This window comes from Paramormyrops kingsleyae, chromosome 9 (assembly GCF_048594095.1).
Source record: "Paramormyrops kingsleyae isolate MSU_618 chromosome 9, PKINGS_0.4, whole genome shotgun sequence".
NCBI lineage: Eukaryota > Metazoa > Chordata > Actinopteri > Osteoglossiformes > Mormyridae > Paramormyrops > Paramormyrops kingsleyae.
Genome location: NC_132805.1, coordinates 10994841 through 11139019, shown reverse-complemented (window position 1 = coordinate 11139019; position 144179 = coordinate 10994841). Strand labels below are relative to the sequence as shown.

General features: G+C 46.3%; 3 protein-coding genes and 2 long non-coding RNA genes across 17 annotated transcripts; 2 read left to right on the top strand and 3 right to left on the bottom strand.

Annotated features, from left to right (window-relative positions):
* Nucleotides 1-48242: 48242 nt before the first annotated feature.
* Nucleotides 48243-60219, top strand: dpy19l1l (dpy-19-like 1, like (H. sapiens)). 2 transcript variants are annotated; one of them, XM_023807640.2, is made up of 22 exons: nt 48243-49153; nt 50111-50135; nt 50303-50390; nt 50492-50629; nt 51112-51232; nt 51551-51644; nt 52852-52909; nt 53204-53295; nt 53447-53546; nt 53882-53959; nt 54577-54663; nt 54787-54846; nt 54938-55018; nt 55129-55230; nt 55384-55455; nt 55646-55719; nt 55951-55975; nt 56786-56905; nt 57212-57386; nt 57488-57587; nt 57663-57788; nt 57866-60219. In XM_023807640.2, the coding sequence occupies exons 1-22, from the start codon at nt 48898-48900 to the stop codon at nt 58035-58037; spliced, it is 2244 nt and encodes a 747-aa protein (XP_023663408.1). In that variant the 5' UTR covers nt 48243-48897; the 3' UTR covers nt 58038-60219. The 2 variants fall into 2 exon arrangements, with proteins under 2 accessions (XP_023663408.1, XP_023663410.1); XM_023807642.2 differs by lacking the exons at nt 48243-49153; nt 50111-50135 and adding an exon at nt 50149-50194.
* A 2416-nt stretch (nt 60220-62635) lies between these two features.
* LOC111841687 (sodium bicarbonate cotransporter 3-like) lies at nt 62636-102915 on the bottom strand. Of its 9 annotated transcripts, none has more exons than XM_072716322.1 (27): nt 90651-90935; nt 81062-81143; nt 79870-80016; nt 79565-79703; nt 78681-78841; nt 78424-78612; nt 77085-77375; nt 74702-74811; nt 74162-74224; nt 73482-73639; nt 73128-73215; nt 72806-72952; nt 72130-72233; nt 71218-71392; nt 70910-71043; nt 70006-70251; nt 69803-69908; nt 68407-68568; nt 68151-68264; nt 67869-68030; nt 67490-67741; nt 67242-67310; nt 66300-66473; nt 66036-66188; nt 65823-65923; nt 64417-64524; nt 62636-63496 (listed from the first exon to the last, which is right to left on the bottom strand). In XM_072716322.1, exons 1-27 carry the CDS (start codon nt 90726-90728, stop codon nt 63418-63420), a joined length of 3792 nt encoding a protein of 1263 aa, XP_072572423.1. In that variant the 5' UTR covers nt 90729-90935; the 3' UTR covers nt 62636-63417. The 9 variants fall into 9 exon arrangements, 8 of the variants coding, with proteins under 8 accessions (XP_072572423.1, XP_072572418.1, XP_072572420.1 ...); XR_011992959.1 differs by lacking the exon at nt 74162-74224 and adding an exon at nt 65499-65550 and having other exon boundaries at nt 63465-63496; XM_072716317.1 differs by lacking the exons at nt 74162-74224; nt 90651-90935 and adding an exon at nt 102706-102915.
* Nucleotides 102916-108336: 5421 nt separating this feature from the next.
* LOC111841683 (uncharacterized) lies at nt 108337-109635 on the bottom strand. Its single transcript, XR_002837726.2, has 4 exons — nt 109532-109635; nt 109336-109407; nt 108737-108970; nt 108337-108622 (listed from the first exon to the last, which is right to left on the bottom strand). It is a non-coding gene; the product is annotated as an uncharacterized lncRNA (long non-coding RNA).
* A 15304-nt stretch (nt 109636-124939) lies between these two features.
* Nucleotides 124940-131022, bottom strand: LOC111841681 (eomesodermin-like). Of its 4 annotated transcripts, none has more exons than XM_023807612.2 (7): nt 130745-131022; nt 127894-128595; nt 127342-127496; nt 127004-127122; nt 126532-126690; nt 126367-126428; nt 124940-126272 (listed from the first exon to the last, which is right to left on the bottom strand). In XM_023807612.2, exons 2-7 carry the CDS (start codon nt 128592-128594, stop codon nt 125516-125518), a joined length of 1953 nt encoding a protein of 650 aa, XP_023663380.1. In that variant the 5' UTR covers nt 128595; nt 130745-131022; the 3' UTR covers nt 124940-125515. The 4 variants fall into 4 exon arrangements, with proteins under 4 accessions (XP_023663380.1, XP_023663381.1, XP_023663378.1 ...); XM_023807613.2 differs by lacking the exon at nt 130745-131022 and adding an exon at nt 129933-130718; XM_023807610.2 differs by lacking the exon at nt 130745-131022 and adding an exon at nt 129338-129891.
* A 69-nt stretch (nt 131023-131091) lies between these two features.
* On the top strand, nt 131092-137168 carry LOC140592610 (uncharacterized). Its single transcript, XR_011992960.1, has 3 exons — nt 131092-131618; nt 136523-136650; nt 137093-137168. It is a non-coding gene; the product is annotated as an uncharacterized lncRNA (long non-coding RNA).
* The last annotated feature ends 7011 nt before the right edge of the window (nt 137169-144179 follow it).

Here is a 144179-nt window from a genome sequence, read left to right as displayed (position 1 = left end):
TCGCCGGTGAGGCAATCAAGGGGGACGGGCAACAATCAGATTCCCTGCTGTCGGCCTTAATTGGATTTGACAGCGCCTGGTGAAGTCAGAGTTTTTTGACGCCTGCTCTGACAGAGTTCTGATTAGGAGACATGGCTTGTGTCAGGGGCGAGGCGTGAACCCGGGCCGCTGAGAAACCAGGCTGACCTCTTTCACAACTTTTGTTTTATTATTCCAATACTGATTGAAAAGAATTAAAATTGATAACTGTATCAAAACACCTCGGAACAGTTTTCCGCATTGTTTAATTACATAAGGTAACACGTTCCATGAAAGCCATATCTATAAGAATCTATGAATACATTCATAACACATTATAATGCATTCATAAGGCATTATAAATGTGGCTATAAATATTTATAAAAAGGCATAACACATAGCTATGTTTATTATGTATTGTGAATGCTTTAAGAAGCTCGTATCTATACCACACTATAGATACCTTCATAATGCAGCATTGGAGCTCATGAAGTATTATAATCAACACTATAATGCCTTATGACTGTCAATAGAAAATGCTGTAATGCTTTATTAATTCTTATACTGAACATTATAATGCATTATGAAGGTATCTATAGTGCATTATAGATGACAACTTCATTGGAGCTTATGAAGTATTATAATCAACACTATAATGCCTTATGCCTGTCAGTAGAAGATGCTGTAATGCTTTATTAATTCTTATATTGAACATTATAATGCATTATGAAGGTATCTATAGTGCATTATAGATGACAACTTCATTGGAGCTTATGAAGTATTATAATTAACACTATAATGCCTTATGCCTGTCAGTAGAAGATGCTGTAGTGCTTTATTAATTCTTATACTGATCATTATAATGCATTATGAAGCTGCTGTAATTATTTCTGGTTTAAATCAGTGACTAACTCCCACCCCCTGAAATTGAGACTACATATACAAATTAAACATGCAAACTCTAGGTAGGTCTGACCAGAATATCGACTGGCCCTAGAGTACCAGTAAAGCACAATCATCGATCGTTTTGATTTTGAAATATCCAAACATGCACGTATATCTTTAAATCCCATTGTATACAGGCTGTGTGTCTGACTATGGTCTAAAATGGTGGAGATCTTTTCAGTCATTGCCCAGAGTGCCACAGTCTCACAGCCACTCCCATGAGCAGAGAAAGGAACTCTGAACCTGGGATTGTGGGTAATGGCTGCCAAACCAAAGGCTGCAGATTCAGGCCCCGGGATGAATATCGGATGATTAGCAGCAGGTGTTTGGGTGCTAAGGCTCTCTGCACCCTGCTGACAGATAGTGTCTCATGGTCGCAGTGTCCTGGTTTTGGGGCCTGGGGGGCAGGTCATGCTGAGAAAGTAAAGGGCAGCAGAATGCTTTGATAACCACTCAGAAGTCGAGGTTCCCCGGCCCCCGTGCTCCCCTGCTTCACAGCGCCACGGAGGAAGGGGGGGGGGGATCTGTCTGGCCACTTTGATGGGCGGCTGCCATGTTTGTCTGTGACCCTATCGCTGCTCTCGGCACAGAGACACTGAACAGAACACCCCCATCTCAGGCCCTCGTGGGCTGATAGCAAGGCTAACGACAGAGCCGCACAAACAGCAGGGAGCCTGCCTCAGTACCTCAGTATGGACTGGGAAGGCTGGGAGGACTGGGGTACTGTTAGGGTGTTTGGGTGACAGGGAGGGAGGGAAAAAGAGGGGAAGGGGAAGAAAGGGATTGAAGGAAAGATGACAAAAGAGGGAAGCAGAGGAGGAGAGGGAGGGATAGAATAAGAGGCAGCTGGATAAACAGGAAGAGGAGAGAGAAGAGGGACAGAAGGAAAGGGGGAGAGAGAGAAAGTCAAGAGATGAGAGGAGAGGAAGAACGACAGTTACAGAGAGAGAGAAAAAGAAAAATATAATGAAATACATGATGGACTATCATCACACCCATTGAGCACTGTGGGTGTGAATTTGAACTTGAGATGGAGAGAAGGATAGAGAGAGAAAACGAGGAAAGGAAGGAGGGAGAGTAGCAGGGAGTCTGGCTGGGGGACTGTGCTGATAAGGACATGAGGATGCCAGAGAAGGGGTGAAGGGAGAAATGTCTGCCCCCAGTGTGCACAGAGAGACCGTGTATGTGTACAAGTGTGTGTGTGTCTGCATGCTGTGTGTGTCTGAATGCTCTGGGGCCATCGGTGAGACTGCTGTGTATCCGTGTGTGTGTGTGTGAAAACTAGGAGTGTTTGTATGTTGTTTGTGTGTGTGTGGTGTGTTTGTGTATGTGTGTCTCGCATGTCAGCCCCCCCCCCCCCAAAAAAAAACATTAAAAACCCATCATCACACAGGTCTTAGACAGGGATGTGGATTTAAAATCACAATCTGATTTTACACAAGGTCAAGTCACATCTCCAGGTGCTGTGATACAGGCGTTGCAGAAATGATGAAAACTTGATACATGCTTCATCACCAAGGGATATTTTCATATATATTTACAATAAACTAGGTTAATCTTTTGTAAAAGGTATGTGTCACAGTAAACTTTAATATTTGCAAATGCAAACAAACAGTTTGTCAGAGAATTGAAACTGCAGGCATCAGCCCCCGGCAGCCATGTGAGACTTTGAGCCAATCACGATTCTCACTGAGCTGGCCAATCAGCATCCTGGACTATGGCCCCAGACATCTCACGTTATCTCTTGCTCAGGGCTACTCTGCTGGGTCTCTCGGCGGACGGGGGGCCCACGGGTGCATTTTCATTTTCCAAATTTGTCTTCATTTGTAGATAAGTGGCGGTTGAGACTAGTGACTGCGCTGAGTAGGGGTGCTGGGTCTCATGCTGCTGATTAGTGAAGCTTTTTTCTTAGGGTGTTTAGCCAGACTGTCAGCCTACAGAGTGGGAGTCGTGACGACAGTAAGTCTCTGCCTAGAAACTCCCCAACACACACACACACACACACACACACACACACACACACACACACACACACACACACACATGTAGGGTAAACATATCCTTATATCCTCATTCATTTCAATGGGAAAAATGCTAACGCTAACTATGACAACCTTAACCCCTACCCTGCCCTAACCATAACCATAAGTAACCTAACAAAATACAAGAGTTTTTGCATTTTTAGTTTTTTCATAGCAGTCACCGATTTTTATAAAATAGTTTTCCCTTATGGGGACCAGGAAACCGGTCCACATAAGGGAAAAAAAACGGATATTTATCACGTTATGGGGACATTATGTCCCGATAAGGATAGGTAAACCCGCTCACACGGGGACACACACACACACACACACACGGACACACACACACGCGCACGCACATGCACACACACGCACACACTCACACACATGGACACACACACAGGCGCATGCACACACACACACGTGCGCGCACACACACACGCACGCACGCACACACACACGGACACGCACACAGTGGCAAATTACAGATGCCACTTAAAGCCTATTGAATGTTTTCTCTCACCTCCCTTAAATACACCCAGACCCTGATGCCCAACCTCATACCAATTTACAGGGATGGGAACATGTTACTCCACAAGTCAAGTCTCAAGTCAAAACATTGCAAGTCTGAGTCAAGTCTCAAGTCATGTGCCCTCAAGTCCAAGTTGAGTCCAAGAGTTTCATTTTTAGTGTCAAGTCACAAGTCATCAGATTTGATTGAAATCTAAGTTGAGTTGTGAGTCATGTAACTCCCTACCTATGTCAATTTTTTTTTACTTTATTGATTAGAACGTGCTGCAGCAAAAACCCGTGACAGTATGTTGTTCTTCATAGGTAGAGATAGGTTGAAAAGTCTCCACTCTACTACAAATTGTGCTCACACAGTTTTTATGTCTGTGTATAAACAGGGAGTGATGCATCTTTCCAGCAAAGTAACTCAGGAGACCTTGCATTCAGTCAACTGAAAATGCAGATGCCAGAGAATAAATATACACTGATATTATAAAATTACCATTATAGTATCCAGAGGGGGGACTATAACCTCAAGTCTTCTAGAGTCATAGGGTCCAAGTCGGGTCCAAGTCTCCAGTCATCTGCCCTCAAGTTCAAGTCAAGTCCTAGTCTTTCCATCAGTTTTGCCGCGTCGAGTTACAAGTCATCAAATTTGTGACATAGCTATATTTAATGCCTTGTTTAAAGTAAAATATTGCCAAAGTATTGAATGTTGCATTGATGGTGCCATTTATAAATTAACTTAGCTTTCTTCTAGTCATGTGAAGTCAATTCAATTATTTATATAGCACATTTAAAAACAACAGGAGTTGACCCAAAGTGCTTTCCAGTTGAGAAAGAATAAATGAATAAATATTACATACAAAGTAATATATATAAATAAAATTACATAAATACTGTAACATAGTAAAATATAAAATATATAAATAACATGCATAAAAATGTGCATACGAGAAATAAGATAATAAAAATTAAAGAAAGTAGAACAGTAAGCAACAGAAAAAAGAGGGCGATTAAAATAAATTAAAAGAGTTATTAAAATGGAATTGAAAGTAACTTAATGATGGACTTGATAAAACACTAGGAACCTCAAACTGAGCTGAAAGCAAGAGAAAAAAGGTGGGTAATATAGATTTAAACTCATCAATAGAAGAGCAGAACATAATGTTGGATGTGAGACTAATCCAAAATCTAATCACATAATCAGAGATTTTCATTGGTCCTTTTGACATACACTGACGTAAACATAACCATTGACACACAGTTCGCAGTAGCATCTGAGCATCTGAATCTCTCCATCTCTGAGTTTTTTACAGGGGCACAAAAAGCTCCAAACAGAAACATTCGTACTTTTGACATACACAGGTGCAAACAACTACCAATAACAGACCAGCACCATAGAAGGCAATCAAGGCAGTACCATAGAGGGCAATCAAGGCAGTACCATAGAGGGCAATCAAGGCAGTACCATAGAAGGCAATCAAGGCAGTACCATAGAGAGCAATCAAGGCAGTACCATAGAGGGCTATCAAGGCAGTACCATAGAGGGCAATCAAGGCAGTCTTCAACATGCAGCGTTCGCAGCAGCCTCCTTTGGAGGCCGCAGAATTTCATTGTTTGACAAGTGTCCAGAAAACTCAAAACTGAAAAATTTTACTGAACTGGAATGGACTCCCAGGCTGACTGTTTTCGTCTTGCTCCCATCATACACACATTTGGATGATGTCGTCTCAAATGAGTTTAGATATTTGGTTTTGTTTCCAGCAACATATCCGAGTTCGATATAATAGACTTGACAGACAGCCTTGGTCTTATCAGCTACTCTTTCTCCAGTGTTGATTTATTAAGAAACCAAAATGTTTCCAAACTACTGATTATGAGTGACTATGACCAGCTTTAGCTATAACCAATTCAAAGCCACAATTAGCATAATGTTTTCCGTGTTGAACATCTAGGCCTACTTGAATTTTGGCTTCACCCATTTGAAGAAATGTATGAATTCATTTCATTGTGAATTCCGAACCACAAATGACAATAGCGAACGGCACACACCGAATACATGTACGTTACAGCCCTACCCCGAATTAGGGGTCACCCTGAGTCACCCCACACTACCCCAATCCCCATTCCACCCCTCCTCCCACTGACAAGTGCAACAGCATCGAGTTAGAATAACATTCAGAAAAACATCCTATGATTTTGATTTCAGGGGACTAAACAAATTTCTCATTTAAATTAAGGACCCACGGGTGAGGTCTGACAGACACACATGAATGTTGGTTCATGGTCCCAGTGGACACATTTCATTTAATTCTATATCTTCAGACAGATTTTTAATGTCTTTGTTCTGTTTTATCTGAAAAGAATTTTCAGGAATAATGTTTACTAAAAAAGCTGACATTTGTAAATGGTAGTTACATAAGGCAAATTTAAACCAAATAACTGGGTCATACTGTTATTAGCTAAATAAATAAGCCTTGAACAGCCCAAATATTCATCGGTGTTTTTAATATGGCCCTTTCAGTTTGACTCACCAAATTTAGACACAAGAAAGAGATGTAAACAAATGAAAGAAGCCTGAGATATAAAGCAGCTCATGAAAGCAAACTTTCAGCGTGATGGGACACACAAGCTGACCTAATCCGATGGCTGGTGGGGGGTGATGTGTGTGTCTGTGTGCTTGCGCAGGTCAGGATGCTCTCTGTGGTCCAGTCTCCACAGCAGCCACTTGATGACGTGTTTGGGAACCTGGAAAGGAGGAGCAATGACAATGCCTGGCTGCCCTTATCCTGACAATGCCTGGCTGCCCTGTACCACATTAACAAGCTCCTGTCAGCTGGGTGTGTTAAGCGGCTGTTTGCTTAACTCGATTCAGCATGTGTGCTGCTGCTGCACCCGGTACCAATGCCACCGTGGCCCGGTTTGGCTATAATTTCGTGGGTAGAACTGCCCCGGTCAATGCTGGGAATGGAACCACGGGATGCCGGGACTGGACCGGGAATGACAAGTTTGCTGGGGACTGAGCTTTCCGTCTCAGGACTTTATTGGGTCCAGGGTGGTCAATGGATGAACACAGCTTTGAAGTGAACCTCAGAAATACAGGAGCCATTTCGCTGGGCGGAATGGAAGGTAAACAAGCCTGGATGTGAAAGGCAGAAGGAGGAGGGGGGGGGGCTGCCACCACGAGTGTGATGGAGCTTAACTGGGGGGCGACAAACTCAGAATACATAGATTTACATGTTCAATCAGGAACCAGCAGCAGGTCGGATAAGCAATGCAGAGAAGCCAGGTCACACGACTGCATCTCTCAAGGTCATAGGCCACAGCCCTCTTCCCATTTGACCATCTACAGTACTGCATACACAAGAACTGAACACTGTACTTGTATTTGAACACTGTATTTTTCTTTATTTGATTTGTGCTTCGTCATATACATTTCATTCATGTCATTTTCCGAAAACAGCTTACAAATTTACCCACTGACACCAGTGGGTAAATCAATGAAGAAACTCAGGTGAAGCTGCTCACCAAAAGGTACAACAGTAAAGCCCTAAGCAGCTTCTAAAACCCTTTGCTGAGTTTCCTAACCACTAAGCAGCTTGCAGGCCTGTTAAATATAAATCCCCCTTCAACACCGTCAGTCACCTCTAGGGGGCTGTCAGCGCTGGCATGTCATTCAGTGTCCTGGCTGCGCTCCTCTGTCTGGCAAACAGGAAGCCTGCCTTTGTGTCCTTCGACACAGATTCTCATTTCATGAAGAATATTGAATCTTGCTATATAATTTCTGCCTTAAAATAATAGTACTGTTAACAGCACTAACACCATAGTGAGAGTGTAGCCAAAGCTATAAATACCTCCATTTTAAAATGCGCTAGTGATGTTAGCAATGACTGTGTGTGTAAGGAGATGAGTAGAATAATAAAATAATTTATACAGACTCGTTTACTTACCGAATATCCCTCAAAATGAGTGCAGTTTGACGGCTCACCCCCTTTGAGTCAGTGTTTTGTGACATCCAGCCAAGTGACTCGCTAATTATGTCATTACAAGACCACTGCTGGTGGCTTTACAAAGTCACTGGACTCCTCTCGGGACTCGAGAGATGATACACTGATTAGATCTCAGCCAGCTTGTTTATGAGGGTCCCGTGCTACCTTGGCTAGCTCAGGGCTGATCCCAGGACAGTCTCCAAGCAGGCTAAACTTATCTGGGATAAACTTATCACAATGCAATAAACAACTAGGGCCTAAGCCCAACTTAGATAAGGCATTAAAAATAATCGGACTCATGTCCATCTCGGGGGGTGCAAACTCCTCTCTCTCTCCCTTTCCCTCTCTTTTTCCCTCCCACACTCACTCAGTTGACCTGCCCCCCTCCTCCCTCCCCGACCCCCCAGGATTCCTCTCTACACCGGGACACGTAACACTGAACCAAAATGAAGTGCTGACGTGAGAATTGTCCTCTGTTCTGTCTTCCTTTAAGACGTTTCCCTTGAATTGTTTGTCATATTTGTTTAGAGTTTTATCTTTTCATGCAGGCAGCTGAGCTTGCCCTTTTAGACGAACAGGCTATGATACATTGTCCAGTTTTACTCCTCTTAACTTAAATTCATCTAAACTGTATGGCTAAATAAATAGTCAGATATTAAATGAAAAAATTCATCATTCATTGTATTCCAGAGAACAGAACCCAAGACACGGACCACCCTGTATGGGACACCAGTCAGTTGTATGACACACATATACAGTCACCATGGGCAATTTAAACACCAGTTTACTGAACTTCATGGTGTGAACCTACTGTTTTCTTCATACAATGTTTACGACATGACTGTATGAATAATTATGCACTCTGACTGCTCCATAAAGTGTTGATGTGTTAAACATTAATGAAATCTCAGTGAATACGACGATTAACCTGCCCGTCATTTGTCTCTGACAGCAACGCGCCCAGCATGACGCCAGACACACGCTGCATACTTCATGTCAACGGAGACGCCGAGTGACTGAGGCATCGGGAATGCCGTTTCCTTTCGGAATGCCGTGGTTAATAACCGTGGGCAAGCCGGGGCTTCCCCCATCAGCCAAATGTCGTCTCCCTCTCCCTTTGAAGGAGGGCGATCGAGGGAGACGGATGCCTCCCGGTCGTAAAGCGCGACTCCCCTGCCGTATCTCGCTGAGCGAACGAATGGCCACGCCGTCCTCATGCTCATTATCGAAGGCCAGCCTCGCGGGGGGGCTCTCTGGGGGGACGCAGGGATTAAGCATGGTTCCTGGTTTCACATTCCCATGGTTGGAGGGGTTTAAGCCTGAACTTCGGCCTTTCTGAAGTTTTAAGCTCTCACAGACACATTTAAGATGCTGTAAGGCAGTCCTCCCAGATAAACCAGTGGGAATCAGCATAAAATAGAGTCCATTAAATGGACTTGGATATATGCAGGAAAATGCATGCAGATGCTAACTTTCAGGCTTTTTTAATTTTCCATATGAGTGTCTAGACTTTTCTAGAATGTAAGGCCGTGATCCTCCCAGTCGACCTCGAGTGCATTCGTATAGTTTGGAACAGTTAAAGTCAGGGAGAGGCAGCCAAGTTTAGCACCACTGCAGTGAGCTGTACAGAAATCATTTGTACAGCATGCTGCTATACTCCTCAAACAGCCGTCCGGACCCACTAGAAAAAATAATTGGTGTGTCATCTTCCTCTTCTACTTGATTTTACTCTTCACAAAGATACTCTAAGGAGAAAGGTTAATTGCAAGGTCAATTTGGAGGTCTACAGAAAAGCCAAAGGTGACATTGTAAACTTTAAATGAAGATTAAATTTGCCTTTGGTGAGCTTTGTGGGAAAAGTATCAAGAGATAGCAGAAAGACAACTCATTTCCAGGGTGCGCTGCAGGACTCATCTCCCTGGCGTGCAGGCGAGCAGATGGGCAACTCTGAGAAATGGCCAAGCCCAAAAAAATGGCCCCCGCCCCCGTATCTCCTCTCTAGATCTGCAGTAAGTAAAGCATTGTTAAAACATTGATAAAAAAAAAATCAAGAATTGCGGCATAAAAGCTCATGGTGGAATTCCAGTGGACTGTCAATCACCAATAGGTTTAACCCACTTGTCTTCTGTCATGTCATTGGTTCCCATTCGGCAGTGATTGCCAGAGTGCTGTAATCCCTCCCCCTATTGCTCTCAAAGCCTCATTCCTTCCATCATTTTTCCAACTAAGTGCTTTTCAAATGATTCAGACCCCAAGCTTCTGTAGGATAGCTGAATTACGTTGCCGATGCTTTTATCTAAAGCGACTTACACTTCGTACTTGGTTCATACGGCTGGATAATATACTAAAGAGAACCAGCCTAAGTTCTTTGCTGAAGATAAAGTGTCCTTGGGTGTGTTGCACTGCAGAGAGCCAGGAATCCATACAAGCCACATGTTTCCGTGAGGAATCTCATCCAAGTGGCCTGAAAACTCAGGTTCATTGAAGACTCTGTCAGTGAGAGGTTCCAGTCTGGGATGGTTTTGGGGTTCGAAAGATGATGTTTGGATGTGCTTTCCTTGGCAGTGCCAATAAAAAAAGGTTCCTGTGCCAATCATGTGTTCAAGGTATAGACCATCAGGTGAAGGTCATGACATAGATCAGCTCATGAGAAAGAAATAAACCATGTTCTGACCCTAGCATAGACCAGATTATGATCTAGTAGGGGTGTAATGATATACTCAGCCCACGAGATGAGACACGATATTGGGTTCACGAGAACGAGACGATATTTTAACAATATTTTAAGGAAAACTTCAAAGAGGAAATATATTGCTGGAAAGCAGCCTTTTATTTCATTAATTTGAGAGACAAAAAATGCTGAATAATGCAGATGTATGGTGAAATGTGTTAAATAATGACCATCATCCTATGCAGTAAGAACAGAACAAATATAGTAATAGATCATGTTACAAGCTAGGTGTAGAGATATTACAAAATGAACTAAAAGAAGTGGATGTCCTGGAGATGAAGCTGCTTTGCAAGGCTTCAGATGTGGAAAAGACTGTAGGCGATGGAGAGAGTGAAGGAGATTACTGCAATAATGAAGAACATGCAGTATTAGAGTAAAGCAGTAGTGGAGGAGAGTGAGGACAATGTTTAAATGTCTATTTCATAATGTCTATGTCTTTTTATACTTAAAACATTTATGCTTAAAACTTTTTATACTTAAAACCTATGAATAAACCATTACATGTTTACAATTGAATGTGAGTGTTTAGTATTCATTAAATGATATCAGGAATTTTCAAAATGTCTAATAAAGGTTACCTGCACATTCTATCTCAGTAAGACACTGCCAGATCCTCATTCTGAGTTACATGAAATTATGAGGTTTTTACAGCAAAGTAGCTGTTCTTATGAAAAGGGCTTTATTAGCCATCTGGGACTTTTGTGCAGTACAATTCAGGTGGGTCAAGATATTAAAATTCTGATGGTAATTAATGCAAAGGACGCAGGTTGTCAGAGGATCATGTTCAGAAACATCAAGTGAAAATGCATGCATGCAACCTCAAGGCTCAGGTGTAGCTTACGTCATATCCTAGGTATAGCCCAGGTATGGATCACTTTGTGGAACAAATCTCAGGGCCCAGTGATAGACCTTAACAGAGCAGGTGTGATGGGGAGGTTGAGGATTTCGGGTCCTGTTACATAGAAAATGCAGCTGCCATTGATTTCTGAAGCTGTCATTGATCTACCCCCCAACAGCATGTGATAGAGACCTGGGCCCATTGTTCACTAAATACTGTAAGTACACCAATTAACCCCCCAGCCCCAGTCACTCCCCAGCCACCATCACTTACCATGACACATGTCAGGCTAATGAGTTTCTACCTCCATTCTAATTACTGCATCAAAACGTACAAGAGAGACATATATTGCTTAATACAACAAAGCACCTCCCCCCAATGCCCCTCCCAATTTGGAGAAGGTAAAAAGGGACACTTAGTGTGAGCGGAGTGCAATGGATCAGGTTCCTCTCTCAGGTTCTATTTTGAATGGGTAGTGAGGATGAAAACTAAGGAATGAAGGAAGTCAAGTGCAGAGAGGATGTTGGTCAAGGAAAAGTACCTGGAGACCAAAAGCGAGAAGGTTTGAGTCCACAGCACCTGTGTGTGTAAGACAGACATCCAACCTGAGAACAGACATGGGAAATCTGATGCACTACATTTCACAGAATAGGCTACATTCCCTCTGCTTTACCATCCACATTTCACCCAAGTGTCTCTTTCTGCACCCTCACAAAACATTGTTGTAATGGAACAATGTGGTTTTGGGAATTACGAAGTTGTCCATGTTAAAGTATCTGGGCCGTACTGGGCCTCCTTGAGAAGCACTGTAGCTGTGTGCCTGAATCCCACGTCCAGCTATGTGTCTGTGGATTTTCAATGTTATCTGCATATTTGTGTAGGTTTTCTCCACGGATTAGGAGACTCTAAATGTCTCAGTGTGTGAATTTGTACCCTGTGATGGACTGCCATATAATGTCCAGGGCATCTCCTGCCTGCTTCACCAGGATCCTAGACTGCATATGTGGTTAATGGAAAAAAAAGTACCATTTAAATCAATATTTTATTATCCAGCACATCAACGCATTCACTCAGTGGTTCTGATGACAGCGATTGATCACCAAACATGCACTCATTTGTTTATTGTTGTCATTTTGCTTGAAAAAGCCTGGACATCGGTATACTACATTGTTTGCTTCTTAACTTTTTGGTTGTTTTTTTACATACCTAATACTTAGCAACTACATTGTTTAACCAGGTGACTGTAAGGTTCATGTGTTGTGATGTTTACTTGTTTTATTTTGCCTGTTTTCTACATCTGACAGAGTTTAGCCATCATTGGTATTGGGAGGCAGGGTGGAGAGGGATTGGTGCTAGTTAAGGGGTTGGGTGTGTGTGTGGGGGGGGATCCTCTTCGATTAGCTTCCCCCTCTTGCCTGTGAAGACTCCAGCTTCGCAAATTGGGTTAACCCCCCTTGCGGGGCCAGGGCTGAGGTCCCGGTGGCCGCCGCTAATGACAGGCAGCTGAAGGCTAACTCCCGGGGCTCCAATCACATTTGCAGAGCCCTAACCAGATTATAGTGAGCAATGGAGGGCTTTTACATCTGCCTCGGCCTCGTTTGTGCCTCCTCGCTGGGAGAAGCACGTGGCGCTCCGCCTGATGGACCCGGTGAGGCTGTCAGTGTGACTTGAAGGGGGCAAGAGGACACAGCCCAACAATGCACCACAGCACCCCCATACCCCCACCATGCCCTAGAATACCCATGATGCATCACAACATCCCCCACACCCTCATTATACCCTCAAATACCCCACAATGCACCACGGCACCCTCCCATTCTTGCAATGCTCTACAATATCCCACAATGCACTACAACACTGCACACACTCAGAATGTCTTAGAATATCCTATGATGCCCTAAAATGCCCCCAAAAGCCCCACCATGCACTGTAAAGTCTAACAGTATCACGTGATCCCAACATAGCAGCAGGCAGCATGGCGGTGAAGGAAACAGACTTAACCTGAATGTTGTCATAATCAATATGCCAGGAACTTAACCCAAATTGCTTCTGCAAGATTGTCCAATTGTTAGTAGCTCTTGGTAAAAACACTAATGCCGTGGTAGTAATGCAGCAGAATAACAATCCCGCACAATGCCAGGAAGACTGCAAAAGGGTGACAGTGTTTAGTTTGCAGGCTGCTGCTCTGTCTGCCTGACTGGGGGGGGTGAGTTTGCAGGCAAAGAGTGAAATGTCACTAAGCTCATTCCCACGCCCCCCCCCCCACCACACTGCCTTTTTCTGCCGCTCAACACCAAACAAAGGGCTGCTCCACCGTGACGGTGCATCATCGAGAAGGAGATGTCACCGGGAGAAAGGACTGTGATGCGTTGGCAGGGCTGACGCGTGCCTGCACAGATACAGAGGATGTCACCAGGACAAAAGGACCACAATGCACTGCACTGGCTCACATGTATGCTCACTCACACACAAATATATGGAAGATGTCATCAGGACAATGGACCACAATGCATTGCACTGGCTAGGACACAGCAATCCCTGGCTAATTAATTTTAACCTAATAGTGCTTGTTAATTCCATGGCCAATGATCAGCCTGAGTGAAAACCGTTAGGTTACCCAAAATGCATTTCTTCTAAGCTGTGGCAACCATATTTCATTTTATAACTACCTGGAATAGCGCCTACAGCCTGTACGTCAAAAATTGAAGATGCCTTTATCAAATGTCACAGTGGATTTTTAAATTTCTCAACCTTGCTGTCTGTGTTGGTCTCCACTTTGGATTTTCCCCCTTAGATTATGTTCAGCTGATACTTTTACGGATTTATCCATTTAAATAGCTAGACATCTTACAGGTGCAATGGCTGGATGGGAAGCAGCATGAGCTTCCTCCTTCCTCTTTAAACAGGACATTTCCAGCCAGGCTGATGTGGGCAGAAACCACCAGTTTCACAGCTTTTGCCCCTGGTGTATGAGTGTTGAGGTCAGTCTCCATGATAGCTGGTGAGCTACCAACTGAAGATGCAGCTTAAGAAAAATGTATGTGTGCTCAATCCTGCAGTCGATAGGCCGCTGTGTGTCTGTCTGTTGGTCGGACTCTGCTTGTCTTTCAGTCAGTCTATCTGCCTGTCTGTCAGTCGGTCTCTCTCTCTGCCTGTCTGCTTGTCAGTCAATCTGTCTCTCTGCCTGTCTGTCTGGCTTTGTTGTCTCTCTGTCTGTCAGTCACCCCCCCCCCCCCCCCCCCCCCAGGAACCCTGGAGTGACAACAGGCCAGACGCCATACTTGTCACCTTCTGTGCCATTCAGGGTGAGATTCCTGGACCAATATAGCTGTTCCATCACAGAGCGTGGGAACCGGGCTCCATCGGAACATCTCTCTCCACCAACATGCCACCATCTGCTATCCTAGGCTGCCATTTACCTTACCTTGGTTAATGAACTTTCACCAGCCAAAGCATTATGTCTACATTAGTTCACATAAACTATAAGAATTGTTATTCTATTTTTATTTTCCTGAAAGAAATGCTTAACCATTCACTAGAACAGTGCATACAAAGAATCCAAAGCAATCACTAACTGTCCGTGTTAAGATAACGAGCCATTTCAAATCGTTGTAAAACAAGACAATAATGTTAAGTGAAGTGTGGCATTTGGTTTTGCAGTGTTCGGGGGTCTTTTTTTAACTCGCATAATCACGTGGGAAAGTCTTTGACTGCTGATACACTGATACGCGTAAGACTCCTGGCTGCAGATCTGCCGTCTCCACGGCAGTGAAAACATGCAGGACGCCAGCACCAGCCCTTGCTGATAAACCGCCTGAGCCGCTGTCACTTCAGACGGCCGCCCTCCAGCAGGCCCACGCCACACTAATCCCATCACTGCTTATCTGCTTTTTTCCCCCCCCTCCTGCATCACGGTCTCCAAGGAACATCCAAAGACTTTTGGGAAGAGGGGACCCCAACAGGAAATCAGGTCAGAAAGCCAGGGTGCGAGGAAATGGCAAGGGGAGGATGCAGAAAGCTGAAAAATGCCCCCAACCTCCTACTGGGGGAGAGGGAAACTATTCTGCTCCCTTTTTTGCTCTGCTCTCGGGTTGCAGTACTTGGGTCAGCTTTACGGTGCGTGTGGGGGCCCCCCATTCTCAGCACCAGACCCTCTCGCACGATCCCAGAGAAGATGCTTGGGGATTAGTCCCTATCTCCAGTCGGGGCTCTGCTTTTCCTCGGCACCCACCCCTGTGCCTGCCGGCAGCGAAGTGCCCCGCATTTCTGTGCAGTAATAAATACACGGAGGTTTAGTTTTGGCGTAAACACGTCTCAAATGCCAGAAGCGAAGCCCTTGGGCCACAAGGAAAAAAAATGTCAGAAACGTGGGCTGTGCTGACAGCAGCCGCCGTCTGCTGCTGGATAACTGCATGCTTTTTCGTGACGAAGGGCAATTTCTGGATTCCTGAAGAGCCCGAGATGCCGAGATCTGGATGTGTCCACTTTTCGGAATCATCCTGTCTTAAGGATGGCAATTCATAACGACGTCAGCTGAGGTGTGTGCTAGTGTGTGAAACTGTCTTCAGCTTTAGTGCCTTTTTGGGACCGTTTTGGTATTTAAGACTACATACTTTTCACTCACTTCCACCTGTTTGGCACTGCGGTTGCTATAGTAACTGGCTGAGCTTTGGAAGTGACATTTTAACATTTTGACGGAACGTGACTCTAAAAATTGTCTCTGATTCAAAAGAAAAAAAGTTTACTAGTTGTTCTCTATTCATTAGACGTTCCTGCCGGTCTGCTGCACTGGGCATCACATCAAGGGCTGAACTAAGAGCAAAGGGCATTCATTACCCAGGGTGCCCTGGGCTCAGGTTTGGGGTGGGGGCATAAATCAGCAAAAGGGGAGCATGGAGTGTATGGGGGGGGGTTTCATAAGCTCATGCAGTCGTAAATCTGAAGGGGGGGACAGGTAAGTGAGATCTGGCAGGGGCGCATAAGCCTGGATATGAAGGCTGGGACTTTCTCACCTTCACGACTGTAGCTTCCCACAGAGTGGGGGTGGGACGGAGCATTTTCATGCTGCCTGCACCCTGGTAGTTCATCTCCTACCTGTGACATTCTCCCTAGAGTAGCGCCCCATATACATGTAGCAATACTCGGTAAATACATCTTAATTCTTAACCATTCCTGAGTCTAAACTTTCCTTTGAGACAACGAGACTAGTGGGGGCCTGAACGCCAGCAATGACCCACCCTAACCTTAACCATAAGTAACCAAAGAAAATACAAGACTTTGGGCATTTCAGTGTTTTGATTGCAGTTGCGGATTTTTATAATGCAGAGATTCCCCTCGTTGTCCCCATATCGTCAATATAACAGGCTTTTATAAAAGGTTTTTATCACATCGTGAGGACAAATATTGGGATTCGGGTTATGGCCATATAAACGCTAAAAATATAAAATATAGATACTTAATCTGTGTGTGCGTGTCTGTGTGTGTGGGTTATGTATATATTATGTTGTGGGGACCAAATGTCCCCACAATGTGATAAAACCTGGCATTTTGACCTTGTGGGGACCATTTCTTCGGTACCCACAAGGGTAAAGAAAATATTACAAAAATCTGTGACTCTAATCAAAAAACTAAAAATGCCAAAACTCTTGTATTTTGTACATCAATGGGCATAATGCAGGGGACGCCCTGGAGAGGATGCCGGTGCATCACAGTGCACGAGGAAGGGGACACCCTGGAGAGGATGCCGGTGCATCACAGTGCACGAGGAAGGGGACACCCTGGACGGAATGTTGGTCTATCATAGGGCACGAGGAAGGGGACACCCTGGACGGAATGTTGGTCTATCACAGGGCATGAGGAAGGGGACACCCTGGACGGAATGTTGGTCTATCATAGGGCACGAGGAAGGGGACACCCTGGACGGAATGTTGGTCTATCACAGGGCACGAGGAAGGGGACAACCTGAATGGGATGCCAGTACATAACAGGGCACAAGGCAGGCTGAGACAATGGGACTCAAACCTACAACATTCTAGTACGAATATCAGGTCTGTAGTACCAACATGAATTAGGATTTAAGCCCATGATCTTCTGTTTTGAAGCACAGCACGATAACCAAAAAGACCATTGATCAGTGGCTTGTGGGACATTTCTCCAAACACTGTCGTCTGCCCCAAAATGATCCTAACGCCCCTTCGATCAGCCAAAAGCTACATGCGAGGTCCTTCTACAGGGACCTGTGGGGTATGATGTCAGTAGAGCACCTCAGCCCATTTGCAGTCTAGTCAAAAATAAAACTCAGACGTCCAGACTAGATTGCGCTGTGCCCTGTTGCTTAGTCCCAGCAGAGCTGGTGGGGAGCCGGCCCCCTGTAGCTGTGGCAGCGGGAGTGCAGGGTGACCCGGCCCAGCGAAGCGGACCTGTTAATGTGGGGTAAAGCCTCCATTAGTGATGACTGGCTGACTTTCAAAGGACAAGGAGCAAAATAGCTTTAATGTAGTGACCTAAGCCTGACCTCCAGCCCTAGCCTAAAACGACACTGTGTCAGTGAATTTCCTGTCAGTCACACAGCAGAAATTCAGAAATATGTGAGCAATACAGAGACACCAGTTCACCTAACTGTATGGTTTTGGGCTGTGGGATGAAGCCAGCACATACGTGGGAGAAATAAACAAACACCACACTCACAGGAAGCTGGGGGCAGGACTCAGACCCACAACCCTGTGGGTGCGAAGCCATTGTGTCACCCGCAGTAATAATTTCTGTATTAACAGTTAATAATATTACTGATCATCCAATCAGAAAGCACCTCAGTGTTCTGTTCTTTGTCCATGATCAACGGTCTTTTTTTTTGTGGGCTCATGTTGAAGGTTCATGCGAGAACAGACTTACCTGCCACAGGCCGCAGATGATCTGCTGGAGTCTGTAAGGCAGGCAACTTCAACAGAGGAGCAAGAGCTCACCTTCTGCAGCGCTGTGATGACATCATCAGGCAAGGCCTCTGAAACCTGTTAATCTCAGAGCCACTTCCTGTCCTTTCCGTTGTTCTTTTGCTGAAGTCCCCATTTTCAGCTGTTAACACTGACAGTCTACACCCCCTCCCCACTCCCCCCTCCCCACTCCCCACCCGCCATAAAAGCGGCTGGTTCTGAGATCTGGACTCGGCCAACAAAGGACTGCTCTGGAGCTTCTCAGCTCAGCTGTTTGTGGAGCCAGGCTGGAGATTAGACTGGCTGCAGTTTTTCTCCCCCTCCCCTTAGACTTTTACTTTTCCTCTCCTCCTCTTCTTCTCCCTTTCCATGTCTTGCTAGCCCTCCCTGACTGGCTCTTATCACACCGTCGCCGCCTGCAGTATTCTCATTATCTCTGGCTCTGGGAGAAGGTTTGTGGTGGCCCGGGGGTTCGAGGGGAGGCATCATGGTGCTGGGGGTGGGGGGCAAGAGCCGACATGGCGAACTACAAGACCCATGATGTAGACGTCATCAGCAATTCTAACCCGACATTGTTCTGAGCCAAAGAAAGACTGAAGCAGCTTTGCGGGAAACACCAAGAGAACATTACGTACCACCAGAGCACCCACTCCCTCGGTGGTCTGCGGCAGTGCGTGGTGCCCCTGGCTGTGGTGCCCCCTTCTGGCCGGCTGACTGCATCACTGACACAGCTAGTGTGGATGAAGCCAGGCGGATATGAAGAGGATCCCCTGGCGTCATGGTGATCCTGGCTGTGGTAGGCAGATACCCAACCCATAATTCCCAGGAAACGCTGGGACCTGTTGGCCAGAGGGTCAGGAAAGAGATAAGAAGAGGAAATACAATCATGAGAGGAAAGATGTCATCCCCAACTTTTCATGAAAGTGACTCTGCCATTGAATAAAACTGAATTTCCGCACATTTGAGCACCAACCATCTCTGCAGATGTGTCTCGCTCCTGAATGTAATTTTCCAAGAAAACAACAACCACAAGTTTAACACTGCACAGTTTAAATCACTCATTCAGCTGTTTGCTACAGTTTTGCTTGCTGTGGTCGTCCCGACCGATTCATTCATCCAAATGAAGTGATTACAGGATCTTGCATTTCTTCAGCTCGTAACACAAACTGATGCACAGTGGATGAAACGGCGTTCAAGACAGCAGCCAAAACAAATCCCCAGCCCAGATGCCGCCGCGTGATCTAGCGCTGATCTTCTGGGGTAGGTCTTAGTGCGAAATCAAACCAAAATTGATTTAGGGCTGATTTGTGCTGTGTGATGAAACACCAGTCGACGGCGTCGGGGTGGGGGGGAGGGTTCTGAGTCGAGACAGCTTCTCTCCTGGAACCAGAGAAAGTAATAATCTCCAGACACTGGATGGGCTGAAGGGCAGTGGAGCCACATGTTGATGTCATACGTCACCTCCCTGTGAGCAGTGACAGATGCACCTCCTTTGTTCCCACACACAATGTCATTCTGAGGGATAATAAGACAAACGCCTTGTTGAAATTGTATCTGACATCTTAATCTAGCCTAACTGGACCACTAATCTAATTTATCACAATCTGATTTTTCCCCTAAAACCTACAGTGTGAGGATGAGCTAACAAAACCCGTGTCTAGGCACTGTGTTATGTTTGAACACTGGTGACATTTATCAACAGGAAGTCTGCAAAAGTAAGGCATGGACCACAAAACAGATGCTACGTTCATTCACCCATCCGTCCCAGGGTTGCCAACTTTGGTCAGCTGGCTAGAGTGAGATTTTCAATTTGAAGCAAGTCTGCACATACATTAACGTGCATGTAGCAGTTTTATTACCTTGCAAATAGTCTGTAGGGTTTGCAAACTACCCGAAGACTGGACCCAGGCTCAGGACCATGCTACCTGGATCTGCCTCAGCTCCCCGTAGTGGAACCTTGTGTCTGCTTGTGTCCTCGTTTATGGACTGCGACCTGTAGGCCAGGGTCTGGGATCAGGGTATCACAGCCCCACCCTTTTAGCATAAATCCCAGCATGAGAAGTGTCACAGCGAGCTGGGGGGTCCTTGTGTCCTGAGTGGGGTGGGCATTGTTTGTGGAATCTAATATGCATGATTTGCCATCCCAGGCTATGTGCCCCCCCCCCGGATGTTCCATCACCGAAATTAGCGGCCTAATTACGAAGGGCGAAGGAGAGGGAGGGCTTTCTCTTAATGGAGGAAGAGCTGGACGTGCCGTGCTGTCAGCACCTGACTGGGGAAGCCAGGGAGCAGAGCGGCCGTGGATGGGGCCCCGCTGAAACAGCCCAGGCCTGTCCTCTCTGTCTAAAGTGCTTCTAAAGCCCCCCAAAATGTGCGCTTTTCATTAAGATGGATGTTAGTAAAGGACAGCTTGGCATAACCCACGCTTGCTTTTCTTAGCATTCGCATTACAGCCAGCCTACGCCATGCCACTGTAATGCGCTGAGTGATGTCATACCGCGTGGACACTTAAATACCTTAGATTATGAGCACAGTACTATCCCAGAGCAAATTCTGGTCCTTCTGCGTCGACGCCGGTGAAACCCGGGTCCTGGTGTTTTCAGCACTCCTTCGCCACTCCTACTCTTCATATTGAGTGTTGCGGCACACTTCCTGTTGTGGTTCCCCACACACGGAGGTCAACGCATTGATTAATTGACCACCTGGTACGACACTTGATTGATTCAGAGCTGCTTGTTAGGTCACTGCTCCATGGCAAACCTCCTCGCTTTGATGCTACTGCAACACCAGTGACATGCTATGCAGGTCAATAAAACATCATTAGAACATCTTACATAAACATTGGCGTGAAAGTTTCTTGAGAACCCGGGATTCCATCTTTCATCTCCAGGGGCATAGGAACCAGGCGGATCGGCAGGCCGGGTACCCCCACGTCCAGTGTTTAATTTGGATTCATTCATCCCCTCCAATAGGCACAGCTTTGTATTTAAATTATCATGTTGTGACCCCCCCCCCCCCATGTCAAACTCTTTCCTATGCAATTTCTCATCTCCTTCCTGTAGATGCAAACTCGACCTCTCACTTGTGCTTTTCACACTCAACAAAAAATCTAGGATTAAACTCTTTTACCCCTTCAGAGGCACGAGTCTAGTCAGCAGTTTGCCTTGAGTGAATCCTCTTCAAGGTCCCGTAATAAATAACACGTCTGGCCTGCTTCTCCTCTAGCTGGACGCATTCGGTTAGTTAGCTGTGAAACTGCTAATGAACTGTGCAGGCTCTGGAGGACAGTGGTAGGGAAAAGGAGAAGGTGATCTTCTTTTTCCAGCATGCGTCATTGAGGCTCGAGTTCAAATCCCTCCATTTATCACTCATTTCCGTTGCCGTGCTACTGTGGTCGTAGCGGCAAGAGATGAAATGCTGTGTTAGCCAAAGCTAATGTTACTTTGCTTTTATCGCTTGAGTTCAGCATGGCTAACCTGCGGCATGTTGGACAGACACTGCCTAAAAAGGAACAGAAAGGCATGCCAGATAGGTTTCTGAGTTTTTTTCTTTCTAATTTCACAGATTATTATTGTAAAAACACTTAACAGTGCTAATACTGCTGGCCCATAAAAGGCACTTTATTCTTGTAATCTATGGGAAAAATGGCGGTGAACTGAGTCAGCAACATTCACAATGACAATTTGCGATTTGTTTGATGTTGGTTGCAGTGGACGCTGGGTGGCCTGGACCTCCGGCATCGCTGGCCCCTGTCGCTCAGCCGTCACTTTCCATTTTTATGTTGCGCCGCGTTGTGTTAGCGGAGCAGCTAGGGCTTCCTGCCAGACAGATTTCCTCAGATCCTTCCTGAAGACAACAACCGCAGCACAGCCAGCGTGAATTATGGCTCCCGTCTCCCTCCAGTCTGAAGCAAAAATAGATCCTCTGGGACCATAATTAATTCCCCAGCTAATATGGCTGGCAACGAGTTGGCCGGGTTGATTCATAGCCTGTTTGGTCTCGTAACATTCGGCATCCAGGTATTGTGGCAGGCAGGCAGAATGGAGAACACGCCACCGCAGGATCGCCGGAGCTGTGAAGAACGGAACTTGCGGTTCCTGATCGGCCACAGAGCCGACTTGGCATTGTGAGAAGGAGGTTTTTACAGCCCCCTGACTTCCGGTTAGGATGTTTTTTTAAGTAATGGCCAAAAGAAAATTATGTCTTTAAGAAGGAAAAAATGAGTCATCACTCTCCAGGGCTTGGAACTTTTGCAGCAGATGTCTTTAGAAAAACTATCCAGTGAAAGCGCAAGACCAGTATTTTGCTTTAATTATTAGGAGGGTTCGCTACATGAAATTTGATCAATTTCTTTTTAATGAAGCAGACTTGATGCCCTCACACAACAGCGGAAGCAGCAGTCTCTACGAGCAACCAGAAATTTGCCGTCGTCCTCTGAAATGCGCCTATTTCGGATGTTTTTTTCCAGTTTCGCCTGTGCAGAATTATTACGTGTGCATGCAAATACTCAGGCACTAAGATATGCAACATCGCAGCACCTGTGCATGTGTAGCTCGTGTGCGTGATGGGAAGCAGGGCGACGCGTTCCTGACGGTGGGCCGCTGAAGAGCACCTAAAGGGATTAGGGGAGGCGCGGGGTCACGGTATGTAGATGGGAGCGGAGCACAGTGCACATTGCAGAATGATAAGTGTTAAGTCCCCCCATGGTTCGATACGGCTCCATTAGCCAGCTGCGCAATTAGACGGCCGACTGAGGTCCAGGAAGGTGAGGCTCTGCCGCAAGGCCCCCGCCCTGATCATTTGTCAGGTGCTCATATCTCGCAGGGTCTGGATTGATCGAAAGTCTCGCTCAAGGTCCGAACGCTTGTCACAAGCCGCCTATCGATTCCCTGCGAATCTTCGGCGAACAACCGCAGAGCTGTGTCATCACATTTTTGGTGTTCATAAATATCAAAGGTAAGCGACGTTTCTGTAAATGCGTCAGACTGCCAACCAGGCAGCGCACTGTCAGCACCTTGAGCTGCTGCTTTAACACTCCAAACATACTACCCTGAAATGACTGATACACCGTCATCCCTCCAGATGGACCTGCCCGTGAGATACCTGCAGGCGGTATAGGTGTATGTGTATGCCCTTTGGACAAAAAGGTGCCACCACATAAGCCGTTGATCCACAGGGAGTGGGACAGAATTCCTGTAAGAAAGGTTCCTTTCAGGATTCCCAAATGATAATTCCCTACGGAAAACCTGGGGCTGAGCGTCACTTTGTTTATTCCAGGTATATTAGCCTATTTAAACCATTACAATGACACAACCATACGAAGAGAGAATTACAATTATGTAACATTTACCTCATTTATCTGATACTTTTATCCAAAGCAACCTACAGTGCAGGGAAGGGTAGTAATTTATACCTGATCCCTGGCATTTGAACCCACAATCTTTGCATTGTTAGTGCAATGCTCTACTTGTTGTAACTATAATGCAAGCAATATAAACCAGTCATATTAACTGAATATCAATAAAAAAAATGCAACAAGATATTGAAGTCCAGTTAACTTTAGCAGGAAGGTTAACTTTAGCAGGATATGCTGCTACAGGTGTATCATGTGCCTTCTCGGTTCAGGGCTTCAAAACAGCCCTCTCATTGGTGGAGAGTCACATGTGTAAACTGCCCTTTCAATGGTGGAGAGTCACATGTTTAAACAGCCCTCTCATTGGTGGAGAGTCACATGTGTAAACAGTCCTCTCATTGGTGGAGAAGAAAAGAATGTTTTAGCACAGGCTGGGGAAATGGTGCCTATTCTGTGCAAGTTAAAACTGTTCTCTTACAGTCAGCCTTTTCACTAATCAAATCAGATAAAAGCCGGTTAAACTGACCTATCAGGCAATCAGGTTTTCAACTACCGCATGCCTCATCGAGAAGGAATCCCAGAGACATCTATCATTATAACCCAGTTACATCTCACGATTTCATAAGCTCCAACTCATTCATTCAAAACTCAGGTGTGCTTCAAACTTGACCCACGAGACACACCTGCTTTTTTCCGCTTCCGTCTCTCCTGCTTGCGAGGAGTCTCCCCCTAGGCTCCCAGCACCCCCCTCCCCGTCACCTCCCTCACGTGAGGCTCTTCCCGGAGCGCTGAAGGCTGGAAGAATGGCTTTGTTCCCAAAGTCTGAGAGCACAAAAGGAGCAACACAATTCTTTCATGGGGCTCTAATCAAATAACTCAATCCCTATAAAAGCAATTGTAAGGTTATTATCTTTTTAGGGGCCGTTTTACCGAGTGGCACTCGGGGGGGACACATGGGAAGGGATAATCTCATATTTGACTTTCTTAGTCATCAGTTTTACCTCCTGCTGTCTATCACCGATGTCATTGCATCTGCCTTGGACCCCCAAACCAATGGAGGGCTCAGTGACCTCCAGGATGGGGGACCAGGGATAAGGCTCATGTATTTGACAGTGTGTAGCTAGCATCTGTGGCTTAATAGGCCCTAGTTTTTCTAGTGAAGCAAGGCTGATTGCCTCTCTCCCTCTCATGCCTGTCTCCGAGCTTTGCGTTCCAGAGGGGCAGTCAGAGGACTATGGATGCTGGGATGTCAGACTAAACATACCCACATTTCCAAGCCCTGTTTGCCTGGTTTAATGGCTGGGCATGAACTGGGTAGAAACCAGGCCTTTAGATGAGCCTGCTCACCAGCAGCTATGCCAGGGACCGGAGTCCGGTTCCCACGCGCTCCGGAATGTACTGGAAAAATATGAGATGGACATACGTGGAGCGGCCCAGAAGCAGCCTGGATGATATTGATCCTTTAACGTAGGATTATACAGTCTGGCACTATAGGCTCACAACCTCTAATTCCCTCACAAAATAGATAGACTGACTTTGGCTCTATACATATCTGGATCAATGCAAATCAGTTTACATCAAACCGGTTCAATTTTAAACGAATTCCATTAGCCATAAGTAAAAGTTTCTCGGGTAATGTGATTACACCCCCCTCCCATCTGAGTTTCTGCCCTGCAAGCGGTGAGATATGTTTTTTTCCCTCTTTTCTTTTTTTCACGGCCGCCGTGATCTGGCGCTGACTGACCGAGCCCAGGCGGCCCACCGCTCTGACAGCGCTGCCGCCCGCCTCTTCTCGCTCTGACCCTCATCGCCGTTGTCGGGGGCGATGGAGACAGTGGCCCCCGTGTCCCGTCCTGCCTCCTTCCCCTTTTTATTTGGCGTGTGAAGTGACATGAAATTTAATTGTCGAGGCAGCAGGCAAATGCAGGACGGTTTCTAGGGAGGCGCTCGTAAACGGGCAGGACATCTGCGCGTTCGATGCAGCATGCGTGGCGCGACTGGCTTCCAGGTTAATACTTTCCCTGGGCTTCAAAGTGACAGACTCGTCTAGCAGAAACACCTTATATAGGCGGCACATAATGAACAAGTAGTTCGATTCCACTCTCTGCCCAAACTGCCAGATTAATTCCAGACTATGGTCCAATGCAGCATACAGAACATTAGCTGGTAAAGACCATATTTGCTTAAACATTTAGTTGCTTAAAAACACCTGTGAGCTTTATAGCATTTACTCATTGTCCTGGCCTGAAGATGAGCAGGAGTACTCGCTCTCCCCAGTGACACGGCCGTGTGTTGAATCGTCATGCTCCCAATTGCACTGGGTATTCCATTTTCGCCATGGCAAACCAGCAACTCAATAAAGTCCCCAATAGCTGGGGACTACATCCCAGCAGATTTGCTCCTCCATCCGCTTCTACGGGGTGTGCTGTCCACTGTCACGGCCACCTGTACCATCTGCGTTCTGATCAAACGGTGGCCCAGTGTCTCGGTCTCATGCCCCAGTGTTCCTGTCTGGCTGTACATTTCCAGATTCTCCATAATTCTCCGTACGGGTTTCCTGTCATGACAGTGACTAGATTTACCCATAGTGTGGCTGGGTGAATGGGACTTTGAGGGCTCTGAGACCGTGAACTGAAGAATCCTCATCAGCTGATTAGGTGTGGCTGCAAATACATGTACATGTATACATGTAGGTGTTTAGAAAATGAGAATGTATGTCACTGTGTTTATATACGAGAAGACAAGTGATATATGTGAGGTTTGTATGAGTCCCGGACCTGGGGTCACTGGCCAACCTCCAGTCTACACAAACAGCTGGTGAGTTTTCCTCCCACTGCCTTCAGGCCAAATAAGCAGACACCAGTTGACAAAATAAGCCAATTGCACACTGCTGTTATACACAAGATGCCTCCCCAGTCTGTCTGCAGCAGGAAGGGCGAGGAAAGCCCAGCATTCAGCCAAGACAGACCTGCTTATGTGCTTTTGTGTGGGAGCGCAAATCTGGGCTCATTTAGCTGTCCTGCGTAAACCTGAAAACGTTATTTGCTTATGAGAAAAATATAAAGTGCAGAAACCCGTCATTTGTTGCCAGTTCCATCTATTGTGGTCATTTTCATCTATTTTTGTTGTTGTGGGGTCAGCGATAATTAAATGTATTAAAATGGGGGCTAATGGGAATTCGTTATACGTATCATGGTTGTATGTGTGCTTGTGTGTGTGTGTTTTTATAGGGCCAGTTATCACCCATGCTCTCCCGACTGCTGATTGGTGGGAGCACTGACCCTGCTTGACCTTTAAATGACCTTAGTACACGAAAGTACCCAACTAGAATTTTATATGCAATTCAACAGTGGTTGTAGACAATATGATTAGTGCTTGTAATGCATGTAATAAATACTGTCATTGCTAACTTTTTCTGTGTGTATTAATTTATATATAATCCCCTGTAATATGTGTTTTTGTTCATTTGCTTCGGTAATTACCCTTGGTCCTGCTCCCAGCAAACCCTTCAATCACATTAAAAGGATTATCAAATAATCACGCTCATTAGCATGTACCAGGAAAAATACTTATTTTAAATGAGGTTAATCAGTCTAAACTTAATTATTCAATCAGAAGAAGCCTTGTAAAATATCTCCCACTCCTATATGAACACATGCCACACACATGGCTAAGAATTTAATTTGCAAAGACATTTTAATTTTAGTCCAAAAACATTCAGCTAGCTGAGAGGGTGTCTCGGGAATGTGAAGGAGAGTAAGTCTAGCTGCCCTGTCCAAGGTGCCCTCTGCTTCCTGAGATGCACTATTAACTTGCCTGAACTCTGTACTGAATAACCAGATGGGTGGATTTTCAGAATCAGCTGTAAAATCTAATCTTTACGAGTGCATGGTACCCTGATCTTTTTATTGTGAGCTCAATCCGCCCAGATGGCTTCGATGATCAGCTTGTACAAACACATGAAACCTTAAGGTAAAGAAAATCATTTTGGATAAGGAAATAAATCTTGCAAGGCCCTCTGGGTAATCGCGGTAGATTAATGAAGAGAAAGTGAAATCGTCTTAAGAGCCTTATGAATAAATAATGCAAAGGCTCATTTAATGCCTGTATGAATGTCTCTCAGCTCCCCCTTTGGCACCCCTCACAGAGCCCAGAATTAGCACACAGCCTACATGCTCACCTAGGGATACAGTGCTCCCCCTAGAGGGCATTTACTGCATCATCTGAAGTTCAATGGAAGGAACTTTGAATCGGCGGTTTGGCTGTATAGACGACTTTCTCTCCCTTGTCAACATACTTTTCCAAAGGATTCCTGTCTAATTGTGAGTGAAATTAATAATACAGTGCACATTACTATTTGCAACAATCAAACGCACAGCTTCTCCATTCAATATTTTCAACCACCACCTCTGGAATAAGAGGTACTGGTGAAATCGTTTGGTTGTTCACTCAGCTGGTCCTTGGGGGGGGTCCTGTGTTTCCCCTCGTTTTGTGAAGGACGTGTCAACTTCTCTCTGAGTTTTGGAGCGCACTTCTAAGGCCATGGGCAGTGTTAGCAGTGTCTGGGAGAGCCTCACTTCACAGACCAGACCTCCCTGCATGCATCACCATCGCCAGAGCAGTCAGCGTGCGAGTGCTGGTGTGCGTGTGTGTGTTGAGTGGGGGGGGGGAGCAGCTAGAGTGCCCGTGGGCCACCAGCTGGGCTGTTTGTTTGCTTTTGGTCTGTGCCCCTTGACATCCCAGACTGAACCACTGATAGACAGACCTCTCCCAAACCCGCGTGGCGATCCGGCCATGTGAATCACGACTCTGTGCCTCCGGGCCGCCGGCAGGAGGGGGAGGGTATCAATGTGTCAACACCGCAAGTCTTCCGCAGCCCTGCATGTGGGCCGCTTTTCACGGACACTTCCTCCGACGCGGCCCCTGGCGGGACTCGAACCAGCGGACTAACTAAGCGTGTGTTCCTCTCATGTTTTTCCACAAACGTCTCACATCTTGTCGAGTTCCGTCAGAACACCTGTGACGTTTAGCTGTCTGTGTTTTTTTTTTAAAGTTAAATAAATCAGTGAGACCCTTCAGCCTTGGAGAAACAAGCGGCCTTAATGTGTTCAGATCCTTGGTCGATTAAAACCTTCCTCTGTGTTAAGCGGCAAACGGCTCCTCATCGTGGAGCGGCATTTGACAAGCACATCACGCATGACCCTCCGCAGCGGGAGCCGGCTGGAGACGGTCTGGGGCCCGGCGAACTTGGCTGAGACTCTCCTCGGCACACTTGGCCGCGATGAGGCCGAGGTGAGCGAGCAGCTTCCTGGCATCCAGGTCTGGAGGAAATGAGCCGTTTCCAGCTGAAGCTGCCGCCGCAGAGGGCGGTTCTGCCCAAGACACACTGCGTTCCTCCCAGCCCGTGGCCCGTTCTTCCCCTTGGCCCGTTTCCCTGGGGTTGCTGGTGGAGCCCAAGGGGTCAGAACTTCACTGCATCTGTGTGATAGTTTCCCATAACAAGTTGGGTTTCGGTCTCCTTCTCTGCCAGCACTTCAAAGGCCTGAATCCAAGCTGTCTAGAAAGCGAGAGAGAGAATGAACGAGAGAGCAGAGAGGCATGCTGGGTAGCCTGAGATGAATCGGTGCCTGTCTCCTGTGAGAGGCTCTGCTCCCCTCTACCAGGGAATTATCGTCCATAAAGCGTGCCATTGATTTCACCAGCTGTTTAGGTAAATAAAAACTGCAAGAGCAGGTCTGCCAAGGGCCCGGTGATTGATGGGTCACTCCACCCCCTGTTGCCCAGTGCTCCCCAGGAAATCACCCCCCAGCTCCAGTCAACTCACATCCGTCCTCCTTAAGACTGACAGGCTCTTCCGGTGGGGGGGAACCTGGAAGCGGAGGTGGGTGATGGAGGTGTTTTCTGACAGCTGTGGGAGCATCTTCAGTGCTGATGGCTGAAGAGCATTCGTTTTAATTAAAGTGACTCTCACAGCTGACAGCGACGCCGGGGCTTCAGGTTAAGCACCAACTCAAGGACACGACAGCTTTGCCCCTCCGAAGTTTCAGCTTGCTGCCTTCCTGTCATCAAGAAGTTTAACTAAGACAATTAGCAATTAACAGTATTTGTGCATATGCCAAGTGGTTTACGTATCATAGAATTTTTCTTGGTTCCTTGGTTTCAATGTTTTCACTTCTTTATTTTAATGGAAATACAGTGTGAAGACAGATAGAAACAGGGGTGTGGCTAGAATTTTTGGGCCCCCTGAAAGCATATCATATTAGGCCCCCAACCCAGATCAATACAATTACTTAAATCATTTTTGTGAGGGCCTTTCGATTCATCCTAACTCCCCCCCCACCTCCTTTATGGCAACCCTGGGTACAAAAGACAGACATGCATTACACAGACTAGTGTTTCTCAAACCAGTCCTTGGGGACACCCAGACCATCCACATTTTTGCTCCCTCCCAACTCCCTGCGAATTGAAAGGGAGCAAAAACATGGACCGTCTCGGGGTTCCCGAGGACTGGTTTGAGAAACACTAACATAGACCATGGCACAAAAACACAACTCAATAAAAACATGCACTGAATATCTGACATATTATAGTCTGTTTCCTCACTGTGTTTTTCAGTTATGTAATACGTAATTTATTATTTTTCTAGGTGGAAACAGCCAACTGAAATGTTATTGGAACATGATGTAGGATTCTGAGGCTGGTGTTTTTTGCCATCATGATGCCTGGAATTTAAGGAAAAAATAGATTCAAAATGACCCCGCAGCTTATCCTCAGCAAACTCGAGATCGCGGGAATAAATGCTGCTAGCCTTGTAAGATTCCAAGTTCCTCTGGGTATCCTTGTCAAATGCATAGGGGTTTGTTCCAGAGTACACATAATTAAGACAATTAGATATAAATGGATGTGAAATTTCCTAGAAGGATGGGACGGCTTAGCCAGGTCGCCCTGATTACTGTTCCCATTCTACATGCTGTCTCCTTTTAGTGTCATCATAGGCAACCCGCCACACTTTGTGGGGACCAGCGCTGGAGTCGGACCAACTCACGGTGTTACCCTGTCCCATAGATGGCCAATTCCGCTTCCTGTTCTCCCACCAGCCAAACCTCTCATTATTAGCACCCTCCTCTCGGCAAGAACAGTCTCGTTTTCTCCTCATGGACATTAAGAGCTTCAGCAGGATAGAGTGCTAGAGCCGTGTAAACAGGTACATGTCTAAATACACCTAATTTCAGGTTAAAGAGGCAGTAAGCAGACAAGTGCTGAAGAGCAACGACGTGCTACATTGGGTCTGAACCTAATTGAAAACAATTATTCATAGTCAGCGTCGCTGATTAGGGAGGAGATAATGATATTGGCAGGTGAAGATTAATTAAAGAGCTGAAAGACTATTCATGTGGCCTCTTATTTCTTAGCTTTGCGGCCGATCAAAAACCGCACCAGAGTTTTTTTTTTAAAGAAATATCGAACCAGCGCCCTGCCGCGATCATTTCAGCTTTGGATGAATACCAAGAGTTCATTGTTTTAACTTTTTTTTTTCCATTATCTGGCATATTGTTTTTTTTTCTGGGGAGGGGGTGGCCACTCTAGAGAATTAAACTGTGGAAGGTTTATTGATTCTTATTTCAATAAATATTAGTAAAATCTTCCCCCATGGTTCATTTTACATGCCATAGTTATTTTTTGCCTACAAATTACTTTCAGTGACTTTCAGTCCAGTCAAACAGTACCTTACTTACAACATGGTTACACAATTACAGCAGTTCCAAATTATTTATTTATCTGCTGAACATTAACACGCCTCCAGAGCTACATGGAATTCCTGTTCCTCCATAACCCCTCCTCCACTGCCTTGACTGATTAATTTTTCCTTTGCAAAATGAATGCTTATTTTTTACTTAATATATATGCCAAAAACAGACTGCATCAAGTTAAATTCCAGGCACCGGTTCGATTAAAAATAACCCCCTCCTCTCTCCTGTCCCCCTCCCACTTGCACTACGATCATTCGTAAGACAAATACGCTCGGTAAGTAAGTAAGCAAGCCGATCCACACCGTTCCCGGAACGAGCTCTCTGCGGCCATCTCCGGCTTACTCCGTCATTCCTCACGGGCGAGAGCGGTCAGATCCGCTGTGGGGTGGGCCGGGGGGGGGGGCACGCCGAGGCCAGCTCGGGACTCTCCTTCGGTGTGAGACGGCCCCCGGCTAAATGAAGATGTTTACTGACAGGCTAATGAACAAATGGGCCCTCTTGATTTAACCTTGATGAATGGTTTACCCAGGTGTTTTCAATAATGACAATAAGCACTGGAAGCCACAGGCCCACTGATACTGGTATAATGTATTATTAGGCCATTAGAGAGCCGCTAGAGGAGAGCACTTACGCTCCGGCCTATCAATAATGCCGTGTCCTCGTCTACATTTAGGCCGGGGGAAATTAGTCATACTGATATTCTATTTAATAAAAAATCACAAGAAGTCGCATAAAGAATCTCATTACATTTTAACAGGGTTACAGTAGCTCGGGTGGAGCGTAGGTTTAATTTTCATAAGAGCATCCATTTTTCAATTATGTCAAGCAGGGAAAATGTAAATGGCAAATGGAATGATAACAATATCTCTACAAGCACATTGGCAGATAGGAGCCTGGGAGGAAAGCGGACAGCAGTGCTGGTGTGTGTGTGTGTGTGTGTGTGTGTCTGGGTGGGTGTGTGTGTGTCTGGGTGGGTGTGTGTGTGTCTGGGTGGGTGTGTGTGTGTGTGCACATAGGCTGTGTAACTGTATGTCACGATTCAGCCATATTGTGTCTCAACAAAGATAATAACTGCTGAGTAACAGATGTGGTGACAATGACACGTTCCAAAACCTCCCGCTACTTACAGTGTACATCTGGCTTCCAGCTTTGTCAAAATGGGGTGTAGGAAAAATGCTAATGCTAACTATGATAACCTTAATCCCAACCCAGCCCTAAACATAACCATAAGTAACCAAACAAAACTGTTAATTGCTTTAATGAAGGCGAGAGGCGTTTGTGGTCCCCACCAGGACTGCAGCGCAAACGTGTGCATCTAAGCAAAGCACCTGCCCCATCTTTTTCATCACGGACCAGATCTGCAGCCGTATCTTGGTTCCTGCGCTGCCCTCAGCTCCTGTTCAGATGTTCACCCCTGCCACCCGCATGCGGAGCTCCTCTGTGACACTCCTGTGAGCACCGGACCCCCCAGCGGAGGACAAACTCCAGCAGCGGGTTGGATAACTTTACTCAGGTTGTGAACTTTTCTAACTTAGCTTTAGCCAGGATTCCACAAATTATTGTAGCTGATTATTTTAATATAAGAAAACTGATATGTACACATAAACGAAGAAGCCGGAATTTATTCAGTGTCTATCCGGGTCATGGTGCTCAGTAATGGCTTTTCCTTCAGTTTATGGTCCATTTAATAGTGTTACATACGGATGCTGTTGCATGCTGTCATTCACAATGCTCACTGTACTGGGATCAGTTAGTGCAGCATTCTGAATAGCTTCTGCTGTATCTAAACTGATAAACAGAAGAGAAAATGTGATTCACCAGAGGCTGACGGGATCCCACATGGCAACGGCGCTCTCTGACATAAGTGACAGGTGTCATTCTCAAGACTCCTCCCCCTGACCCGCCCACTGGCCCAAGAGGAAAGCCTCTCGCCCCAATGCAGAGATCTCCTCTGCATTGCTGGCACTCAGCACCCAGGTCTGCCCCCCCCCCCCCCCCAGCAATAATAAACCGCTAATTGAGACCTGGTCTGAGCCAAGCCGCTGAAAGATGGCCACAGGGCCCCGTGTTTCTAAGGTGCTGAAAGAAGCCATTACAGCAGTGGTTCTACCTGTGAGGCTCCCGGATCAAGCCTGCGCCTCGCTGTTTGCAGAAGGAGAGAATAACAAGCAGGAGCACTAAGGAGGCAGAGCGTGTGGGATTCAGGCTGTGAAAGACAGGCGGGCCTTAGACCCACACACACACACACACACACACACACACGGGCATCCTCTCCCACCCAGTAACGCAGATAAAGTCGCACCAAACCACAGATGTACACAAAATGCAGACACATGAATCCACACACATGGCATGTGAAAATATACACAGACATACAGAGAAAAATACACAAACACATTTGCTCGCAGCAAAGATCAAAGGTGGGGTTGTGGAATTGTCTGAAATACACAGCCAGCTCTGCAGATTAAAAGTACAGTGTTAAATACGTTCACGGAATATTTAACTAGGACCAAAAAACCTGTAAATAGCGGTGGAGCGTAGACTCCCCCCGCCCCCCCCAGATCCAGCAGACCGTGAAGAGAAAGGCCGGCATCCTGCCTTCAACCTCGCATGGACCCCGGTAATCCCCTAATGCCCTCAGAAGCAGACAGATTAAAGCGTCCGAGTGTTGACAGGTGACAGAGGAACTTCTGCAGAGAGTGTGTGTCTCTAAAGCAGCCGAACACCATGGGCTTTCATTCTGCTCTTGCCATGCTAATTAAAATAATTGGCTTTCCAGGTTGCTTGAAGAGTGGCTGTGGTCGTTCTGTCAGTAAACCGCTTATCTAGAAAGTTTCTCATAATTAGGAGGTTAAACAGCCAGAGGAATCTCTCTGTGCACCCCAGCTCTTTAGGGGTGTCTCACGGCTCCTTCCTGGGGTCCAGCAGGGACAGGGACGAAGGCTGTGGACAGTTTCTTTTAGGCCAAGGAATAGGTTGTAAAAGTGGGTCCTATTGACTCTCAGTTGGAGCCTAACCAAACCCAACCCCTTCTAAAACCCACGTTGGCCTTCTTCTTAGTTGCCTAATTATCAGGCTGTGATGGACATATAAAGAGACTCGTCCAAAGCTCCCCTCCATTAGAGAGATAGGACCAGCTGGGTTGCCACAGAAGGGCCTCGTTCTTTGTGCATTGGCCGACAATAGGTCACCATAATCAGCTAATCGTGTTACGGGGCTGCAGGCCTCATCTGGGAGAACATGGAGGGCAACAGCTTCTCTTTATATGTCTGGCAGATTTGAGGATTTCAGAAGGTCTGGCGGTTGTCAGCAGGCTTTGTTTGATCAACAGGTGTCACACGTCCACGGCCTCTTGACTCCATCTAACAAACACATATGATACATTGATACATCTGTACACACACACACACACAGGCCTGTACTCATATCTTTGTGGGGACCACTCATTCATTTCTTTAGGAAAAATGCTAATGCTAACTGTGACAGCCTTAACCCCTACCCAGCCCTAACCATAACCATAAGAAACCAAACAAAATACAAGACTAGGGGGCATTTTTGATTGTAGTCACAGATTTGTAGTAAACTGAGTTTCTCTTATGGGGACCAGGAAACCATAAGGTAAAAAACATAGGTATTCATCACGTGGGGATATTTGGTCCCCACAAGGTAAGGTATATCTGGACCACACACACACATACACACAAATACAGGTAATGCTTTGCTAACAGAATGACCGAGATTCAGTGACAGGGACCGACTGATGCTGAAGATGCTCGAAACTTGTAACTGTTTCATTTTCAGCTCTGCTTCAGTGGTATTTGAAATGTGTTTTTTTGTTGCTGTTAGTGACTTACGCAGCTCGGAAGATTCGCTCAAGGTCACTGCATTAATCGTCTGGCATCTCGCTCAAGCAGCGCTGCTTTGACATCATGCTTCTGTAAAACGACGGCCGCCAATTTTTGAACGGCATCTAAGCCCACAGTCCGCAGGAGACAAGGTCTCGCTCTGCATTGTGAACGCAGAAGCTGGCCTCACCACTGCCTTCCTGAGCCTTCTTGGGTGATTTTGTCTTTCCTTAGCGCTAAAAGAAAAGCCCAGTTATTTTTTTTTCTCACCAAGCTGTTTTCTTCTTCCCCACCTTTTTATGTGGCTGTAAGTAATTTGCCATTTTACGAGCCATAATGGTTTGTTTTTTTCCAGGCCAAAGATGACACACTGTTACTGTTGCTGTTTCACGGTCTTGCGGAGACAGGGATGGAGGAGCCGACAGCACGGGCGTCGCCCCCACGCCGCCTCCCCACGCCGCCTCCCAGCGCCGCCTCCCAGCGCCGCCTCCCCAGTCCATTCTCCTGGGAAAGCGGCCGGCTGTACTGGCATTTATTTATTTACTCCTTGTCAGGGCCATATGCTGGCTGTGTACTCAGCTACTCCAAAGCAAACACTTTTACTGACCTTAATTTTCAAATGTCTTGACCAAGTCCTGTGCAGGAAAGCAGGGAGGACCAACACACTCCAGAAGTAGTAGTGTGTGTGTATATATGTGTATAATATGTCTTTGCGTGTATATCATGCACATAAATTACATGGGGGATGGGGGGTTGTAACCCCCCCAATAATCAAAACCGGACAATACAGCCTTCCCAGTAATCATGTCCCCTTTAAATGGGTGGAGAACTCAACCCCCCCACGCCCTATATACATACATATAAGAACGTATGACCACTTTTGTTAAGTGTTGCCGAATTAGGCCCAGGGTTGCCTGCTGAGCTGGGCGTCCTGTGCCGTGACCCTGTCATGTGACTGCATGCCCTGCACTTTGCTCTAATCATGTGGAAGAGATGATCACAGGGCACAGGGCAGGAAATCCAAGCTCAGGCCCAGAGGAAGCAATCTTTCTGCACCGAGCCAGGCCAATCGTGTCCCTTCGACGTCCCAAAGCCACCTCAGTCTCTCTGAGACTCCAGCCATGACCCTCGTACCGGGCGGAACTACTCTCTGTCATGATGAAGAAATAAAAACCACAAAAACAAAACAAAAAAAACTAAAGTTGTTTCATCAAGGCTGCACTCTTGTTTGCATTGGTTTAATGGCTTAACATATTTTCAAGATTTCTCCAGTTGTAACTGCTCTTAAATGGTTAGCAAATAAGGACTGGTTTTGCCAAAAGATGTGTCTGTTTTAAGGAAACTTAATGTGTGCCTGATGACTGATAGTTATCTAGTAACATTTCTGGACATTTGAGGCTGAAAACATAGACAGAAGTCTCTGTGCAAAAAAAGGCAGGAACAGTGAGGAATTGTGCTGTTGTTGTCGTGGTGATAAACCCCCCCCAGGTAAGCAGCTTAGCCCCCAGTGGCCCAGAAAGATGCCTCATTAAGATAATGGGCTTTTTAAAGGGACAAGGGACTTTTGATACATATAAGTCCTGAGACTATACGGGTGTAGAGAAAGAGTTGACAAAGTGGGTAATTTATTTCAACATCCCACAGTGCTTTGCTACGCCCTCGTTAACCTAATTTGGTGATTACTTGGGATGTTCTTCTCTGTGCCCGTGGGGGGGTTGGGGGTGCAAATGAATGGCCCTGCCGAGAGGTTTATGTGTACTTCGAGCTGCACTCTACGCCGGCGGTCTATCAGCACATCAGCAATCGGAGAGCAAGCGGCAGGTGTGAAGCCGGGGGGGTCAGGTTATTACCCGGATTAGAGCTACCCAGACGGCCTTGAGCTTGATCTTGAGCAGGTGGATGTGCCCCACTCCACAGCTGGCCTGTTGGCATAGCGACGTGCTTACGTGCATGTCCATGTGGGTAGAACTGTGCTTTGAAAGAGAAGAAACATTTGCTCATTCGTGGAAAATTCACGGGAAGGTCAAAAAAAGAAAACAATCTGTGCTGTGGGGGCTTCGTAAAATCCCACGCAGCTCGGCGGCGCCTGCGGCAGCTGTGCCCGCCCTCGGTTTCGGACTCGCGGGCAGGATGGATGCCCCCGCCGCCCCGTGGGTCACAGAACTCTGGAGGTCTCACTGCTTCACACATGGTCCCTGTCTCCGGGATCTGCCACAGAACACAAAGCCAGTGCACATCCAGAGCCTGGCAGCAGCAGGAAATAAACCACACTGTTTCACTCGCAGGGTGGATCAGGGGGCAGAAACTATTGCCTCAAAACTCTTGCGTGGGGGTCAGCAGGCTGAGGTTCTGCACCTGTCCGCGAGCCCTTGACCAAGGCCCTTAACCCCCAGCTTCAGGGGTGCTGCATGTTAGCTGACCCTGCACTGTGACCCCCCAGGCTATGGACAGCAAGACCGGGCGAGCAAAGAGAAGCGTTCCAATGTCCTGTACTTCTGCACATGGAAAATAAAGCATGTCTCTCTGTTTGTGTCTGGGAAAGGGGTTAGAATCCTGGTGTCTCATGAACTGCCTGCAATGTGTTCATGTACGATGCCCTGTGATGGACCAGCCTGCTGTCCAGGGTGCAGCTCTGTTCTGTCTGGGATGATGATCAGTGCTAATCATATAGAAATCTGTCACTTTTGATGCGACAGGACTTAGCCATATATACAAAATTATGGGTAAAAATCAGGGGTGGCCAATCTTATCCGCAAAGGGCCGGTGTGTGTGCAGGTTTTTGGAATAACCGGTAGGTCAGCTGTTCAAACTCAGGTGTGAGGACTCTTCAGCCAATCAGTCCTCTAATTAGTAATCTAATTAGGGAGTTCCAGCGAAAACCCGCATACACACTGGCCCTTTGCGGATAAGATTGGCCACCCCTGGTATAAATAATCAGCTGCATGAATATCATACCTGTCAAGTTTTGGATTTGAAAATAAGGGAAATTTTTCGGCACCCACCACGAGCCATCCCACCACCCAAACCAAGCTCCAGTATCCATTACATTTTAAGACAGGTGTACAAGAAATCTAAAATAACCACTTGTCATTTACATTTTATTTTCATTACAAATTTTCTTTTAATTTCTCATGTTCACTCATGTGGCTCTCTGGCAATCACTAATGACTTATTAAACAGATTTGTTGCAGACTTTGTATCCTTGTTGAAGTCGTCACAGAAGGTGAAAATAACGTTGTTTTTGGCACACAGCATTGCTATTTTAACCTCCGTATTTATGACCTGGTTAATGTTGTAAATGACCTGCAGACTACTGCAGGCGGCAGTTCTCGCGAGGCTACTCACAGTTCAGTTTGGAGAGGCAGAGGAATTTTAAAAAAATTATATTATAATACGGGAGATTTACGGGAAAATACTAATACGGGAGGACGGCGGGAAAGAGGGGTAAAATACGTTAGTTTCCCGGCCAAAACGGGAGACTTGACAGCTATGATGAATATATGTGTAAATCATCTATAAAAAATATTCGTAAAATATTCTATCGTATACTTTTCTTTTTAAATATTCCCTCATTAGTATAATGTTGTATGATATATGATATATATAATATATGCCCATTTTTGTGCAGTGTCCCTTCGCAGTGTTTCTGCATTGGTGAGGGACCCCATCGTCATGGCGACAGACCAGCGTAAACCCCAGGCTTCCGCTTACAGCTCTGAGGCTGATGGGAGCTGTGAACCTCGGTCCCCGGTATGGAGCGTGTTTACAGAGCGCCTGTCATCTGTCCGTCTGTTAGCGCCTCGCACTGCGGTGTGTGTTACCAGGGCCCTTTGTGTGTGTCCGTGTCTACATGTGTGCGTGGACTGTGCTTCACAGGATACCACCCCTGACCACCCCCCGAAAATAAGGAATAAGGTGCCTATTATGGCTGTCACCGAAACAGGGTACTGCTGTGAAGTAGGGGTTAGCGAGAATTAAGCAACGGTCAATTTGACCGAGTGAGCTAAAAATTAGCGTATTGGAAGGGTAGTTGTAGGTGTGCTCTATGATGAAAAATCTAAATGTTGCTTGAGTCGAGTGCTCTTTGGTATCAAGGGAAAAGATTGCAGATTTGATTGATAGAGTGAGTAAGTATAGCCTACACACCTTCCTCAGTATTACGCACAGCTACGCGTGAGCATTTTTAACAGTGCAATTAGGACGTCATTATAATAAAGGCATTTTAACTTAAGGGGTGCCTTGGTTTGCAGTTTTCTTTTTTGTTTCATAAAAAAAACTATACTTCCATCTGAGGTGCCTTTAATGTCCTTCAGTGCCATATGCTAAAACATCAGAAGTAAAGAAAAAAATCCGTGAAACGCAAAACATTTCCTGAAAACGTAAAAGTGAGAATACCGAATCGCCGACACCCCCCAAGGACTCTCGTATATACAAGGACATCCCGAAATAAAAATAAATAAATAAAACACACCGTGAACGTAAAAGCAATAAAACCGGATCCGCCGGCACACAAACAAGCAGGTTGACTCCGCACGGTGACGTTCCCTGGGCTGCAGGGCCACTGCCTGCCAAGCGCGCTCTTCTGGGAGGTAAATGCCCTACCGTCCCAGGAGGAGATGCCTAATTGAATGAGTTTCCAGGGAATGCCAAATGGAGCGTAATGTTGAGATAACGGATTCCGTAAGAATAACCGATCATTGACAATACGCGGTCCTGGCCAGTAATAAACATGTCACGGGAATCGGGAGTCGGCTGAAGTGAAATGAATATCCTCCCACGCTGACACAGTCCTGCAAACCCATAGCACGGTTTGTTTTATGGCTTGCTGAGTAAATCACCGTGAATTTAATCTCCATCAAGCCGTCGGTCGAGCAAAATTAATACCGCGGGGAAAAGCAGATTATAAGAAATAAAGGATTGATTTGTTAATGTGAGCGCAATACATGGTTGTAGATGGACAGAGACTATTTTCATTCTTTCAACCCGATGCCGGTGAGGAAAAGCCCATCGATGACTTTGGTGCGATCTTCGCCGACTGGAAGAGGTGAAGGCGGGGTTGTGCTGCGGAAGGGGCGAGAGTGGAAGCAGCACCTGGTACACGGAATGGATGCTCAGGTGAGTAATCGGTGCTATAGAAGGTAATGATGGGTAAATGCGTTAGTCAGACCCACTATAAGCAGGAAATTTACAGACAATATCACTGTATAATTTAAAGATCCTATGCTGTCCCATGTAAAGTGGTCACAGCATTCCTCCTGCACCTGACCTCACCCACCTCCTATCTGTAACGTTGGAGGCTTTTACAGCTAGATGCCACAGCCAAAAAAAACAAGTATACAGCTCTCTGAGTGCTTATAAATACCGAATTAACGTTCTCACCTAAAACCTCAATGTCTAATTGCATTAAGCCATATGACCTCTTCCAGTGGAGCATTCTGAACTACATTGTTTTATTAATAGTCTTCATAATTAATAAGAATAACAATTATTATGCTGATGTAATTATTTAAATAAATAAATATTTAAATAAAGTGAAATTATGTTAAGTGCCTTTGATTTTTCTTTTGTTTTAATGTTGCAGCACTTTATTACCTGACTGACGGAAATGCATTTGTGATTGTCGTAGCTGAAGTTTAATTACCGTTAATTTGTTACCTAATCCATCAGTCAGAGTGACATAATTAGGAGGCCTTCCAGACCCATTCTCTTCTGACGGATTGCCTTCCCAATGATGTGGTGGGGCCTACAGACCCCCCCTTCCTCCTACAGACCCCCCCTTCCCCCTCACCCCCACCCCCACCCCCATTGCTGACCCTGCTCAACTATGCACCTCCTTCCAAATACTCATAGTTACATTGGCACCCGCTTCCTGCCACGGCGGGACTCCAGATGTGGCGCCCCCACTACTCCCCCCCAGTTCCACTCATCTGGGAGCCGTTTGGGGGGGGCGGGTTGGGAAACTTCACTGATCCGACTGAGCTTTGCATAAACATTAGTCAACAATTCACACTTCAGATCCCCCCCACCACCCTGGGCCGTCGGCCCTGACAGCCAGCTTTCGTCTCTCCTCTGCCTGTTTGCGGTCATTTTTTTTGTTTGGTTTCATTTATGTTTGTTTCACTTTTGTTAGTGTTTTCACACATGTTCCATTTTCCTCACATTTTCTGCACTTCACTCATTCTGCCCATTAGGTTACACGTGCCCCCCATCCAAGTGATTGAGGATCATTTGAAAAAGAACATCTCCGAAACAAATCGCCACCCCACAATTGAAAGTCGAAATCCATCTGACCATTCTCCGTAAAACACTGTTACGAACTGGAAAACCGTGGAAAGCCTTTGGGCAGATTGATTTTCCCAAGCTGACCGATGCTTCTACATCCAGAAGAACCCTTTCTGTTTTTCAGATAGCAGCCATATCTGTCCATGACATGGCTACAAATGCTTTGTCTGGGCACTTGATCAAAGGTGCGTTTATCAGAGCACAGGAAACAGAGGCTAAGATATATATGCACGCACGCGCACACATCTGACACGTGGGGACATCCTAATGATTCCAACATCACTGCAGCTAATGACTCCTAATCCTACTTAGTGACCCAAGCTCAAAGATATTCAGCAGACGAAAAAGCAGAGTTGGTTTTTCTTTTTGTTTATGTACCTGCAAAACTGGGTTTTCAAGAGTCATTATCTATGTCTGGACATTTTCTCAGAATTTTGTCCCAGTGCCCATTCACACACACACCTTCCAGGTCCTTCTCCCCACCGCTGGCTGGATTACAGCGCAGCAGCCCTCAGCACCGTCCCCAGGATCTGGGATGTCATCGTCCGGCACCAGGGCCCACGGTTTCCCCTGCAAAACAGGCCACAATCTGCCGTTTATTTGGTGAGAAAACAAATTCCCTCAGTGTGGTCACAAGCTGAGCTAACAGCAGAGATATTTCTGATGGCACCTCACCCATGCGCAGAGTGGGCACCGGGCCCCCGGACTCCGTATTTAGGTTCGGTCTGGGATGCCGAGAATGCCACCAACAACTTGGCTTGGGCACAGCAGGTGACGGAGTGGCAAGCTGGCCGTGGTCATGGCAATGCTTTTCAGGTCCAGAAACAACATCTCTCTGAATGCCAGTAGAATCTTTGTATGAAGCTCATAAGCACACTGATCTCTTCAAGGTACCAAATGAAATCACAGTCCATATCACTAAAAGAAGTTCTGGGGAATAACAGTGGTTTTACTGGAAATGTCTTCACCAGCATGCTAGTTCTGAACTGGAAACCAGTCAAGGCCATCTTTATAAGCACAGCTCCTTGTGTTAGCATGCTAACCTGGCAACACAAGCCCTGAGTGGCTCAGAATGCCTTGAGGGACGACTTCCGCTGGGTAATCAAGGCCTTAATTGTGGATCAGTGACTTTAATGTATGCTGGAGGTTAGCGGTGACACAAAGACGATAAACAAGAAGATAATTGGGAAATCATATTCGAATTTCTCACTCTTAATGAAAGTCTGCTACTCTAATGAAAGTTACATTTGTAGTTGATGGTGACTAAAGTCCTAAAGTAATACTGTAATGTTTTGGAAATGGTTGTTTTCAGTGTAGCTTGGTGTTCACATTCTGCAGCTTCTAAAAATCACTTGAGTAATTGACATCAGATTAATTGACTTTTTTAATGTTTGTGAAAAATATTGGGAAATGTGTGATATATTTCTATGCGTAAAAAGAATAATGCAATTGCAATGCAGATTGGTTCAGTTTGGTTACTGGACTAATTTTGGTGGAAAATCATCACAAACAGTGAGTCAAAGCTATATTATGGAATATGCACCAACAATCATCTGAATCTTGCCCATCTTCACCACGTTACTGGGACTCCATTTGCCTTTATCAAAGATTGTTGTCTGGATTCACATTTTCTCTGTTAAAGATCTTGTGTAGGATAAAACCACCAATCAAACCAAAGGATCATGGCCAATCAGTCAAATGTCCCAGAGTCTCTCAACCAATCAGATTTAGTGTCTACAGTGTAATGACCAGGGTCTGTAGTTTTGGTGCCTAGGAGTTCTCTAGATCAATTAGGCAGCGACTGTTTTCCAGCTATTTCTCCAGATACTGAGATAATCCACTGAAATAAAATGTCTCACTTATGTTTATAGTGGGAAGGTCATGTTTGCAAGGTTTGTTATCCTTAAAACCTTTATTAAGCTACTTTCAGTTTACGTACTAGCTTTTGTTCAATGAAAGGTCCATCTTCAATACTAATCTGATCTCTCTTAGCTTGATTACACTCTCAGCTGTATTGTGGAGCTCTGCGCTGCACTGATTAAATGAAGCAACCAATTGGATTGAATGAGCAGAGTTAAGTCTGATGTATTTAAATGTCGCTAGTTACTAATCTGGACCCAGACTGTTCTTCAACTATTTCCAGAGTGAGTGGAACAGTGCTTGCAAACCAGAGATTACTAATAAGCTGTAACATACAGATCAATAGATAGTCTACTGCTCCAAGTGGTGACAGAGTGCACTGCATGTGAGAAAGACATAAGGAAAGGCTGAAGATGAAATATCACCAGTACATTAACTATAGCACTTTCAATTTTGTAACTTTATTTCAATTTTATGTGACTCAACTTTGAGTAGGAACCCCATACATGAAACGCACTGTGACAGTCCATATAAAAGGCACTAAAGGAGCTAGATTTGGCCCCCGGCTGGATCTCTTGACTGGGTCTTGAGTGATTTTTGCTGTGATGTTATTTTTCTCACAGCTTATTTCTGCCCCACGGTTAACATCGCTTTCTATAATGTAGGTCCCCCCCCCCCCCAAGTCATGGAGTTTACAGGTTCACAGATGGCTCCTGTCCGCCAGCTTTCCAGTACTACCCGCTGCGTTCTTGGCGCAATTCACCTCAGCCAGGCCGTAGCCACTCCCGCGCCTGGCACGGCGGCATCTGCCCGAGTAAAAACAAACAGAGAGTGCTCTTCAAGCTCACCAAGGATGTCAGAAGAGGGGAAAAAGGCAGTCCGTTCGGGGAGTTTGTTTGTGGAGATGGTGGGAAGCTGTCATGATGTCACTGTCGCCTAGCCAACCTAAACAGATGAGATCAGGGCACCTTCCTGGTGTCCCATGACCAAGCGATTCCTGTCGCCCAGCAGCGCTGAGTGCCACACAAGGGGAATCCCAATGAACCAGATGCTATTTCAGTGTGGGAGAACCAAGTATGTATGTTGTTATGAATCATTTTAGGCCACCCGAAATCAAACATGATTGCAATTTCACGGTTAGAAAAAACAACACAGGATTATAGTAAATTTACATGCCAGGTAATCTGACAAAATTATTGTTATAATCAGTTAATAATCTGCCAATATACATTATTTCGCATTACAACTTTCAATTCAGTTAGTGGTAAAATAGTTATATTGGTCCATCAGACTTGATTCTTGACACATAAAAAAATAAAAATCATCGCAAGTACTGCACAACATTTTGATGAAAAGATGGTGAGATAGGCCTACAACTAATTTACATATCACACAGAGAGGAGCGTCTTATCAATATATACATCTTTGATGTAAAACATTGCAGTATTTGCAGGAAACAGCGGCACCAAGTGACAGAGATACGTTAAGGTCTCGTATTTGTAACCAAAAAGGTGCGGATTAGAATGACCACCATTGAGCGCCCTGTGATGAACGTAACCTGAACTGCACGTTAAGATATACGACATAGGCGAAGTTAATTTCGTCCGTTACAAGGTACATAGAACAAATGATTAACTAAATACTTTACATAACTGATGGCAATTACAATTGGGTTTACGACTGCAACGACTGAAAGCAGCGGCGGTTCTAATCCAGGGGGGCAGACTGGGGCCGCCTGGTCTGTTAAGGGGCCAGATGAATTTGACCTTAATGCTCTCCAAGTTTTACTTACACTAGAGCAAAAGAAGCAAAACACAATTTTTAAAGCCGAAGGTATTTACGCAGCGGTTTGCAGTCACATTTTACAAATATGTAACTCTGTTTCCTTATTTAGACTGTGTTGCTTCCACAAGCTTGATTATTTTTCTCCGCCGTTAATTTCGCTTTTCACCAACTGAAGCGACTCACCCACGTGTCCGTCAAGAAAATGTGCGCACGCTTGTTTCGAGTGTCGCCATGGCACAACATTTTAGTCCACATATATAAATAATAATAATAGATTTATTTCATACCCAAGTAGCACACGTATTTATGGGAGCCATGGGGGATGGGGGGAGGACATGCATGTGTCACGGGGGAACTGGCTCTCCCTTGGAACCGCCCCTGACTAGACTAGTGACGTGGAAAAAACGTAGCCTAAGTAAAGGCTATATTGTTTTTTTAAATTGTTAAATAGTGTCATGGTAAACATCAGTTTTGGTAGGCTAAATTGTGAGTTTTTCATATTGTCATTTTAAGACTCGATTTGCACAAAAATACTGTATAACGAATCATTATATTTAAGGGACAGATATCATTACTAGTAGGCCTATAGTTTTCAACCCAATGTCCTGAAGAAGATTTTTCCATTTAAAAGTCGGTATCCTAGATATCCCTGATTTCCACCTTCCTGAAACTTTATTGTTATTCGGTTTATGAAACACCCCGTGTATAACATGGTAGTTTCGTTTGTACACTGAGTACCGATACTGTATTGAGTGTGTAATACTTCAGTGCTTTTAATTAAACGCTCTGTCGACCAAGTATACCAGCAGGAATCAACAAAGCAGCCTAACTGCAGCAGTAAATGATAATGCCATATACGCCTTATAGCATTATCGATAGATGTTAGCGGAAAGTTCCTGTTAACAATTGTGCAGTCAATGATAACTTTATTATTTGGTCAGTTTTATTAAAGGGGCTGGGAAATTAATTTCCCTCAGCTATCTTAATTTGGAGTTTGTGTTTAAATGATAATCTGCCGGCTTTCGTCCAAAGAATCATTTTTTAATTAACATTTTATGCACTTCTGTTATGAAATTAGGTATATGTCATGCAAACTGTATATTTGTACTCTTTTTAGAGTAGTTATAGTACTTGATGAAAAACGAATCCTGATTCTACCCGAACGGTGTGTTGTAATGAACGCTGCTTCCGCAAGTTGGGGAGAAGGGAATAGCGAAAACACCCGTTAATTATAGACAGTGACCCGATTTCACCCATATCAGCTAAAACACCATTTCAGCACATAACCTATTTTGTTGTATTTTAGTTTTGTCTTCATAATATGTACCGGCATTTTGTTGATTCAGACTAAGGCTATAGACCACCTTCGTTTTATGTTTGTTTTTAATTTGACGCGGATTAACCAGTTTTATAAACAATGTAAGACAGGCTATCGATGTTTGTTTTTAATTTGATTAGCCAGGTTTATATACATAGCAAGACAGGCTACCGTTTGTGTTTTGTATGTGTAGCAATCACTCAGGAAGGCAATAAAAAGATATACATCACCCACAATGTGCACTGTTTATCATTTAGTCACCCAACGATGTAAATCGCGTTCCCAACCCGAGCGTAAATACTTTAGTTGATTGTAGAACAAACATTGTTGTACTCGTTATAATTCGCAAAAATAAAAACATATAAAACCAATTCAAAATTATTCACTGACGTGGATTAACCTGGGACTTGTTCGTTGTGAGGTATAGGCCTACGTTTTTTTGTCTTAATAACAACGTCTTTCATATTGTTTCACTACACATTTTTTCAGGTATAAAATGTTGAATTTAAAAGCATTGGATTTAAAATGCTCTGGGTAAAATGGTAAAGTTCAGCTTTATTAAAAGGATTGCTAAGGGGTCGGCGGTCGGTCATAAACAAATTCGGTTAACCTATTTGTAGTGGGTCATTTCGAGTTGTATCTTTGGAAAAAAAATATGTGAATTTTTTTTTAAGTGGAATTAATCATAAATGAATAGTCATTGGCAGCGCAGCCTACAGCCACATTAATGCCTAGTTGTGCCATTTGCCTCACTTGTACATCTATTTGCGTATAGAAGCGCCTGCAAAATAAAAATATATGTAAATGTAAATGAATACGAGCAGTATTTTTGTTCTATTAAGAAGGCATGCTGGTTACTTTTTGCCAATAGACATAATGAAAGGAAATCATTTATAACCCTGAAGCAAGTCTGCAGCAAAGGTCAGTTTATTAGAACTTATGCAAACCAAGCATGAATGTAGTTCAAAGTTTCATCAGTGCTGCTTACAAAATGCAATAGGCTACAGGGTGTTAAATAGGTTATTAATCACCTGACATGTTTAACTATGAGCATCTTTCCTGAAAATGCAGCTTAAGTACGTGAAGTGCAGGTGTAAGATATCAGAAAAAGTGTCCTCTAGTGGCGATTAGGTGATTTATAAAGGTACAACGTAATTGGGTTCAAACTGTAGTTTTGATTTAAACTGCCAGTACAGAGGACACAGCAATGACATTTAAGAAACCAGGTGCATTGTGGCTAACGTGTAGGCTACCTACTATAATTGGCCTGGACTCACTGCCCAGCTTCTCGCATGGTCATGCCATCGTTGACAGTGTCAACCAAAACTGCTCTTATTTCTTAATATATAACTGCTCTTATATATTATCTTCATCTACCTGTTTCCCATTGCAGGCCTAGTCTAACTGGTTCCATTTTGTTGCCTACCTCTTTGTTCCATGTTTCATTACTAAAGAATATATAGGGAACTAAGTTAACCTTTTTGGCTGTTTGTGCTTTTTTCACCTGTCATACGTGTTTTCCTGCATTAGCCCATTGTGTCTTGATGGTTGATGGAGGGATTTCTCCAAAATGAACAGGTGTGCTCACAATGATAGATGTGCTAACGCGCTAAGATGTGCACGTAGAGTTTTGGAAAATATGTGCATCAGGTTTGCTAATTGTGTGAAAACAACAGTATTGCGTAATAATTGTGGAGACAAAATACATGCATCTGCGGTGTTAGCGTCAGCAACTGATTAATTGGTGAATTCATTCAGTCAAGGCGTGTAACCTACTGAAAAAAAATTAACACGCAAGCAACGTGTTATACCCTAAAATAAACCGTTTAGCATAACTCATTTTAAACCAGGGGTAAAGTCAAGCTAATGACAAGTAAGCTAATGACGAGCAATTGCCCTTCGGTTATGTATATCTAAATGCATTTGTAATAGACTTTCTGGCATAAGTTACGGTAGTAATTGAAACCTTCGGAACGTTATTTTAAAAAGAACAATAGCACCATCTAGTGACTATATGTAAAATTAAACATTACGTCCCTACTATGCAACTGAAAAACGAACCTACAAAAGTCCTAACTTTTTCAAATGTTAAAGGTTGATAAAAGGTTGCTAGAAACAAATGGTTAATTTTATAGTTTGTTCGAAAAGCAAGGATTAGTTTACGTTAATTGAAGCACTCAAAACTAGACCTAAACAAACCTTTTTTTAAAAAGCATGAAAGAATTAATTTAATCGCCCAAGATAAATACTTAAAGGAAAATATGTTGGTGTAATCACAGTTTAAGGCCGGAGCCCGTTAGAGTAGGCTATTCATAAATAGGAGCAGAGCGGAGTGAAAAAATCTGTATCACTTGAAGAGCATTTAGTTAATATAATGTAGAAGCATTAAAAACAAGAATTTGTCGTAATATAAATGAAGTACGTGTAAATTTGATCAAAGTGAACACATTCATAGGTAGTTAGAATTGGGCGCCGATGCTGCTGTGTCTTTAAATGGAGCAGAGCGGCTACGCTGCCTGGGGCCGCGGAGGGTGATTCCAGATGGGGGCAGAGACTCCAAGAAGCGGGTACGGAAAGTACGGCTGTGGCTTCGCAGGGAAGGGGGCAGAGAGCGGACCCACTGAGCAGCTGAACACCCGCTCCATCTAAGCACCACCGATACTTCCTCCCTTTTTTAAAAACCACCCCCAACTACTTCCCGGATTTGGGGTATGAAAACATGGCGGTAAAAGCAAGAAAGCAGCCCGGGAGGGACGCGTCAGCTCAGATCGCGGACAAGGAGAGAAGCGCGCCCGCGTCCTCGGCACCGAGCGGCGTCAGAGGCAGGCGCTCAGGCAGGGACAGCAAAGGCGGCGCTTTCGGCTGCAGCTCGCCACACAGCAGGAATGGGCTGTTCGCCGCCGGCGCGTCCTCCCGCAGCAGGCTGGGCCTCTCCGCTTCCGCGCTGCTGGCCGCAGCCGTCACCGTAGCGCTTGGTGAGCGGGGTGTCGGCTCTCTGCTAGCCCGCTGACCCGTTATAGCTTCGCCCGGTCCGGCCGCGGCACCGGCGCGGATCGGGCGGTGTGGTGGTTCGCGGATGCTAATAAAGACTTTCCGTCAATGACGCTGTTTATTTCTTTCTGATCAGTTGCTGTTTTGGTTACTTGATGCGATTTCTCTTCTCAGTAACGAGTGGCATATAAATACTTAATTTTATATTTCATTATCGGGGAGCTAGTAATGGGGGTGCATCGTGCATTAAAACTTAATATAGCCCGTGAGCAAATGAACATACATATGTTTCTGGCAGTAGGCTCAGTCATTTAGTCTAGTTTTACGAAACGAAATTGTTCTTTAATCAGTGTTACCAGAGTTTTCAGTCCCCTTATTTGAGTCAATAGGAACGCAAAACCTCGGACGCGTGACAAGATGTGTCCTGATCCTTGATCAGGGGGGAGCTCGACTCTGTTAACCTGATAATCAGACCCAGCGAAACCCTAGCGAAGTAACCAGTGATCAAAGTGACCCATTTAGCATGAGTGTGGGTGTCTGACTGCGCTGGTTAAGTTACTCATCCACGTGTGGGCTTGCGGATAATTACTGAGTTGTAATTAAACTTAAGCAGATCACCACCTCAGCCCTGTTCGTCTTGTCGAAGTGGAAAATTGTCTTACCAAATGTGGGCAGGGTTCTATTGCATGAAATTGACATTTTCATTTAAAATAATATTTTAAAAGTGGTTGTATTCAGGCCAAACGCGAGATGTGTAAACATGGTCTGTTGACTCCCGATAAGCCTACGGTTTTAATCTCTGAATTCTAAACCGAATACTGTTCATTAAAAAAAATCGTGAATATTTGATGAGAACAAAGCCTCTCACTTCTGTTATTCAAGTAATAAGGGTGATTTGAAGGGGAAAATTAACATTCTTTTTTTATGATTGTTATTTATAGCTGCTGTCGCTGGCGTGGCGCACTGGTGAGTTCATTTCTGTGATGGTGATGCCATTATTTGCCCCTGCTGATTGCTGCTACTCGGCAAGTTACAGTGTCTGAACAACACTGGGTGAAAATGCGCTGTTAGTCTAATCAAGGCAGCACTCATTAATCAAATAGTCAATGAGGTGTTTTTTTTTTCCCCCATAGGTATCATCTTTCATACCTGTTTGAAAATGACAGGCACTTTTCCCACCTTTCAACACTGGAGAAAGAGATGGCTTTTCGGACGGAGATGGTAAGTGAGCAGGTGCACTTCTTCAAAGGGGCGGGGCGGGGGAGAAGAAGCGGACCTCTGCTTAAATGGCATCATGTTCTTCCCATGCTGTTTCTCTGCAGGGTCTTTATTTTTCGTACTTTAAGACCATAATTGAAGCACCATCTTTTGCCAGTGGGCTGCACTCGATAATGAACGATCGCTTAACGGAATACCCGCTGGTCATAAACACGCTGAAGAGGTTCAACCTGTACCCAGAGGTGGGTGTTGGGTGTCCTGTACCAGTTTGAGAAGCACCAGTTTGTGGCTGTCCTGTGTCTGCTCTCCAGCAGGATCTGACGAGATCAGTACCTGTTCATCGCTGCTCAGCAAACTCTGCTGGAACGGTTGAATATGCCGAAGTCACGCCAGCAGAAATGATGCCAAAAGGTCACTGTTGGGTTTTGTGGCTGATGTTCGAAGGATGTTATTTTTTATTCATCGTTATTGCCTTGACTTGGCAGCCGAGCCTCCCCGTTCGGAGGCCTACCTCCCTCCCGCTCGGAGGCCTACCTTCCTCCCCGTTCGGAGGCCTACCTGGTATCTTTTATGTGTGATCATGCAAATTAGGCATGATGAAGGCACTTAGCTGCTGTAAGAAGGAGTCTGACTGATGCCTTCGGAGGTAACTGGAAGGAAGAAGCACCACTGATAGCACCATGACCTATTAACCCCCCCCCCCCCCCCCGCTTTGTCTTGCTAGGTGGTCTTGGCCAGCTGGTACCGAATCTACACCAGTACAATGAACTTCTTTGGGATTCCCACTAAGATGTGCTGGTCTGTGAACCGGGGGGATGGGCTGAATGCAGTGGACAGCTGTGAAGGTATTCAGCCCCGCTTCCTGTTTACCGTGGAGACCTCTTGGCGGCGGCGTTTCGTTTGGCTTTGGTGTGGGTCCAGCGTTTGTTTGACAGCTTTATCACCTGTGACCTTTGCCTTGCCCACACCGGTGTTTCCTTTGCACATGTGGTGCTGGGCGAAACCCGGATGTCTGTAACCTGTTATTTCTTTTTGACCATGGAACCTTTTCCGAGAAGAGGGTGGCCCAACCCCAATTCAGTGATGTTTACCGTAAGACAGATTAACCGGTGGGGTGGGCGAGTGTATTGACTGGGTGTGTGTGCTGCCCCCCCCCCCGCCAGGTCTGGGGGACCCCGCCTACTTCTACGTCACGGTCGTGTTCCTCCTGAATGGAGGGATGATGAGCCTGTTCTTTGTTTACGGGGCGTATTTGAGGTAAGCCCTCTGAAGTACTGATAGATCATGTTGGTGTAAAACAGAGTGTGCAGTGTACCCCCCCCCCCCCCTCCCCACACGGAGAACATTTGTGTAGAACATCCGGTTACCCACTTCCAGTGACTTTCTCTTTTCATCTGTCCATTGAAATTCATAGGTTAGACAAGAAATTGTGTTGAAGGTTGCGGGAAATTTCTGATCGTTATGGATGCTGGAAATGGCTGAATTACGTGTGCTGTTAGGAGATGCCATACTAACTGGTACAAAGGAAAAAGGCAGGTAGAGCGACAATGTTACGACCAGAAACCGCTTAGCGGAGCCGAATGCGGGTGTCTGGTGCATTATGACCTGTACCCACCATCAAAAAACAATGAAGACCTTCAACTTTGGTTTTGGTTTTTTGTTCTTTTCGTTTTGTTGACGAAAGACCAACAGAAGTACCTTAACTTAGAGAGCCAGCGAAAGGAAGCCATTTTGATATTAATACAGTATTGTTTGTTAGATCGTTTGGTAATGTATTTTAATAGCATCAGTTACCAATTCCTGTGAGTCTTGCTAGGTTATGTTTTGTTTTCCGCTGTCTGCTAAAGTGATGACATCTAAAGTGATCGTGCTTACAATACACTAAGCACAATCAGTTATTTACAACAATAAGCAATACATCATTACTGTAATTAACCCATTGTACTTACTGTATTGTTCTGCACTTATTGTATTGTTCTGTACTTGTGCTGACATGCACTCCTGCATTTTTTATACATTTATCAACAAAACATCCACATTGCGTATCACAACTGGACTGTACTGATCAGTCTTGTCTTGTCTAAACTGTGTTTGTATCTGCTGTACGAGAGCCAATCGGGGTCAAATTCCCTGTATGCGCAAATGTACTTGGCAAAATTTCATTCTGATGTCTAATGTTAATCGTCAATTTATATTTTGATTAGCATGCGCACTTTGTAATTGGCATGTCATCTGTGTCGTGATTTAACCTTAGTTAAGGTTAGTTCACAAGAAGACGTCCGCAGTCAAGGACACGAGTAGATTGTAACACACAAAGTTCAGTGAGGTAGGTACTTCAGGTATTTAGGGCATTCCAAAGTAAGCTGGACAGGCTGTCAGTGAGACGTCCAACTTACCCGTGTATCTGAGCTAATGCTGTCTCTGTCTGTGTCTCTGTCTGTGTCTCTGTCTGTGTGCGGCACAGCGGAAGTCGCCTTGGTGGAGTTGTCACCACGCTCTGCTTTTTCTTCAACCACGGCGAGGTGCGTGGGGGCAGGGGTGCGCAGTGGGGGTGCGCAGTGGGGGTGGGCAGTGGGGGTGGGCAGTGGGGGTGGGCAGTGGGGGTTGGCGGGTCGTACCGCCATGTGTGCATAGGCCGACCCAGGTTTTTCCGCAGCCATTCTTGCATTTTTACTCTGTTTCTCTCCCCTCTGTTCTTTCAAATTACTGCTGCCGTTATTAATGCGAGCAGTACAGTGTATTAATGTCCCGCACTGACAGAGGTCAGTGCTGTGGCTGTCTGATGGTGTCTGATGTGCTTTGCCCTGCGGTGACAGAGCACTCGCGTCATGTGGACGCCCCCCCTCCGTGAGAGCTTCTCCTACCCCTTCCTCGTTCTGCAGATGCTGCTGCTGACCTACATCCTCCGGTAGGAGTGTGTGTGTGTGTGTGTGTGTGTGTGTGTGTGTGTGATGGGGAGAGAGAGAGAGAGAGGGTCAGCACATACTGCAAAGCTGCCATCAGCATTATGCTCAACCTGCCGTGGGGGGGGGGCGGTGGGCTCCTTTTTGTCTATGCAGGGCCCCCACTCCTGGAAAGAAGGCCCTGCTGGCACTGGGAGTCTCCAGTTTGCTCTTCATGGTGCCCTGGCAGTTTGCCCAGTTCGTTTTACTCACTCAGGTAGGCGGCTCATTCAAGGTCAGGGGTTACAGGCGACATCGCCTAGCAACAGTCACCATGTGACTCCGCTCCGAGCCACAGGGTTTGGTGCTAGGGGAAAAAAAAGACATTATGCCAGAGAAGTGCACTTCAGATAGGTGAAGCTTTGGGGGGGGGGCATTAGTGGGTGGGGATGAGTCTGCTGTAAGTCACTTGCCTCAACCAATGAAATAAGCAATGAGTTAACCCTGAAAGTGATTGATGGCACTTAGCCCCGCCTACTGGTCTCCGAAGCTCTGCTTCTCCCGTCACGGTTTGTGGTGCCGTTATGTTGCATGACGATTCCCTCCTTTCAGATCGCCTGCCTGTATGCTTGCTACATCCTGGGCTACCTTTCCCCAGCCAAGATGCAAGCACTCCTCGTCACGCACATGGTAATTCTGCCCAGCGGGGAGGGGGCGCCACAGGCTCAGCCTGACAGTTTTAATCGCGATTGATTTTCCACGTTTGAAGCTTTGTGGACTATTGTAGAGGGTGACTGACCGGCCGGGGGAAAAAAAAATGACCAATTTTTTTTTTTTTTAAAGGGGCAGTTCACCTCAAAACTGAAACTGATATGCTTTAGAGGGGCTTTAGTGCTGACTGTCCATCTAGGTTGTTCTGCTAGAAGTTACCTAGTTTTGGAGGTGTCTCTTACCAGAAATCATCACCCAGTTATTGAGTATAATCCACAGACTTTGTAGTTAGCAGTTTAACGTACAAACTGTTTTCTTCTACCAAACTGCACATATGTATCACTGTACAGAAGATACGAGCATGAGCATCCTGGCAATGCCCATGCCCCCCCCCGAAAAAAATTACTGAAAAACCCATTTTGGTCAACCTCTACTGTTGAGTAGCAAAATGCAGACCACACAATGCAGACTAGCCACTGAACAGGCTGGGGGAGCTGCCTCCTGCATTCTCCTGGCCTATCGCTGCCCGCGGCTGGTCTGAAAGGTGCCCGCTGGCCTGGTTTTCCCGTAACGTTGGCCGCCCCTCCTCCTCCCAGGTCTCGCTGGGGGTCTGCTTCGTGGGCATGTTCGGGAACGCCATGCTGCTGACGTCTTTCTATGCCTCCTCGCTGGCATCCATCTGGGTGAGCGGCATCTCTGGCCGGCGGGAAATCGGCTCGCTTATCCGCCGCGCCACGGGCCGCCTTGGCGGCCGGCGCTGGCAGAGATGCCTGTTTTACTCCTACAAATGATCTGTCGTCTTCCAGGGGATGACGGCACTGAGAGGCCGAATCATCAGGGCCTGCAAGCCGGGGATGATGACCTGGGTAAGACCACCGGCTTGGTGCTTCTGGTCAGTGTCGCTGCGTGTCTGAAATGCTGTGATGTGATGTGATGTGCCCTCTCTCTTTCGGCCAGCTGGTGCAAGGACTTGGCTGGGTGGTGGTCACGGTTGCCCTGAAGTTCGCGCTGTCGGCTGCATTCGGATCCGCGGACGATGTGAGCCGTGGCTGTTTGGTGGTGGGGGGGGGGGGGGGGGGGGCGTCTTCCGTGAAGCTGGCTGCCCCTCTGACACCTTTTTATGTTCGTGGTTTATTTTTATATCCCAGGCTCACATAAGCAGCTTGATCAAGTCCAAGTTCACCAACTACAAGGACTTTGACACCATGATGTACACTTGCGCCGCTGAGTTTGACTTCATGGAAAAAGAGGTGGGGGGGGGGGGGTTTCATTTACAAAAAAAAATAATTAGTTGCCGGAGGTGATGATTATTTGGGAAAGAAAGCGTGATTATGTGACGGCCAGCCTCTCCCGGGCTCTCTGTGAAGCTCTGTCTCGATGCGTCTCTTCCTCCACTCTTTCAGACCCCTCTTCGCTACACGAAAACGCTGCTGCTTCCGGTGAACGTCCTCATCTTGGTGGCCATCGCGGCGAAGGTGAGAAGCGCTTAGCGTTGATCGCCGACTGCGGCAGCATCGCCTGATCCACGCAGACGGCGTTAACTTAGCTAGTGATGAGGGGGTAAAATGGCCTGTCCACTCCGCAGGCTCAGAGTTCGATTAACTGAAATGACTGTTGTAGCTGCTTCAGACCGGCCTTCTGTTCACTGTGCTGTGTCCTCTTCAGATGATAAAAGATATTCTGCGGTCGCTGAGGCAGGAAGCAGAGCCAGTGAAAGGGCCTCATGAGGATTCTGAGCAGTAAGACCCCCCCCGTTCTTTGGCCTTGCATGCAGTGGTACGGTCCATTCTGCTAAGATCAGCGTGTCTGTGTAATTAATGAAACTTAGGTGTAGCAGAACTTGCACAGAGCCAATAGTTAACAAGTTCTTGGCTTGCGGCTGCTTTCTGTAAGCTTTGTTTGTGAAAAATAGACCACAGTCATCTCTCTCTCTCTCTCTCTCTCTCTCTCTCTCCCCTCCATCTCTGAAGAACCACACAATGTGCCAACGGAGAGGTAATCTCTTCTCTGCTAGCTATTGCGATCCCCTCACCGAATAACCAACGCTCTCGCCCCCCCATTTGCATATGCCAATGTTGCAGCTGTATAAAAGCTGCAAACTAAGGGCCTTATTATGGTCTGTGCCTGGTTGTCTTGGAGATGTTTTCTCTGACACAATGCCATTTGTCTGTAAGATCTAAGGTAGTAATCTTCTTTTAAATGAATTTTCATTACCTGCCTCATTAACCGGTAATGGAGGGCGTTTTTTTGCACGATGTCTCTCATTCTCGGCTCTGTCAGAGTGACACACATGAAGGACTTTGGCCCCAGCATAACCATCCTGTCAGAGCTTGTAATCAATATGACATCAACCCCCCCTTTTGTTAATCTACCTCTTCCTCTCTATCTTCCTTTTTCCTTTACTCTCCTATCTCTCTCTCCCTTCCCCTGTTCTTTCCTTCCCCCCTTTCTTTCCCTCTTCCTCTTTGTTTCTCCCTCCCCCTTCCCTCTTTATTTCTCCATCCCTCCCCCTTTCTTCCTGTCTCCCTTTCCTTCCCGCTTCCTCTCTCCCTTTCTTTCCTTCTTCCTCTTCCCCTTTCTTTCCCTTTTATCACTCTCTCCCTCCTCCCATAATGTTCTTCCCATCCTTCCTATCCCCCTTTCTCTCCATTTTTTTCCTCCCCATTTCTCCTCTTCCTCCCCACTTTCCCCTATTCTTTCCCTCATCACTCTCTCCCTCCCTCCTTTCCCTTGTTCTTTCCCTCCCTCGTCTGCTCTCTCCCCCTTTCTTTCCCTCTTCCTCTTCCTCTCGCTCCCTCCCCCCAGCTGGTGTTCCACGCCCTGCAGCTCCTTGCCTTTGCAGTCTTGGCCGTCCTCATCATGAGGCTGAAGCTCTTCCTCACGCCCCACATGTGCCTGATGGCCTCGCTGATCTGCTCGCGCCCGGTGAGCCATGCCACCCCCTCCTGGCTGGGCTCCTCTATGCCCCCCACCCCCCATGTGTAAAATAAGCCAGCTCTGAGCTGTGTTGGCACGACTGTAGGACACCGGGGAACAAAACAGCTAATGAGGACAACAGAGCCCGTGTGGGTTTGCGCTGTCAGTGGTCCTGGCTGGGGTGGGGAGCTAATGGCGTTCAGCATTTTACTTTTAAATGCAACATGCACTTTTAGAGGAGATGTGTCTATTTGTGTCATTGTGCGCGAGCATGCGTGTCTGTGTGCGTGACGGCGAAGTTGTCATGCACCTCAGCTCTTCGGCTGGATTAGAGAGCGGCACAGACTTCAGCTGGCCGGCATCGCGGCGCTCTGCCTGATGGCCGTGCAGGGCGTGTCCAATCTGCAGGCGCAGTGGAGCATCATGGGAGAGTTCAGCAACCTGCCGCAGGAGGAACTCCTGGAGTGGATTCAGGAAAACACCCGGCCCAGTGAGTGACGTCATTCTGCTTCTGGGTGTTGTAAGCCCCGCCCCCTCACCCCCACCCCCACCCCCACCCCCACCCCGGGGCTTCGCCTCTCCTCCCCACAGGTGACGTCTTTGCAGGAGCCATGCCCACGATGGCCAGCGTGAAGCTGTCGGCCCATAGGCCCATCGTGAATCACCCGCACTATGAGGATGCCGGCTTGAGGTAAGCAGAGTGCCCCCCCCCCCTCCCAGTGCGGCACGGCGGCACTGACCTCACCCGTAACTGCGCCCCCCACAGGGAGCGGACGAAGCTGGTGTACTCCATGTACAGCCGCATGCCACCTGAGCTGGTGAAGAAGAAGCTGATCAAACTGCAGGTGGACTACTTTGTTCTGGAGGACTCGTGGTGTACCCGGCGCTCCAGGTAACCCCCCCCCCCCCCCCCCGCCCCCCCTGTGTGGGACCTGTATGCACTCTCATGCTGCCTCCCACGTCACCCAGGCCCGGCTGCAGCATGCCCGAGATCTGGGACGTGGAGGACCCCAGGAACCGCGGGAAGGTGCCGCTTTGCACGCTGATGTCCCGCGACCCGCGGCCTCACTTCACCTTGGTGTTCCAGAACGACATTTACAAAGTCCTCCGCGTCCCCAGAGGCACCAAAGAGCTGAGATAACCCGACTCGGGGCCACGGCATCAACACGGCTCTTGGCTCTCGCCAGAACCAGGCTGCCGGATCTCCAGCCCTGTTCCCCTCTGTGTCCCCTGTTTGGACAGACACGTCCCCGTTCTCGGGTTAACCAGGGTCAAACTTTACCGTGACCACCTTTAAAGAATGCTTTGCACGCATGGGGATGTGAAGGCTCCCCCCCCAGTGTCCTGTATGGGTTTTGTCTGCATTTTTATGTCTTTATGTCACCATTTGCGGTGCTGTTCATTTCCTGCAGTTTTTTAAGATCCCGGTTTGACAGATCTCTGTTTTTAACTATCAGTACTATGAATCTCAACAATGGGGACAGCGAATTGAACCTGTGTTACGCAGGTTTCTTTAGGAGCAGATGGTCATTGCAGTAGAGTGTTTTATTCAGGACAGTGTTCTACACTAGATTGAACTGGGCAGTTTCCCAGATCAGTCGGGTCGGGTGAGGTAAAAATGGCTTTGGACCTACCCTCCCTGCATGCTTCAGGCAATCAGGAGTCTCACTCAGTGTCCCAGATGAAAGAGTCATTCTTGGAGCACACAGTCACTGAGCTTGTAGAAAGTTTGTGCAGAAGGAAACTCTCACCCTTTGTGTCTCACTTATGTCAGTATTGTATTGCACGGGATATGCAAGTGTGGCTCATAAGTCTCTGTAACCCTTTCCGTCTCACATGGGTATGAATGTGGCTTTGGCCCTTTGCATCTTCTCCCATGTTCTCCCAGCAAATGTGGGGTTCCCTCACGGTGGCCTATGCCTGCATCCGGTGCTGCTGGCTAACATGCTTACATGTTAGCCGTGCTGTTCCAAGAAGGTTTCAATCATGCAAACACCACGGTTATGCAAAATGCTCAGTGTTCCTCATTTGCATATTTCTGGTAAACCGGGGAAGGAACCGAATCTTTACGAACCTCATTCTGCAGCATTCACCACTGGAACATGCAAGTGTCACTCTCTCAAGTGTTTCTCTTCAGTATTATTTGGCAATAGTTTGACATTTCACATATTATGCACAGGACATATTTAATAGATATCTGAAGGACTGACTTTATTCCTTGCTCAACAGTTGTGTTTTGTGCAGCTATCACAGGTTGTCCAAGGTTCAAACCCTTTTGACAAAAAAACAGCAGCTGTAAAGCCTTTGAGCTTTTTAATCTGCGAGGCTCCATCAAGTTTGCCGGAATCTGGTTCTGTTTGCGTTTAGGCTTATTTAGAGAGAAGAGAAGGCAGCTGTCTCGTTACGGTTTCCATGGTAATCGCTTTTCTTGAATTTCTTTGGGGGCAAAAGTGATTGTAAGCAGCCTGTTTGCGTCTTGTGTTTGGTGTTTTTATTCTCTGTAGAGTGTGTTTAGTGTTTCTGTTGTCGGAGTGTGATGTCTGTACCTCCAAATGTCAGGGAAAAATATTTTGATAATGGAAAAGGCCTTTGAAAAGGTGAAAGGAAAACTGTGCTGTGAAATTGAATTTTGGTCAATTTTTGAATTAGTCTTTTGCTTTTAGATGCAAATGAGCTGCGATTTCCGTCATCCAATAGGACGTGGCCAGTTAATTGTGGCTTAATTATGTAGCACCCCTTGCTCAGAAAGTGTCCTTGTTACTTTATTTTGACCTTGCCAAGGTGATGTTCTGCAAGATTCACGTCAGGGTCTTTGACATTGGGCTGCCTTGGGTCCCCCTTAAGTCGAGGTGGTCAATCAGGCAGCAGGTTGGACGCCTATGAATCCTGCAGTCGCAGTCGTTTCAGGACTGATACCCTCCCTTCATTTGCTACTGTGATTTTAAAAATCACCCCTTCTATCAGTACCACAAGTTAGTGTTAAGACTAAATCGTCAGTTTGTGACAACCTCAGGTGTACCAAGCCAACACTTTGTCTGCAGAAAATTAATTAGCTACAAATAGACAAAATTACCAGAAACCAATTGTAGCAGTAGAATTGGGTGAAGTTGAAAGTGATGCTAAATGTGAGCTTTTGCTCAGACTGGTACGTGTTGTAGGATGTTTAGGGGTGGTGGGCAGGTCTCGCCCAGAAAGAACCCCCTAAAGATGAACTTTATATCCCTGTAATTTTGAACTTTTTAGAGTTAAACCCAGTGGTATTGTAGGTCTCTTTTCTAAACTGTATTTTGTCTGTATTTGAAATAAAGCATTTCTTAGATGTGTGTTGATCATTTGGCTTCTCTTTTTAGTATACAGTCTCTTTGCCATACTGGCTAGTCATTGTTTAGGAGAGGGGCTGACCTTTGACCTTCTAGATTTCTGTGGGCAAACTTTGCTGTGTAGTGTTATAACGTTCATAAACCACTTTGCTGTGTAGTATTATAACGTTCATAAACCACTAGTTCGTGATAGACGTATATACATAACCCCCTTAAAATTCTGTAATTATTTAGCAAATGCTTCTGTCCAAAATCCTACTATGAGGGTGAGAGAGGAGGGACCAGACAGTTTCCAGTAAGTAATTGATGTTAAGGGCCTTGAGTTGATTGCCCATGATAGGCGACCTTCTGCACATAGTGGACAGACTATTAATCGACCGAGGTACACTTTCACATCCTGGGCGATACAGTGTGCGCTCCTGTGGTCAGGTTGTAGGTCAATAAAACGCGGAAGCACGTGTTCAGTAACTTTTATTGCTTTAAGAAGTTATATTACAAAAAAATATTTTTGTCAGTATTTCCTCTTGTCATGGTGACATTCACCAAATGATGCAGCAAAGGCCGAAATCTGTCTATTCACATTGATCAGGGCTGGACTGATGCTGCTCCCCCCACACACAAAAAAAAATCAGCAAGTTAATTGTAGTCCAGTACGAAGACTACAGGCCGCAGTGTGTGCTGATCATGAAAGATGGGTCCGCTGCACACACACACACACACAACACGATTGAACGCGGCTGCGTGTTTTTCCTGTGGAAGCCAAAGGAAGACGTTAACTACACAGGCCACAGAACAGCCGTGACAGGAGAGTTTTCCCTCTCACCCCCAGAACAAGCAAATGGCAAAACAAGAACAAAATAAATGCGCACTAGTGAAGAAATTAAATCTGAAGTGTAATTTCATCCTCAAATACGAAAGAAAAGCTGGCACGTACAAATATCTTGTCAACGGACGAACGAATGGATAACGCAAAAAGAAACGGCATCTTGCTCACGGAGTTAAAATATGACAAATTAATAGCAAGTTAAAGTGAAGTGGGAGAGCTGGAGGTTGGGGGGGGGGGTTGCTCTCCCCCATTGCTGAAAGCAGAGCGGTGTACATGCTCACCCTCAGCCATTCGGCTGAGGATATAGAATTAAAAACGCATTATAAAACACCCAGCTGCGGACACACAAGACAGATGATACCATTTACAGAATAGGGTCTCTTGTAGTGTGTTGGGCAATGAAGAGTGGGGTGGGGTGACTGACCAGGACGGGAAAGGCACCCACATCCGTTTGCAGAAGGGGTGCAACGGGAGTACAGTGTTGCTATGGTAACGACTTAGGGCCCTGACGTCACTGCACTATTCCAAAGGCCTGAGGCTGAACGCCAGCCCCCCATGAAGCCCAATGCCAGAAATTTATATCACCATCAGGAAATGGACAATTTCACTTGGAAAGAACATTTTTACATTTATATTCAGCCCCTGGTTTTGGCGCCCTGTTAAAGATCTTTATGAAGTTTAATCTCCTCAGCTATCTGGTTATAATTAGACAGAGTGTGCTTGCAATGCGGAGTAATTACACCCCAAATCCTTCACGTTTAATGTGCACGGACCGTACCCTGCAGCACGCACAGTCCTGACACCGATTCAACGTTATCGCGAACCTCCCTGTCGCTCCCAGGTCCGCCGCATTTAGTGTGAAAGCGCTATTCGCAAGTGCCACTTCTGTCATTTACAAAGGAGCGGAACGATCCCGTCGTCTTGAAGTGGAGGGTTGAAGCACGGTGTATATGTACTGAGAGACCTCTGGGAAAGCAGTATGCGCTTTACGTGTATATTCCTGAATTGGCTCCAAGTAGACACGTTAAATATTAGGCCTATGTACGCATCACCCATCCCACATATGTGACGGCAAAACTAAAAGTGCATGGATACTAAAATTAACACACAAAAACAGACAGTGCCATTTACTCACCTGTGTTGCTTCAGAATTTGGCAATAAATTAAAACTAACAGAATATGCCAATAATAGCAATAATAATGATAAGAATCAACTATATATATATATATATATATATATATATATATATATATATATATATATATATATATATACATACATATATATACACGTATATATATATGCACGTGTATATATATTATATATATATATATTATATATATATATATATATATATATATATATATATATATATATATATATATATATATATATATATATATATATATATATATATATATATATATATATATATATACATACACACACATACACACACCATTACAGTAAATATTACATATGTAAACCTTTTAAATTAATAAAAAGTTTTGTCTTCCCCCCTAATCAACAACAGTTAACACTGTTTTGTCTAGTTCTACCCGTTATGCAGATTTTTAAGTACTAAATTAAGGTTAATAGTAAAAAACAGGGGCTTTATTATTAATATTAATAATAATTTCTGAGGTTCATTTTTGAAACTTGGAGCAGCCATAGATTTCATACAACAAAAATGATCTGCAATAAATCACAGAATTGGCAGTTTTGCACCACCTGCTGGTCATCGAGGACACTTCCAGTACCTACTCTCCCTATGCCCATTATTCTGTTCCTTGAAGTTGCAGCACGTTTCACTACTGGCCTGCTGGAGGATATCTGGGGGTCACCGCTGACCAGACATCTCGCTATTAACCGCAAGCCCGATTTAACAAGGTAACTTTGCCTGCAAAAGACGAGTTTTGGACCGTGTGATCACAAAAAAAAAAAAAGGAAACAGAAACATTTAGAAGAACTAATATGGTAATTAAATGCCTTGTACCCTTGCTTTTAAGAAACCAGAACTGGCAAGAAACAGCGTGTATCTTTCGCTCATCTTTTTTTGTGAAGAGCAGAACACAATGTTTATACGGAACATGCGCAAAACTACTGGACGTGTACACAAAACCCTGTCGATTCCGCATGATGATCTGAAACTAAGCTGTATATTTCACATAAAATTAACAACAAATAAAAAACAATGTGACTATAAGTTAGGTAAAATTATGATTCAAGCCCATAAAAAAAATAAATAAAAGAATGAGTGACACCGTCCACCCCCCCCGGGGCCTTCTTTGGCTTGGCTGGCACTGGCCCCCGCTAGGCTGGGGTCCTCCTCTCTGCTGACGCCCCAAGGCTCTCATCTTTCTCCTCCTGTGGCTCAGAGTGAAGTCTCCGCATCTACCGTCTTCTCTCTGGTCTCATCCTCAATGTTGATCTTCACAGGCATCTTCTCCTGACTAGGAGCAAGAGCCACAGTACTGTCACATGACCCTGTGCACTGCGTGTGTGTGTGTGTGTGTGTGTGCGCGCATGTTTGGTAATATTAGTATTGATGATAATTTGAAAAATGCTGCTCTGTTATGTTAATGTCAAAGACAGACAATGTATATACATACAAAATACAGGACAAACATATATAAATTCACGGCCTCTTAGTCTATGTACCAACCAGGTGAGGTGATAAAAAATGCAATGCAAAACATTCCCAGTTTCATTGCGTAAGCATTGTGTCAGAAAAATGCACACGCCTTGTCATTTAATTGTGACTCAAACCTCGCTATAATTAAAATTCTCTCCGTCAAGCATGATTGTGACACTGTATTAATCACCCAGCCCTAGTTTAAATCACCATGCTTCCTGTCATATTTCATCTTGACACATCCATCATCTGCATGCGTGAATCGCATTCCTAAGAAATCACACGTCATGCATCATGCCTCGCTGGCACCGCAGGGGGCGCCGCATGGTGATGGAGGTGCTGGTCCTGTGCATGGCAGCCATGCAGAGCTGAGCAGGGACCTGCTGTAGCATAGCTGTCACACAAAGTCACTGCTTAGCTATACTGAACTCCATGACCACTAAAGTTTTCCTTTTTGCTGACCAATAGGAAAGATCCTTAGTAAAAGCCCCACCTCTTCCCCATCCACAACCTCTTCATCAGCTTCAGGATAGGAGTGCCTGGGTCTGTCTCGGATAGGCTAAAGGTACCGCCTGTTTGTCAACTCATACTTACATTCCAATCAAATGTTTGCAGTCAAAGTCAGTAGTGGGTGGGGCTAAGTGAAATGGGTGGGGCTATATGACATGGGTGGGGCCAGTCACTGTGTGTGAGTTTGTTTATGGAAAGGACAGCGAGTAAAAACAGAGATATAACTACCTTGCACTAGGCTTCAGACCTTTGGCACTGTCAGTCGAAAAGGAAACAGCTCTCCACACGCCGCTTTTGGCCATTTCGTCAGAAATGTTTACGACGGAAGGATCAGAGCTGAGTGGGAGACAGACCAGACCACCTTCAGCCAGGCATGCGAGCGGGAACACACTGGGACCAGTCTCCCCAGTAAGCACGCGAACCCAGCTCAAACACACAACATCAAAATGCTAGAGGAAACATTGCCTTTAAGATGGCACCCAATATTCTCCAGGTATTGCAAATGCAATGAAGTTCTCCAATGACACGCAAACTAATAAAACTGGCAAATATCTCCAGCACTGTAAAAGAACATGTAAGAAAGACAGAGACACAGCGCCCCAGGGACACCTGCCATAACATTAGTGCCACGTTATTTGCATCTAGTTTCCTGTGACCTCATAAGCCGATTATTTAATTAATGGGGGGGGAGGGTGCTTAGCTGTATTACTGAAGCTCTGAAAGAAGCTGAATGGAGTCAGCATCCAGCCCCGAACTGACAGCCTCCAGGGCAGGAATGTAGGTGCACAAATAGTCAGGCACGAACATGCACAGACACAGACACTGACACAGCCAGAGACGCACGTGCACAGACGCACACACAGACAGTCAGACAAGTGCACACACAGGCACTCGCATGCACAGACACGCACATCCACAGACACGCACACCCACAGACACGCACATCCACAGACACGCACACCCACGGGCACTCGCATGCACAGACACGCACACCCACGAGCACTCGCATGCACAGCCACGAACAGGCACTGGCATGCACAGACACGCACATCCACAGACACGCACACCCACGAGCACTCGCATGCACAGCCACGAACAGGCACTCGCATGCACAGACATGCACGTGCACAAACACACACAAAAACAGGACGGGGCCTTCTTAATAATAATGCTATTCTCCGCCCCATGCAAGCGTTGTGATGGTAAGATTAAAAACCATCAAAAGTTAATCATTAAGGAAAGACGTAAAAAAATCCCACAAGGTGTAGAAGTGTGAAAGGCGCAGGCCGAGGGCAAAGCGTGACACCAACCCCTGCGGTGGCCTCGTCCTGGGATGACGTGTCGGATACTACGGGCTCCGATCTGTGCCGAGAAACACGACAGGGGTTCAAGGGGCCGCCAAAACCACCACGACGTTCCTGCAGCTGCCCTGCGCGCTGGAGAGCGCCACCTAGCGTCAAGCGAGACTCCCTGTCATGGCGCCTTAATGGCGTTAAGCCGACCTGTGGTTGGGATTGTTACCGCTGGCGACAAGGCACGGTGACAGGCAGGAGTCCCGACGCTGAAGAAACAGTGCAGGAACGAAATGAAACGAAAGAGGGCGAACAACAGGGGGTGCCAGCGACCTCCCTCACCTGTCTTTGAGAGATTTGGCTGGGAGCTTAAGCACATCCTGCTCCCCGAAGCGGATTCTGGCTGAGTCGAGCTCGTCTGTTTCCAGCATGGGCTCCGACTCCTGTTACCACGGCGACATCAGCATGAGAATGCTATTCATTGTTATGTGCAGATATTGTTCTCATCTGTGTGCTCATGTCTAAAAATACAGCGATACTGAAGGGCGACTGTACCTCCTCCTCTTCCTCCTCCTCCTTCTTCTTCTTCTTCTTGTCGTCCTCCTTCTTCTTCTTGTTCTCGGGCATGAGGTCGTCCAGCCAGCTGAGGTCCCGCTTGCTGAAGCAGGTGAAGTCCAAGAGCTTCCGGACAAACACCAGCGCAAGCACCTGGAGAACAGAGAGGTCTGCCGTGAGACGGAGGAGAGGCCCCCACCCGTCATCTCTGCGAGAACACGAGGATCGGGAGGCGTCGAGGTGGCCAGGCCAGACGTCACGCACCATCATGGGGAAGACGACGGCGGCCGAAGACACCTTGATGACCCAGAGCAGAATGAGGCAGGTGAGCTGGATGATGGTGAAGAGGTGCACCTTCCATAACGGCACGTAGCGTAGGTAGATCAGGTCGGGCTGGTGCTTCGCCGGCATGCCGAACAGTTTTATCCGGTCGAAAAACTGTGGAAATGGGATCCATCATGAAAGGATGAGATAAGCAAGACTGTCTAACAGGAACGTATCAGCAAGCAGAAGATATCGTGTTCTATGAAATGTTTATCATCCAACTGTGAAAATCTGAAATTCTCAAATTTTATAAAATGCAACTATAACTCAGCCATGAGCATGTTCTGACAGCGTATGAAATACAGCCACACGTAACCAGGGACTGTCCTCGGGACAAAACCCACAGCCCTTACAGTCCCTTACAGGCCTCAGATGCTTAACATCTCATGGATGGAACTTCCAAGCGGCAATTCAATGACTAACAGCAGCAAGGAGGACACGGAGTGTGTCTGTGTTAATGTGTAAACGTGTGATCCTGTGTGTGTCAATGTGGTCCAGGTATACATTACATTTTAGGGACCAAATGTCCCCACAATGTGACAAAAAAACCCTGTTATTTTGACGTTGGCGGACCATTGTTTTCGGGCCCCACAAAGGGTAATTCAATTTAATAAATATCTGAGACTGCAATAAAAAACCATATAAATACAAAAGGATTTGTATTTTGTTTGGTTACTTATGGTTATGGTTAAGGCTGGTCAGGGGTTAAGGCTGTTATTGTTGGGATTAGGGGTTTTGTCCACAGAAATGAATGGACGGTCCCCACAGAGATATGAGTACAGGTCTGTGTGTACACATGTGTGTCTGTGTGTGTGTGTGTGATGTGTGTGTCCACACATTCATCACCAATCAAACAGTTGACTGCTTCTGGTCATTCCTTACCTGGATACCCTTCAGCGATGACACCCCCATATACAGAAAGACCCCATAGAGAACAGGCATAGGGATAAACTGTAAATAAGAAGGGAAAAAGAGTCTCATGATTTTTTCCCGATTCCTTAACTTGCCCCTCAACACACCGGCACTGAAGTACATCACTGCACCTACGAACTGAGACACCTCACTTGATTGGCTTTTCTCCCCACCCTGAGCTCTTGTCAAGCCAATCGCCCAAAGGGCAGAGCCCTCACCTTGAGCACAGAGGTCATGAAGACTGACAGGCCCATGAGGAAGAAGATCATGAAGCCGGTGACCCTCTGCTCGCGGATGCCCAGGAACTTGGGCTGCTCCCCGGGGGCCGAGCAGCCCGATTCCAGCTTCAGGCTGTTGACGTGCGAGATGGAGAGCACGGTGGCGGCCACGAACCACGGCAGGCCCATGATGGAGCACACGCCCAGCATCACTGCCACCACCAGCAGATCCAGGTGATACCCGCAGCCCTTCTGTTTGGGGCGAACAGGGATGAGGAGAATCTGAGGTCTACAATCCATGGCGACCCATCAAACAATCACCACGAGGGGGGTCAACAAGTGCAGACCCTGAGATGCCAGACAGGAACGGACTCCCAACCTTGAGCCGGTGCTCCTTCCGGTTGATTATGACTGCCGTGATCTGCTGGTCCATGAAGATGAGGATGGTGCAGAGCAGGGCCGGGATGGAAGCCGCCAGCAGCGTCCACCACGGGTTGTCCCCCAGCGGGGAGATGAGCCAGCCTCGGTTGCTGGAGGTGGGCTGCAGGGAGAGTTGATCTCAATTGACCAAAACACAAGCCTGACTAACCTATGCACATTCATGCTTATTTGGTCTAGTTGAGTAATCTGTTGGGTCTAGTCTGCAAGCCCCCTAGCCTACCTCAAATCGGTCGGGGACACGCAGCTTGGGAGAAGGGATGCCCACAAGGTAGTCAAGCAGGACCATTATCATGATGGTGATGAACACTGCAAAGTCACTGATGGTGGAGCGAACCTGTGGGTCACATGACCAATCATGTGATGTTGGTGAGTCAACAGTACTGTTCAGCTACATAGTGCTTACGGAGTCACTAATAAGGCATGCACTTTAGTGCAAAAGGGTGAGCGTGAATGGGTGCACGAGCTGCCGGCCTCACCCTTGTGGGGAAGTAGCGCTTGGTCTTGAACTGCTTGAGGAAGGCGGAGAGGAAGAACGTGGTAAAGAAGAGGATGACAGACCAGAAGAGCACATCTGGGATGTAGGGTCCATGGTGTCCACAGGCCAGGCCGACAAACACGCCGTCAAACTCCTTACATGTCTGTGTGTGTGGGGACAAACATGCTTGGTCATATCCATGCATACATCCATCCCTCCATCCATTTTCTGTAACCGCTTTTCCTGTTCAGGGTCACACAGGGTCCAGAGCCTATCCTAGGAGCTAAAAGAGCTAAAACAACCCAGGATGGGGCACCAACCCATCCCAGGGCACCCACACAACATTCACACAACATTCATATCCATGAGGAATTTGGTAACTTGTTTTGGACTGTGGGGGGAAACTGGGAATCCCGGAGGAAACCCCATGACGACACGGGGAAAACACGCAATGTCCACACAGACAGAGCCAAGGCGGAGATCCCAGAGGTGTGAGGCAGCAGCGCTAACCACCATGCCGCCCCTGTCTGGTCATATTTAATTAGCCAAATTCTTTCAAGACTAATCTTGTAACACTTGGCTATCTGACAGCCATCAAACTGTGATGCGTTGCCACAGTAACTGCTGGACAGTCCCACCCCCTGGCCCCAGCATGGCCTCACTGGTTCAGAGTCACCAGGGACACCCGCCAGCGTCTGACACTCCACTGCGCTCTGAAACAGACGCCAGTGGCCTGACGTGCAGCATCAGGTCCAGGCGGCTGATCGGCAGGAATGTCTGTGCTAAATGAATTCTGTCACGCACCCGAACAAAAGCGGGTGAGACAAGGAGTCTATTGTCAGAGCCCTTTCTCGCTCAGTGTCACAGATAATGGGAGGCAGGTAGAAATGCAGGGTGTCACTGATCTGGTCCAGCCAGTGATTTAAGAAAACTGCACTAATCATTCTGGTTAAGCTTTTTACACCTGGCCACCCCCACTGATAAATGTTCATGATGGCAGAGCACAAGCCAAGTCTCTGAAGCAGAGTGCAGCCCCAAATATGCTACTACTGCTCCCACAGCCCAGGTTTGTTCTAAACTCTATTCATTTCATTCTTCCAGCTGTACATCTAACAGTTTAGGGTTAACACAGTACCTGTGTGAAATAAAACCAGTTATCTGTTGTGATTACTGTTCACTGGCAAGGCTCCTGGTTTGCTTGGTAAATGTGTGGTTTGCAGCAGTGCGCCGGACTTCTCTCCTCCACCAGGGGGTGCTATTAACGCGATGATTTATGCACAGATTTAAGCTGAACGCGAGTCACAGTGACACAATTAGGAAAAGTCAATCAGGGTGACACATAGATGGTCACAGCTGTCAGAAAACCCACACACACACACTTGCTGACAGTCACTCACTGTCACGTCCAGATCGCTCCAGGGAACGGATTCTGTCGTGAAGCCAGACTGATTCCAGCGCTGCACAGCCTCAGCAGTGGCATTGACAGGTGGAGAACACGTGCACCTGGGGGTGAGCCAAGAGGGGAGAAGGTGTGTGTGCGGGTTCACCATACCACACAGTCCAGCTTCCTCTGGATGGGCGCGTTGCCATGGCGACTCACGTGTAGAAGGTCAGGTTGTCCAGGTGGCTGTGCATGTTGACGGGGTAGATCTCACCCAGCTGGAAGAGCTTCTCCAGCGCCTCGTAGATGAAGATGATGCAGATGAGAGCGGCGAAGGCTTCCTCCGTGAAGCGGGTGATGTAGCAGACCAGCGAGCTGGCGTCCGTGGCAACCAGAAGCAGGCACAGGAAGGCCGTCCACAGGCCTATGCTGGTGCGCAGGGGCAGGTAGGAGAGGCCGTAGTCCCTGTGCGGAGAGGGGGAAGAGGGAGATGAGGCAGGGGATGGAGGTGAGGGCACTAGAGAGAGACAGACACAGAGAGTGGAGGGAGAGATGCCAGTTGATGCTACACGTCTTCATTAGAATGACTGGGACCAGCGATCTGGTCCATCTGGATCAGTCGCAGTGTAGAAGCTCAGTCACATACACACAGTGCTAAAAAGGGCAGAGAACAACATGCCAGCCAGACTGACCAAAGGCGTAAGCTGAACCCAAACACTCCTGCCAAACACCTCCTCCTCCCTCCAGCGGAAAGTGCTCCATGCTGCTTCAAAGCGTGAAACTCTGCAAACCCCTCACTCCTATACCCAACCATATTGAAAACTGACAATCTGCAAGTGTACGCAGCGATCTGGGGCATCGCCCTGTTCTGGTAAGCGCGTCCAGTCTGTGCGCCTCCTTCGCAGAGTTTGTGAGGAGCCGCAGCTGTTACACAAAGCGGCCAGGAGAGGGTGCTGTGTTAAAACAAACCAGACGGCTGGCACTTGAGCAGTCTGTTCCGAGTCGTTTCGGGGAGCTGGGGTCCAGATGCAGATGGGGCGCTTCCCTGCCGCATTATCAGACACACCTGCAAACACAAGCTGAGGCAAACCGGCCCATTCTGGGAGGGCAGACCGGCTCTTACTTGCAGAACTTGAAGAGGATCTTCTCAAAGACCAGGACGGGCCCAGTGCTGCCCAGGATAGTGAGAGGCTGTCCCGCAAACAGGGAGTAGGCGACACCTGTCAGAGAGGCGCCAAACAGGGACTCGATGGCACTCTGTCAAAGGGGGGGGGGGACAGCAGGGAAGAGTGGGTTTTAGCCAGGGTAACTGTATCTCTGCAGAGCCTCCATTGCAGAGCCTCCATTCCTAAGAAAAAGCGACTATTTCTTAGTGACCAAAAACCTGACCGTGTTATGTGTCTGGCTTGGCACTGTTGTTTCTGTACTCACGATGTTGCCCTTGGTGGCCTCGCCCAGCAGGCCGCCGAAGGTGATGACGGGCGACATGCAAGCGCAGTAGAGGAAGAGGATGGAGGCCAAGCACTGGAGGCTCAGCGCATCGCGCAGGTCGCTCCAATAGAAGGGGGTCTTTCGCTTCACATCCCTCACCAGGCCGCCGAAGACCCTGTGGAAGGAGGGGCCTCCGTCATCCAAGCGGACCGCGCCGACCACCGCCACCCAGGCTAACCGCGTCGACTACCTAGGCTAACCGCGCCGACCACCGCCACCCAGGCTAACCGCGCCGACCACCCAGGCTAACCATGCCGACCAGCATCAACCAGTCTGCCCGCACTGACCACTGTGATCCACACTGACCGCTCTCATGCTTTCATTCTTTGGGCCACGTGTACATCCGCTCTTACCGGGGGGGGTCCCGCTGCAGCCCATTCCTATCAGCAGGTAGCTGGAGTACCGGGAGGTCAACCCCACATCAAAGCCTGTACCGGCCCTCAGCTCAGACTCTCGGCTCTGAGGATTTGCTGTATTATCGGTTATTTTCTGTCACTAAATCTGCCCCCCCCCCCCTTTCCTAATGCTGCTTTCATTAGGCCGCTGCTTTGGTCGCAGTGGGTGGCTAATTTTAGCCTCATAAAAAGGTACTTAGTGGGGAATCAGGCTGCAGCGGTAATTTCTCCATGGTGTTTGCCAGGCTGCAGGGCGACTTCAGCTGAAAGACCTCCCTGTTCCTTAAACGTTAAACGTCCCCCTGCCCTTCCATGTACGTCTCTACATTTGACGCACACTGTCTGCGCTGGCTGCTCGGCATGACACCACTGGCTCCCTGTGTGAATGGACCACGGTAGCCGTGGCAACTGTGGTAACCGCAGCAACTGTGCTATACTGCTGCCCATCCAGCCTCACCGTCCTGTCCGCTGGAGCTCCGGCCCTGTATGATGCTCCACCTCCTTCTCTGCCTCCGAGGCCCCCACCAAGCCATTCGGCAGGGGGGGCATCTTCCTCTTCTCCTGATGGGGGGGGCACAAGAGTTTGGGTGTCTTATTAGCACTCAGTGCAGCTCAGGTACTGACAGCCAAACACTGCTAGGCCCCCAAAACACAGACCCTCTGACAAGCACTAAACCCCACTGAGATATACCCTGATCCCCCCTCCCCCACTCCTACAGACTTTTAAACACTTTGTTCTCCTGTAGTTCTTAATGCTGGAAGTTGAGGGTAGATAGCAAACGCTTCTCTAAAAGTGCAGACCAATCTCACACCAGCCCTTCTGTCCTTCACCTTCATCCTTGCCCAAATTTACTAGATTCCAAAAGTCTACTGCCTTCCATTTCCTTCCAAGAAGCAGATGGCAGCTAATGTACCCACCCTTCATTAACGCCCCTGCCAATCGGGGGGGGGAGGCCAAATGGTGAATAAAATGGTGACGCACACTCTGTTCACCCAAAAGCACAGGAACCCGACCACATTCATGTGTTCCCTCCTCTGAAGTGGCCAGTGACTGATGTGTTGCTGTTGTAGGGCGGTCATCAACATCAATGGAAACCCCCACAAAGGTGCTGAAAAACAAGATGGCCGTGTACCTGAGACGGGACGTTCTTCGGGGGCTCGATCCGTATCTTGGGGTCCCATTCCCCAGGCGGTAACACGGTTACCTGGTCTAGGAACTCGTCGATGCCGGACAGGAGGTCATTCCGGTCTTTGGCCTTGTACGCGACGTCGTGGAAAATCTGAGGCAGGGTTTATGGAAAGCGAACATCACAACATACTTCACCACATTTTAATCTCAAACAGAAAAACTACGAGTCATGCACGATGAGCCTTTTTAAGAACATTGGGCCTTTCTAAGAATTGCTTAGGGACACACGATGTTTTAGATTAAGACATTCCTGCCGTGTGACGCACCTCATCTGTCATCAGCGTGGCGATAGACCTCCCGATTTCATGGTACTGAGACCCTTTGCCAAATGGGCCGAGAAGCAGGAAGAGGAACCTGTAGGACGGAGCACACTGGCGTCAGGGCGAAGCGTGTGAAGGCCCCGGCCGCCTTACAGAAAACAGTTCTACCACATTCCCGGCTCCTTAGAACACGACAACACAGTTGCCAGCTGCTACTGGTCCAATTATGAAACTAGTGCCCTGGAACACGGAACCACTTCCTGTTTCTCTGCCTCTCTGAATGAAGGCATCAGACATGTGAACTGGTTAGACAGAGATGGTTTTATCGTGACCAAAGGCAGGGGCAGAGGCGGGCAGCACCTGGTGGGCACGGGCACCTCCGTCAGGCCCGTGAGGAGAATGGCGGGGGCCAGGCGGATGAAGGCGATGATGGGCCTCTCCAGGAAGTCCACCTCGCCCACCAGCACATTGGAGGCCTCGGCGCCTGGTGGGATCTTCCTCATGAAGTTCATGTCCACCTGGGTGAACAGCCTGGAGGTCAGAGATTCAAATGGAGATGGGGGGGGGGTAGATATGCACTGGACTCCTGTCCTTCAGCTTGGGAGCCACAAGGAGGGTGGGGCTCTGCGGTGAAGCACGTGCGAGGACATCAAAAGCGAGCAGAACAACATTCCAAACATGGCACCTCGACAAACACACTCCACGCGACACGCAAAGGTGTGCCACTGGACAGCTCACACACCAATAAGGGTGCAAAAACACCCCAGGGGATGAAATTAACAGTCTCTGCCTCCCTGGGGCACGCCACTGACCTCATTCATTCGACTCGCAGTCACTGCCTCGGAATGCAGCACAGTATAGTCTCCTGCACTACCATTCCATCACCAGAGATACAGAGTCACGTCCACGGCTAAACGGAAGCCACACCGGAACTCGGGGTCACGCTCACAGTCACAGACAGAGGGCACTACCACGTCACAAGAAACGATCAGAATGGGCACAATCACGATGTCACAGTCGCCCCAAGTGACAAAACTTACGGCTGCTTTCCTGGGGCTCCCTCCATTAGAGCCACAACTACAGTGAAAGGAGGGGTGGCAGTCCTGGGTGACCGAGGCGGGGCGAGACAGACAGAAACAGGGTCTCACAGCGCCTCACTGCCACAGTCAGTCAGTTTTTATATAACCTAAAGGTCACTGGAATCACCAAACATTTTGTACAAGAGGCAAGAAAAACAGGAACAATCCAATAGATATGATGACGGGAAACATGGCCAAAGGCCATTCGCTCAAGGCCGCCCCCAGCAGGCTGTCAGGGATTCTTAACCCTCACTGCACCAGCATGGCAGGGTTCCACTCCATTTTAGAGGCTGAATGACCTCCAGAGGTATGTTTGAGGCCTCTGGCATGTATAAGGACCTGATGGAGCAACTGCAAATTCACAAGTGTGTTACAGAACTGACCCCTGAGGTCGGCCTAGTTTTGCATCCCGCAGGGTGAGAGCGGGCACTGAAATTTTGTTCTGGAATCCTTCCAGAAATGTCCGGAAGAACAGAGGCAGACGTTGCTGAAAACGTTTACCTTGCTGAAGTCCACGGTGCTGTTCTCCCGACTGCCACTGATGATCCGACACTCGCTGAGTTTGCTGTTCTCTAGGCTTCCTGGAGCCGACTGTGGAGACGCCAGGAGACCTGGGGGGATTGGTGGGGGGGAGACCAGTTAGGGCCAGAAGTTAAAGGCAGCCAAGAAAAATCCATGCATCGTGTGGCAAGACAGGCCAATCAAGCCCCTACTGGGTAACAGTGGGCAGTGAGGCCATCACGGGGCTATACCGGGCAGTGAGTACATAACGGGGCAATACCAGGCAGTGAGCCCATCATGGGGCAATACAGGGCAGTTAGGCCACCATGGGGCAATACCAGGCAGTGAGGCCACCACGGGGCAGTACAGGGAGGTGAGAAGACCACGAGGCAATACAAGCCAATCAGACGCTGACGTAGCAATACAGGGCAATGAGGGCACCGTGTGACAGTCCAGGGCAATTAGGCCATCACAGGGCTATAAAGGGCAATGAGGCCACCATGGGACAATACAAGACAGTGAGGGCACCATGGGGCATTTTAGGGCAACCAATCAGGCCACTATTCTGTGTAGTTCCTGCTCCAATACTGCTCATACCTGTACCCAGGTTTTCACTGCCTAGCTGGTTTCCCGACAGCCGTATATCGTTAATGTGCTAAGTACCTCACTTGTATGGTGTCTGATAAATAAAAATACATTTAAATGTAAATAAAAACCAAAAACATTGCCACAATGTCAACCTGTAATCAAAGTTGCTTCTTCTACCCTAATAATCAGGTTCATCTTCTTTAACATGAATTAAAGCATAACAGTCTCATTAAACTTTTGCTCTTTTTTGCTCGACAAGAAGGAAACTGCCACCCAATCCAAACACTGTCACTCGAGCTACAGCCAATCCTGACATTCTCATTCGAGCCACAGCCAATCCCAACTGTTCTCTCAATCCCATCTGTTTAAACCAAAAGATCACGAGGGATCCCAACCTAAGATGCTTAATACAGCAAGTACGGCTACCAAAAATATGACCATATTCTTTGCAAACACATCTTTCCTTTAACTGGCAATAATCTCTCTCCAAATACATTACATGACACTTCAGAAGGACCCCAACAGAATACATGGACAGCCCCAAGCGACTTAAATTTCGGTATAATCTTGTGTGAGCAAGAGCGGAGATGATCCCCTGCCCCCCATCCCTCTATACAAGCTGGAAATAACGCAGAAATTACTTTCTTCCGTTCTGACTAAGCTGTTAATCCACCAAGCAAACAAAAAGGAGGATGATTAGCAATAATGAAGACATGGCGCCCACTTGAGCGGGATCGAGTGGCTGGTGGGGGATGGCGGGCTGGCAGCAGGCGAGTGACAGAACGATGCGAGGTGACAGATCGGTGTGCGACTCGCCTGCGGAGAGACCCCACCCCCTCGCAGCCGTGCATGGGGAGCACCTGTCACTATGCGTCCTGGACCGGGCGGGGTCCTTCTCAGAGCATCGGGTACACCAGTGCCATGAAACGTGGCCAGCTGCTCTGGCATCAGGGCGTCGGCGTCAGACCTGGTACCTCAGCCGAGAGACCTGCTGAAGCTCACAGTGAAGGACCGAGGACCACCAGGGAACAACACCGAGCCGCACAGGAACTGCGGGGAACAACACCGAGCCGCACAGGAACTGCGGGGAACAACACCGAGCCGCACAGGAACTCCGGGTAACAACTCCGAGCCGCACAGGAACTCCGGGGAACAACTCCGAGCCGCACAGGAACTCCGGGGAACAACACCGAGCCGCACAGGAACTCCGGGGAACAACACGGAGCCGCACAGGACCACCGGGGAACAACACCGTGCCGCACAGGACCACCAGGGAACAACACCGAGCCGAACTTTTCTAGCAGAACGATCCACACCACCATGGATCTACAACGATCCACACCATACTTAGGACTCCCATTTACCAAGATGTTACTGTAATTTAGCATGATTTGGTTGTTTCCCAGGATGGGACACCTATGAAGAAGTGGCCATGACAGTCACCAAGACGCCTCGGAGCCCAGCTACATGGGGCGAGGACGCAGGGCGGTCCCCGCAGGTCTGGAAAGCCACTCCAGGCAGGGGGAGGACAAGGGCAGGAACACAGCAAAGGGGGGGCAGTGTGCAGGCGTGCGAGAGTGAGAGGCGGCAGGCCAACCTTTGTACACACACACACACACACACACACACGCTCGCATGGAGGCTCACTGTGACACATGCACAGATATTAGCATCGCATAGACGCATATAGGCTCATGATGAGCTGGTGGCCCTGGCACTACAGTGCCCCCCCCCCCGGCAGGCTTACTCCAGCAGGCACCACACCATGCGCCCCCCCCCCCACCCCTGTATTTGCCTTCTGGTGATGGGGGCAGCAGGGATACACGGCGAATGTCCTGTGGGGGCTTCTCCTCCGAAGGGGGGTGCTCTTTGTCTTCCTCAGGGGGGAAAACGACCACCTCGGGGATGCTTCCCCAGCTGGGGCGGGGCTCCGGGGGCTCCAAGCGGGACCGAGGCGGGGGCAGGAGGCGCTTTGGGGGGCAGGGGCTACTTTGGGGGGATGGGATGGGGGTGGAGCTGGGGGAGGGAAGGATTATGGAAGAAGCTCGGCGCAGCAGGGAAAGACGAGAGGCGGAGAGGCCCTCCCCTGCAAGGAGAAGAAAAGAGGGAGAGCAGAGGAAGCAGGGGGGAGAAGAGGAGGAAGGAGGAGAAAGAGAAACCAGGATGGAGAAAACTGACTGTGCTTGGAAGGGAACACCACATCAGAGAGGAGCAAGCAGTGCACAGGAGGTGGAGCAGGCAGTGCAGGGGAGGCGGAGCAAGCAGTGCAAGTGGTCACATGGCACAAAAACCAGCCAATGGGCTTGCATGGGCAAAGAGACCACCAATCACATGTGAGAAAATGCAGGCAAGGATGCATGGGGGAGGGGTGGAGGTTTGAGTGACTCAGAATCTTGGGAACAATTATGTCCATTTGAAGGTTACATTCCTCACAGCAACGGCAGCATAGAGCACGTGTCAAACACGCCAGGCACATGCTAAGCTCACACCTTACAGCAGGATTTAGAACTTGTATAACAGGACTTAGTGTCCGCCTACTGCTCACATCAGGCACAGGGTTATAGACGCTGTCAGTGGCTTTGCCCAAGATTCAGGTCCCAGCGTCTATTATTGATTAAAAGTTTTGCTCAAATATGAACAGGACCTTCTCAGTCGGTCACCGACCTTCCAAACTTCAGAAGTGACACGTTATCATGCCGTGACTTTCAGACCAACTCTGAGCTCCCGTTCTCCGTATTTACAATGCAAATACACCCGGTGCCGTTTCTGCGCCGGGGAGTGCCACAGAGAGGCGGCGGCGTCATCGAGACGCAGGAACCGAGAAAGGAATTCCCCAGCAGTCAATCACCAGCCAACTCAGCCAATCAGCCAGTCGTGCTGCTGTTTACCCCGCCTCTCCAAAAACAAGCTTAAAATCGGCATCTGCGAAAAACAAGTTCGCAAGCCGAGTGATACACACCCCAATTTTTAATCCTTGTTCCCCGAGGCGGGCGTTTTGTGGAACAGAGGAGAGCAGGGAGGGGCATTAACTCCCACCAGCCCCTCTGTCGCAGGTTTACAGCATTAATGCCCACGGGGGGGCCCAAACTCCGCAGTTAGATGTGAGGTGTAAGCAGGACAGCCAGGACTCTCACCGTTGCGCTCGAGCAAATGCGGGTCGGAGTGTTTCTTGCCTATGTCGGCGATGGAGCGCACCAGCGGGATGCGATTGCTCAGCTTCTTCTCACTCTGGTGGTGATGTCGCTTTAGCATGGCTTCCCGTACCTTCACACGCAGCCCCTCGTCCAGCTGCGCAGACGCCACCATGCTGTCGATCACCATTTCTGCGGGGAAAGCGTGTCAGCGTGGGGGGCGGGGGTGGGGGCAGGGCGGGGCAGGGCGGCCAGGGTACCTGCGATCTCCTCAATGGTGTTTGCCCGCATGTCGAGCATGACGGTGCCGTTGAGGATGCAGCTGCGCAGCTCGAACAGGCTGTGCAGTGACAGCGTGGCCACGTAGGGCTTGCTCCAGCGCTCGCCACCGTCCTCCACATCCTCCTCGAACTTCAACCACCTGCGCAGACACACGTAGACACACGCTTGTATCGTCCATTCATTTCTAGGGACAAAACCCTAATCCCAACATGACAACTTTAAGCCCTACCCAGCCCTAACCTTAACCATGAGTAACCAAAGTAAATATAAGACTTTTGGCATTTTTTGTTTTTTACTGCAGTCATGGAGTCGTGGGGACAAGAGAAAAAAAATGGTCCTCGCAATATGAAAAAAAACAGGTTTTTATCACATTGTAGGGACATTTGGTCCCCACAAAGTAATATATATATACGTAACACACACACACACAACCACGCACACACAGACACGCTCACACGCAGACACGCTGAACACACACACTGTGGCCTCTTCATTAGCTACACCTGCTCGTTAATATTAACAGCCTTCTCCTTCAAACAGCAAATCATGTGGCCACACCTGAATATATACAGCATGCAGGTCCAGAGGTTCACTTACTGTTTGGTCACCCTTCACAACGGCATAGATACATGACCTAAGTGATTTTAAATGTGGTGAGGCTGCTGGTGTCGATTCCAGTCACCCTACTGTGGTGTTTGCAGACACACAAAAATCTAACACAAACATGCACATGCGTGTAGACAGACACAGAGACGCACACAGCTGACACAGAACCCCACTGACAGGCTCGCCCCAAAGAACACACACATGGAAGAGCCCCGGCCTGTCACATGACCCCCAAGTGACCCCCAAGTGACCCCACCTGGCTGTCTCCCTCCACTCGTAGGTGCTCCCTTCCCGGAAGGACAGCTCGTCCAGCTCTGTGAAGAGGTCATGTGGAATGTGCTCCTCATCGTCGTCTTCGGTGCCCAGGATGAACTGGACCCGCTGGGAGGGCGTGTCTGGGGGGGGGGGGGGGCAGCACAGACAGGGATGAGGCGACATTTCCCACCAGCTTCACTCAACGACACAAAATAAAGGGCCAACAAAACCGACACGATCACCACATGATCACGCGACTGACGCCCCCAGGGCTCACACCCGCCCCCCCCCCATCGCCGGCATTACCGTAGGTGGGCGACTCGCGGCCGTCCTCGCGGTCGGAGCCCCCCCGCTCCCGCCGCTTGCGGTGGTGCTTGTGGCCCCGGTGTCGGTGCCGGCGCTTGCTCTGCCTGCCCAGCGGGACGTGGACGCCGACATACACGGCTCGGTGACCTGGGCGGGGGGGGGGGGTGTCAGAATGGGACAACGTGAAGTGGAAACTCATCCCCCCACAGCCAATCAATACCCCAAGCTGGTTACTTAAATTTAAAATCTATGCATAGATCCATAGTTTCCAGGGTTCAATGAGCTTCTCTGTTCTCTTTAGCATCTCTGACAAGTCAGGGCAAGATTTTGGTCACTGAAGCAGGGATACGTTCAAGATGAAATAACATACAGTGATACAGTGATTCAATATGACCTCCTTTATTGTGCTTCCATACCTGACTACTTATTATACATGCGGCTTCGCTAACAATACAGAGATTTTAGAACATTAATATCTGCACATCAGGTACAGTCATCTGTAGTTATGCCAGTTACTCAGGATATGACAGCAAAGGCGCAGTTGGGTTCGGACCCTGTGTTCTGCTCGGCACGACTCCCACCGAGGGCCATATGGACATGTCCGTACCCCAGCCGAATCCGAGCGTCCATGTCAGCACACAATCACAGAGCGGGGAGGCGGAGGGAGGCCTGTGCGTGTCTCCCGGGCAACGGGGCTGGCAGGGACCCTGGCTGCGCCCACACGCACACGCACACCAACATACAGTTTGTGCTGCCAGAGCGCGAGGGCGCCAGTGCACGATCAGCACAGACAGAGCACATAATCCCTCAGTGGGCACTGGAGGGGCCACAATTCAGACGTGGACACGACGTTCCTCACTGCATCCAGGGAGCAGGGAGGCCGCGAGGCCAGGAAAGATCATGGCGGGACTTAATGAGCCCAGGCCCAGCGGGAGGCTAATCCATGCTAATACCACCAGGGACTGCGAGGTCAGGCGGGCCGCGGCAAGGCCGGCGAGCTCTGCCACTTGGCTGCGGTTGGGGCGCTGGGCTTGGACGCCCCGGGGGGGTCAGCAAGGCCCAGGACTGACAATGACACGAGGGAGCTTCATGCAGAAATCAGCAAGATGCTTTCTTTGGCTTTTTAATCACGTCCAGCAGCCAAGACGCCTCTGGTATCCCAGCAACAGTGAACGCAGAGAGAGATTCTTACTTTCAAGCTCCTCCTTCTCAAAGTTTGTGTTTAAGGTGGAGCTGGTCTTCCCCAGGTCGATGACAGCCTCCTCATCATGTCCCTAGGAAAGAAAAGGGGGGGGTGAGAGTTCAGCACTGCTGTCAATCACAGGAGGTGGGTGCGGCATAATAATCACACAGCAGGGGGGGGCGGGGGTGCATCCAGCTTATCTGAGTCTATGACTCACGTTCCGCGCCAGACATACACTCCCGAACATTAAACATCCACTTTCCTGTTCCATCCTGTCCATCAGGCAAGTAAAAAGCACGCCCCAGTCTCGTTCCTGTGAATTACTGAAACCAATCCCACAGAATCAACATCATGTCAGACAATTTTTTTTTTAAACTTTATTTCACCGGCAAACACAGAACCCATGAAATGAGAAACCCTGGAGACAGGGCACTGTGGTTTAGGAACCACAGGGTTTAATTTCCTGGGAGCAACTCTCAGGAAGTCACCTGCCCCCCCCCCCCCAGCCTCTCAGGCAGCGATGGAGGACGTGTCATGCTGCTCACTGTACTCGGTTCCACTTCCCCCCCCATCATCTCGGCTGCCCGGCAGTCGTTGTTTTTTCCTCTCAGTCTCTTTTGGGAAGTCCCGTGCATCTCACTCTGCACGAAGCCCTACGTCACGCAGCCGCGCTTCGCCATGCGCAGGCTCTCGGCCCGTTCTCAGTCTCTCATTTTCACTTTTGCTTTGTGACATCTGGAAAAAAACAGACCAGAGCCTCCCCCGGCCGCACTGCACTTAAGTGCGAGGCATCAGCCAGAAGTTAATTGGCTGTAGGGATATACAGGGAGCAGAAGTGGGATTTAATTGGTTCAATGATACCACAAAGCAGAAATACCCTGTGCAGGTGAGCCGCCCACTCCGCCCTGCACACGCCCTTTTCTTGACACCTTCTCAGCCAATAACACGGCTTCCTGGCAGGCTGGGAAACCCCATAGTGACCTTTGCTTAATTAATCCTGACAGATACCTGATCCAGTTGATCAGGCCCAATTCCTAAGGGATTTCAGTCATTCCTTGGTGAATGGGGCAATGTGTGGACCAGTGGGTTCAGACAATGCCTATGATCGGACTGTCTGGGTATGAATCCCAGGGCTGCCAGAGTGATGTCATCGTCAGAGCCCTGAGCAAGGCCCTCAACCCCCAATTACTTCAGGGATTGTCTAACACTTTTTATGGAGAAAAGTGTTTGTTAAATAAGGGCATCAAAGTCGAATGCTTGTCATGCTGAGGCGGCCTGCGGTATTGTGGGCCTTGTGGACACCGTTACCATCTTCCATCTTCCTTCCCTGCCTTCCTCTGGTGTTTCTGCCTTGGGGAGGAGGGGCTGAGGAGCAGCAGAGACCCTCACAGGTCCTGGACGCCTGATCTTAAGAGTCCCAAAAAGTGGCCAACCAGAAAGAGTCTAAATGAAAGCATAATGGCGGCCCGCTTCCCCGGCTCGGGGCGTCACTCTAACGCCCCGAGATCAACGCAGTGGACCATTCAGAACCGAGGCGGACAGGACCGAGCAGCGCCGGTTAGATAATGTTAATGCCACAGCCGGCGATGCGGAACGAGCCACTACGTGTCTGATGAGGCGCCGCAGGCAGCTCCCATCAGGCTGTACAAACACGCAGCTCACAGACAGACCCCCCCCCCCACCTGGGGGAAGCAAGCAAGCTGAAATCCCCTGTGCCCCCTGGGAATAGACTCAGTTGGGGCGGGATGCAGGTGCGCACAGAGACAAACAAAGAGACAAACACAGAGACAGATAGAGACACACACACACAGTGACAAACACACACACACACACAGTGACAGACACACACACACAGTAACAAACACACACACACACACAGTGACAGACACACACACACAGCAACAAACACACACACACACACAGTGACAGACACACACACACACAGAAATAGACAGATACACACAGCTGATCCTGACGACTTCGGTGATACTGCAAAAGCTCCCCTTGCCAAAAGCCAATCAGAAAGCAAGACATAAGTCCTACTTGGGTTGGGGGGGGGGCAGCATGACATGTACAGAAAAGCCTTATGATACACGGGGTGTACTTGCTGGATCACTCCATCTGACTAACGTAAGCTGCAGAAGCAGCCGCTCAGGGTGTCCCACACACTACGCTCTGCGCATCCTGGGACAGGCCCCGGGTCCCCAGCAGTCCAGCACAGGATAAGCAGCCTGTCTCGCACGTGTGCACGGGGTGACTCACACATCACCACAGTCAGCAACAGCCGCAGGAGCAAGGAATACAAAGCCAGGCAAAATGAAAGAGTTCCAGAAGAACAGACTGCCCCATCTCACAGAAACCGCTCCGGAGGGTCACCGGACTCCTCAGCCGCGTGGATATGAATCCCGTGTGAGCACACATGCGCACACACACGCACGCACACACTCCTGTATTCATATCTTTGTGGGGACTCTCCGTTCATTTCTATGGCCAGAACCCAAATCCCAGCCTAACCATAACAATAAGTAACCAACAAAAAAAACAAGACTTATACCATTTTTACTTGTTTGATTGGAGTCACAGATTTTTATAAAATTGAGTTTCCCCCTGTGGGGACTGAAAAACTGGTCCCTACAATGTCAAAGTAACAGGTTTTTATAACATTGTGGGGACATTTGGTTGCGGGTAGCAGTAACGCCCAGGTCAGACGCCGAAGACGGCTCATATCCCAGCGCTTATGCGCATAAGATGCCACAATGCCAGGCTTCGAAGAACATCTGAACGGGGGCTGCCGGGGATGAAGGGACCTTTCAGACGCAGGCGTTTGCTACCAAAGCGTCACCGTCCCTGCAGACTTAAGCCAGGTGCCGCCTTGAGACCAATCACAGAGAATTCATTAAGCCGCTCTCACCTAACCCCGCGCCTGTAACTTGCTCAAATACGGGGGCTGATAAGCCTCTTATTTGTGATTTGTCTCTAAGTCCAGCCGGTAATTAAAGTCCCCCCCCCCCCCCCCCCGACCCTGTGCATGTAGCGAGTCTTGTGCCGAGCAGGGCTTCCTCAGGTCAGGCGAGGACACGCTGGGCCACGGGGGAGGCGAGGAACTGCCCCCCAGATAGGCTACAATCAGCCGGAATCCACCCACAAACTAGCACCCCCGCCCAGAAAAAGCTCTGGGAGGGGACAGAGATCAGACTTGACCGAGTCCTCAACCGTGACCTAAAAGCTACATCATGACCAGTCCGTCCACTGGGGGGGATGGAGACAGTCGCTAAGGAGACCCTGTGAATGTTTTCTGGCATTAAAACAGCAGCATCCTTCAGGAACCCGGCAAGGCGACTTCCTCAGACTGGATCACACCCCCCAAGTCACCCATTCATGCGGGGTGGTGCCGAGACGGGGGAGGGGGGGGAGCGGCCCAGACCACAATGCCAGGAAGCGAGCGGCTCGTTTCACTAACCCCCCGCCGCCCCATGAGGCCCTCCCACCCCGCAGTCTGCAGCTTGGCCCAGACGCCTCCTCTATGTAGTATAGCCCATGGCCGGGGGGGGCGTCGCCAGAGGCGCAAGCCGGATGCTAACCAGCCATTAAAGCGCCAGCAGGCTAACGGACAGCTTCCGGAGCCCAGCTGGCACTACTGATCGTTCACACAGACAACGGCAGGCCTGAAGGGGCGCTAGGTGCTGCCTATTATTATTAAGGTATTAGTGACAGAGGTGATAAAATATGACTGTGGGTCTCTTCAATCAGGGCCGAGAGGATGAAATGGGGGGGAGGTTACAATAGAGTACAGGGGAGTGATACTGGATGAAAAGCACAGGGGAAAGAGGTGGTGGGGGGGGGGGGGGGTGAAGGAAGAATGCCAGTGTTTAATATATAAGCAGTTGGATCTGAAGGGTTAGTCACGTGACCTAGTACTACCAATGAGAGGATCCATGTTACATTCTATTAAATGAAAACATGTAAACATACTACAGAGAATGGAATGAAAACAGAGAGAGAGAAAGAAAGGGGGGGGGGGCAGCCTGAACGCAGAACATGAGCCCCCCCCCCTGTGAGCCTGAGCAAACAGAGCCATGCAGCCCTGATATCACACCGTGCGCGTTACACCAACCTCTATCATCACATGCAGAGGTTTTTTGCTTGATTTTTTGTTAGTTTTTATCATGTTTTCTCACCATTTATCCCAGATTTGATAAAATAGTTTAGTTTATTACAGAAATAAAGGGGTAAAATAATAAAACTCGATAACTACCCCAGAAAACAACCCCCAAAATCGACAGTCTAGACATGGAATTTGTAAACTCTGTAGTCAAACTCTTTCTACATATTAGAGAAAATTGGCATATGTTACAGTAATGAGCTTGTGAAAACGTCCAAAAAAGGGTAGGGTGGTATAGCAAGAATTTACCGACAGCACCAGATAGCACCAAACAGTAGTTTGCACTAGTGTTCTGTTGTTCTCCATGAATTATTACCAGCACAGAGATATGAAATGGCACGAGCGGATCCAGTTGAGCACATTTAAATAACTGAATCCTATTATAAAACAGGAAGCTGTGATGATTTTTTTAATTTTGCAGGGTAAAAATAAGTTAGTTGGGAACTTATTATCAACGTAAATGACTTTTTAAAATCACGATATGGATTGTAGGCTACATCACCTAGCCACCTAGCCGTATGTGCAAACAAGCACCCCAGCTATAGAATAGTTATGTTTTTGATTAGATATGCACAGATATTGTTTAACCATAGACCAATACAGAGTCAATATTTACCACCGACGGGTGTAATGAAATTTTGCGATGCAATTATGTTTCAATACGCATTGCAGTGTTTAAGTTGTGTTGCACTAGGTCGTTTACAGATGTTCTTTAACCTTTAAAAAACATCTGTGAAAGTATTTTACTGATGTGGACTCTTGCCGCAGTGGTTGGGGTGAAGTGTAAAACATCACTGTCGATTTAAAAATACATTAATAATCGGAAAAAAAATGTTGGTTGTACTATTATGCTAAATGCAAACAATCTCTTAATAATTCATAAAAACACACTATTGAAACATTTGTAAACGTATGTGAATGCCATATAACGCTATGGAGCTAAATATACATTAATAATCTAATAAAACATGTTGGTTGTACTATAAAGTTAAACTGCAGCGCTAAGGGTGAACTGGAAATTTTCCAGGGTCACTTGAAATGTACGGGGTATTGGACTGGATTACATCATCATGATTGCATCACCAGCCTAACAGGGAAAGGGGAAGGAATTCGGACGGGGGGTGTGATTTGGCATGACAGCTGCACTGTCAGTTTGTGGTGTGCCGGTGAGCAGATAGCTCATGGGAGTTTTACTTACACAAAAATGTTCTGAGGGCAGAATGAAAAATGACTGGTTCAAAGACATAACCAATCAGATTGTAAAGGAGGTGGGTCCAAGCAACTAGGAGGCGGGACCAAGACATCTGATTGAAATTACTAATTTCGCGAAGTGTATTGAATTGTGAGCTGAGATGGTGACCCAAACTGCTTTGCACATCTGCATACTAAACAGAAAAATGGGCAACACGTTACTTGACGGGGCACAAATTATGCTATTACTTTTGTGTTAATTAGCCATAAACCAAGTCTGTTTACATAATGATCTCATTAGTGAATTGTGACATCTTTTATCTCAAGCAATTGCTATATTTGTTACTCTATCTGTTAATTCTATAAACCTTTGTGAACTTCTGAAGGTACAAGTTATGAATAACACAAGTGAAGTGATCTCATGTTTGTTCATTAATGAATCATAACATCTTTTATGTCAAGTAGCCAGTATATCTGTTCTTAATTTATTCTTCAGTAGCAACTGAGTTACTACTAAGTATTTATGCCTCCTGAGGAGGATCTACGAAGAAATACATCAACAACAAATTTGATTGCTCAACTGTAAGTGACATCATGAAAACTATGAAAATCTTCTGAAAAACAAGTCTGTTCCAATAAAGCAGGCCGCAGTGCTGCCGGAAAATGCGAGTCTGTCAGCGTTTGATAGCAAAAGAAAATTCAGTGCAGATGGTGCAAAATCAAAAGATATTACTCAGAAAATTATGAGGTTAATCAGACTTGATGATCAGCCGTTCTCTGTGTAGGACACTGGCTTTCAGCAATTCATAATACAACTAACAGCATGCATAAAATGTATAGCTGGGAGAAGATACAGGAAGCGGAGTTCATTTGTATTCCATGGTTGGTAGCAGTTACTGTATAAGCGCTACAGTAATCTCATGGGAGATGGTTTTTTCTGTTACTAGTTTAAGTAACAAATAGTCATTTGAAATGTGTGAAAGCAGTTAATGTTATAAATATGGAAATATAATATATATAATATCATCATATATTCAGTTATAAAATCCTATAACATACTCTGGGACTAATATTAATATAAAGTACTCGGACTGTTAGTGTTATTTTTGGAAAGTAATTTCTTTTTTCCATTTATTTGGGTGGAGTGTCCCTTTATTTAAGCAGAACCTCCCAAACATTCAGTATCAGTGACAGTTTCCTAAATAATTGGCTTTCGGTATCAGCCAGAAATTTCCTTATCGGAGCCTCACTAGTTCTCACATTAGTCTGGCCGAAAATGTCTTAATTCACAATTAATCTTGTGGGAGAATGGGCGAGCCCATGTCAGTCAGCTTATCTCATGAATGTTTGGTCAAACTGGCCCAGAAACCACATACTGTTCATTTGCACCAGGAGTAAACACAGTCTGGGGCAAACTATTTCACGCAAGCCAGTAGGCGTGCTGTCGTAGAGATACTGATGTCAGGTTGGGTGAACCAGGGACTATTTTATATAGTGAATTCTTTACCTGGTACCGTTACAGAATTCACAACATACTTTGTTAGCCGCTTCTTCCCAAACGTCATGCAGCCACTCAGGTATTCTTATGGATCGAGACACACTTCTAAGCCCCATTGGTCATGATCTTGGTCAGCTGACCTCATCCTCTACCAGCACAACCGAGGGCTAGAACGCTTTTTTCGGTGTTTGCAGAAACACTCCTGCCTGAGCAAACGCTAACCTGTAATTTCACAAACAGGGTGGCCGGGCTCTGCCCCCATTCTGGCTGCTTCCGATGGGGGCGTGACCCTGCAACCGGCGCCGTCGCCGAGACTGGGCCTTCCTCGCCGGCCTGCGATGACGGGGCCTGAACCGGTGCCGTAACGACGGCCCTCAGCGGACACGGGGGTGGGATGCGGCGTTTGGCAGGTTTGAAATTAAGCCCCCCCCCACCCCCACCCCACACACCCCGGTTTGGCTGGCTGAGCCCACATGTATTCGAGCTACCAGGTCAGTCACATGACCTGCTGAGGCTGGGATAACAGTCCCTTCACGTTCATGGACTGGGGGAGGGGGGGTTGCAACTATGTATTTATAGGTGGGGGTGGCTCCCTAACGACAGGCGGCGAGGACACCAACATAGAATAACAACAGTAACAACAACAGTAATGATTATGACAATTTCCAAAGAGCAGGAGCTCAAATTTACTGCCACCTGTTAATTGGTCAGGGCTGGGCGCCAATAAACAGGAGCCCCACCTACTGTAACAGACACACACACACACACACACACACACACACACACACGTTTGTATTCATATCTTTGTGGGGACCGTCCATTAATTTCTATGGGAATAACCATAATCCCAACATGACAACCTTAACCCCTACCCAGCCCTAACCTTAACCATAAGTAACCTAACAAAATACAAGACTTTTGGCATTTTTAGTTTTCTGACTGCAGTCACAGATTTTTATGGAAAAAATGGTTCGCATGAGGTCAAAATAATGGGTTTTTATTACATTGCAGGGACATTTGATCATAATATGTCAGAAGAAAACTAAGGACTTAAGTTGTTTTTTTACCACTTTTCTATTTATTTCATAAACTGTAGATTTTTTATTCTTGTTCAGCACTGGAAAGTTGAGTGAACAACTGGAAATGAGTCAAATAAAACAAGTTGCCTTTATAACATGGAAAGAGTAAGTAACAGGGCACGTCTGACATCCTACTATCTGGTTGTGTGTTTCTAGGCCGTCCTTTAACTTTAACTGCACTAATTAACCGTTTCATCCCATAAAACAGAGCAGTATTTAATGCCCCTTGTAGAATGAATGCCATGAATTTTCTCTGCTGTTATAACTGCTACAGGAATTTACTTTCATGAATCAAAGATATGACTTTTTCTTGCTAATAAAGGTACACAAATGGTAAACGTGCTGTAAATTAGCAAAGAATAAGAAGTATATATTTAGTAAATGCCAAGCGAGTAACATGCAAATGCAGAAAATCTGTGTGTTCAAAACTTGACTGGTAGTGTACACACACACACACACACACACACACACACACACACACACACACACACACACACACACACACTAAAACCCTAAGACTCTAAAACAAACGTTGCCAAGCTCTTGAGAACTCCCTCCCTGCTACTCCTGGATAGAGAGCTGTGGACAGCATCCTAGAAGGTCACAGAACCCAATTGAGGTACAGGCTGGTGGGGCCGGGGGCACCATACACAGACCCTGTCAGTTAAGTCCCCCCCCCCTTCAGACTTCAAACTGCCACCCCAATCCAGCTTGAAAATATCACACGACAGCATACAGCGTCATTGGAATGTTGGGCTCGTTTGGGAATAGATCCCAGTGCGAGTGCAGCAGCACGTGCTCAACTAAGAGACCCGCACACACACACACACACACACACACAGACCCACACGCACACACACAGACCCACACACACACACACACAGACCCACACACAGACCAACACACAGACCAACACACAGACCAACATGCACACACACACACACAGACAGACCCACATGCACACACACACACACACACACGCATATGCTAAGAGAAACACGCATACACTCTTGGCTGCGCTGCCTGCATCCTGCCGCCCGGACACCAGCATGGGTATTGGGTAACGCCCCACTGCCCGCAGACAGGCTGCCAGGCTTCGCCCCGCTGGCAGCTGTGTCTCTCCGGGTCAGTCTGCGTCAAGTGTGCATTTAACGAGCCGCCCTTACGCACAAGACGACCTGCGGGAAGCACCACCGTGTGTGACGTCTGTGAACGTGCTCTGAGCGTGTGCAAGACACAACCGAGACAGGTGACTGTCCGTGACATCAAAAGCAGACTTATAATACAAACACACACATACAGGTTTGTAATTATATCCTTGTGGGGACTCTCCATTCATTTCTATGGGGAAAACTCCAATCCCAACAGGACACCCTTAACCCCTGCCCAGCCATAACCTTAATCATAAGTAACCAAACTTTTGGCATTTTTAGTTTTTTAAATTGCATTCACAGATCTTTGTGGGAACCTGAAAAATAATCCCCACATCATCAAAACAACAGGTGTTTTTATTACATTGTGGGTACGATTTGGTCCCCACAATGTAATAAAACAATACACACACACACATGCACAAAACACACACAAAACCAAGCAAACACATACACACACACACACACACAGAAATGCTCAAACCACAGACACACAGACACACACACACACACGTACCCTGGCAGGACGGGGGCCCCTGGCAGGACGGGGGCCCCTGGCCGTCAGGCTTAGCGCTCCGTCCCAGAAGTCCGACATGGTGGCAGAACAGCCCAAATGCTGGGGGTCTCCACACCGACAAAAGGTCAGGCTATATCCGTACTAGACGGTCAGCGTTGGCTGGGAAGGCACATTAAATAAAAGGGGGCCAACTGGCCCCAAACAAAAGGAGGAAATTTTCCTACAGCCCCCGGTGTTGCGTCTGTTTGCTGGTCCCAGACAGATGGTTACTGTTAAAGGCAGAAGTTTCCGTGGTGATGCTGGGGGAAAGCGAGGTGGGCGGGGGCTGCTGTGGGCGGAGCCAGTGAGCTGACTGGCCAATGGCCACGAGAGCCTATAGCCAGAGAGGAGGGCTCTGCAACTTAACTTGGAAGGCTGACAGTGGAGCAGGCTGGGGGCTAAAAATGAGCTTTTATTTATAGAAAAGGACACAGGGGCCGCTGGCTGGGGGCCCCACACACACGGCTGCTCTTTTCTCTTACGGAATTTGGCCCTCAGTTCCATCGCGGCGGTAACGGGACGGTCTCCCGCGAGCCGGGAAGCACACTCGACCAGGCGGGCTCAGGTTACCGCCGGCATAATCACGCAGAACGCAAAGCGCTACACCCTTAAAAAGCCAGTCGGCACTGCGAAACGGCGCACGTACAGCATCTCCCTAGAGGAGCAGATCTTCCCACCCTTCTAATCTCATGCGACAGAGAAGTTGGCGGGTCCTTCTGGAAGATGACAGCGAGGGTATAAATGTCAGCCAACATCATGCTGTGAGTGGGACTGTGGAGGTCCATCACATGGGACCAGACTGACTCAGGGCCGCCAGAGACCCAAGAATCAAAGCGACAAACCTCTATTAACACGGCTAGTATCAAACCGGATCCCAGCACAAGCAGTTACGTGATATTTGTTTTGAACCCATACTCATCGTAAAGATGAGAATCAGACATCTGTGGTTGGAGGACCTGGGTGACCCAACCACAACCCGGCAGGTCGTAGGCGCACGGGACCTGAACTCTCTGGCGTTTCGCCTGTTTGCGGGAAGCGGTTGGTACCGCGAAAGGACGGTGAGCGCAGAGCGAAGGCAGACGACCCGAAATGCAAGCTCCACACCTGCCCACCTGGCCTGACGCAGGAAACGGTGCCTGACCAGCCGAAAAATCAAAGTGTTGAGCTGCTCCCGTGTCGATCTGTGCCGGCAGCATGATGGCTGTCTATGTGTCGACGTGTGTACATGTGTTTATGTACCTGTGCGTCTCAGGCCTGGACCTCGTCTCATAAAGCCCGTTAAGGCCGCTCATTATCTGATGTCACTAACTTCAGTGTTGCTGATTGTCTGACACCAGTGATCCACAGTGTCATTCAGATCACTGTAATAAACAATGAGCGCAGTGCAGTGATCCACCCTGACCACTGTAGAGTGCAGTGACCGATAGCAGGAGCTGGCCGCAGTGCCCCAGTCCTGTCCCCTCCAAAGGGACATCACGGCCAGCTACAGCCAATCACGGTGGCCGAGTCGTTAACGACGGCACCGCTAAGCTAATAGGTGACGGACGGCAGCAGGGGACAGGAAGAGGGGGACGGTGACCCTGCAGGCCACTCTTATAGCCCCTGACAGTAGCAGAGGCAGAAAGATTCACAAAGTAAGTTGGGAACACTGAGCTTCAAGGCCAGGCATGTCTGAGAACCTGATATGAGAATGCATGCGCGAGCGAGCACACATACACATACACACATACATATATATATATATATATATATATATACACACACACACACACACACACACACACACACACACACACACACACACACACACACACACATATATACATATATATATACACACACACACACACACACACACACACCTGACAATGCGGACGCGAGGAAATATCGCCTGACGTTTCCATTATTCCTCTAAGATGCAATTTTCCCACGATTCTCCACAATCAGCAAGCACACATCCTCATGCTGGCTTAGGAAGCACTAAATAAAAACACGCCCATTCAGGAGACAGTCCCATGTGAAACCCTGGACAACGGAGAGCGACGGTGGGCCTGGACAGCGGCCATACACAGCTTTGATCCTCCATCCAGGGTATTTGATCTTCGCATCTGACTGAGGTCTTTCCTGCTCCAGCGATAGAGGTGTCAGAATGTCAGAGGATTCCAAGCCAGCACCTTCAAGGGTCCCTTGTGTCATCGGACAGCTGTCCCCCTACGTCTCGAGACGGACACAGTTTATGCTCTCATAGATCTGTGAAAGTTACAGGACAGACTGCAAGGGGCCAACCCATCTGGGGGTGAAGTACACACAGATCTCACCCAACCCTCAAATATTCTAAACCTGTCCTCTGGTTCTCTACTGACGATTAGATCAGTCAGACATTCGATTCTGTACCGCACTCTGCCACAGAGGGGACTGAATGCTCTCAGATCTGTGAGCAGAAGCCACAAGCTGAGCTATAAATCTGGCTTGGCTATTCAAGTACATTCAAGTCGTTATTGGCTCCCAGTAACGGTCACATTGTTTGTTTTATTGATGCTTAGCCCCCCTGGCGTGATGCCAGGTAGCCCACAGTGAGAGATGCACAGCAGCCTTCAGCTTCCACGTCCTAAAGGCCACCCCGTTCCGTAGAATTCAGACCGTCATTTTCAAAAGCTGGGCTGGGCCTTGATGCAACACAATTGTTTGTAGGCTGCACTTTCTTTGCAATTCTGTTCACCTTTGTAAACACTAACGTCAAAGGGCACACGTGACCTTGAGAGGCATGTTGACTTTATGTAGCCATCAAGTTGCAGTGTCAAGGGAAATTTCAACCACAGCGGTTTGGCTCAACAGTACAATGTTCAGGTTACAAGTCATTACCACAACAACGACAACGACATCATCAGGCGTTTTTTCAGTACTCAGAACAACCTTCTTTGAAGCAATACTTGGCCGAGGTCCCCAAAGAACCAGAGTTCAGTGGTCAGTAGGTGAACATGTAAGCTTTCGCCTTTGAGCTCCAAGCTCAACTTGAAGCTTTGTGAAGATACGACTTTGGCCTGGTGGCTTTCCGGAACAATCCAGACTTAATTCGGTTACAACGGCCAAACACTAGAGATGGCAATTCCCCACAACATCATTTCCTCTTCTGACATCACAATGGGCGATTAGGTTTTCGAAATGGTTAGAATTTCAAATCCAGGTCACCTCCCCCCCCCACCCGACGTGACTGCTGGGTTTGCATACATGGAAGTTTGCTTACTATAACCTGCCCCCCCCCCCCGGCTGAAACGGTACACCAGCTTTGCGACAAGCCACACTGTTCACAGACTCATGAAGACCTCACAGGCTACTAGGAATTCGCAAAGAGACAGAAGCAGGGGTTCGCTGTGCCAGATAAGAGACGAGAGGCTCTGTTGCAAGACAAAAGCCTGTTGCTGTAAACGGTCCTGCTCCACGGCCGCGTGTGGTTTGCTGGGGCTGAAAGCCAAAGGAAGACTTGACTGACAGGTTCCTGCAGGAGGAAACACGCATGGCGTCAAACGCGACGCAGGAAAAGGCGAATTGATACGAACCGTCACGTGTACATGGAGGGAAACATACAAAGACTGCTGCGCAAGAAGAGGGCGTCCAGAAGAGGAGAAACTCAACACGTATCTACCTCCTAGCATTGTGGAGACACAAGGAGCCTCTGCAGAAACATAAAGCAAATCCTACCCGTTACCCGACAGAAACACAGCACCAAGCCCACTAATCCAAAGGAGTCGCATCACATAAAACGTGAGCATGCGGATCTTAAAGGTGTCGAGCTCCAGACCTCTGTTGGGATGGTACCATTATTTCAGATGTTCAGGAAGAGATAAGCTGCTCTCTGAGTGCATGAGTGCAGCGTGAGATATCTCCCTGGGGTTCCTCTAAACCACAGTGGCAAGGTTTTAAGAAGCAAAGCAGAAGTGCACAAAGACGTCGAAAACACAGATACACCTCGTCTCCAGGCCAGCAGGTCGGGTGGCATGGAATACCACCACAACAAAAAGCACAGTGTTAGTTACCCCCACACACCACGACCAGCCACTTCCACCAACGGAAACTGCTGGTCTGGGTGGGCAGACCATCGCGAGGCTTTCTGATGCCAGTCTTACGGAGCTCCGTGACCGTGGGTAGCGGTCTCCACCTACTGTGATGGGAACTGCGAGAACCTGGATCAAAGACCTGAAGATGAACATCCAGGATGTTATCAGAAATCTCCAGGATTTGTGTGTGGGGGTAGTGAGGTCCTTCTAGCTGCGCCACCAACCCATTGAGCTCGATCCAGCAGGGGGGGTTTGGCCCGGTCATTGGCTGTGTGCTTATGAGTGACAGAGAAGCAGAATGTGTGGGGGCGTGGCCACCGTCAGCACCACCAACCAGAAACCCACCGCCTTTGCACCGAGCAGTCAGACAGCAGACAAAGCCAGTTTCCTGTGTTCTGATAATCCAGCTACTGTTAAAGTGCCTGGGGGAGAGGGGGGGGGGCTGCTCTCAGACTCTCCACAGTGGGGATAAAGTACCGCTCCTCAGAATGACCAACCTGCGGAGGTTTGGTGAAGATTTCTGTACCATCCTCTGCCACAGTCGTCGTCAGCGTCATCTGGGGGCGACGGGATGGAGAGCTGCCCTACTGCTGCCCTACTGCTGCCCTACAGCTGCCCTACAGCTGCCCTACTGCTGCCCTACAGCTGCCCTACTGCTGCCCTACAGCTGCCCTACTGCTGCCCTACTGCTGCCCTACTGCTGCCCTACAGCTGCCCTACAGCTGCCCTACAGCTGCCCTACAGCTGCCCTACTGCTGCCCTACTGCTGCCCTACAGCTGCCCTACAGCTGCCCTACTGCTGCCCTACAGCTGCCCTACTGCTGCCCTACAGCTGCCCTACTGCTGCCCTACAGCTGCCCTACTGCTGCCCTACAGCTGCCCTACTGCTGCCCTACTGCTGCCCTACAGCTGCCCTACTGCTGCCCTACAGCTGCCCTACAGCTGCCCTACTGCTGCCCTACAGCTGCCCTACAGCTGCCCTACAGCTGCCCTACTGCTGCCCTACAGCTGCCCTACAGCTGCCCTACTGCTGCCCTACAGCTGCCCTACAGCTGCCCTACTGCTGCCCTACTGCTGCCCTACAGCTGCCCTACTGCTGCCCTACAGCTGCCCTACTGCTGCCCTACAGCTGCCCTACTGCTGCCCTACTGCTGCCCTACAGCTGCCCTACTGCTGCCCTACAGCTGCCCTACTGCTGCCCTACTGCTGCCCTACAGCTGCCCTACAGCTGCCCTACAGCTGCCCTACTGCTGCCCTACAGCTGCCCTACAGCTGCCCTACTGCTGCCCTACAGCTGCCCTACAGCTGCCCTACTGCTGCCCTACAGCTGCCCTACAGCTGCCCTACTGCTGCCCTACTGCTGCCCTACTGCTGCCCTACTGCTGCCCTACAGCTGCCCTACTGCTGCCCTACAGCTGCCCTACAGCTGCCCTACTGCTGCCCTACAGCTGCCCTACTGCTGCCCTACAGCTGCCCTACTGCTGCCCTACTGCTGCCCTACAGCTGCCCTACAGCTGCCCTACAGCTGCCCTACTGCTGCCCTACTGCTGCCCTACAGCTGCCCTACTGCTGCCCTACTGCTGCCCTACAGCTGCCCTACTGCTGCCCTACAGCTGCCCTACTGCTGCCCTACTGCTGCCCTACAGCTGCCCTACTGCTGCCCTACAGCTGCCCTACTGCTGCCCTACAGCTGCCCTACAGCTGCCCTACTGCTGCCCTACTGCTGCCCTACAGCTGCCCTACAGCTGCCCTACTGCTGCCCTACAGCTGCCCTACTGCTGCCCTACAGCTGCCCTACTGCTGCCCACTGAGCCACTGGCGGCTCACCTGCCAACGTTGTGTCTCACGCTTGTCCGGGGGGGGGGGGGCAGGGGGTTTAATTGTCATCTCCTGTGAATACATGGCTCAGGTGGTGTGGGGGGGAGGGGGGGATGGTGCAGGCTTTTCTAATTTAGAGAAGCATGAATTCCAAATCCTGCACCTTCTGTGTGACAAGAGAAGCATTTTTACACTTTTCTTTTAATGTGAGAAGTGTCACCTGCAGAACGTGTTGCTTGTGGCAGGTATTAAACACGATTCATCCAAGGTTTTTCGGTGGACTCGCTCATGTCAATAAAACCGAAATTAATCTGTTTTTCAAGTTGTAATGGCAGAGCATCATGGGAGTTAGGAAGGAATGGCGAGAAAACCTGGGTGAGTCTGGGAAGGGAAACACGTGACTGGAAATAAAAATAAAAATAAAAGAAAATACAGAAATAAGAGAAAAAGTGTCCATGGAGAGAGACAGCAAGCGAGTGGGTCTGAAAGAGAGAGAGAGAGGGAGAGAGAGATGGAGAGAAGAGGAACTGCAAACATCAGATCAGAAAAGCGTTGTCGTGCCACCATGACCGTGGCATCTGGTTACTGTGATGCGCTGCTCTCTGGAAGCCAGCCAGTGCAAATAAAAGATATGAGGGCTGGAGCAAGGTGGGGGGGGAGGGGGGCATCAGTGTTAGTATGGGGGGGGGGGGATGCTGTCATACAAGGCCTGTACAGGGCTCACGTTTGGAGCCAGATTTCTGTCTAAATTCAGAAGCCGGACACCTGGAGCAGGGATGCCCCACTCCCCGCGAGGCTGGGGATGGAGCTGAAGCCCCCGCCCCCCCCCCCCCGACCCACGTTTCTAAAGAGCTAAGCTAAGCTAATGTGACCCTGGCAGAGAAGCAGAGGCGCCGCCGTCACCTGAGCGACAGACACTCGAGTTGCATTCCTCCGGCCCACTGAGGACTCCCAGCCCTCCCGAGAAGCAAAAGTTCCGGGAACGATATCGCAGCTCGCGAGCCTGGCATAGTGACACAGGAGCCGGAGCCTGGAGGCCGAGGCCTGATCACCGGCACTGAGCTGCTGCCCAAACAGCCGCTGCATCCAGCTGCCGTCTCCTCCGGCCTTTTCGAACCGCAGGTTTTCATTCCAAGCACTTAAGCCCTCAGCTGATCTAATTACGAACCCGGCTGGATTCATTTGCCTCATAAAGATACCTGGCCCAGAAGCCTCAATTTCATCATCCCAAATAAGAAACTCGGGTCTTACCCCCCCCCTCAAAAAAAAATGGTTAGCTACAATTTCACTACTGTCAAAGATCCATCAATGAAGAGGCACAAAGAAGGTTTTGGGGACCAGGAAGACCCACGGATCGATCCCGTCTTCACTGGAAAGCACTCACCCATCACACCTACAACCTGGGGGCTCAACTGCAGCACCCTCCCCCCACACATGGCAAGAAGCCAGCTGTTCCTGAGCTCCACAGCCTGCTCCATGTATCTCTGCTTTCCCCCACCCCCCTGCACTCCTCATTGGCTAAACTTGCAGCCATCCCCACCTGCCCCTCTCCCCCTAATGGCTGAGCTCAGAGCCTCCCTACCAGCTCAGTCCCTCATTGGTCAACCGGGCCTTCCCACCTGCTTCTCAATCAACACCCGCTGCCTGACAGCCTCCCAGCTGTTAATGTTTAAATATAAAAAGTGTGTTCATTGGAACAGAGCGAGACTCTGTTTCAGCACAGTCACACACCTATAACATCAACGACCAAACTAAATCTGCCTTTATTTCCTATAGTAGTAAATCACAGATCCTCATTAACAACAAGCTCCCAGAACTGAAACTGCTCAGCTTACAATAGAAAATAAAAGGGCCAAAACAATAGACCCTGCATTTCACAAATATTAACAGCAGACACACCTACGACATTCGTAGAATCTTGTTGTGGGACACAAACTTGTAGGACAGAAACTCTTGTGCAACCATCAGTGATTAAACACAAACAATATCCCCTGTTTTAGGATGTCAACAAGATGGATGAGAGACCTCAAGGACGACTCTGTCCCCAAAGTGCACCTGGGTAATCCTGTCACCCTAGGAGTGGACAATCATGAAAGAAAATGTGGCGAGTGATTTTCTACAAACTACCGGCAACTTCGGCTGCTCAGCAGAACAACAGAAGCTGCTTGTGAGCCTGTATTGGGTCGTGGAAACTACTTCTCAGCCTGTTTTCCATCAGACCCAGCGATTACGAAGGAAACTCAGCTCTTAGCATTTTACAAAACACGCTTCCTCTTTACTCAGAAGGCACACACATAATGTATTTTCGGGTGATGATCTTACACGATTCTTCTCCAGCTGGTGTATGTGCACATGAGAGAGATTCAGAAAAAGCGAGAGAGAGGCACACACACAAGTGGTTGTTATAACAACCCTAGGCAAAGAGGGAGCCAAACGTCTCCACTACTGAGGAGGGAGGCCTCCCCCCTCCTTTGCCAGCCGTGGGGTCGCCCTGTCCCCCGCATGACTGACTGACAGGGCGGGGTGGGCCCTCTGGTGGGGGGCGTGCTTTTGTTGATGCGGAAAACTGTAATCCTAATTGTTTCAAGTTGCTTCAAATCAGGAGAAAGCCGTACGTTTTAATTGTTTTATTTAATTGATTTAACAGTATGAGAAGAAATGACCTGGGGATCACACTTCTTAGAACGGCAAGCTGACAATTTTCCCTCCCAATTTTAAGAAGCCCTGAAGGAGAGAGGGAAGAAAAAAAACAACCACAGAAGGATTAATTAGACGAAGTGCCTTAGCGTGACTTCCAGGGAACTGGAACCTGAACAAAAACATCCTGCAGAATCCGGCCTGCGGAACAAGGGTGTGTGTGGGAAGCCAACAAAGAGCCCAGCGCAGCAGCACCTGTCTGAGGAGGCTGGGGCAGCCCTAGGACTCCCTGCACATTGTTCAGTCACACGGTTCAATGCCCGTCCGGACCCAAAGCCCCATGGATTAGTGAGGCCTTCACACAGAATGCACTGGGATTGAAGTTTATTCACCCCTGTGCTGGTGTTAGAGAGTTTGACGTGGGTTCGGAACCCTTAAACGCACACACAAACTGCTCTCCTAATTAATTACTCGTCGTTCAGGTTATCGCCGGGAGCCACCTGTCACCTGATCCCACTCCCCCTGCTCCTGCAGTATCCCCTGGAGGCGAACACTCAACTGGACTGTCAGGCTGAGGTCAGGCCACACAGGTAGCCCCAGTACACAGGAAAATCACACATAGTCATTAACACGAGCTACGTGTGTGACCAAAATGGCCATTGGCCCAGTGCCTCAGCTGACCGGGCCCCTCCCCCCCCCAACACACGATGGGAGGGAGAAGGTCCCCAGGCTGGGCCATTCTGTTGTACCTTTTACGGTCCAACTCTTCCTTCACTGTACCTAAAAAATAATGCACAGCATTATAATTTAATCACTCATCAATCTACTCACTGTAAATGTGTAGTTCTTTTAAAGGTGCGTTCTACACAAGTGTCCAATCTTTGTGGATATACACACACACACACACACACACACACACAACATACCGTGTACCCTGAGGCTGCAGAGTGTAATGTATCAATGTGAGAAGCGGGTATAAACACACACACACTGATAGCACAGGAGGGAAGCTGAGCATGAAAGGCGTTGGCCAGTAAGCTCGCAGCGTGAGCCTGAAAGCTGACGCCCCCCCCCCCCCCCCACGACGCTGACATCCCTCCACGCCTCACTGAGGAGCGTCAATCACACTTTTAACTCAGAGGCCCCAGAATCGGCACTCTGGCTCAATACCACCTGTAATTCACTGCTTCTTTCTGGTAACCCCCCTCCCATGCAAATTTAGTTTCAAATCTTCAAAGTAAAAGCCATAAGTTCATCCTCTTCCTCCTCCTCCTCTCACTCCCAGCACGGCATGCTAAAGCCCCCTGGGGGGGGGCTATCCTTTAAAAAGCGCTCCCCAGTGCACTGTCCTCGAGTGAACTCTCCCAGCACCAGCAGGGCAGTGGGGGGTGACGATCTTCCATTCGCTCACCTTCTCCTGGGGCAGAAACAATCTGGGACCCTATGCAGCCTGCTGGCTGTACCCCTCCCCCCCCCCAAGGTTACCAAAAACAAACCCCTCATTTCTGACAACATGCGACCTCTTAACCTATACCGACCAAGTTTGGCATTTCGGCGAATCAAGGGAAAACGTGACTGTCTGGGAATTCTGCGATCTGGACGGTCTTATTTGGCGGCTTGCTGGCTATGACGATGACCAGTTTGTGACACACCGCCAGTCTCTGTGCTCGAATCTCTCTCTGTGCAGTTTGTTTGTCCTCCCCACACTCCGTCTAGGTTGTCCACATTCCTCCAGCTACCCACAGACATGCAATTAGACAAACATTTCTCTAAATAGCCAGTAATGTATGATAGTTTGTATGCATGCAAACATGCTCATATCCTGTTGGTGAATGGCTTCCAGTCCAGGGTGCTTGTCTGGAATAGGCTCCATGTCCTCCTGACCTTTACCAGGGTAAGCAGTTAGAAGACAGGCAGTCTGATTCTTTTAGAGGTAATCAACTGCTAACAATTTTACGGGGGTCATAAATTTTCCTAATTTTCCTCCTGTCCTTGAGTACCTGAATCATAGCTGTTCAGGCCACCACAGTCACATCTGTTTCTAATAAGCGTTCAAAAACTCACTCTCTTTAACAGACCCCTGGACAGGACCATCACCCATGCAAATGTACTGTTGATAAGCATCATGGAAACGTTTGAGCTCATCTTCCGAACCGGACCGCTCCGCGACCCGACTCCTCCTCTGCCGTGCGTCACCTAGCCCGTCCGTAAATGCACGCCCACCAAGGGTCCCACTCCGCCCCCTCTGGAGCTACGACTGACACCTTATCTCAGCGACGCGTGAGAGCCACCGATCTATATTTACCAAAAGGGATGCCCATAAATCATTAACTGAGGTAATGAATAAAAATGCAAACACGGGAGATGGTCCAAAAACCATCGTTCTCAACATCCGAGTCCACTCTGAACTGCAGAAAGGCATGATATAGAAGGATGTACCATGTGCCATTGAAACCTGACCGGTTAGAACACGGTAGGCTATAATATGCCAGAATATGCAGGAAAAAAGTGCCGATTACCATATTTCTTTAGGTTAAAAGAGCTTCATTCATCGTAGCATACATGAGGAAATGAGATCAAAGACACGCTTGCGATAATAAGGAGAAAGACTTCGTGGGGCGTCCCTGTATCGTAATTTCGCGAACCAGAAAAGTTTGTATAAGAACAAAAAAAAATCGCATTTTGTAGCGAAAGTCGTGAATGAATGAGTCCCACGGCGACCTGCAGCACCTGCCAAACCTCCACGTGAACGCGCGCAACGTGCTGATGATACCAGTCACAACCCCCAAAGGGATTTCATCAAAATTAAAACGGAAACCTAAAATGCTGTGAAAGGTGAAGCATACTCCGACTCTGATGGAGCCGTGGTACTTCGGCGTTGCTTTACGCGCGGTGCCCCGCTAAAATCCAGCCACCACCGGCAGCCTTACAGTTCGAAGAAGCGGTTCTGCATGCGGGCAGACTGCAGCCGATCCGGGTATGCTTAGTGAGTTACACCGGGTCACCACCATCGCTAGACGTGGGGGGTTAGCATGTCTCATCCACATTTTCATCTTCTCGGTACCCTCGCCAAGCTGTAACTGAACCACAGGCTGATCAAAGTTCAGACCCAGAACCAACAGCTCTCTGCTGCGAGATGGGGCAAAAGTTAGCGGTGGGTTTGATCCCCAGTGATGGGCATCCCACATGGTTGGGGTATCCACAGCCGGGATAGCCCTCCTCCCGGCCGTCGGAGCGTAGCTGAACACCACCACGCAGCGCCGCGCTTCCTCACGGCGTACCACCATGTTAGCTGGGGCCAGCCTGTCTTCCTCTATTCCGCTCACCGACACGACACGACACGACACGACACTGGGAGCCTACCGGCCATCCGGCAACCCTCTTCCTTCCCTCTTTCTTTCTTTCTTTCTTTCTTTCTGTTCTCCACAAAAGGCGAAGCTAACCAGCCATCTGCCGCTACTAACTGTAAAGATTTAACCCAAGGCGTAATAAAGTTTCCACTTTACCGAGGTCAGGAGAGGACTCATCTGCTCGTTGTTCTCCTCCTCCATGTCCTTCGGCTTCGGTCTCTTCGGCCACCCTGCCTCACACCAATCGGAGTATGATTTTAGGAATAAAGCCCCGCGTAACTGTCACCGCAGATGCGAAAGACTGGCATTTTCATATAGATTAACACAAAAAGGGGGAGAAGAGGAGGGGGTTCCGTCCCTTTCGGAGAGACGCCGCTTTCCACCAATAGCATTAGAGGGCGTGTCTTTATGCAGAAAAGGGGCGGAGTCTGATAACAAAGACGCGCAAAGCTTGTCGTTCGGACCCTTTTTGCCCGTGGATCAGTGAATCGTGGCGTGCTTAGATCCGTACAAATACCACAGACTAAATGTAAAGTGTCATGATCTAGTACGAGTTGCTTGAACACTTCAGCCATAGGCCACCTGTGGAATTATACTGAGTAAATTTAATGGAAGATATTTCTGCTCACATGGTGTAAATGAAAATGAAACTAAATTAGATATATTACATTAAAACACATCACCGCACACATCCTATTTACCAAATAGGCCTATATTTCTTTTAAATTCGTGTTGAAATCTAGCTTACCCCTTGCCGTGCTATAATAATCTATACTGCCTTAACATTAATAGATCATTCATAAACCGCATAATTTCGTGTCCATTTATTGAAACTTTAAGCGTCTTCTTAAAATGTCACTAATTATTTGAAATTTAAAATTTACACGTCCCTTCTGACAGTGTCGTCAGCGAAGTGAATAAATATGCAAAGTTTATAAAATGTTAGCCTACTTGAAGATCTAAACGTAAGTCATCGAAGTATGAGTGGTCTACTTGTTTCAGGGCTACAGAGTCGGGCCATTTCATCAGAAGGGGGGTCTACGCGTGCCTACTGTGGTATAGGCTTCTGTGTTTGTAGAGACGCTCGTCCATCACAACGGGTTGCCAGTGGGGAGTCTGTCCAAATCGGGAAGTCGTCTGGGGGGGAAGATGACAAACATAGTCCTTGCGATACACAGTGAAGGACGCGGGGAACCGTGTGGCGAGCATGCGGTGCAATCGGCGGCGACATGCAGATAGGCTACGGAATAATTTCAGATAAGACTAACACACAGTTAAACCCACGATGCGGCAGCTATTAATATTTCTTTCTGAAATATTATTATTAAAACCTAATTTTACTTTTGGATAACGTGTGTTTCAAAAGTGGGCATCGTCATCGTTTGTACTTTTTTTTTACTGAGTGTTACGTTTGTGCGCAAGGTCAGAGCTGTCAGTCATACTTGGCTCGGCTGCGGTCCCTCTAAGAAGCTTACAGAGATTATCTGACTTGTTTGTGTTTAAAAATTCAGCAATGTTTGTATCGGTTTTAAATAGGCCTAATCCAATAGATTAATCCAATATCCCACGTACCTCTTTTTCCAAAACTGACAGAGATGTGAAATCTGTTTAAAATGCAAAGCATGCAGGTATAAATAATTTCATTCAGAATTTCTTCCAAATTAACGTTTTCTGGAATATTTGCACATGGAAACCAGTCGCGAAGTCCATCACTGCTTGGTTAGTGAACTATAAAAGCAGCATTTAATTAGACTTTTAATTATTTTAGCAATGTGGAAAAAATAGGGTGCCAATTGAAAACACAGATCAGTCCAGTTGGGGGGAAAAATTTAATAAAATTAAAACCTTTTTAATAAATGAATAAGTTGCAGGTTTAGATACCACGATACTCCACGGTATTTTACCACTGAATTAAACCTATTTAAATGTATTCAATAATGAACTACTAATAAGTATGGGAAAATCAAATATAAAACTATACTTTGGGTAAGGCAAAGACCCTGGCAATTAGTCAGTTACACTACACACGTTGAATTGAAACTATTCGCAATTATACTGAACCGGTGGTTTACACACACAGTATAGAGGTTGCGCAATTTGTTTTTCAATTCAATACGTAACTCTCAGTACAACGATGCATTCTGTTTGTGCTGATGATTCGATCGGAAGCAGTATCATAAGTCGATATTTTAGCACTCAGACATATTTTTGAAATGTAATGTAACATCGTTGCGTCAGTAGAATGCAAATTACTTATTAAAGTTCATTATGCAGAAGACCTGTTCCAACTCTACATGAACAGAAGCCACAATGTAACTAAGTCGGCTGCACGACTTGTTAATATATCATTTTAAAATGACAGCGATAAAATTTTGGCTTTTGTGCACGAGGAGGTGTCACTTTTATGGCCTGTTTCCTCCATCTGACATATTCAGACACCGCGGGAATGTACGGAAGCCAAGGTGTCAAACTACCATAAACATTTCCTGCCTTTGTTTCTGAGCGTAAATAAACCAAGTGTGGTTCAAATCATAAGCTTCACGAATAGTGGCACGATTTGTCTTTTGCGGTTTACCGTCTTCTCCGAGGGCGACGTATAGAAGACGTCCGGTGTTCTGAAATTTTTTCCTGCCTAAAATATTTTCCCACGCGTAGCGGAAATTTATAACCATATCTGTTATTTTGTCCTACCTTGTGATAATATCCTACCAGCATAAATATCTGCTCACTTCGGTGTTTAGGGTGGTACGATATTATTATAGACTTAAACACTTCATAAATATCTGCTCCCCTCTATGTGTAGGGTGGTAGGACATTTTTATAGATGTAAACACTCCATAAATATCTGCTCCCCTCTATGTTAAGGGTGGTAGGACATTATTATAGACGTAAACACTCTATAAATATCCGCTCCCCTCCATGTTTAGGGTGGTAGGACATTTTTATAGATGTAAACACTCCATAAATATCCGCTCCCCTCTATGTTAAGGGTGGTAGGACATTTTTATAGATGTAAACACTCCATAAATATCCGCTCCCCTCTATGTTAAGGGTGGTAGGACATTATTATAGATGTAAACACTCTATAAATATCCGCTCCCCTCCATGTTTAGGGTGGTAGGACATTATTATGGACGTAAACACTCCATAAATATCTGCTCCCCTCCATGTTTAGGGTGGTAGGACATTTTTATAGATGTAAACACTCCATAAATATCTGCTCCCCTCGATGTTAAGGGTGGTAGGACATTTTTATAGATGTAAACACTCTATAAATATCCGCTCCCCTCCATGTTTAGGGTGGTAGGACATTATTATGGATGTAAACACTCCATAAATATCTGCTCCCCTCTATGTTTAGGGTGGTAGGACATTATTATAGATACAGAAATATAGATATAGTTATCTTTCATATTCTCATAGTTAAATAATCTTCAAATGTCCATGTTCTTCCCTTTAATGAATGTATGAGTATCCTAACCCATCCTTACTCATTAGACCAGCAGGTCCATTTCATATTTAAAACATTTGGGAATGTGAATATTTCATATAAGATGACCACTGTGTAGAGCCCTATTATTCAAATCACGGTCCTCGAGGTCCGAGCACTGCTGATTTTCCAGCTTTCCTTTACCTGTCAGTCAGGTGTGAAGCCTCTGACCAATCAGAATCAGTAATTATTAAACTAACTACTTGGGAGAACTGAAAATTTGGATTTGGAATAAAGATTCAGATTTGAAGAGCCCTGGTGTAGAGTATAGAATACACTGCATATAAATAAATAAATATATTTTAAAAATCCTTAAAAAGAACAGCAATAAATGGATCACACAGGTTTTACTAATTAAGTTGTTATTTAATTAACTGGAATAATGTTTTTTTTTGTCCAATCACAATGTCCCCACTAGCTTCATTAGTTACACAGCACCTGAAAACAGAGGAAATTTAATCATGTTACACAAAGCAGCACATACTTGTAATAGAGAAAATATAAAGCACTTATAATCCATGATTCTTCAGAAAACTGATATTTTCAGAAATGGTAACAGAAAGGATCATATATTCATGCGTGTTCCAATACAACGTGTCTTGGGATAAAATGTAGTCTTTGCATAGAGAAATGATTTTTTTATCATTTACCTCCATCTTCCAGTAGCGAACAGGCTATGTCTATCCTATGTCCATCCTATGTCCATCCTATGTCCATCCTATGTCTATCCTATGTCCATCCTATGTCCACTTACTGCTCCTGGTGTTGTTTGTACATGACACATTTTTCCACTCAGAAGGAATTCTTCAGCATACTGTAAAATTAATTACGAATGTAAATTTGTGATTGATTTACTACATTTATCTAATATACAGGCATGTTTAATGTGAGCTTTGTGACTACAATTTTTCTTGACTAAAGACCTCTGCACAGTTCTCAGTTGCATCAGATCTCTTTTCTCCATCTGAAATCATATCATCTGATCTTCACAGGTGGAGAAAGCAACTTTTTATCAATCAGTTCAGTAAACACTGTTTGCTAATTAGTTCTACTAATCAACCTAGTATTAGGAAGCATGGCGTGGGTACAGGAGAAGGAGAAGACGGAGATGTCTGTGGAAGTAGATGAAGGCACGTGGAAGTGGATGCAGGTAGAGGACTTTGGTTAGGTGGACGAATGAGTAGAGTGGAGTTAAGTGTAGGAGTGGGAAAAGTCATACAGAGCAGTCAGCTGAGTCACAGAGAAACGTGTGGTTATGTACAGGATGGTGGGAGGAACAAACCAGTGAAGGAGATTTGGCCAATGGGTCAAAACTCAAGAACCAAGTTCATGGCAGATATCAGACCTTCTTGCTGAATGCTGCGTTTAATCTATGATGAATAACAGAAGGCATTTGAGATTGTGGAGGTAAATCTGGAGGGTGGATTTCAGGAGACACACCAGATATCATCATGTTCTCAACTTGACTAGGCATTGGGACTTTCTGGCCTGGTACATCTGCAGTTGGGCTTCTTCTATAAGGTTTTATGTGGTCCATGTTGTACTTGTTTTTTAGCATAGCTCCTTCATGTGTACTTAGAGTAAGAAGTTTACCGCTGATAGTCTGAATAATGTAAGGGCCAGAGAAGTCCGCTTCAGTCCTGCCTCCCTTCCTTCCTCGCTTCCTCATATTGCACAAAAGTACCTCATCTCCAACACTGTACTTCTGTGTTTTTGTACTTCTTCATTACTCTCCTGGAATATGCCTCCTTCTGTTTCTCTTGAGACTTTCTAATATTTTCCTCAACTTCTTTTTTAACTGCTTCCATTTCTTTTTTTTGTTCCACTACTGTACTGTACTTTTCTTCTGCAGGAACAATGTCTAAAAGTTATTATTAAAAACAATTCAGCACAGTGTAATTAGTGGCACAAAAAGGAAGATGTACTAATCAGACATTACATTTAATAGTTTATAGTTTACACTCAGCACCTGTTCATAACAGTAAGAACTTAGCCATACCTATGGGGCCAGGCAATACACCTGAAGTCCAGTATTACATGTGTTCTTTGTGGTAGAATTTTGGACGAAGTTGATTAATTTAAAGAGTCAACACTTGATTTCTCTCAGTGCTTACATCTTTTACAGGCGAAAATGCGACAGCTTACAAACAGTTCAGGGAGGGGTCAGATATCTGCAGACTCAAGTATTACAAACTTTACTACACAGATAAAATGAAATCATACATCATAACACACTCACCGGCATTTCAGCAGGTACCTCTGATGGAAATACTGCTTCTCTTCCATACATCAAAAAAAAAAAGGGGGGGGGGTGTACTTTGTAGTACTGTGAACTTTGGATAGCAAAGGAAATGAGATAAATGTCCCAGTCATTTTGTTGGTCATTGACCAGTTACTTGAGGGCTCTAAAATGAAACCATAATCATGGAAAACAGTACATTTGAAACAATAATGAATGTGTTGACTTACAGCTGTTATAACAATACCGTTTGATGTTATCATTAGTTCTTTCATCCAGACCGTTTGTTTTTTGGATGATATGCTGCTGTCACACTTCGCTCAATGCAGAGCAAATCATAAAGTCTGTGGTTGAGCATAAAACAGAGAAATCAGTAAAAATCCAACTATTTATCTGACATTAAGTCTAACACACAACTGTGCTGATGCTTTGAATGCTTGTTATTAAAATGTACATACTTCATTAACAAACTCTCTTCCCTGGTCGGGGAGAGAATGTGCTTTGGGCAGCCATGCCTGAATATAACACTGCAAAGGCATCTTGCGACTTCTGCAGCAGATTTGGTTCATTGGAAATGCTTCAACCCACTTTGAAAAATAAGCTGTAGCTGTCAATATGTATTGAAAGCCATCTACAGTTTTTGGAAGTGGTCCAGTAAGGTTGATTCCGATCAAATCCCACACACCAGATACCTAAAAAAGAAAAAGTATTAACATTTTGTTCATCATATTCACAAAATTACATTCCAGGAATATTTGGTCCTCTTCTGAGATTAATGTAAACGATGCACCACCTTAATGAACGGCACTAATGAAAATATAATAGATGTAGTTATAGCCATGCTCAAATCATTCCTGTAAAAGTTAGCTTCACAAATTCACATAAATGTAATTTGTTTAGTCTGGTGAAGGTATCCATAACGTCAAACAGTGCCCACAAGCACATAGGGAGAATGTGATTTCACCAGTATAATGAAGATGATAATGTTATCTACTGCATAGGTCTGCATATTATTAAAAAGCTGAATAAAACACCTTTAGTATTAATATGCATGTACTTTTATAGGCTGTAATTCCACCACCGCAGTCAATGGTTTTCCAACCTTCTGGCATCGGTCACACTCCAAAACCTTGAAAACATGCATAAGATTATTAAGAATTTTTGTCAGCTTTATTAGAAAATATAGTCGGTTTTTAAAAAAAAAATAAAATAAATAAAATACTCAATTCTTTATGTCAACAGACATCCCATACCAGTAAAACCTGTTACAGATGACATAGTTTTTGGCCTGTGTGTCCTCCCATTGGGGATGAATGAAGCTCATTGAAGAGTCTCCTGGCTTCATCCCTGGTTTTGACAACCTTCCTATTGCCAACCCAGAGGTCATCATCTGTTAATAATATATTACTTTAATAATACATATCTTTAATATTACCATGTACTGCATTCATCTAAATATCATGCATCATATACATGTGATACTAACCCTTTAATCTGAATTTGGAAGCATATCTTCTGAGGTTTTGTCTCTGACTCTTTTCATAACCTGGAGGGTATATGCCTTCAGTCAAGAGAGCATGTACCTCTTCCCATTTATTTTCCATTTCTGTAAAGCAAAGGTTAAAATGTTCAAGGCATAATCATGACATGACTTTCAGCACTACAAAATTGGGCAGGACTCGGGTAGGACATTTTCATGGGTAGGAAAGAATTTCAGAACACCGGCATCAGACACTTAAATCGAGGCTGCAGTGAAAGGTTAAGATTTCTTAAAGTGAATTAAATTTGGTTTGCGTTGCTGACCTGTTTCTGGCGAGAAGGTTTGTGGTACGTTTTCATACTTAAACTTCCAAAGAAACATAATCGCCCTCTTATTGCACCATGCATTCGCTGCTATGAAATAGCAGCATAAGACTGTACACTAGCGCGGGGAAATAGCAGCTCATGAAAAGGGGCCTTCATAGCAGCTATGGGTTCAGCATTTTATCGAAATACACTGAAAATGTACCTGCCTCGTTCTTCTTCTCTCCCTTATAGATTTAATTCACGATTTCAATCTTTTTGTCTGCACTTTGGTTTCCAAATATACCCTTGGGGTAAAATTATCTATATCGTCAGAGTTCAGGGATGTGCAGCGACTTTTGGGGGGGACAGGTGCTCAAAGGTTAAGAAAGGGACACTCGTCACATTTAAAGTTCACGTTACATATAGTGTGGGTACAACTGGCTGGTCGTCAAACGCCTGCACGCGCCTGACAGGGCATGACGTAACTGGTATGCAAGTAGTATATATATATATATGTATTCACGGTATGAAGCATCAAATGCGCGCTAATTTCTTGTCTTGTCATAACAGCACAAATGTGCATCAAATGAATACGTATCGTTGCTGTTATGGCAAGAAATTATGGACCGTTTTAACTTTATACTGCGAATCAATTCCTATATGGAGCTAGCAATGCGACCATCTTTTACCGGTATATATATTCATAGGAACCATTAATTTGATTCACTATAGGCACTTCAAATTCTGGGATTGGTGAAATGTGGTCATATAAAAGACTTACCTCGTGAAACCAAAACCTAAAAGATCTTCACCAACCACCTACGAATCAAAGTTTAATTTTCTGCAACCATCTGCAAATTTGTAATCTGCTACTTATACTCCTTTAAATATTTATTAAATAGATTTGCTTTTATAGTTTCATTAGTAAAAACGCCACAAAGACTGGACGGTGATGATTATGATCTTTATATCCAGAAAGGTGTCCTTTTCCTTTAATGAGTTTACAAACGCAGGCCGCTAGCTGTGTTGCGTATATACGTCCTCTGCTTCCATCTTGTGGTCACACATGGAAACACAGGCTCGTCAATAAAGGGAAAGGAAAGGAGGTCCCACGCTAAGCGAACGGAGGACGGAAGAAGGAAGTCTGTGTGTCAGGCGCGGCTGTGCATTTATCAGTGGGGTAGAATAATGATGATTAAAAAAAAACTTGAGCAAATGTAATAGTTGCTATATAACCAGATGTCCACCTATCCATCTATCAATCTTCCATAACAATTTATCCAGTACAGAATTGCGACAAGTTAGGAAACCTAGGATGGCAAATGCGCAAATTTAAAAAGTCGTGGTAATGTCAGGATGTCAGGACCATGTGCAATTTTCTGCAGATGTGTACAGTCACCCGTGAGAGTGAGAGTGGTGAGATGCCCTGGAAATGCCCTGGGAACAGGGGCGGTCTGTCGGGATGCAAACGGAGACGACAGCGAACCGCGGAAATCCAGATGTTTCGGCTTTATCTTGCCGTGGGACGCCGAGCCCCGCCGAGGCGAACATGTCGCCCCCCCCGTTTCCCTCAGCTTGGGAATCTGGATTCCGGGTCGGACGGCAAACAAGCCTGCTAATATAATGTCACCAAACATATCCGTATTGATATCAGCATCATATTCGGAATCTCTTGCTTCTGTAGAACAAGTTATTGGGGCATTAAAAAGTATAATTAATAAGAATGACAGGGTGATATCGCCTGCGAAGTAGACGGCCATCTAAGTGAATAAGACTCTGCGAGTTACTGATAACTTCAGGCTCCAGAAAACCTTTTATCTGATCGTCATTAAAAGCCAAACGCCGGAGCTCCAGACTTCTTGCCACGCTGTTATACAGTTCAAACTAACACGTAGAACTAAATCAATTAATTCTCTACCGATTAATGGCCTTCTCTCCTACTATTATGTTCTTATACATGATTTTATACCTTTAGACACAGTGTCTTTTAGTTTGTCACTATGGAATACGCACTTGGATATGCGCATTATTTTCAGAGAACGAATTAGACACGGATACGTGTTCTTATGAATACTGACAACGTTTTCCGCCGCCTTAGATTCAGAAAAAAAATCAGATTCATTTTCTGTTTCATAAATTCGCTTCCAAAGCCTACCCACGTCCAATCTCGTATCTCTTTTCTTCATAAATATATACAAGGGCATCACTGTGGAATTATTATATATATATCTTACTCTCCGAATATCATTTGATTATCTCTGATGCAGGCCTAGGCTGTGTATGAAAGGTAGGCAGTTCACCGGAAAAGATCATCCGTCCGAATCATTGTGTTTATATTGGTCTGTCCCTGGCTCTATATCCGCACGGGCAAATACAAAGCCGGCCCCCGAGCCGCATGCATTAATCCCAGGACTAAACTGCAGGATATCTGAGAAACTGTGTCACCGCCAAGCCGGCCGGCAGCCTCGGAGGATTCAGCATGCAAACGATGCCTTCCTCTACCATTACGCACGTTTGCTGCCACAAACTCCATTAAAACAACAACAAAAAAGATTTTGTATTACTTTCATTGAATAGGAATTATAATACTTTTTTCCGTCGAGAGAGTGATTGAAACCAGAAGATCATCAAAAAGTCAATCCATCTAATCTTAATCCGCCGAGTTCAATTAACTGAGGTCCCTGATTGCGAGGAAATGATTCGCGGCCTTTCCCTGCTTAATAAGGCAGAATATGAAGCCGCGTATATATGGGTTTCATTACCGACTCGTCCTCTGAGACGGAGGTTTAGGCAAATCTGCGCAAACTCCCGAGTCCTGAGACCCGGCTAGATGACTGAAGCCGCCCGCCCCCAAATCACCCCCCACCTCGGGCGGAGTTATTACCGTCGCGGATGGCTGAATTTCCATTGCTGTCGCTGCGTCGCCGAGCCGAGTCAAAGCGACACGACGCGTTTAATACATAAGCAGCCGGCAATCCTTTGGCGTTCATACGGCGCCTTTATGTAACTGATTGTGCTTTAGATGAGAGGTCATCAGTCAAAACACGGAATAAAATTGATTAAAATTAATAATTAAAACGATTTAAAAAATGATTAGCATTGACAATGTAATGTAGCGAATTACTGGTATAAAAAAGATACCACTTTGACCCCCCAGCCCCACAAATATAGCGAGGTAACTGCTGAAGTATTTAAAAGCCATTGCTATAACGGCCAATAATAAGTGTTTCCCCAGAAACCGGTCAAGCGTATATTTTTTACGTATCTGCTTTGTCTAGCCATGTGCCCTCTTAAAAAAAACCTCCCCCCTTCTTCAGCCAGGATAAGTGGTTAGAAGTTGAATGGATTCCGCTAACATTTTATGACATCCAACCAAACACTGATGGATTAATATACAACTTTCAAACAAAAATATATGTTTCATTAGGCCTTTTGGGGAGTTCATGTTAAAATGTGATTTAACTACTAAAACAGTTGACTTTACAGAAAATCAAGTGTTTACCTACTTGCATACGATTTCAGAATTGATACAAATTGACAACAAATTCCTAAACAATCTTTGCGTTCACTGACCTGAGTGAGCAGGGCCATATCGTTCCCACACTGAGTTACTATAGACCAAGGCGCCAGTAAGTAGACCAGTACAAAATCATACTGGCAGAAAAGCTGCCATCCTCAGACAGAAAGGGTCACCTTCCATTATTACTGATGTTAAGAGGGAACGAGAGAGAACTACAGCGATCGGAAGTGAAAGGACAACATCTGATCTCCTGGCAGGAAAAACTGTGAAAGTTAAAAGAAACACGACTTTTCTAGTCGTGGTTTAAACTTCATTTCCATGGGTTTGCTGTGTGTAGCTCAACGCAAAGACACCTATAACATGTGGATCATATTAAACCTTTAGCCCAAGTCTATCTCATAATTCTTCACCTTAGTGCTGCCCGTGGGACAGTGTCTTGTACCCACAAATCCTCACTAAAAACAACAATGACATAAGCACCGTTGCAAATGCTCGAACATGCAAATTTGTCTTCCTTTAAACACATATTATGAGAGCATTTTCATTGGCCATTAAAGGAAATTCCCCTGGAAACATCATTTAAAACCACTCAGTGAACTCATTGTTTGTCTCTTTTCTTCATCTGCACGACAATGGCCTTGAAATCCATAAAAAAAGCAAACCTAAGTAGGGCAGAAAGTGACAACAGCTAAGCCCCGAAATGCCCAGGTGATGCGGGAGAAGCCTTTATTCATTTTTAAATCAAGAAAACGGATGTTTATTGGCTTTACAAAAAAGCTTTATCGCCCAGGACAGGAACTCCTAACAGAGATGGGGATGAAGAACGCGGAGGTGTAATTTCTATGAATGGCCAGGAGGTGGCGAGCAGCAACTCCTAAACATGGGCCCGAATAACCGAGGAGGTGAATTATTTATTGAGCTGTTTTATATCTTACTCTTTCACGGCGAAATGAAAGAAAAAATAAGAATAATAATGCTAACCCTTTGAAATACAAAATTGTTAATAGAAGAATACAGAGCAGTTTATTTTATTTCAACCCATAGTAATCATGCAAAAATGTAATGTTCCTTTGTACCTATGTGGTCTTCCTCTCGGGTAGCAACACGTCGCCTGCATGCGCACAGACCAATGAGGCGCGAGCCTGCACGCGTCCACCTCCCCAGAGCTTTCACACGCTTTAGGATGCAGTGCATCTGAGAAAGAAAGAACAAAACGCGGTCAAGCCGCAGGTGGAAAATCACGCAGGGAGCGGCGTGTCTCCTCTGTGGGGCTCACGGACTCCTGTATGACCAACTACTGTGGGCCCCCTATGGTGGTCAGACACACTCCAGGCCGGTCCACCTTCAGGGGCCTGGCAGATTTCTCATCATTCTTCCAAACTACACAAAGACACAGGTAGCGGGCTGTCGAAAAGATGCAGCGGAAGTAGTAATGAATGTAAAAGTGCAAAAAGTAAAAAAAAAAAAAAAAAACCCAGCCAGGGGAAGGTGAAGTGACTTTGGTTGGTGAGAGTGTCATCCCACATACCACAAGACTTTTTAGGGCGCAAATCTATATATAAATACAGAGGGAAGACTGGGGATGATTATAACATGGGTTAGCTCTTAAATCAGGAACGACGTACAAATGACATAACTCACTCTGCACACGCTCAGTTCAGTCTTTGTTTCACATGTGGAGAAGGAGCACCCTGTAACAAACACTCAGATTTGTAAGGAAAAAAGGAATTCGAGGTAAGAAAGTAATTTTTTACTTTATTTATTTTTGTGATAGCACTGTAAGCTTTGTAGTTACATTTTTCAAACTAAAATCATGTGCCAGTGTAAATATCTTTTACACAAGTTCTGAGTGCTAATATTGTGGCTCTTTGTGGGCAGTGGTGGCTTGATGGTTAGGGAAGTGCACTTGTAATTGAAAGATTGCAGGTTCGAATCCCCGACCAGCAAGACACCACTGAGGTACCCTGAGCAAGGTACCGCCCCCAAGCACTGCTTCCCCGGGCGCTGAATTAGCTGCCCCCTGCTATGTCACGAAAGTCACATATGGGTTAAATGCAGAGGACACATTTCGTTGTTGTGTGTTGACAATGACCACTGGCCACCTAATTCTAAGGTAAACTTGTTCATGACTATCACAGTCTGAGATGGCTGTAACAGTATTTCTCCATACTTCTCAAGCCCAGAAACTTCTGCATTTCAAAGTCAGAGGGTGAAATGCACAGACCAGGGGTGGAGAACCTGATCCATGGAGGGCTGGTGTGACCTTTACTGGGATGACCTTTCAATAAGCTAGTAACATTGGCTCCCTAAGACTGGTGTTGAGAAGCACTGTTTTATTATTGGCTGACTGAGAGGTAACTATAAATAACTTGATTTGTTTTTACATTATTTATTATGCAACATTTAACCCAAGGCTATGTTACAACTATCACTGATTATGGAGTAAAATGTAACATTTCACGCCATGTGTTTGAAGCTAAACCATTCACTGTGTGTGTGAAACCTGTGCCGTTTAAAAGAAGACACAGTCATGTATTTTGTATCAAATTTTGAATGTGATTCCTTAAAAAAGCTCAGAGCTGCAGGCAAAAATGTAAAAAAAAATGTTACAACCATCCCTGGTCTCCTCTACAAGTGGCCAAAATTGTGGAAACACCTAGCATTTTTGGCATTACGCTTTAAAAATTACTACATGAATATTGTTGTTAGTGTTTATAAACAAAAAATGTTTACAAATATCATACATTGGATGAAATAAGTAACTGGAGTAATAGTTGAATAAAGTTCTGCAATCTCTAAAAATTGGAAGTGTTTCCACAATTTTGGCCAGGAGTGCATGTGATTTATATATATTTGTCCATGTCTATCTTGTTGTCTTCTGGTTCTCGTGTAACCGTCATGATCCCTGTTGACCATGGTGGTATTCCTCGTAGAGGCTTTCCGTGTGTCACTTGTGGCCTGTCTGCTTTAAATTCTCAGGCCGCTGCTTATTGACCAGTTATTAATCCCTTTTTGAATCTGTAACTTTATTTCTCTTCGGACTCAATGGAGGACAGCAAAACCTGAAAGTAGAGCACAGTCAGCAGTGGGTCGTCTCCAGCTGAGGCGTTTGTTAGCCTGACATCTTGCTTTCTATTGCCTGTGCATGAGCCCCTGTGCTCTCTGACCTCTCAAAGACAGAGAGGCTAACTTTTAGCGTACGCACGTATGGACGTGCATAACAGGTAAACAAGCAGTGACAGCCATATGCATACTGCAGTGCACAAACACTGCAACGGACAGGTAGGTGTGACCACATACGCCGGGGTGGCCTAATGCTCTGCTGACCTCTAAAAGAAGCTCATATTTATGCATAATTAGCTTTTATTTAATGTAACTCATCAGATAAAGTTCACAATCAATTTGTATTCTGCTTGTAGCTCACTTGAGGGCCTGGATCACATGACCAAGGCAGGCAGCTGATTACAGAAACAATGTAGCATGAACTCTGCAGGTTTCTGACACCTAAAATATAAATTTTTAAAACCTGCGTCGGGAAATCTCTCTGAGAAGTGCAGGGGTCGCTTGAAAACTGTCCCGCTAAATTTTTTGTGGTCCTCTGTCTGCCGTGGCCTTTCCTGCAGATTTTCCTGTGTTTCATAAAGCTCCTGCCCATTTAAAACAGCCCCCCCTCCATACACACACACACACACACACACACCCAGGAGTCAATTTGGCAAACCTAGATCTGTGACCACTGACCGCTGACTAGAACGGAAACGCACCTGTGAGAGAACAGGTGACGTAACATGAATCACACTGCCGTGGCGAAAGCTTCCACCCCATGTTTTTAAAACGACTTACGATTTTATGCACATATTCCATCGACTGTCAAGATATGCGTTTATGCCTCTGACCGCTTGGAAACCCCATAAAACATCCATATGCACCTAGACGTGGTTCGTCCTTCCTTCTGTCCAGCTCCCAGTGCATCATCTTGCTTGTAATTATATAAATAGTAAAAAGGATTAACTGAAAAAGATTAACATGAAGAAAAATAATCACTGTATACTGTCAGCGGCACATATTTACATGTAGCCTGCGTCTGTCTCTCAGCTCCCAGTATTTACCACAGTCATCCATTTCCCAGAACTGCTCATCCAGTTCAAGGTCACAGTGATCTTGGAGCTCATCCCAGTTAGTGGAGGGCGTGAGGGCGAGGCAGGGTGCCCTCCAGGATGGAGGCCCTGTCTGTCACAGAGCATGCATAGATACACACACTCACAGGCAAACTCACAGGCAAACTCACAGGCACACTCACAGGCATGCTAAGGCCAGCCCAGCGAAGGGCCGTGGGAGGGAACCTGGAGGAAGCAGGGAAAGGATTCAAGCCACATATGCAGAACTGGGACTGGAACCAAACCCATAATGCTGGTGGTACGAGGCCCCAGTGCTGAGACACTGTGCTATACTCAAAGAATCAGTCAGGTGATTATATCTTCAGTCTTCATGCAAGTTATTTTTCAGTATAAAGTGCTTTAGCAACATTCATGCAGTACACAATAGCCCTACAAAAATTCCCACTAAATATATTACAAACATAAGGTATATATCACATTTTGGTAACACTTCACTTGAGGGGACACAAATATATAGTATATTTACCCTTACTTAATCATAAACTCACTCTTACTTAATGTACAAATTAACCACAAACTATATTTGATCATGATTTGTACTTGAGTAGTGACTGAATTACTATTAAGTTGTTTCTTTAAAAGCTTCTCAAATCCACTTTTTCATGAAAAAGTGGTAGTGGTTAGTACTGTGTTGAGATTTTTTTTTTCTTTTTACGGGTAAACACTCACCAAAGGCAACCGTAACTCTTTCATGCTTTATGTACACGATGAACGGTTCGAATCCTGCGACACCGTGCGTTTTCGAAAGCTCAGCGCGGCAGACTTTAAGTGAACTGGGTAAGGTTTCCTGTTTCGTCGCCCAGTCCCAACATATGCAAGTGAAAACAGAAACCGAAACGCGATTGTCAGCGACTTGATCTCGGGCGCGTTTACCTACAGTACACGGCCAAAAAGCAATCACTGAATTTTGTGGTTTGTGGCACCTTTGGCAAATGGCACCGTTTTCATTGAACGTAAAAGCGAAAAAGCATTTTATTTTGATTGAATCGTTTTGGGGAATTTGTTTTTCCCATATATACTTTTAAAATTCAGAATTTTTGTCACTAAATGTTTTTTGATTAAATGCACGTGGTTTTCCTTATTTCTGATTAGAGAGTTCGATCAGAAGAATGAGATGCAATGTGTGCGTATTTGCGGTGAAACTAAAATTACATGATGAAATTGTAACTTATTATAATGTTTAACAACTAATACCAGCTGCAACGGTATATGAGTTCTGTTCTAATGATAAACTTTGGGACACACTAACGCTCTCCAGGGTCCTGAATCCAGACCATCAAGGGGTGTCCAGGAATGTGCCTGACTGGAAGATCAGCTTAGGCCTTAGTCTAAGACGCTGTGCCCTTCTTCTTACCTGACTGCACATCCCTTGATTCGCAAAGGTTGTAAGTGGACGACGGCCTGTAGAAGTAAGAAAAAGTACTTTCATTGGTCACGTTGCTAAATGCTTAAGTGGACTAACAGCGCTTCAGTGTTCGTCATGAATGTTCATTGGCGACAGACCGTTGTCTAGCTTTCCTGGAAATCTGATTGGACGATGCATTGTTTTTCTGACATAGATGCCAGCCACCCACACCTTGTGGAGTTTCAGCATCCTGGGAAGCGTCTGATTTGCGGGAAGGGCTCAGCATCAAGGGGCAACTCTACTAACACCACTGTCTTAGGGCTATAGGTACTGACGTCTCCCTTTTTCGTCGTTTTAACACCGCAGCTCTGGCTGCCTGCGCTCCCTTCAATCCGAGTTCTTGTGCTTCACATCTTTGGCCCGCAGCTCGAAAAAGATGGCAAACGCGTCTTACTGGGCTGCTTCAGAGCGAAGTGTTGATTGCTCACGGGATTGTCGGCTGTGCCTGAGACTGACACGCGATACGCCTGAAACGCGGTGGGGGGGGGGGGGGGAGGCTCCATCCAGCGGACGTCAACGCTGCCTCCAAGTTATAATCCCAGATGTGCTAAGTATGATTCAGTGATAATGGAAGCTGTGAAGATCATGAAGTGCTTTCCTGAGAGGTAAGATATGCAAATTGACAAATCTGAGCTGTTTAAATGCAGAATTCTCCTCGTCGTGAGGTAGGCTGGATTACAAGGGGAAAACGACTAATGAGGTCAGGTTTTTTGTTTCACTAGCCTAATAGGCACTGTGACCTTCTAGGACCAAGGTGGATAAGTCATCATTATAGGCCTCATTTACTGTTATTAATTACAGCTTGTTTAGACAAGCCTAACATTCATATTATGGTGTGCCAAGTCTTTGACAAAGTGGTATAATAGATTATGTAGACGGCATGAAGAACTAAACAGAAAGGGAATGAGATAGTTCCTGTTTGCGGGTAATTATCCCATGTGTTAGGGTGCCTAAATATATCAGACCTCACCATTACATCATTTACACAAGTCAAACCCCAGCGCTACACCCTATTGATAGAAATTCATTAAGTCCCCACTCTGTGCCCTGACATGCAGTTTGAGCCATCAAACTCCAACACTGCACTCCACAAATCCACCAGTGAAGGCTCTACATTATGCCCATTTGCACAAATCAGGCCCCATGTTACAGGCTGTTTACACACATCAACCACCCTCCCCCCACCCTTCCAAGCCAGCCCATACCACCCCTCCACACCCGGGTCCCAAAAGCCCGGCCCACTGTTTAAAGAGACAGATAAACTGGTCAAACCTTAAGATAACCCTAACCCTAACTCTTAACCGCACCCCCTCACTGCACCTCTGAGATTCTGATTCTGGCAACGATCCTAGGAGGATTAATTAGTTACATTTATGCACAAGTCGGGCCGTCTGACACCAGTCGGAGCATCAGAACCCCATTTGAAGGTGTTAATTGGCGTGAGTCAGACACTTACGTTTCAGTCAAGGAGCTCAACAGCATACTCAACTAAAATAAGAAAGGCGAGGTGCTGAGGTATTTAAATTAATTCAAACAGGAGAAAATTAGGATAACAGTGCAGAAAACGGAAGTATTACCAGGCCAGGCCGTCATGTGCTACACGGCTTTGTGTTTTGTTTTTTTTGCCTCATGGAAACAGAAACCGTTAAATTAACAAACGAAGTCAAGAGTACTGAAGGGGGTGTGACAGTATTTAACTTTTATTACCTTTGCTTCCGTCTGCTCCTCTAGGATGTTTGTCATCCTTTACAAGAAGCCTTCCGGCCTTCTAGAAATTTCTGCGCTAAAACAAAAGCAGGATAGAAACAGAGTGAAGCAGGGTGTGATTGGGGGGCAAATTATAACCAGTCAGCTTTAAGTAAAACTAAGGCTGATGGCATCCGCACTGAGAAGCCTCCTCTGCCGCACTGAGACGCCTCCTCTGCTGCACTGAGACGCCTCCTCTGCCGCAGAGCTGTGAGCTGTTTAATGCAGAATTATCCTCGTCTCCTCGTTTTTTTTTTGCCTGCTCAACATTATTATAATCACAATATAATACTAATAACAGTACTATTAGTACTATTAAACACTATTAAAACTATATTAATTAATTATATTAATTAATAATATTATTAATACTATTAAACAGTCATCATCTATCTACCATCACTTGGGTAGGCCTGGAGCCGAATAATAATAATAATAAAAATTACTATTATTATTATTATTATTAATAATAATAATAATAATAATTATTATTATTATAAAAAATAATAACATTAACAACAACATCACTGCTTTTTAGAGGTGAGGAAACTTTCGGGCTGGGGGCGCCATGCTAGGCTCAGAAAGCTAACGCTGTCTTTGGCCAGGAGGGGGTGACTTTTCAGAATGCAGTGTGGCCAAGATGTCTCGATGCAACATAAAACACCATGACACGGCTGGGCAGGAGAAGCCATAGCTGCGTTTTGTATATGTACACCCCTGAACTGTTATCTTTGTGGTGTTGGGATGTCCGGTGAAGCACATCTGGGGCTCAAACTGCGAGCAAAAAATAAAAATAAAAACGCCTTTATGTAAGATGCACTATGGCAGCCTCAAGGTCCTATAAAAACCATGAAAAACTAGCCAATGATGTCACGCGCAGTAGTTGGGTGCCATTGTGCCAGTTGACTGATGTGCTATTTGCTTTTCTGCTATGAGACACCAAGAAGTCATTGGCAGTGTATGACGTAACCAGCAATAGGTGTATCGCTCAGGACAGAAGATTATTGATATGCTGGATTACCGCCTGGATTTACTTGATCTTGATCTCGTTCATTTACTTCTTTGTTTTACAAATCTTCCAGTCACACCAGTAAGTGCATGCTTTAGTGTTGTGTCATAACGCAATTGCTTGTAGAATGATATGCTAATTCAGAAACAGTCACTGGACGTTTACGGAAGCTGATGGATCTAAACTCTTTAAATAAAAGTGTCCTGTACGCCATGCATATCAAATAATCTGCAGTTACATTAATTCAAACGCAAAGACCTGTCGGAGCGACCTAACCTCTCACAAAGTTAACAGGATCCTTAATACTCGGTTCTACTTCGCTTACATACTTCGAAAAACGATGAAAAACCAGCAGGTAGAGATCGGTGATTAAAAAAAAAAAAAATCAAGCTGTTACTGTATTCCGACCGACTGAGGCCTTGGACCAAAGCCCTTGTATTCTAGGTGTTAGCAAAATAACCTTAAAGAATATTAGTCATGTAAGTCAAACATAGCCAACTGTATAAAATACATATAGCCTATAAAAGAGTAACGAAGTAAAAGTCACTGTCGCTTTATATATTCCCGTTACTGTAGCAATGTCTGAGCTGCTGTCTAGTAGATTAAGCGATTAAGCATTTGTTACAATAGTAACTAAAATTAAATTTGGCTTACCAGGTGTTAAAATGTATTACAATAAGAATTTATTATCCACATCCTGTTTCATTAACACCTACGTAAAAATATCGACATAATAAATATTTCTTTTCTCCATAAACTAAACGCGGCATGTTACGTGCAGGTGCAATTGCTTATAAAATAACACATTATTTTATAAACAAAGAATAACTTAAAAAGTAAAAGAAAATCACCAAATAGTAACATAAATTGATATTAATTAGAGGTTATCTGTGGAATTTTCGCTAATTCCCTAAATAACGATGTTATTTTTTTTTAATGAAATGATAGTATTTCTAGTGCGTTTCCTTTGTGTTTTTTGTGTTTCTTTATTTCGTTATTTATATTACAAATTTGTACGGGTCATTCCAAAAATACTCAGAGTCCAAATTTGTGTTTTGTCAAACCATAGCGTCCGTTCGCTATTCTGCAATATTCTAAAGAGTAAAAATGTTCAGTCTTATGATTTCTTGTAAGAGAGTAAATTTGAAGAAAACGTAGGTGATCTGATTGTGGCTTGAAGGGTTTTTCTTCCTTGTCGGTTATCTCAGAAGTATTTTCCTTTTGAACCTGTGGGTGAAAGAAATCTCTGAGGTGGTAAGGCGGTATGAGTGTACATGCGTAAACACACACATTGACCTGCTGCGTGGGCAAGAAGCGATCGTACATTATCAACACAGGAGGATTAAAATGATTGTAAATTTAAAGCATCTATCAGGCAACTTTTCTCCTAAAAGTTCGTCTAACCGGTTTAATTTATAGCGAAAGCAAGTCAGAATATGTACTATGTAATCGATATTAGCAACATTTTCCCATTGATATTAAAAACAGTATAAACATCGAAACAGATGTTTATATTGATGGAAATAATTTTGTAATGTTCCAATATTATCACATACATTGTCATGCATCTGTCCTTTCGTTTTCCATACCCGCTTGTTCTGTGCAGCAGCCTGTCACGGGAATTAAGGCGGAATGGGGCGCCACCCCATCGCAGGGCACACTCACACACCATTCACGGACAAATTTCACAAATATATAATTTTTATATGCTGTTTTACGTGTAACACTAGTTGTGATTATTACTCACTACCTTTGCAAAATTCGATAAGACATGAGGATATCTCCAGTTACAAAAAAAAAGCATGCAAAATGGGTTTTCCGATAGAAAGGCGGTATCTGCCAATAAAACGAGATATAAAACGGCAATCGGCTGTTTCCTTTGTACTGTAGCCGCAGCGTCACGGTAAACAGCAAGGCGTAAATCCAAGGTTCCGGCGTGTCAGTGAACATGAAAGACCAGCAAAAAATCATTTAAACGCATGAGCACAAACCTATACGACTAAGCTGCGAGAAAAGCAGCGCTGGGGGGACAAATAGAACTTTCCCGCAAGCAAGAGCGAAGTTGCGAGTTGCACACGCGCTGCCATTCAGACACTCAGCACCAGAGAAGCGAGCATCACAGGCGGGGTCACGCAGCGTAACGGCAGCGCTGAAGCTTTGCACGGTTAAATACCCACCACACCAGCAGCTATTATCCCACAATATGGGCAAGAAATTACAGTAAACTATGCCCCGCAATTACTTTGGCGGTCTGATGTGTCATTTTTGGTTAAGCACATGTATATTTTTCCAGAAAAGTCACCTATTAAAATTCAATTTTTTGTCTCAACTCTGTACAACAGACCGGGGGTAAATCAATACATATATATACATATATATATATATATCTCAATCATATACCAAATATAAAATCAGTCGCATATTTATCGCCTTTACCAAACTAAAATTTATAAACACAGCTTAAAGTAGCAGCTTTCACTTTTAAATAACGGATTTTTTTTTTTTTAAATTTATGACGAAGTAAAGTTTTCCCTGCAGGCTAAAAAATATTTAAGTGTAAAGATCGAAGCGATAAACTGAAAGTTAATACTGATACCCCCTCAAGTCCTGTCAAACTTTCAGAAGCGTTTAAACCATGTAGCGCTTTTGATATGGTGTTCATTGCAACGGGAATGAGTACCCCGACTTCGCAGCAATTTAAAAAATTTCACGCAAGAAATTGTAGAATTATATATACCGCTGCAAAATCTCTAGATAATTTTAAGTCAGACATTTCAAAAAGGTCTTTGTCGAGGCCGCAATAACATTGCACTTCAGAGCCATCACCTACAACCCACTCAGTTCCAACTTTCGTTTCCAAGGTTAAAATCAGATTTTTAAAAAATGAAACTAATAAAACCTTTTGCCCCCGCAAATCCACTCATTCACGCGTGTCATCTCAAACACAAAATGTTCAGCGATTAGGTAAAACGCAACCCTTTTATTTAAAAAAAAAAAAAAAAAAACTAACACAGCGAACCTGATCACAAAATTAAAATTTTAATCAAAACTTGAAGAAAGGTTACTTAGAGGGGTGCAAATGCATACCCACCCTCAACGTCGCGAGCACAGCTTCGCCGTTTCACCAATATTATCTGGTAGGCTACTTCTAAAAGTTCGGACACGGATGGCACGAGGTGAGACAAATACTTAATGTGTTCCAGCACGCAGCCTTAACTACTATGGCTTCAGGACCACGAAAACGCTGAAAAGCACGCGAGCCGTTTTTATTATCGATTTCTGTAACACTGGCATGTAGACATTTTTGTACAAGATACCGCACATTGTACATTGCACAAATACTGTACAGGAAAGAGCCGTCAATAAATAGATCACATCTGTATAAAATAAGGGATGGGGCATGCTTATCAAAATAAATGGGGGTGGGGGGGGGGGGGCTAACATCGATGATCAAATATTCGCACGACTTGCGTGATGTACAGTTTGGCACCTTAAGTTACACAGTAGCACGCTGCTCAGAAACGGACTTCAGGGCTGGAGGGGCCCAGGGGACATTTGGGGAGGGAATCTGACCGACATTAAAATTAAATAAAATTAAGGGCTCGGGTAAAAGGCATAGTAGCCCATATTTTTAGTTGTCTCCTTGCTATACTCATCAGTGGTCAAGTCCTCACACTTGATGGTGGGCGAGTTCTCTGTGCTCGAGTGGCCAGCGGACACTCTGCGCCTCTTACACACCATGGGGTAAATGCCAGAGTCAGAGGAGTCCAGCGATTTCAGAGATGGGGGTGTGTCGATCCAGGTGGGGGCTGGGCCGGGAGCCGCTGCCCCGTCCTCCTCCCGGGCCTTGTCCTTGCCAGACAGGTGGTCCTCAGAGTAGCCTGGGGGGCTGGGCCGCGGGGACCAGGGCAGACCTGTGGCCACCTTCCGCTGGTACGGGCCCCGGGGACCCCAGCTGGTGGCCATGGAGGTGAACGCCGAGTCAGCGTAGTATCCAAGGCTGTGCGGACTCTGCAGTGGGAGGGGCTTTAAGCTGTAGGGCAGTAGGCCCCCGCTGCTGTAGTCTCCCTCGTAGGCCCCCAGTTCCAGCTTTCCAGAGCCCGGCTGCTGCATGGGCCCCACAAACCAGCGCTGTGCCGGGGTCCCGTCCTCCCCCTGTGGCGACAGGAGCCCATTGGTCTGCGGCACGGCCCGCTCGCCGTTGTAGAAGCGGTTCTGCTGAAGGTTGTTCACGAACTGGTCCTGGAAGAAGGGCTGGACAGCGTAGCGTGCCCCTGGTACGATCTGGTGGGAGCGCGGTGAGTCGGTGGGTGACGGGGTCAGCCGGTCGCTCTCAGGGGCTGTGTACATGCTGCAATGGAAGGCGGTCATTCACTAGACAACCGAACACTGACAATGTTAAGGACTAAACCCCCCCCCCAATGCACATGCATGCCAATACTTACGAATCATAGTTGTCTCTGAAGCCTTTTGCAAACGGATTGTGATCAATTTTCAGTTGTGTGATCTATGAAAAATGAAAGATCTTTTAGAACTTTTGAATAATACTTTAAAGCACTTGTCATGTGTCTGAATCAAGCCAGTGACTTATGCTGAACCATTCCACATACATCAGTGTTCTGGTAGGCAGTGACCGCGATGAACTGGTTTTCAGGGAAAGTGAAGGTCTGAGTCTTTGAATCACTGCTCATGTCCTCCACGCCATCTTCTGTAACCTCCACAATATGCAGCCGCGGCTGGTATTTGTGTAGAGACTGAAGGACGATCATCTATACAGGGGTTACAGAGGTGAGGAAGAAGCCATCAGTTTACACTAGAAATGTGTGAGCTATTATAGAGTGAAGGAAACACAGCATAGTAGTGTGTGGCATTTTTAAAATTCAAAAAAAGTGAAAAGGTAAATGGGGGGGGGGGGTGTAGGTTTCAGACCTTAGTGAATATTACATTAGAAGGGCAAATACTTAAAATGAGTCATTAGTCTTGCCACAACATAATTGCACTTCCAAAGTTAGTTCGTTAAAAAAAAAACAAAAAAAAACTGAGTGTCGTCAGAATCGAGCAGAAGCCAGAGGGCATTCTCACTTGAGTGCTGTTATTGGCGCCTTTGTTGTTAGTCAGTTTCAGTTTGCCGAAAGAGATCTCCTGCCTCATCCAATGGGCCCCCGTGTTTGGAGACTCCGGATGAACATACATCTTGTTACCTTACAAAACATAATAAAATAAAAATTGAACACTTCATCACAGTACACTTCAGGATAATCGTGTAGTAGCAGAGTTCGCCTAAATTGCCAGGTCTTTAATCGATCAGCCTCAGGAATAAAAGCGAGACAATCCGTACCATGGCCCGATTATAACTTAAGACGCGCAGATCAGTGACCATGTTCGGCTGCTGCAAAATTCCATAAGTTGTATGGCAATACCTTGCATATTATTGTCGGCTTTTCCACAGGTCACCCATTTGCCTCCCTGGAACCTCCAGTGGTTCGGATCGGCCAAGATGATCTCAACAAAGACGTTGTAATGGGCCGTGAGGTTTAACCCAGTGATATTAAAACTGAGAAATGGAAACATTCGCCTGCCGAAAGAAAACGCGAGCAAATATTAAGAGTGTTCTTAAAAATACCTTACTGGAAACGGCAAGAAATAAAAATTTATATTATTATGTATGTGAGGCTACACGGTATAAATACACACTGAAACTCCCAATGATCTAGATGTGGTAATTTGCTACACCTCCAACAAAAACGCGGCTTAACATTGTTCTCGCTGCTTTATCTGAATTAATACGTCACGAATTAGTATGCCATTTAATTAACGTATTTATTTGGGGTATATCACGCATGATTTTAAGTTAAATCGACGAGCAAATTTAAATACTGATAAGGAACTAACACACACACACACAGGCGTTTACAAGATATACGGTTAATGGTCGTAGTGTTAAAGGCAGCAAGTGCCGTTAACCAGCATACCTGCCCTGCTTGGTGATGATCATCTCCGTTTGATGCCGATGAAACTTCAGCCACAGTGGCCGATTGCAGAGGTAAACTTGAGCCCTCGTCCCAGTCCCAGTGATCGGTACGGAGCCAATACCCGACCCCGTACCTGCGTAAGACGGGTACAAACACCCAGGACCTTGTCCAAATTGATACCCTGAGCCAAACTGGCTGCGGCTGGCGCAGACAGAGGAAAACCCCGTCGGTGGCAGGACAGATCCATAGTGAAGAGAGGCCGAATACCTGGATCCATTGGACCCGGGATAAACAGTCCCAGCCTGACTCGCATACGGGAACAGGGAACAAGGACTGGTCACATCGGTCGTCTGCTGCGACGACGATGAAATGAAATAGCGATCGGAACCGAATCCGTCTATGTTGTACCGGCTACCACTTGAAAGGTCGTCTTCACCGACCACCGGAGAACTTTTTCTTCCATCAGTTGTCGTTTTAGTTCCGGAGAAGTTCTCATTCTCTCCCTCGCCCAGCATAGTGCTTCCTCCGCCGCTTAAGTACTTTTTGGGCCCGCTGCCTGGTTCGGATTCCGTCCGATCCACGTCCTGAAATTCTAGCTGCGATGATCCAGGGCTGTTATTGCCGTCCGATGACGAAAGGTTGTAAAAAGTCTTGGGCAAGTTGACGGCAGCGCTGGGCAAAATCCCCTCTCCCAACTGCATCCTTGAAAAGCGACACAGAGACTTTAAGAAGGGCGCAGCAGAAAAGCCTCCAAGCAACGCAAAGGCTGCCTTCAGACGCGACTGTCCCCCGTTTCCCCGCTGCTGTCCGTGGTTGCCCTACGCAGCCACACCTCCAGCTTTTTTTTCCACGACTCCCACTAATCTGATAGTGATTTTAAAAAAATCGTTTCGGGGTTCTTATATACGATCGCCTTCTTAATTTGCCATGAGCGTCATGGGAGGGGCTTCGGGACATCCGTGGCAAACATTCCCCCGTTTTTTCCCCCTGCCCATTGGCCGAACGAAGCAGACATTAATTTAATTAGACACACGCTAATTAACACGAGCGCCTCGGAACCCTTCAAGAAAACATTTCAAGGCGTAGTTTCACTTTTAAACATCATTCTGCGTCGAGAAACTAGTTTGTGCCAAGTGGGCTACGTGTTGAATTTCAGAAGGACTTGCACTAAAACCCATAATCGCTTTACAGTTATTTTCTTTAAACTGCTTTGATGAATACTTAGAATATATTTACCACCATGTGGGAGCTTCAATGATTGAACATTTACCAAGGACTGTGTGCGCACGGCCTCTAAATGTGATTCAACCCCGAAATCAACTGTTCGCCTCTCAATGCACGACTGAAATTTGGGCGTCCGAAACTCGCAGGAATTTAGTTTTATCTTCCCTGTGTGTATAAACACATATACATAGCCTACATACATACATACATACATACATACATATATAGGCCCATACACATCGTTGTGTATTGAAGCCAGACGCGTCCTATTTGGAGATACTTAAACTTGAATGGCGAGTCCACAAGCGCATTAAGAGATAACTGATTTCTCATTAGCAGCCTGTTACGGGGCCTTTTTTCCTTGACACGTGCGTTATGCGCCGAAGTCTTTCTTCGTGGTTCACTAATTAATCATGGACCGCGTTCAACGGCCCCATCAGTTTCAATATTTTTTGTGTGAAAAGGGGGACATCAATATATGCATAAATAAAAACAAACAAACATATAGGCCTACTTAAATTTCTGTACAATATTATTCATAAGGGTGTTCATAAACCAAATAAAACATTTTTAAAAACGGCTAATTAAATTGTTTCTAACATTTAACATTTCAATATTCAAATCAGTATCTAACGTTTAAAGATATACAATTTTGCGCATAATTTGATTTCCCCCTCTTTCTACAGCAGTTCTTTTCTTATAAATGTAGTGACAAATTATAGTTTGTTTACAGAATAAACGAATCGCGGGTGTTTGAAAAAAGGCGTGAAAAGTTTCAGTGGAAACTTGTCGCCCGTGCTGTTTAGTTGTCTTACCTCAAAAAGGTGTTGACGTATTTTTTTTTCTCATTCGCTTCTCCGACCCTGGTGTGTATTTTTCAGTAATATTGGATAGTGAGTATTTATTGAAAACAATTATTTTCGTTTGTACCCCCTTGCAGCCATTTAGAATACAGTCTTTACGAATTCGTATAAAGTAAATCCGGCTTAAACAAATTCCATAATTAAAATTAATTTCTATTTACATGTTAAAACAACATTCACGATAGAAAAATAGAAATAAAGCGTCAATATTTTCGTAAGTTAATACATATTTTTTCCAAATCGATTAAAAACGTATGAATGTATGTCTGAAGGAAATCACGCGCGCGGAAAAAGCAATTTAATGCTAATACCGCGTCTAACTCAATACAGTCTGTGTGGATAATCAGCAGCTAGTTTGGCTTCATAGAAAGGGAACCACGGATTCAAATCCCACCGGATCGTCCCTTCCCTTCTAGGAGGGAAAACGGCCAATTATTTTTCCGTCTGAAGGAACCTGTGATGTAGCGCGGATAGACAGCTAAGCTAGGGGACACGGCGTTATTAAAACAGCTGCTCGCCGGTGATACCAAGCCACGACGAAATCGGACTAGATGGAAGCCGGTCCCTTTCTGCGTCAAAATGCGAAGGAACCCCGGAGCACGGTGCGAACTCATATAAAGCCGCGTACGGCTTTCAACAACCAACAAGTTGACAGCATTTCCCATAAACAGCCTGATTCTCGTTTTGCCCAATATCTTAAATCGTATAACATTAACGATTAATTAAATCATGCACACGGTTATTACAAACTAAAATAAACTTACCAGTGCTGTTCTTCGTCTAATTTACCAACGCGTACAAATGCACTTAAGGAGAACGATATATTGCATTTGTAAAAACAACCATATTTTAAGGGGACTGTAAATTCACAGTTGCTGTTAATCAACCAGGGCCATTCGCACTGTGCGTAAGGAATTAGAAACGGCGCTAATTTATACTTTGTTCACCACATCTTTTTTTCGCTTTGAAGGAAAAGCAGAAACGGCTTGTTCTTAAAGGGTCACGGTCCAGGGTATTGTGTCACCTCCAGCGCCCCCATGTGGCAGTAAAATGCATTTACTTTTTTCTCTCAGGTCCCCGACAGTATGGTTTCGTATTCGCTGTACGAGTATAGTGGATCTTAGACGTCTACTCTTACACCCATATTTAATTAGACTTTCAGTATATGTAGATATTTAATTAAAGAAAAAATTATCGGACTGATTTTTTTAACCCTCACACGACAATTGATATGTATAATGGTTAATTAATTATAAACACGATTACCCAGTAGTAATAGTGGGCTATCAGTTACTGCCAACGGCAGGTAATAAAGTGATTAAGTGATTATGGGAATAGACTTGAAATCAGAAGTGTTCGGATTCAAATAGTAGAACAGAAAATCTGTTGTAATGTTGAAAGTGGCAGGCGAATTAAATACATTCGACAAAAGTAATTAAATTGCGCGAACGTTCGGCAAAATATTTGCAGGAAATGCTACATTTAAAATTAAAGGACACTGACTTAAAAGTCAAACAAAACTAATCCAAGCAAAAGAGTCCGATTATTTATAATATTTCTTGCAGTACTACCTACAATCGTGCTTCCAGCATTGCAGGAATTTAAACGCTGTTCAATTAAATGTCGGGACCATTAGAGGTAAGTGCTCTGCGGTGCATCGCAGTAGTAGTGGCCGGGATTACGCACTCTGGCCTCGGCTTCCGAGACCATGTCATGCACTTATAAAAATTGCACGACTTATATATTTTAAAATAATATATATATATTAACATTTTAATGTTTTACATATATAATTATACGATAAACATATTTTATTACCCGTATTTTTTTAGTGATTTGAACATATTTTAACATCAATGTTTTCAAAGACCATCGTTCATATTTTTTCCTTTAATTAAAAACTTTGATCTATTTGTTTAAAATTTACCTGAATTATTATTTATTATTAATATTGTTGTTAAATTGTACAATTACATGAATATATTCAAATAGGTATGTATCACTAAACGTTTTAGATTTTATGACATACTTATTCAGAAACTGTTATAGGATATTATGTCTTTAAGTGTTTTAGAGATTTGTATTCTTTTGCAATTCCTTATCCCGAAGATCTAGGAGCGCTTACATCACCTTCGGTGAAACGATTCCCCGATCGCTCGCGTGTGCACGTATTTGTTTGGTATATCTGTCTGCATGCGCGTGCGCTTGCGTGGGAGAGAGTGAGATAAAGGAGGGAAAAGGGACAAAGATCTGTGAAATGCTTCATGGAAACACGCTGGTGGGGCAAGACTGTCTCACAATTCAAAAAGGAAGTTCTAAATGGATTTTAATATGTCCTCCCAGGTGGAACATCAGAGAGGCTGGGGCCAGTATCACCAGTCTGGGGGGGGGGGGGGGGTTTGGTGACTGGCTGCAGCGTCATAATGAGAAGAGGAGGAGAGGCTAGAAAACAAAATCCCCTAAAATCAATATTTTGATTTGAAAAGCGACAAAAGCAATGCCATGCTGTCCTGAAGTAGAAGGGCAGGAAGCCAAAAGCAGGCACGGTTCTGCAGAGCCATGAGCCCCTCTCAGGGAGCAGTGCGGAGGGGGCACCTGCAGAGACCACTGCATCAGGCACTGCAGCTTCACCCGACTCGTGGTGCCCTTCTGTCAGCGTGAGATACGCTTATTAGGATCAGCCAGGAGATAGGGCTAACCGAGCCATTGTACCCGTCCCACACGTGTCCGTGGGGTTCTGAGATGGAGAGAGCACCCAGCTCTCTGTCAGCGCACATGGTCACGATCCCCGACACGGATGTTCGATTGGAGATCGGCCTCCTATGGAAGAGCAGCATAATGACACCATGTTTAATGTTGTCTCATTTTGTGTCGACTTGCTGGAAGCTTTTAATTACTAAAGAGTATTGAGAGTACATGCACTAATGGGAGGCCTTCATAGTCGGGGTCCTGCAGAAGGTACTTATCATAAAAGAGGGCTAATCAATACTCAATTCACAAAGCATAGGGAGAAGAAGCCTTTCGTAGGGCCTAATCACAACACTGACAGGACTTAAAAGGCGACATTAGGCACCCGCATCATGCTATCAAAGTGGAGCGTGGAGGTGATAATTTCGTGTCAGGAACCTTCCCACGTTGCCGCGAGTCTCCTCAGTTCCCGGGCGGCTCGACGCGGAAGGCTCTCCGTCTGATCCGTGGCTGTGTCAGTCTTCGGGTGGCTCTGTGAGATCTGCAGCAATCGGGAAAACGTTTAATGTAGCCATGCCGGCGATGGGGGTAGATAGTGGTGTGTGTGTGTGTGTGTGGGGGGGGGGGGGGGTTAAACTCACCGCTGGAGGCCAGTGCCCTGTATGTTTTGGAAGCACCTTTCTGCGTGTGACAGATTCACACCTGGAACTCCAGGTAATGTGACTCACTGCCCCGTCGCATGTCGTTCCAAAGCGAAAACTGTGAAACCTGAAGAGTGTACTCCTTGCAGAGTCTGCTGCTTTCTGAACTACCTTGGTGATTTTCCTGATGTTCTTTATGTAAATAAGTATAGGAAGTAGCCTCACCTGGTATTTCAGGTGTTAATTAGTTGCCAATTGAAGCATTACGCTACTCTGACTACTCTGACCCTGTGGAATTATAAATATACTATTTATTATTTTACTATATACTATTTACACACATGTATTCAAACACATTTCTCAGTAAATATCTTAATGGCTGCACTGTTTAATATAGTTTATATACTATATATCATATATAGTTCTCTCCTTCACTCTGATAATAATGTATTATTGATTTCACAGCTCAATTTCTGTCTCGATACAATGATCAACACCAATAATAATAATAATAATAATAATTAATAATTAATGTGACATTTGCAAGGGAGTAAATCCTTAGCAATAAGACAATCACTGGGAGGTCTGCAGCCAGACCTGTCACATCACGCTTCTACCGATCGACACGATGTGACGATAAAATCTCAGCGTACACCGAGCAGCGTGCCCCTGCCGAGGCTATCATAGCGTAGCGGCGACGGCCGAGGGCTCGGAGGTCAAAGCCGCACAAAGCGGGACGGAACCACCGGCAAGACCAGGTTCTGCTCTGCCTCTGTGGAACGCGTTTGGTTGTCTTTGTGTGCCATCGCTTCCTTTCTCACTGTCTGAGATTGTCTTTATTATAATCATAAAATTACATTAAACTAAAACATGCCTTTAGATTACAATTTGCGTCGAAAGTAGCATAAAAGTCAGTTATTTTGTGATTTTCTTAAAACGGATATGAGGAATCGTGAGTGTCCGTTTATTGCAAAGGCGTAATAAAATAGCGATCCATCCATCTTATAACCGGTCATCCAAGTCATACTTGTGGGGATTAACAAAACATTTCGATATAAAATGTTAAACACACAAAAAAAAAAAAATCACGAACAATCTTCATAATCAATCGTATTTAACACGCCGCGAACGTATTAATTTAATAAGGCAAATGAACCTGCTTGGAAGTCTCCTCGCAGCGTTTTATTTCGCCGCTTTTTTTGGTCTAATTTCCATCAATTATCACTATGGTCCTGTGGAGTCCAAATAAACAAATTAAACGTGATTTATATAGCGCCTACGCGCAAATGTAAGCGCAAACGGGGCCAAAGTTAACGTCTCCCTGTAAAAGAGCGTCGCCTCTGACCTGTCAGCGTGTTCCTTGACCACCTATAAAAATCTCAGTGTGTTCAGCATGACCTCCCGTGGCCGGGGGCCAGGGGCCGCACGACAGGGGAAGGGAAGTCTTACCATATTGTTGTCAGAGCGGATAATCAGCAGAGCACATGAAAGGGAAGCATTCCAGGTTTTACGGGCCAAGCCGGCTGCAGCAGCCTTCGCTGACGGCTGAGTTCACGTACCCCCGCCACAAGGATTAATAACTGCGTCTCATTAGTGGATCCCTGGACACAAGACCCCTGGCGGGAGGGGCACTGGGAACTGAAACAACTGCGGCGGCCTCACGCCTATCTCCGAGACGTGGCATCTTTACCCCCAGGAGTCGCGTGTGCATTATTAATATTCATATTATTATTAATATTATTATTATTATTGTTATTAATAATAATATTTATTTATTTATAATCGAAAGAAAATTAAAGGACTGCGCATTGCCTTTGCACGTCCAGCGGGTCTAGCGTTGCGGATTTCCTCCTGCAGTGTCGCTGTAGAAAAAAAAAATATTTAAAATAACACAGTAAATCCCCCCGGAGCTCGCAGGTCAGTGACTTGGCGAACGTGAAGGTTAACCTGGGCGCTTGTGGCCAGGTAGAGGCGGCGGGGAGGTGCTGCTTTCCAGGAGCTCTGTTTGGCCGCGGATGCCCGGAAAACGTCGGTGAACTGAAAAAGCGCGATTTGAGCCCGATGCTAGTCAGCGTCTGACACAGAGAGGACGCATAGATACACAAAAATACACAGCCAGTACACCGCTCTGACCTTGCGTAGCACTAACGTGGGAAATAAACTTAGATGCGTTTTTTTTTAATTATTACAATGTTAATAAAATGCGTTCATAATTATGCTTTATTTTAGGCCTATTCATTAATTAATCTTCGTCATTTTCTTGACGTTTTTGTTATTTTACATTTCTTAGGTGCCTCATTTAAATTACAGAAACCCATTAACAATGATCATTGTTCTCTCGACCTTGTTTTTAGCGATAGATGTCCTCGTAAATTGCAAAGGGGCAAGAACTTTCTATAGTCGTTACAACCCATTCAGGTACCGCAGCAGCCATCTGGGATGAAGTGACATATCACACAGACATACCGGCTCAGGCTCATCGCCTTCAGATAACGGCAGACATTAGCTTAAAAACGTCCTTTTCTAACTGCAGGCAGGGGACCGGGGGTTTCTCTCGGAGCCCGTGATAAGCCCTCGCGGATCATTACGGAATAAACACCGCAAACACGCAAAGCAGAGCGCTTCGCAAACTTGCCTTGTATGAATTTCTAGGATTTTAATCCCAAACTGATAAGCATAACCCCGTTAACTTATTGGCATCTATATTACAGGCCACATCTATAAACTACACAATATTTCACATTCAAATTCTTATATAGCCTAGTGTTCCCTTCAAGTATTGTAATCATGTTGTTTATTATGGATAACCTCATAAAGGGAAGTAATAGTAATCAGCAAACTGAAACGTAAAACATATGTTGCACGTCAATTCATATAGAACAATTATTTTTGTCAATAATCATTGAAGCAATAATTGTAATAATGAATTTATATCCAATGCAGAATTGCAACAGCAACAACAACAATAATAATAATAATAATAATAATAATAATAATATTAATAATAATAGCCATCTATGAACAGTTTATCCAGTACTACATCACAGGGAGTAACTAATAATAATAATAATAATAATGTTGGAATGCTGTTCACTTTTGTTAATAACCAATCATTTAAATGCTTCATTAGTTCTCTGTAGTCAGGCTCCCTCAGGGGCCTGATCTAGGATCAGTAACTTGACTCCTGTCTTCTTGTACCCTCTGTCCTCACAGACCTCTGGCCTCATGCCTTCAAAAGGCACGTTTCCATGTTCCTGCTTTCCACTTGGAGAGTGAAAGATCATCCCTGGCCCCCCAGAATTGCAATATCCCTCACAAACTGCATGGGTTTCATGACCTAGGTACTGAGATTCTGTGGATGAGAGACATGCTCGTTGATCAGAATAGAAAGATGTCAGAGTCCTTAGTAAGCCTGAAATCAGAAGGGGATTGGTCAGCAGGTGGTATTGCGGTTAAGGCACCACACAAGCAGGTGAAATGCTGTCAGCTCAATTCTAGGTGATCTGTTGCTGATGAGCTGTTGAGTCTGGTTGTCTTTTGGGTGATATCCAAATGTGAGTGTGTAGTATTTGTGTTTAAAAGCAAATGAATGAAAACTGCACACTGAAAGAATAATGAATAATACACACATCGTGTGTTGATTTTTAGAAACTCTGGGTTTGATTTATACTGTAATGAAAAATTTGTGCTGAACATGAGTGGTATCAAATGTGACGGCTAATTGTTATGGTCCACAAATGGTTAATAAGGTAATACAATGAAATTATTTCATCTGGGTTTCAGATCAGGAATCCGGTCTGATGATCTGCTTTCTGAGTCGCAACATGGCAATTGTGCATCTGCAGGGTGCAAGAGGAGCACAAACGTGGGGCGTGGGGGGTCGTGGGGGGGTGGTCGGCGGATGGGGGTGAGAGATGAAAGCCGGCAGCTCCGCAGCTCCCTACTTGCCTGCCGACTAACTACAACGTCTGTAGCCCCCCCCCCCCCCCCCCAGCCACACTTGCCACAAGCCCCCAGCACAGCACGACATGGCAGGGTAGTCGAGGGGGGTGGGGGGCGTGGGGTGTGGTTGAGATTGGTCGAGGGTGGGCTTTTATCGCGGTGGAAAACCTGACTCACAAACTGCAATAAGGGTCCTCTTACATTGTTGTGTTTTTGTATTTTGTTGGACTGGGAACACAAACAGATTTGCACCAAAGCCCTCCCCCCCACTCCTTCCACAATGTGGTTAAGCCAGTGAATCAGACGTGTGAATGTAGAGTTTTAACACTTCTGACTGCTGGCATGGGAGCCTCTGATGAAGCACGGGGGATGTCTCCAACCGAGGACAGGCGCACGTCGGGGGGAGGAGGCCTTAATTAAATATAAATGTTTGATGGCTGGGGACTGGCCTCACAGTGAGCCCCCCCAGTACACGTTGTGGGTCCAGGCCCTCTGCACCTACTCTTTGCTGAGGCTGTCCCCCCGGGGACCTGCAAAAGAGCAAACCCGTCTCCGGCGCGGAGGATTTCCCAGAATGCTGTTCACCACCAGCCCATATGGTTGTTCTCAAATGAGACAAAGACCGGAATAAACAAACTGATAATAAACTCTAACAGCAAACAGGTACATCTCACGGGACTGTGATTCTGTTTGATGTGAGACTTTGACACTTCGAAGCAGATTTTTTTTTTTTTTTTAGCATTTATAGAAAACTTTTCTTGAGGCAGTATGTAATCAGCATTTAGATGGTCATTATGTCAGCATGTGATGGTATGTGTGTGGAAGGAAGAGACAGATGAAACGACAAGAGGTATAATTCTGTGTGCACAGGGGGCATCGAAAGGCAGCAAAGGAAGATTCCAGAAACTACTTAGTCTGTATAAATGATCAGTATAAAATTTATCCCAGCTGAAAACTGAAGAAACCGCAGAGTCAAACTAATACACATGAAGGCTGCCTTTTTTAGGGGCCCTAATGGAAACGCTACTCTGCTAAGAACATTGATGAATGTTGCACATTGCAGGTACTTCAAGAGACCAGAGCAACTGGCAATTTGCCTATAGCTGGAACTGGCCCTGTCCAGGGAAACACAGTCAGGCACTGATACTCATACAGGTCAGGGGAAACACACAGTCAGGTACTGATACTCATACAGATCAGGCAAACAGAGTCAGACACTGATACCCATACAAGTCAGGGGAAACAAACAGTCACACTGATACTCATACAAGTCAGGGGAAACAAACAGTCACACTGATACTCATTCAAGTCAGGGGAAACACACGGTCAGGTACTGATACTCATACAGATCAGGCAAACAGAGTCAGGCACTGATACCCATACAAGTCAGGGGAAACAAACAGTCACACTGATACTCATACAGGTCAGGGGAAACAAACAGTCACACTGATACTCATACAAGTCAGGGGAAACAAACAGTCACACTGATACTCATACAAGTCAGGGGAAACAAACAGTCACACTGATACTCATACAGGTCAGGGGAAACAAACAGTCACACTGATACTCATACAAGTCAGGGGAAACAAACAGTCACACTGATACTCATACAGGTCAGGGGAAACCCACAGGCATGGATATTCATACAGGTCAGAAGGAAACACCAAGTCAGGCACTGATATTCATACAGGTCAGGGGAAACACATAGTCAGGCACTGACACTCATACAGAGAAGGGAAACACACAGTCAGACATCTTTATGAGTATCAGTGTCTCATTCTGTGTTTCTCTCTGACCTGTATGAATATCCGTTTGTGTGTTCCCCCTGACTTCGAGAAGGTGCCAAAAGTACGGTACTGGAGTGTTGGATTTCAACTGGTGTAAAAACTGGTACTGGCACCGAATGATATTACACGAGGTATTTTGTACTGAATTCGGGAAATTGGCTATAGTATATTACAGGGCTGGATTAATACCAACATCGCATGTTATGCACATGCAATTTTTACTACTCATATATATTTTGCTAAAACATTTTTACTTTGCCATAGAAAAAACTTGCAATTTTAAATATTTTTCCTTTTAAAGAATATCTAATATACACTCAGTGACAAAAAAAAAAGTTAAGCACCCAGATGTAATGGCCTGATTTTGATGTAATTGGGCACATGTGCAGACCGGTGATGGGTATATAAATGATTCGATTTGCAAGTCGCTGGCACGTCTAGTCACCAGACACAGAGGATCCCTCTTAGACGCATTAGACAGCATTACCAGCACTTGACGGAGTTTGATAGGGGTCACGTTGTGGGTTTGCATGAGGCCGGTTGGTCGTATCGTGCAATTGCCCGGCATGTGGGGTATGCAGATGTCACATTCCCCCGATGTTGGAACCAATGGGCACGTGAGGGCACCCACATACATCGAGAAGGTTCCAGTCGCCCAAGACCACACCAAGGGAAGAACATCATATTGTGCGCCAGACATTACAGAACCCCATGACATCTGCGCCTGCCATCTGGACACAGGTATTGGACTCTCTAAAACACCCCATGTCATCCCACACCGTGTCTCAACAACTGGCATCAGTCACCGTTGGCTGCCGTAACCAGGTGGCATGGACTGATTATGAGTGGCGTCGTACCATGTTCAGTGATGAATCTTGGTTCTGCATAACCATGGATGACCGTCGCATGCATGTATGGGAGAGGACCGATCCTACCAGTGTTGTGGAGAGACACACCGGCGTTAGTCCTGGCATCATGGTGTGGGGAGCCGTAGGGTATGACATCATGGTGTGGGGAGCCGTAGGGTATGACATCATGGTGTGGGGAGCCGTAGGGTATGACATCATGGTGTGGGGAGCCGTAGGGTATGACATCATGGTGTGGGGAGCCGTAGGGTATGACATCATGGTAGGGGAGCCGTAGGCTATGACTTCAGGTCATCTCTGGTAGTGATTCGGGGGACCCTGACAGCACAGCACTAAGTCAGTGACGTCCTGTGTCCGCATGTCTTATCCCTCCTGAGACAGCTCCCTGGTACAGTCTTTCAACAAGAGAACACCTGTCCACACACAGCACGTGTGTCTATGTCAGGGGTGCCCAACTCCAGTCCTGGGGGGCCGGAGCCCTGTGTAGCTTAGTTCTTTCCCTGTTGCACCATAAATGATTCAGCTCAAAAGCTGTATGGTAATTAGCACAAGGAGTTGAATCAGGTGTGTTAAATGAGGGGAAACCCAAAAATGTGCAGGGCTCTGGCCCTCCAGGACTGGAGTTGGGCACCCCTGGTATATACACTGCCTGCGTCATGTTGAGGTCCTCCCATGACCAGCCAGGTCCCCTGATCTTTCCCCAATCTGACATGTGAGGGATCAGCTCAGACGTCAACTCAGACCCAGTGCCAATCTGCAGGATCTGGAGACCCAGTTACAACAGCCGTGGGCCGACTTGCCGCAGGAGAGGATATAACAACTGTACGTCTCCCTTCTGCACCATATCACCGCGTGTATCCAGGCCGGGTGGTGCCACACCCTACTGACATGGGACCAGCAGAATGCCCAAACTGCCAACTCTGATGTGCGTTTGATCTGATATTATAATCATTGCAATACAGTCACTTGGCCTTTCACCACGTGCAGATTGATTTAACTTCCAGCAACTCCATCTGGGTGCTTAACTTTTTTTGTCACTGAGGACCACCACTGTAATGATTTATTTTCAGGACTGAATAAAACTTCTGTCTTCTGTCTCCAAGCAGTTGAAAAAGCAGCAGCTAGGTTTCTCACACGTTCTAGTAGAAGGGTGCACATAACACCTTTATTGTGATCTTTGCACTGCCTTCCTGTTGATTTTATGATATGGTTTAAGATCGTTGTGATTAATTACAGGGCTGTGAATATTCAAGCCCCAAAGTATTTAACGGAACGACTTTGAAACCATTCGAGTGCTCCGGTCTCAGGGGAAAGGGCTGTCATTTGTTCCACGCACCAAGTTTAATACCCGTGGCGACTGTCCCTTCCAGTCTGTTGCCCCGAGGTTATGGAATGATCTTCATCCTTCGGTACGTGCAGCTAATTCGGTTGAGTCTCTTAAACGTAGTCCTAAAACAGTTTTATTTAAACAAGATCTTGGTTAGATTTTCTTAATTTATTTGTATTATATATTTTATTCTTTGTGTACTGTAAGGTTGACTGCTTTGGACTAGTACAGCGCATTGTGACTTTTGTCTGTGAAAAGTGCTTCATAATAATGTTTTACTTACTTTCTTACTTACCTACTTGCTCCTAGATGGTTTTGTGAGAAATTTGTGGACCCCTTTTTGCTTTATAAATACCCCAATATTTATTACAACAAAATCACATCACCAGGACAGCATGCAATATGCTATATTCTATATTAAACAAAATACTTTAAAAATATTTTGTCATGCAGTTCTGATCTTTTTGTTGTATCACATTTTTTTTACTTTGTATATCGTTGTTTTCTGAGCCCGTAACTGTTTTCAAGGTGGCGTTTGTAGTACTGTTCCAGAGCGGTCTATTTGCATAACCAGTCGACAAAGACAGCATTTCAAATCCCAGCTTAAAGTACCGAACTACCAAAGAAATATCTCGTCCGGTTGGTACTTTTGGTACTGGTACATGACCAGAAGTGAATAGAAAAGCAAAAGTACAATAAGTACTGTACAGTACCTCTGTGGTGGAAAAGCGCCCTGACTTGTATGAGTATCAGTGCCTGACTGTGTGTTTCCCCCTGTTTTGTATGAGTATCAGTGTCTTACTGTGTGTTTCCCCCTGACCTGTATGAGTATCAGTGCCTGACTGTGTGTTTCCGTCTGACCTGTATGCGTATCAGTGCCTGAATGTGTGTTTCCTCTGACCTGTATGAGTATCAGTGCCTGACTGTGTGTTTCCCCCTGTTTTGTATGAGTATCAGTGCCTGACTGTGTGTTTCCCCCTGATCTGTATGAATTTCAGTGCCTAACTGTGTGTTTCCGTCTGACCTGTATGAGTATCAGTGCCTGAATGTGTGTTTCCCCTTGATTTATATGAGTATCAGTGCCTGACTGTGTGTTTCCATCTGACCTGTATGAGTATCAGTGCCTGAATGTGTGTTTCCCCTTGATTTATATGAGTATCAGTGCCTGACTGTGTGTTTCCATCTGACCTGTATGCATTTCTGTGCCTGACTGTCTGTTTCCATCTGACCTGTATGCGTTTCTGTGCCTGACTGTGTGTTTCCATCTGACCTGTATGCGTTTCTGTGCCTGACTGTGTGTTTCCATCTGACCTGTATGCGTTTCTGTGCCTGACTGTGTGTTTCCATCTGACCTGTATGCGTTTCTGTGCCTGACTGTGTGTTTCCATCTGACCTGTATGCGTTTCTGTGCCTGACTGTGTGTTTCCATCTGACCTGTATGCGTTTCTGTGTCTGACTGTCTGTTTCCGTCTGACCTGTATAAGTATCAGTGTCTGACTGTCTGTTTCCTGGGCAGCTCTGGCTCCAGCTATAGACAGAATTGGCAGAATTGGGTCCTCAAGTGGAGGAAGTGAAACACTCATCAATATTCTTGGTAGGGGGGCTTTGGTTTACAGACAGTGTCACCCTGCATCAGTACAGAACTGAGAGAGGCATCCTGTTGAATGTCTTAGGTGGGCCCCCAGCATAAGATCCCACCTATTTTTGTGAAACCCAGCTATGTGACGCCCTCCAAAGGGAAGAAAGCAGTTTTGTATATTCATACACCTATAAGCGGTCATGGAACCAAGGGGGAAGGGGGTGGCTGACCTTCAGATGTAGTCACAAGGTCTTTAGCAGGGGACTGTGAGTTTGGAATGGGGACTTTGGGGACAGAAATGGAGGCAGGATCGACAACACAATTGTGCAAATGAAGACAAAGGATTGGAGATTCATGAATGTGGGAAGAGGCTGCACCAGGTGGAGGATCAGGCATCAGGACATGAGCAGCGTGCTGGAATGAGCGGACTTCGGTCTTACAGCTCTTTGATTTATAGGATTGCAGAGTGAAGGTAAGTGACTGATTCAAGGATCTTTTTATGTGTCACATGTAAGGTACACAGTCAGGCTATAGTTTGCAGTGAAATACCATAATGAACTCACATAAACTCTGCCATAATAAAAACAGCAATGTAATACAATAAAATAGTAATATAGTACAATAAAATGAAAAAAAAAAATAGTAAATAAGGAACAGAAAGTGATCCAGATACACTATATTTCCAAAAGTATTGGGACACCTGCCTTTACGCACACATGAACTTTAATGACATCCCATTCTTAATACATAGGGTTTAATATGGAGCTGGCCAAACCCTTTGCAACTATAACAGCTTCAGCTCTTCTGGGAAGGCTGTCCACAAGGTTTAGGAGTGTGTTTATGGGAATTTTTGACCATTTTTCCAGAAGAACGTTTGTGAGGTCAGGCACTGATGTTCGACGCGAAGGCCTGGCTCATAGTCTCCACTGTAATTCATCCCAAAGGTGTTTGTTCGGGTTGAGGTCAGGGTTCTGTGCAGGTGAGTCAAGTTCCTCCACACCAGACTCGCTGATCCTTGTCCTTATGGACCTTGCTTTGTGCAGTGGTGCACAGTCATGCTGGAACTGGAAGGGACCATCCCCAAACTGTACCCACAAAGTTGGGAGCATGAAATTGTCCAAAATGGTTTTAAATGCTGCAGCATTAAGAGTTATTTTCACTGGATCTAAGGGGTCAAGCCCAACCCCTGAAAAACAGCCTCACACCGTAATCCCCCCCTCCACCAAACTTTACACTTGGCACAATGCAGTCAGGCAAGTACCGTTCTCCTGGCAACCGCCAAACCCAGACTCATCCATCAGATTGCCAGACAGAGAAGCGTGATTTGTCACTCCAGAGAACTCATCTCCACTGCTCTAGAGTCCAGTGG

Bases quoted from the DNA above. Each gene is read 5' to 3' on its own strand.
- dpy19l1l (XM_023807640.2), top strand. From the start codon at position 48,898: ATGGCGGTAAAAGCAAGAAAGCAGCCCGGGAGGGACGCGTCAGCTCAG. The intron at 50,391-50,491 runs GTAAGTGAGCAG...GTTTCTCTGCAG, and splicing joins TGGCTTTTCGGACGGAGATG to GGTCTTTATTTTTCGTACTT. The intron at 57,588-57,662 runs GTAAGCAGAGTG...CGCCCCCCACAG, and splicing joins TATGAGGATGCCGGCTTGAG to GGAGCGGACGAAGCTGGTGT.
- LOC111841687 (XM_072716322.1), bottom strand. From the start codon at position 90,728: ATGTCGGACTTCTGGGACGGAGCGCTAAGCCTGACGGCCAGGGGCCCC. The intron at 81,144-90,650 runs GTACGTGTGTGT...TTTCTTTCCTAG, and splicing joins GGGGCCCCCGTCCTGCCAGG to GGACATGATGAGGAGGCTGT. The intron at 66,474-67,241 runs GTAAGGAATGAC...CCATTTCCACAG, and splicing joins CATCGCTGAAGGGTATCCAG to TTTTTCGACCGGATAAAACT.
- LOC111841681 (XM_023807610.2), bottom strand. From the start codon at position 129,450: ATGAGAAATCAGTTATCTCTTAATGCGCTTGTGGACTCGCCATTCAAG. The intron at 127,123-127,341 runs GTATTGCCATAC...ATGTTTTGTAAG, and splicing joins AGCCGACAATAATATGCAAG to GTAACAAGATGTATGTTCAT. The intron at 126,429-126,531 runs GTATGTGGAATG...CATTTTTCATAG, and splicing joins CTGCCTACCAGAACACTGAT to ATCACACAACTGAAAATTGA.